The sequence below is a fragment of the Centroberyx gerrardi genome, chromosome 11 (genome assembly GCF_048128805.1).
Source record: "Centroberyx gerrardi isolate f3 chromosome 11, fCenGer3.hap1.cur.20231027, whole genome shotgun sequence".
NCBI lineage: Eukaryota > Metazoa > Chordata > Actinopteri > Beryciformes > Berycidae > Centroberyx > Centroberyx gerrardi.
In genome coordinates this window covers 29,077,106-29,221,284 of record NC_136007.1, presented here as the reverse complement: position 1 = coordinate 29,221,284, position 144,179 = coordinate 29,077,106, and the positions used below count along the sequence as shown (strand labels likewise).

Sequence of the window (144,179 nt, the reverse complement as noted above, 5' to 3'; positions counted from 1 at the left end):
CGCTGGAGAGGTAGACGACTAGACACCAAGACTCCATATCTTTCTTTCTGCTTCCCTTCCCTTTAAATTGGGTTGAAGGTGGGTGAACATAGAGGCGACTGGAGGGTCTGTGGATGAGATGGAGTCTGAATATGAGAGTGTGTGACAGTAGAGAGATGAAAAAGCATTCATGCTTGAGCCTGTGTCAGCCTCTCTGTATCAGTGGGCAGTTTTGTTACTGGAGCCGCAGAGCCAGGGTGCTTTTATAAATCTCCATTCCTCTGAATAGTTGCACAGTCACACAGCCTGAACACACAGGCTGAACACTTGAAAGGCCAGTGTTGTTTTTGGGGGTCTAAGAGAAGGCCAACTAATGGGTAAGGTGTAAATATTTATGAATACTGCTTTCCGTGCATGATTTGAAAATCATGAATGGAAATTTAACTATGGTTTGTACAGAAACTGGGTCTAGGAAAAGTCATGCAGGGACATTCTAAAAGCCAAGATATTTAAACTCTAAAGCTGCAATTCAGCATATTTGATTTACATCATATTCGTGGTGGGAAACAGTATGCGGAAGACTGCAAAGCACATGTAGGCTAAACAATGTCTTTGAACAACCAAATTAAAATATACATCAAATATCCTTTGATATCAAGTGATGGGCAGAGCTGGAGAAGTTCCAAATGAAAGGTTACAGCAACTGGAAAGTTATATTGAAAATAAACCTTGCTCATGCTAGTGCTTCACCTCTTGATAAAGATTGCTAATGTTAGCAGTCAGCTAGGCCTACATCCTGTTGTTAACATATTTATCTCCAAACAAACTGTGTAAGTTGTTTCTGACACCTAGTTGTAACAGTAGCAGTTTTAACCAGCTAAAGCGTTAGCTATCAGACACAGCTAATAATTTGGCTGTAAAAGAAGCGCCACTATGTGAAGCATAATAGACTAATGTACAGGATAATGTACAGCTTTGCATTGGTGTCTTGGTTCACCCTATATATGTATAGGCTGATTTTGTACTGTACGTTATCCTTCTTATTACACGGCTACTTACCAAAGACATAAATGTTTGACACAAAATATTGACTTAAAGAGATTTTATTACAAGCTAAAGTAATTTAGCCTGCAAGCTTCTACCAAAACAGTAGTCCAACAGGACTCTCCACAATGACGAAGGAGTAATGTCTTTTTTGTGCAGAGTGATATGATTAGATGTGAAACAGCAGTCTGTTATTCAGAAATAACAGACCTTTGAATGCCTTCATTGGCCAATCAGAATTGAGTAGGCTATTCAGCAAAGCCGTGTAATAAAGGCTTTAAATGCTGTCAGTTAATACAAATTCGACCTAGCTGGCTTGGAGTTAAATGTTAACAACATGAAGTAGCTGACTGCTAACATTATGGATTGGTAAACCACTGGTGTTAGCATGATTTATCTTCAAAATCATGGATGTTCCCTGAAATTCAGTAGCTGTCATCTTTGATTTGGACCTTAATTTAACCTCCAGTGTATTTGAATGTTTTTGTCCAGAGGTGGACTGGTAATCTGGCATACCGGCCATTTTCCCGGTGGGCCAACGCACCTTGGACGCACCTTGGGGCCGATATAATTTAATTTATAATTTTTAATTAAAAAAAAAAAAAAATTTTTTTTGGCCAACGACCGGCCCATAAAGCAGGGACAGCGGCCCATTGGTTCATTTTCTATACTGAAACTGGGCTGGCCCAATCACATCTCTTACTAGGCCCCACCCCTCCCCCTCTGTCCTCTCTGTTTCTCGTGTCAGATGCCGTGGCTCAGAGCCAAAAATCTGTGGATGGATGAAGGCGTCAAAATGGATAAACAAAAGCGCAAGGGGGGGTGCGGAGAAGTTGCGGGCCAAAAAACTTAAAAATCTAGAGGCGTATGCCGCCAAATGTGTAAAAATAACAGACATGTTTGCTGCAGGGGCTGCAGTAGCTTCAATATCTACAGTACGCGACATTGTGCAGCAACAGTCGCAACTTCGGCTGACTATTCTAACGTTAACTAGCTAACGTTATTTTGTCAGCATTGCGTTGGCTAAGCCCACGTTGCTGTGAGTGACCTAGGTCCATATCGTATCATCATAATATTATTAAAATTATTAGGCTAAGGGTTCCCTTGATAAAGATGCGCGAAAAGGCTGTATAATATACAACACCTACTCTACTGTGCTAAAATGTATGCCTGCTTATGTATTAGCCTACAGGGGGAAAAAAACGTTTTCATTTTCAACAACAGGCAACAAAGTTGTCCTATGTTTATTTTCAGCCAGGTATGGTTGTAACTATTAGGATATACAGTATATGGTATGGATTACTGTTATTACTATCTGTGGGGTCTCCACCTACAGTAAGTTCAAATTGTTTGGTGCTGCTGTCCATTGAGCATGCACCTTCACGTGGTAGGCGCATGAACTGTAGGTCAAACTCCCCAAACAAACAAGCATACCATTGATTTAATTGCCCTATCACATACAAAAATCTAACTATTACTCCTCTCTGAACATTAATATAAAACAAAAAGGTGATCTATTAACTGTGTAAACCTTATGCAATATTCATCATTAATATTTGGATACTTGAAATCTGTATGAACTGAACAGTTAGTATCAAATGAAATAAGATGGAACAGCTCCATGCATTAATTGAATAAACAACTATTTGCTCATTACCAGTATGGTATTGTTTAAGTTGTACAGCTTTTTGCACATCTTTGTCAGGGAATTCCAACAATTCTGGACCGGAGATTGTGTCCTACTCCACGGCCACCTCTGATCACCAGGGAGTCAGTCAAGAGCGAGTGAGTACACTGGTCCACTTGCACTGGTACACTTGTCCACGGCACTTACTACTCAGCTTTGTAGTGGTTTGGGGGAATAGTACAGTAGGTACGCATATTTAAGGGGACCGCAAGGATGGTGTACTGGTGGGTGGTGTCCGACCGATTGTGGTGGGCCGTCTGGGCCAAAAATGCCAGGGCCAATTTTTTGCCCCTGACATGTGACATGAATCAAATATGCCCTGTGTGAATACAGCAGTTTGACGACAGCTTGGCCTTTCTAGCGTTAAGAAGTAGGTCTAAACGCGTATGTACACACACACATATACGCACAGACAAATGCACATTATCTCTCCCGCAAATGCACAAACGCACATTGACAGACAGCCGTAATGCACGATGCCTACTGCAATACATGCAAACACTGCTGTCCTGACCGTTCACAGACGCACACACCACACATACAGGGACAAATAAAAAAAAAATCCAGCAAAGAGGGAGATAGGGGGTAGAAAGGAGAAAGCAAGGGCCATAAGTCACGCTTCATAGGGTCTATTTAGCTGTTGTCGTGGAAGATCAAAGCATTCGCCGCTGCGCTCCCTTCCAGTGAGATTTCAGTGCTGTGCAACTCACGGCTCAGCTAAGGGATTAGGCCCAGCCTTGAATTTAAGGGGCGGGGGGTTGAATTTTTGCCTACAGGGGGTGTGCTTGTTTCTATTTATGGTATGTGCTGCATAAACTCAAGCTTGGTGTCTTGCAGGCATTCGCTGGAGTCTTGGGCGCTCTTTTGAGAGGAACGTACTGCGGCACAATTATGTATCTCTGCAAGAATGAGCTATTTTACTTCCACACATGCTGTCGTTTCATTCGTTCAGCATATGTAGGCAGTGGGACTTGTTTTCCACTGGCGACTATTGGTGTTCTCAATCTAGTCAGCAGGCCTATATGCATAACCGTGTACATATATTCCTTCCTGCCAGATTGCCCCAACTATTTTTAGGAGCGTATTTGGCATGCAAAGGTTTGCGAGGATATTTATTTTCCACACTTGCGCCTATGTTATCCATGCCGAGCCCCTTTCTAATTAATGTTGAGCGTGCTGTGCTTGTGTCTTTGGCCGTCCTCTTGTGTGAAACGCGGGTGTCACTGAGATCATCGGGGCCCGGGGCCTGACGCCAGATCCACCAATCACACCAGCGCTAAGGACAGATGAACCAATTACACACCAGCCGCGCACACAGGGAGGGAGGCGGGGGGTAAAAGAGATAGCAGATGACAGGGAGACGGAGAGGCACAGAGCGAGAGAGGGACAGGGTTTTTGAACAGAGCAAGTTTGTCAGGGAATAGCATATCATCCATTTTCTTTTATTAGTCCAGTGTAGTCTGGTGAATAACTGCTATTTCAGGTGCTAGATCTCCCTTGCAGTCAGTTCCCCATTTGTTGTCAGCTCCTCACTTAGCATAGACAACTGCACTGCAATAGAAAACTGCATTGCTGCATTGCTGGTGCATTTTTCCTTTTTTCTTTGGAAGCCCTGCTAATAGCAGATATTTCGTGCTGATATTCAATATATTTAAATTTGATCATTTTCATGCCAAAAAAATCTGTAATTGTCAGTGGAAAAGCCTCTGAAACAGAATTTGGACAATAAAACTCCATTGAAACAGAGGATAATGATACTACTACTACTACTACTATTCATGTATACTTGTGTGAAATCTGATGAAAATGTCTCATTAGAATCAATTAAGGGCTTCCCATAGACAACCAGTGTAATATTGATCAATTATACAATACCTATAAATCAGTCAAACTGCATCATATCCATCATATCAGAGGTGGACGACACTGACTGAACCAGATCCCATTTTTTTCAGATCCCATATACATATATCAACAAATTGTTATATCAGTCTAACCCTAGTATTTGCACTCTTTTCTGTAGCATCACTAGTTTGTCTTAGCAGAATGTAAATAACGCTCAACAAACAGTCTGAGATTTCCCTTGTCATCTCACAGATGCAACTCAGGAAATTCTCAAATTAAAGAGGTTTATTTTTCCGCTTCAAATTTGTTTAAACAAACACGAGACCCGCCACCTCAGGTGCACTGTCTCTGATCTGATGGAGAGTGAAGGCCAGGTACAGCGCTGCAGCTCCAGCTGGAAGGAAGCTGTGCCTGCCATTCTAATTAGCCAGTTGAATATTTGATCCTAATTCATCCATCCACAGCAGTTTCAAAAAAATTGACCATATCGTACTGAATTACAAGGGAGGCATTACTCTGACACATGATTTATTTACCAATTTTATGAATTTAACACTTGAAAGGCCAAGCCGCGGGCAATTGACGGCTGTTATGAATTTTAGCATTGAAATATCTCAGCTTTCAAAATGTCCCTCCGTGACCTTTCCTTGACCCGCTTTCTGTACAAACCAGAGTTGTTAGATTTTCTAAATCATGCAAAGAAATAGTCGTTATCATTACATTTCTTCCCTTCAAGTGGCAGCTTGTTAGCCTTCTCTTAGACCCCCAAATCCATTGGGGTTTCAAGTGTTAAAGCTACAATATGCAACCGTTCCTCCTTGAGGCAGGAAGTCTATTGTTAGTCCCTAGGGATGAGATGATATATCGAAATTCAATATATCGCAATACAAAAATGTGACGATGCATATCGTGGGGCAGAAAAATGAATCACAATATTAGCTACATTTCATTCTGCTGTAGTTGACCATCACAATTTCACAAGCTCTCCATTCTAATTACATTATTTGGACTTTGTAATGACATTGTTGTTTACATTCTAGCAAGCCAATGCCATTGCTAGAAAGATTTGTGTCTCAGAAATAAACATTATTCTGCACAGTCAGACTTTGTTGTCAGTGAACTTTTATTTATCACATCATATCGTGATTGTATTGAAAAGTGAAGCCCATTTTGCATATTGAATCATATCGTGAGATAAGCAGATCCTCCCATCCCTATTAGTCCCGCCCTCCTCCCCCTCATTGGTCAAGTTCCCACTCCAACACTTGTCACTCATTTGATGGGCTGTCATCCAGCCTGAGGCTGAAGTGTTTGTAACCAGCGTCTGTAAAGCCTCTATAGGCGTTGAAGAAGCAGACAGTGAACGCGGCCAATCTGTAATAAAAAAAAGCTGATGTTCAGCTGTGTTTTTGAATATTTCGCTTTATTGCTCTTTCTTTTCTTCGTGCTTTCCTCCTTTGTTGTTGTTGCTATAACTTCCCTGCTCTGTGGCCACTAGCCTCACCTTGATAGTCACAACCAGCTCACTGCTGGCCACGCCCACAACACATGGTTTAAACGCCCCAAAACGTCGGCAACATCGCTGAAAAGCTAATTTCAGGCAAATGGGTTTATTTAGGCATGAACACGCAGAGTCACAAACAGACAGACTGATAATGCATATTGCATTTATTTAATGTTATTTTAATGTCAGAAAGATTTTGTGTCAAAAAAGTTGCATATCACAGCCATAAATTCATGGTTTGACAGTCCACCGTTCAATAGATGTAGGTACATGTACGGAAGAGGATTAGGGCCACATATGAAAAAATGTATTTGAGTTATGAGTTTAAAGTCAGAATTTTGAGAATAAAGTCAGAATTATTTATTCTGAGTTCTGACTTTAATCTCAGAATTCTGATTTTTTTCCACAGAATTCTGACTTTAATCTCAGTATTCTGACTTTTTTCACAGAATTCTGACTTTAAACTCATAACGCAAATACATTTTTCACGTACCTAATCCTCTTCCGTATACAAGATATTTGGGTGTCTATATTTCTAAGCAGCACTGTTCTCTGGGCCATACTGTCAAAGTGTGATAGAAGCCATTTCTCCTGCTGAATGGCCCCGTTGTTTATGATTACAGACTGTGAATGAGATCACAGCGATCTCAGTGAATAATAAGTGGATCTTATTATATCTTAAGTGAGTATATCCCGGTGGAGGGTAATCATTCTGGAGCCTACAGTGATGGTGGGGTGAATAAATGAACTGCAGATTACACATTGATGCTTGTTTCCCTTTTCAGAGGGTTGCACAGCCGCGTCATTTGAATTCAAGTGGTTGCATGTTACATCTGGAAGAGAGGGGATGCAAATGACCGGCTTTGGCCTCACAGAAATCGTATTGGTGTTTCTCTGCTGAGTTTGAAACCAGAGGAAGGTGTTACTGTCTGGGTGTCATTCAGAGAGGAGCTGCAGGAAAACCAAACACTGTTTTATGTTTGATTTATTATACTGTAATTGTTCCGTCAGAAAGGTCATTGAACCTCTGTTAAAGCGAGTGTGTGTGTGTGTGTGTGTGTGTGTGTGTGTGTGAGTGTGTGTGTGTGGCAGCTACTTTAGCCAGCAAAGAAATTGACCCTGCTCATATTAAATAGGAATATGCCCTGAAAAGAACATTGCCGCCATGCATTACTATAAGAGCTTGTCTAAGCCCTATTTAAAAATGCATGCAGTTGCCTCTCCTCCACTTAATAAATAAGCACTTAATAAAACACTAATTAATATTTCATTGTCTCATTGTGCATTATTAAAAACCGTAATGAGTCCGTTAGGCTTTTTTTTTTTTTCATTGATTTTGTTAATAAACAAGCTTGTTGATTTAGAGTCGGAGATATGTTTTTATTTGTGTATCTTATTAATTTAACCTTTATTTATCCTGGTTTAGCCCTGTTGAAATCAAGAATCTATTTTACAAGGCAAGGCATAGTAACAGACAGAAGACACATTTTTTTTTATAGTAATTAATAGACGATATAAGGAAAAAAAAGGAGACGGGGAGAGAGAAAAGAGAAGAAAAACAGCAGTAGAGTCCTGAAACAAAATCAAAGCATTGATAATTTCCATTTCTTTCCATGCCAATTTCCACTGACGATTTCCAACACATTCGTCTTTAAACACACTTATCCCTTCTGTAATGCAACAGTAAATAAGCTTAATTGCATTGGCTATGAAGCCATTAATTAGGCTAATTAATCTTAATTCCTACTGTGGGGTAAGGGTTAATCGACTGGTAGAATAGGGCGGCCCACACGAGTCCCGTCTCTCCGCAGATGGAAACTCGACTGGCAGAAAATGCGGTGGATTTGTCTTTGGCAATGAGATTAGCTAGGGGTATATAGGTTTACCCGTTTCTCCTCGGTATGAGCTAAGGGGGGTGGGGGTGGGGGGGCAGAGAAACATTGGAAAAAGCAGAAAAAGTGAGGCTTTTCTCCATGCCTCTGCTGGCTTATTGCTCCAACAAAACACCAGCAACTCGGGGAAAGAGAAAATGATCATATACTCAAAGATACATACAGTATGTTTAGCTGGACAGATGTTATGTATGTTTTATGAAGTTGTGTATGTGTGCACCTGTGTATCGAACAGGGACTAGGTAAGGTGTAGTGGTGGATATGGACGGCAAAAATTCACAGAAGACTATGGCAGGTGTGTGTGTGCAATGGTGTAAAAAGTACCAAAATATCCCATATATATATATCATTGTCAAATTAATGTGATGCCTTGGTTTAATGACCATAAATTAGTGAGACCATAGTTGAGACGACTGGTAGCCTCTATCTCACATCAGTGGTATTGTTAGCTGGTGTTTCTCAAAATTAAGACTACATTTCCCATAATCCCAGTTGCCTCCTTTCCTTCCTTCCCCTCCCTGGTGTCTTTGACTTTACTGAAGAGGATATACATGTTGGAAGTGATTTTTTTCCCACTGCTTCCACCATCTGCCATTGCCAGGAACTCTGAAAGTGCTGGAAGAACAGCACACTCTTCCTGCTTTGTGCCATAAAGCAATCTCCCTCTGTGCTGTAAAGCAACACAGCAGATTTCCTGCCAAATCTGATCTGGCGGCACACAATGTAAAATGCAGTGTAGAGGTTGGTAGAGGCTGCCAATCTCAATCAATAATAATGTAATTATACTGATGTTTCAAAATTAATGTGGTAATGATTTATTGATGTTAAAATGATACAGGTAGCACCTTTAAAATGTACTCAGAGTACAAAAACAAACAAAAACAGAGATTGTGATCTTATCAAGGCAATGTAACAAGTATGAGAGGACAGTGGGTTCAAACTAGATTTTCTTATTAAAAGAACAACATTAGAAAATTAAGCACATAAACATAAACAAAATAAATTCTCAATTATGACCGGTCAGTTTCTGATGTGATGCTCAAGGCTCTCCATGTAGCATCTTATTTAAAGTACACAAAAAGCAACTCAATTATAGTAAGGAAAATAATAATAATTTGTCACTTCCACTCGTGTGTGTATGCGTGTGCGTGTGTGTGAGAGAAGCTGCCTGGTACAGTGCAGACTACTGTTGGCCTCTGAGGAGCTCCACTAGGCAGATGGGGGTTAAAGGGGAACAAAAACCGCTGAATTTCAGCTGTGTAATATGTTCCTCCCATCCACTTGGACAGTTCAGTATGTATTAGTGAACACCTGAAAGCCCTCTATTGCAAGTAAAGGGCTTTTCCAGCCAAACCTGGATACTGCAATGGACTCCACCCTCTGGCTGGTGGGTGTGGCTAAAGGACTGGGCAGGCCAAAAGCTTGTCTGTGATTGGCTGGACAGTTTTCATTATGTGGGTTTTCTTTTTTTACTGCATTTTTGTGGACTTTTCAGTCTGTTTAGGGATATGTTCTGCTTTTTTAACAAAATGTAATAGTTGTAGTTCTGTAGTTATGAGAGAAAAGTGTTTGTCATGACCTTGCATTGATCCACTTGAATGAAAGAGGTAAACTGTGTCAAACTAAAGAATTGTGTCAGTAAATCTATTTAATCAATGTATATTTTATTATTAAAACTATGAAACATGGTGTAAGTAGCCAAATGCACAGTAGCAAATAGCCTAATAAAAGTAACATGGGGTAACTGTGATATTGACAAGCGACTGCACATCAATATTCAAAGAAACAATCAACTGTCCTCTTGAATAGCAACACGTGTTCAGTAGCTGTTAGCCTTCAGTCCGCAAGCCTCGTTTGGTATTCACTATCACACAATCACGCTAAAAGTATGTTCATCCAATGCAATGCAATCCTGTGTATATTGAAAGGAAAGGCAAAGACATCACCGTGCGCAGTGATGAGAAAACTGATCTGCAGTTGGTGATCATCATAAGGCAAACAACCACTGATCGAAACTAAAATCAATAATACTTTCAGGAATGCAACTAAGCAAGAAATTAATTTATGCTTTTTCCCCTTGAAAGTCCTCATGACACTTCCATCATTTTGATACTAGGAATACTATGCTCTCCTACAAAGGCAAACAGCAGTAACTATTTTTTTAAGTGTTTTAAATGTCAAGGGTGATATTAGGGTTTAGATTTTATATCAGCAAAACTTAAATCCATTAATTCTACTAAATGCTAAATAGTCCGGTTGTGTGACAACAATACTTAATGGGACAGGAGAGAAACTTTAAAGACGTATTTCACTACTCACACAGATACTGTGCTTTGTCTTTGCAGAGCAGTATGAATTTATGTGGTGAAGATTTATTTCAATATATAAATAGTGAAGTTGATGCCTATGTATGAATTTCTTTCCAATAGTTTTGATTTGTTTAACACTTTTTTGGTCACCGCATGATTCCATTTGTGTTATTTCATAGTTTTGATGTCTTTACTATTATTCTAAAATGTGAAAAATAGTAAAAATAAAGAAAAAATGTGTGTGTCCAAACTTTTGACTGGTAGTGTACCCCAAGTCTAGGAGGTAAAAAGGCCAAAGTAAACCCAGACTGAAGCAGAGAGTAACCACCGGGTCGCTGCGTCTCGCCCGCCTCGAGCACAACTGTCGTCAAGATGCTGTCATGCCAGAAACCAAAGTGTCTGTCCCATCGCTTAATCTGCGATGTCAGACTGATATATGGCTCCACTGAAAATCAAGGGGAGGTATAGGGCAAACTGATCGGGTCTGAAGGGCATCTTCAACCTTCAGCTATCATATTGCTATCAGAGGCGGCTGTGACGGATTCAGAGGGGCTTAAGTGTCCTACACTTGACTGGCACAGTACTACTTTAGAAAATAAAAGGTAGGCTGAGCAAACATTTGTCTCTGAGCTAGAGGATAGCAGTGGCAGTGAGTAGATGGAGCGCAGCTTTATGGCTCATTGCAGTATTGTAATCATTGCAGGGTTTCGTTCTTGATTTAGTATTGTCTGCACTGTACATGGGGAGATAATATTGGTGAGAGTGAAACCTATTATTAGAGTAGCCGTTCTTATACATCCTCTAATTGGGATCCTAGTCAATTAAACAAATTGAGTTTGTTTGCTGGGGAATTCTTCAAGGACCCCTGAAGGTCCCCGGACCCAATTTTGAGAAACACTGCCGTGCACTATGTACAAATGACAGAAGTGACACATGACATATCATTTTGACTTCTGACACTGCTGCTTAGGGGAATCAAACTCCCACCATATACTGTATATGTGTGGGGAAACCTCAGTATAAAGATGATTTACTTTACCCATATATGTGCTGGACTTGAACACAGCATTTTCTTCCTTTTGCATGCTGAAAAGAGCCATTAGTCAATGTTGCAAATAGGCCAACGCACAAACACAGTTAAAGCTGCATTTGAATAATTAAATAAAGCAACATTTTTTTTCCCCTCCGCATTTGGAATGCGGTTCCTGTGTGTTGTTGTTTGGCGCTCGGCAGCGTGGAGCTCAGCTCTGTGTAATGGGACTAACAACTCTGATAAACCCAAACGGAAAATGTAATGAGAAACAATTCATCACAGAATACAGCTGGCCTGTCACACAATGTAATCTATTGACCGCAGCGATGTTGTATCTGATTTCTTTTTTTTTTAGGAAACATAGCTTTCCCTGTAAGAATAATGATACCTGCTTCTCTGTTGCTTTGTGGAACAGGCAGATATGATTCATGCTATGTTGTTGTGAAATAGGTGTAATCAGGGATGTGGTGAGGAAGCCCACCAAAACTCAGTCTACCCACCTTTTTATTTGCAGAATTTACAATTTTTTTAGCCTGATATAAATCTTTATGAGATAAATTCATAGTGTACATCATACAAACTGACTAGTATCAAACTGCTGGAAGTTATAGGATCTTTTAAGGGGGGCATAAATTAATGCTTTTCTGATTATTTTTTATATTGGTGGCTTATATATGATCGCCAACTGGAGATCAACCTTTTTATGGGTGTAGTGAGAGCTTTTCTATACATGAATCAGGGTTTCTACACAAGTCTGGAAAATCTGCAATGGATGGAAAAAGAATTTGGTAATTTCCAGGTTTTGATAAGTTTGGAAATTGTACAAAATATTTGGAAAATAATGGAAAAAAAATAGTATTGTGTTTTGCCGATATACATCTGACAATACATTTTCTGTGGTTTTTCTGTCATCTTACATATTTGTCAATATGTAGAATAATCTTCATCTATTAGTAGGGGCAAGACATAAATCATACTGAACACCAGTATCTTCTAATCAAATGAAAAAAAAAAAAAAATAGGGTGTGGAATAAGTATTTTCTATATTTAATATTTAATTTTGAAATTGAAACTGGGTAGGAACCCTGATGAATAACTGTTCGTGTTTGGAGAAACAGGCTACATTCACAGAATAGAGTGGTGATAGATGGCAGAAATCCCTACCATCCAGTCGTATTACATCTGACATGGAACACATGCAGGGTTCCGTGGCAGCCGCTGTGTCTAAGATGAAGTGCTCACCGTCCCAAAGAAGGCAGGGATCCAGTGTTCTCCTATCTGAGTTTACTGAACCCCCGGTTCACCACTTGTATCCACTTCAGCAGCGTACGCTGTGTCCGAAATAATCTATTTGAAGAGCGCTATGTCACATACTGAGCTGGCAAGAATTAGATGTGCATTGGATATGGGTATGTTCATCAAATCCTACATCAGGCCGACATCAATATTTTGGGACTGAAGCTGCCAGCGAGCGATATTTTGAGCCAATATTCAGTATCTTTAAATCTGACCATTTTCATGCCAAAAAAAATTAAGTAATTAAAAGTATTCCCAATTTTGTTCTTGGCAGAGTGGAAAAGCCTCTGAAAAAGAATTCAGTCCATGATCTAGGAATAAAGGCTTTTTCAAAAACAATTGCTTTTCTCTCATAATGATGATTTTATAGAATCACTTATTCTCTAACAGCCAGTTATTACCCAAGTCCAGTGTTAATTAGACCTTTTATGAGACATTCAGTGGTAGAGACAGGACATGAAGAACAAACTAGACTTGGATTCCAGATGCTGGCCTATAAGTCAACATAAATTTGCTCACAGAGGTCAATTACAATACGACTTATTGCTGATAGCAAGCAGATTGGAGTTTTAGTTATACAAACATTTCTTAGAGGCTGAGCTGCTGTGGAGGCAGAAATCATTTTATTGGTTGAGTCAAACCTCAGTGGGCTGAGCTAAATAACCACAGTTATGCTAGTTAGTTAGTTAGTGCAAGTTAACTAACTGGCAAACTTGAATAGCAATGAAGGAATTCTGGTCAAAATATGAATAAAACTATAAATGGCAATGACCTCTTGTTTTCATTCATTCACAACCATGGCATTCATGATGTTGGAAGGTCAACAGGCTAGCTAACTAGCTTACCTAGATAGCTATAGGCTAGTATGGCTAGTTTGAACTTGGAAGATCAGCTAGGCTAACTAGCTAACCTTGATAACTTAGTATCTAGACTGCATTTTTTTCAGTTAGCAGTAGAGCGTTAGGCTTCATAATATTAGCTTCCTCCTCTTTTACATCTTGTCATTTTCACTGGGCTTCAGTCTGTTTATTTAGCCAGAAGAACTGTAGCTCTTTGGCTCCACCCATTGCAGTTTAACTCAACCAGTGAGATTATTTCTGCCTCCAGAGCAGCAATACCATAATACCCACACAGCATTAAGTATAACTTTATCTATAAATTGATTTAATGTCAGTGGAATGTCTTCAACAAACTGATGCACGCTGGTGGACTGGAGATGAGCCTGAGCACATCTGTACTAGAGACAAGTTCTATCAGCGTTGCTGCAGTTCCTACTGGTCGCCCATAGAGGTCGATAGAATTCACAGATTACTTCATGCCTCTTTAAACCCACCAGTCCCTCCTCTGCAACAGCAGCTTTCCCAATGAAATGCCACCGCATATTTCACCGTCACCGTGATTCAGTGTTTTTTAATTGCTGTGGAAGCTATGTTCACTTTTTTACTATTGTAAAAGCCCCCCAACAAGGCTGACATACACCTCTCATAACCTTTTTGCTCTGCCCTCCATTTCACATCATCGCTGTTACCTTTCCCCCCTCCCCGCAGCGTCCCCCCCGCCCCCTCCACCCCCCTTAGGTCCTCCGTGTTCTCCTGGAGCGCTATCAAGCTGCCAGCGATGTAGCCGTGTGATACAGCTGGGAAATGAGGAAAAGGGGGGGCGAAGACAGAGAGACACAGAGAGAGAGAGAGAGAGAGAGAGAGAGAGAGAGAGAGAGAGAGACGTAGAGAAAGGCCTCTGATGAGAACCCAGTGACAGTAGCGCTAATCACAAGTGCACAGGCATTTGTTCTGTCAGCAGAAAAGACACTGTCGTAGGGGGAAAATGTGCATTCGGAACAAGGCTGATATGAGTGCGCCTGCCTCTGCGGACGTGTGTGCGTGCCTGAGTGTGTGTGTGTATGAGTGTGTGTTAAGGTGAGAAACACCGCAGGAATGCCAATCCCCTAACCAACTCCCTACCCCCCACCCCCACCCCCACCTGGAGAAGAGGATTTGTCTGCACTCATTTTTTTCCATTCACACACACACTTTCGAACGGTACAGCGACGTCTGCCTCGCCTGCCGTCGTCGTCGTCGCAGCGGATGAACGCAGGGGGAGTCCCGTTCCCCCATCCCCTGTTCCCCCATTCGTCCTCCCATCCTTATCCTCCTGCTCCTCCTCCTACAGTGATTTTATTTATTCTTTTGGCGGGGTTGGTGCCGTTCGTTCACACCTGAGGGCAAGATGCCGACGGATGCTCGACCTCTCGGGCTCCCTGGCTCTCACACAGAGAAATAAAAAAATAAATAAAAAAAAAAGAGAGAGAGAGAGAGAGAGAGAGAAGCCTGTAGGTACAGTGGAGCGTTGTCTTATCTAGTTATATATATACCATCTCTCAGGAGCTTTAAATCACAGTGTCGCTGGCTTTGATTCAGCTAGCCACTGGTGGAAGGTTAGTCTTTTAAGTGTAAGGTTATAGCGATATATCTGTTTGCTGATATATGGGGCTGATATTGGCCTTTTAATGATAATCACATACAAAACAATGCTGGATGACTATAGCCACCCTCCTTGTTGTCTTGTCTTGTTTGTCTTGTATTAGGTATTAATGTGTCCTTCTGCGTGTGACCTGTAACATAGGCTTTTAAAGAATTGGCATTTTATTCTCATTTCTGTATATAAATGTTTAATCACACGGTTTTCCACTAGGGTTAGAGCAATACATTGGGCCGATATTGGCCTTTTATTAATGGAAACCTCTGATATGATGGATATGATGCAGTTTGGTTGATTACATATTTATTGTAGAATTGATCAATACTACACCGGTTGTCTATGGGAAACCCTTAACCTTAATTTATTCTAATGGAACATTTTGATTGGATTCCATAAAATTATGCATGAGTATTATCAGTATTATTATTACAGTAGATTCCAATGGAGTTTTACTGTCCTGTGGTCTAAATGCTGTTTCAGAGGCTTTTCCACTCTGACAAGAATAAAATTCAGGGAAAAAACACTAAATATTTGTATTTTTGGGGGATTTCTTTGGGATGAAAACTGTCAAATTTAAAGATAATGTGTACCAGCAGAAAATGTTGGTCCTCAGCAGCTTCAATCCAAAAACATTGGTACAATATCGGCCTTCAAAAATCCGTATCCGTCGAACCCTACTTGTAAGTTCCGCACTGAGGGCGACTGGTTGTGTTGTGGCGACGGACGTATGACTCGCGGACCTGGGAGGGTGGTCGCATACAAATAGGTCAACCTATTTACTAAAGTCACTCGTTTTTATAGGCCACATCCTCAACAGCGCATCATGACTCATGCCCTATGAATCATGATGAGGCCTATGAGGCTGATATGGTGGCTCTCGCTCTTTCCAGCCCACCTTCCGCCATAGAGAGCAGAGGAGCAGAGGTTTGAACTGTGGATTATTCGCACTGATGGTAAAAAAGCGGCTGCGGCGGCGGCAGCCAGGCGCATTGCAGGGACTCCATATTCCATATTCATGAGATGAGCGAGAGGGGGAGAAAGAGGAGGAGAGAGAGAAAGAGGAGGAGAGAGAGAGAGAGAAGGGGGAGGGAAGGACTAATCATCACCCTATTCATGTTTCAAAGAGTCTCCAGTTGCTATGGAAAGTGGAGCAAATCATCTTGGGCGGGGGAGGGGGGGGATCAATGGACCAATGGATCAATGAAGCGCTGTAGACTCAAGGGAAGTGGAAGGGCGCGTCTGAAGGGAGAGGGTGAGGCTTTGGTGGCGCTGATTGCCGGGTTTCCAATTGCGGCAATCAATAAGTCCCTAAACTAATTCCGCATTCACATCATATGGGAATAACCAGAGCAATAAAGCGACTTGGAAGTGTTCATGTGTTCGAACCCGTTGGATTGAAGATTTCTGTAGACTTTGGTTGCCCCTGATCAGCTTTTTCACTCGTACTACACACACACACTTAGTGACGACACTTTTGAGTTCATGTTTTACAGCAAAGCAAACACTGAAATGTCAAGCACAAATGGGAAATCCAGCAAGTCGTTCTGTCCTGTCGTGGCATTTTAAAAGTTGTGATCGCAAAATGACTTTTCATGGTCATTTGGTTTGTGTATATGAAATGCATATATTATTCCCTACAACTTGACTACAGATATTTCCTTGGTGATGCCAGAATTCAGTATTTTCTAGTAGTATTTACCATCTGAAAGCTGAGGTGAACAGTATTTTCTAGTAGTATTTACATCTGAAAGCTGAGGTGAACAGTATTTTCTGGTAGTATTTACCATCTGAAAGCTGAGGTGAACAGTATTTTCTAGTAGTATTTACATCTGAAAGCTGAGGTGAACAGTAGTTTCTGGTAGTATTTACCATCTGAAAGCTGAGGTGAACAGTATTTCCTGGTAGTATTTACCTGGAGGGTTTGTTGGGTGGGTTTGTGGGGGTTGCTGGCGACTCGGGCTGCAGCACTGCGGAAAACAAATGAATTTCGCCACGGCAAATGTCATGTGTGCGCGATCAGTGAGGCCAACCTGGTTGACTGAGCTAACAATGTGCTGGGGGGGCATTGGGTGGGTGGGCGGGGGGGTAAGGAAAGGGTATTTATCATAAAACACTAGGACTGTTTCCTCCTTACACACGGAGAGAGCAATCCAGCCCGGAGCGGCCACCGAGATTACAAAATACAGACACACCGCAGAGGCAGAACACACATACACTGGTTTATATCCACACACTTACATACAAATAAAGCATGTACGCACAGCATCCTGGGGGTATGAAGGAGGGTGTTGTTGCATTGGGTTCCACTTGGCCTGGATAGGATGAGATGGCTGGCGGCGATAGGGAACTGTCACCCTGATGCAGAAGAAAACAACACAGCCGGTTGATATAGCCGCATTACTCCTACTGCGGTGGAACGGTAAAATAAATCCCGTCCAGTGCACTAATTGATTTCTTTCCTTACCGAGTGCCCTGCAGGGGTAAACAGGTTTCGGTCTTTCGCACTGAATCGGGCGTGCATGCGGCTCCAGTGGGAAGGTGCAGATCAATAAGAGAATTATTATCTACAGGGGTTTTTTTTTTTAAATGAGGATTACAGTGTTAAAGGTTAAATGTGTAATATTTGTGCTTTACTGAAGCATAGCATGACTAGTAAATATCAGCAGAGGTTGCTGAGTGGTAGTGAGTGAAAAAAAGTGAACAGGTCACGGCGCACGCTGCGGAGATTTCTGCATTCAGAAACACAGGAGCGGGCCGAGGCTGAAGCCCCTCCTACCACACCAAGGTCTGTTAAAAAATCCGGCAATTTGCTTTTGCCTTGATTATTGCCAAAAAACACACATCAGAAAATATAATTTGAGACTTTATTACTAATCGGTAGGGTGTTCTGGTAAATTCGGCATGTATATAATCCTCCAAACTGCTTGAATTTTAACGGACCGGCTCATTTATGCGCCGGGGAAGTGGTGCTATCACAAAATAGTGACTCCTTCGATATGTTCCAAAACTCAGAAATCGTGCTAATGGCAGGATCCTAATCACAGCAAGCGTCCATCGAACAAAAAAATGCTTTAACTGGGTAAAACATGATAGAACGTTCATTGTTGTTGATTGTGCAACAGTCCAACCTGCCCACCATGCTGATGATGGTCTCGTTCTACGGAGGGCAGAGTGTTGCAATGACTACGCTGAATGATAGAGGCCAGCATTGGACCAGAAATCACGCTCCTGCAAGACCCTCTGAACTCAACCTGAACTCAGCCCATCCTGCCTTCTCCCCCTTGCACTGACAGTACTTAGTATCAGCCAAAGAATTTATAGAAGTAGTGAGGGACGATACCCAAAGAGGTACATGTTAGATGATTTAAATGGATGCCGAGGGAAGTAAAGAATCGCCCGGCACATAGTTGGATACCTCTGCTGTCTCCATTAAAATCGTTTAATGCACACCTCTGAGGGCATTATCCTGCTTAAACCATGGCCACCTGCCAAAGATGAAAAAATAGGGAGTGCTCATTCATCTTTTCTAAGAGCATAATGTTATTTGGGCTTTTTTTCACTGCTTACTTGAAGGGAAATAGTCCCTTCGCAACTTTCCGTTACTGCTTAACAACCAGAGCACACCTGCTGCTGCAGCCGGCCAACTGCTGCGTTAATGCTTTATAGCAATACTTATAGGGCATTCCCAAACCCAATAAAAGTGGCATCTATAAGCTTTGTGCTGATTTGCTATCTCTGTCTTGTTGTAACTAAGCTATTCGAGGGAGAAATTTGTTTTTTATTCAAATATTTAGTAACTGCTGTTAAAACTACATAGATTGTGAAACCATGGGGGGTCATGTTTTTTATATGTTTTTATATGTTTGTTATATTGTAATATCAGGACTAAGTGCTATTTAAGGATTATTATTTATTCATTAACCTTTATTGCTAACTTGATCGCTGTCACAGTGCTTTGTGGGCATTTCTAAATGACACAGCACCTATACACAAAAAATACTTCACAAGTTGTTCTGAAGCCATCAAGATGACATGATTAAGTTTTCTGTAGACTTCAGTTGCTCCTGATCAGCCTTTTCACACATAACACACATGCACTTATGACACACTTGAGTTCCTGTTTTACAGCAAGCCAGACATTACATTGTTAACCACAAATGAAAAATCCAGCAAGTACTTGTGTCCTGCCGTGGCATTTTAAGAGTTGTGATCCCAAAATGTTTTATTTGAAGTGAATATACCAGTTCTTCACTTGACTACAGATATTTCCTTGTTGGTGATGTTAGAATTTTGAGTTTCCAAGCAGTAGTTTTTACCATCTGAAAGCAGGTAAACATAATCTTGAAGTAGGAATCTCATATCTACCATCTTCGCCATGGACCATGAATGCAGCATAAGGCAACAGTTTTTCCACAGAACTTGAATGGATAGAACGGTCCTAGTACAGTCCTAGTGGCTAGTACAGCACAAAATGGCAATTATGGAATTTTAAGGGTTAGTTGCTATGGTGACGATGCAAGTCTGGGCATTAAGGCCGTAAAGTGTGTCACACTTGCTTGAGAACGTTGCAGACGTGTCTGTTGCACGAGTGCTTAGCAAACTGAAAGCTAACGTTAGCGACGTGGCTAATGTAGCAATATCAAAGATTGTACTTCTGTCACTAGCTCTTCTACTCAACATTAGTATATTAGTTATACATGGCGATGAAGAAGTTCCTTTGGTCCTTGCTGCAAAACCTCTTGCCTCAGCGATTTGCCGTAAGTCGGTTTATACAGAAGCTAGCTCAACGGTTCACATAAAAATGGCCGCCGTTCCAACCATGCAGGGACATTGATTTGAAAGGGAATGACGTTCTATCCATTCAAATTCTGTGAGTTTTTCCCTCTCTACACCCTTCCTTCCACTTCTTCTTCCTCCCTCTTCCCTGTCATCTTTAAGTCTTTCAGAATGTGGCACCTAACCCTCAAACCCCAAACAGTAGTAGTAGTAGTAGTAGTGACACAGGCTCTGATTTGCGAAGCTGTGATGAGCAGATTGTGGCTGAATGGATGAGGGAAAAGCCAATTGGAGGTGACTGTCCGCCGGCTCTGAAACGGAAGTAGAAATCGCCGCTCCCCCGTGAAACATCTGATGAGTCAGACCGTTCCTCCACGGGCTTTTCATAGCGTTCGCTGCAGGGCCTCGTATCTCCTTTGTCTTTTCTATTTCTTCCTCTTTCCCCTCTGCTTTTTTTCCCCCCTTTTCTCTCTCTTCCCTCCTCTGGCGCTGGGACTACTTATCGTCTCCGGCTCGCACAGTCAAAATCCAACCTGCATCTTTCTCTCTCCTTAACTCCTTCCCTATCCCCCCCGCGCCCCCCCATTTGCCGCCTCGCTTTAGAAATCAATAATGCGCCGTCTCCGCACCTCGGCCGTTTAATTTGACATTTGATCCAGTCGTGGGTTATTTATGTGGAGACGATACAAATGAATACTCTCTCATTCTCTCTCTCTCTCCCCTTCTCCGGTCTTTGTCCCCCTCTTTGCTCCGGAGGTAGAGCCGTCTCCACAGTGGAAGTGCGCTTATGTAAACCGCCTTGATACACCATGTAGTAATGCCCACAGGACCCCATTTATAGCGATTGGAGACGCTGCCAAGTCATTGCTGGAGCTGTGGTCTAGATCCCCCATTTCAGGTCGTGTGACTAATATCGTGCATGACTAGTCGCATGAATCCCGCTCCCTATGCAAAGTCGAGCACTTGGCAATTTAGATGGGGCCTCACGCAGTTACGGGGGTCTGTGTTCGTTGAGATTAAGTCACTGGCATTTTGTAATCCGGATGACGCAGCCGGGGTTATGATGGTGTCAGATTGTGCCTGGTTGGGTCTGTGATGCCAACTTTTACATGGAGCAGAGAGACAGAGGCTGACTTACATTAGCCCCGAAAAAAATCACTCCAGTGTTCTTCTGCCTTTACCTCTCTTTCCTTCATGACACAAAAATGCAACGAAATCTCATAAAAATGGGTGAAATGACCACAAACTCGGAAATGCATTTTATGTGTTGTGGACACAGATTATGTGAGCGTTATGTTCCTCCACCACAAATTGGATTATATGATCATAGCAAAAATTGGACACATTCTCTCCTGTTTGTCATGTGAAAAAGTTAGCTAACGGTTAAGGTTAGGCAAGTAAACAACTTTGGTTAAGGTCAGGGTAAGGTTTTGGTCAGGGTTAGTTTTAGTTTTTCTCTCACTTTTCGTACACGGAGCATATATTCGCATTTGTGAATTTTGCAAGATTTCGGGAGACCAGGCTCCAAAAATGGATGTGTCTGCTTCTTGTCTCAAAGGAGATACCTATAAGACAATCTTACACTTGTATGTGATGTGCAGCGCCATACATCCAAATGTAAGATCATTGGTCCATCAGTGAGAACAATGCAACAGTGCAACTTTGAGAATCTTTTGATAAAAATATAAACCCTCAAGATTCAATTTCAGAAGGTGTTGCTAAAAATAGCCGTAGACGTGGAACAAACATCTGAGGCTGACAGCAAGAATGAAAAGGAGTTTGGGGTCATTGGATTCGTGGCAGCACATAGGGCAGGTGTCACAAAAACTGCTTTTCAGCAGCCAGAATTGTACAAAAAGCCAAAGTTGCCAGATGTAACCAAGACGCAAATCTTCATCATATGTCATTTGGTGAATGTCTGGTATAATTATCATTAACACATGAGACCATGGTCCAGACAGTTGGTAGCCTCTGTCTCACAGCAGTAGTATTGTTAGTGCTAGCGTTTCCCAAAATTAAGACCACATTTTCCATAAACTCCGTTGCTTCCTGTCCTCCCTCCCCCTCCCCCGCATCCTCAACTTTACTGAAGAGGATAAACATGTTGGAAATTATTTTTTATTTCTAAATTATTACTTTTCACTCCTGCCGCCATCTGCCGTTGCCAGAAACTCTGAAAGCTTTAGCTCTGTTTGTAAAGCAATCCAGCAGATTTCCCTCCAAATCCGACCTGGTGTCACACAACATAAAATACAGTGTAGAGGCCGGTAGAGGCTGCCAATCTTCTGTTTACATTAATTGTACTAATGTCTCCAAAATTAAAGAATGCCAGTATCTCAGATAACATTATGTGTGCTGGTCTCGGTCAGAAATACGAGACCTGGCTCAAACCTATAAAATATGTGGGCCAAGACTGAGACAAATGAGGTCCAGGTCCAAGACTTTTAAAATGCATGACTGTTTTCTCTGATGCTGTTATCACGCTTCTTGCCCTTCTCCAGGAACCAGCAAATACTGTTTATCTGCTCAGGTAGTGCTTTATGTTTTTTTTATGCATTTTTCCTGCCTCCTGTTTTCAGCCAGACTAATGCATATTAGATAAAAGGCATCTTATAGAGCACCATTATTGACATGAGGCCTTCGGTGTGCTTGAAATGAAGTTTTCCCAATTTTGATCTCCTTTCATTCTCTCTTCTACTTCTCCTTTCTCCTTTTGTGTCCTTCAGTTTGCTTCCTGGAGCAGAGATTTGGTCTTTGAGTGTGTTTGTGTGCGGGTTACATAAGCGATAATACCCAGTTTGGTGCTTTGTTGTTAAAAAATAATACTTGATGACAAAAAAGTGATGAACGAGTGCCTCCATGGATTGCATTATTTTTTGAGAGCAGAACAAGTTGGAGGGTATTATGCTGCATACACCATGGCCACCTGCCAAAGAATAAAAAAAACAGCACTGTGTTTATCTTTTAGGGAGAAAAATATCATTTGGGAGTTGCTCCAGTAAGTCTCTTTGCTCTTGCAGGTTTCTGCTATTGCAACTGCTTTAAGCATTTTTTTACCGATTTATCAGAATTGGTATGGCTTGATCAGGTGGGATACAACAACACATTGCTGTTAGAGTAGCTGCAACATTCACTGATTGTTTTGTTAGTCAGCAAGGAGGCGTACAGGATTCCTATTCATTTCCCCACTTACAATTCCATTTTCCAGACCTATGTGTTATACATTGGAAACTTGCTCATCATTTTAAACATTTGGGTTAATTCAAGGTATTAATTAGGGTTCAACCAGACTGGATTTTTAAAGGTCAATACAGGTACAGATATTTTTGGATTAAAGCTGCCGATAGCAATATTTTGTACTGATACCTTTAAATTTGACCATTTCCATTCCAGTACATTAAAAAAAATACAAGTATTCACTATTTTCCCAACAATTGTATTCTTGTGAGGGTGGAAAAGCCTATAAAAAAAGCCAATAAAAATGAAATAAGAAGAGAGAATTACCATCATTGCAATAATACTGTAGTATTCTACTTTAAATTTGACCGTTTTCATGCTAAAAAATAAAAACTATTCAGTGTTTCCCCCAGAATTGTATTCTTGTCAAGGTGGAAAAGCCTCTGAAACAACATTTAGATCATCAGGGAAACTAAAATTCTCCACTGAAACCCTGGATAATAACAACAACAACAATAATAGTAATAATAACAATAAATATAGCTGCATGGCAGCAATATGCCAGGTTTCACTACATGCGGGCAAGAGATGGGAATGACCTGGAAGCTATTGGGAAATGTTTGGAGCATATGGAGTTACAGTTATGCAATTTTTCAACATGTCAGTGAGGCAAAGCTGATCCTCTTCACATTAGGGATAATTCTGATACTAATTCCTTGTGCAGAAATTCACAAACACTTAAACATTAAACAGAGTATGCAAACATATGGAGCATAGGGTTCCTGGAAAAGTGGAGTCATTGTTTGACTCATGTGATAATACAGCATATTCATAATAATAATAATAGTATAATAAAATGTGTTACTTGTGAGAAATGCAATCATAATGTCACGTTAGAATCAATTCAGGTTAAGGGATTCCCATAGACAACCAGTGTAGTATTGATCAATTTTACAATAAATATGTAATCAATCAAACTGCATCATATCCATCATGTCAGAGGTGGATGACACTAACTGGACCAGATCAGATTTTTAATAAAAGACCAATATGGGCCTGATATATCGGTCTTACCCTGGTATTAATATTACAAACATTTTGTTGTGAAATCCAACTACATCAGAAGTGTAAATGAAAGACTGAAAGACGGCACTGCTTTCAGCTCATTTAAATTAATTTCTGGTGACTTGGACAAGGTGTTACCACTAGCACTCTTGATAACAACTGACAGTTAACATTTTGCCTATGAAGTTCTTGCCATATGCACTTTTCATGGTGCCCTTTCTGCTGAAACATAATAGCATTATATGCTTTCAGTGAGGTCTTTAGTCCAAAAATGGCAAAAATTGAGGCTGATCATTGGTTTGACAGCTGGTTTTGGTGAAAGAATATACTTTACAATGGAGAGGAGTGCTGGTGGTAAAGTGAATTTTAAGTCCAACTTTTTTTACAAACCTTTTTTGGGGGGTTGGGGGATACTTTATGTTTCTTTTGTCATTTTTTAAAACCTGTGTGATCAAAATCATTCTCCATACTCTTCAAAATGAGCTGGAAATCAAATTCTCTAGTCCAGTCAAAGCAGTCTGGAAGAATCAAAGTTTTTGACTGAAAATTCTGTCTGTCCACACACATATACACACACACACACACACACACACACACACTGCACAGAAAGACACTGTGTGTATGGGATTCCCTAACAGCGGTTGAACAACACTCACAGTCACCCCTGATGTGAGCAGGAAAAACCTACTGCAGTCTTCCCATCTGTTCAACTCTAGAGTGATGGCAGAGATCCACCACACACACACACACACACACACCTCACCCCATTCATAAAGTCGGTCAGATTCAGACCTTCATCCACTGGGAACTGAGTGTGAAGAGTGAACCCAGATACAGTGAGCTGCTGAATGGCTTCGGTGGAGAAGCTACTCTACTTTTTTTTATGGAGTTTTACAAGCTTCTAGTTCACATTTGAAGTAACTAGTTCAAATGTTTTAAAGGACAGTACCAGTGTCATTTAGCTTTCTAGCCCATTTACTGCTGTCAACATTTAGTTTGCATTTCCCCCATTTCCCCCAATAATTTTGCAATGCATCGATCGTTGCTTGAAATGAACTACAACTAACAAAGATGGCCTAAATAAAGATGGCCTAAATAAAGAGACATGGATGTGGCGATAAAGTTTGCAAGACAACATGTTTTTGAGAGATTATATCCTTGGGGAGACTTATTTCTTCATGTGGTTGTCAGCTGATTGACAGTAAATAGAGTGTAACATAATGCACACACTGATGTGAAAACAGTCAACTCAGTCACAATGAAATAACAATAAAACAGAAACCAAATTGAGATGTCGTGTTTACTGTGATGGATTATCTATCTTGGGCCAAGTCTGTTGAAGTTGGTTTTCAGACTGTACAAGAATGAATGGCAACAAATGGCTTCTTCTGAAGGAGCAAAACAAGTGCTGATATCTCCAACTCTGGATCAGAAATATCCTCACTGGTTGAGCTAAACCTCAATGGGCGGAGCCAAAGAACCACAGTTTTTCTGGATAAGTAACGTTAGACTGAAGTCCAGTGAAAAAGGCAAGGTTATGAAGCCTATCGCTCTGCTATTAACTGAAAAAATGCAGCCTAGATACTACGTTATCTAGGTTAGCCAATTAGCCTAGCTGACCTTCCAAGTTGAAACTAGCCATATTGGCCTATAGCTATCTAGATTAGCTAGTTAGCTAGCTGCTGACCTTCCAACATCATGAATGCCATGGCTATGAATGAATGAACAAAATGAGCCATTACCATTTATATTTACTGTATATTTTGACCAGAGTTCCTTCTCTGCCATTCCAGTTTGCCAGTCAACTAACTTGCGTTCCAAAACCCTAAACTAAATCCGGCCCGGTGACACACAATATAAAATGCAGTAGAGGCAGGTAGAGGCTACCAATCTTCTCAGTAATGGTCTCACACTTGTGAGGTTTTGCTGTGGTGTGCTAGACAAAATGAGAACAACACGACTCATTAGGAGTCCAAGTCAAACAAAAAAAAAGTTTATGAAATATGACCTTCATCTGCAGCACATCTGACGAGAAAACAACATTTTGACAACATCGACAGCATTCCTCCAGCAGTGTGAAATGTATTTGAATGAAATGAAATCAAATATTTCTCTTTATTCTGCAGAGAATCTAAAGGCAGTTCAGCTGATAGAGAATTATCATAGATCCCCAATTATTCATACTTCAGACATCCTGATTTACCACTTCACCAGTGATGGAATGTGGATAATGAATGGAAAACGCTGCGAGGCAAAATATGAAAATACGTTGTATTAAATGTTGGGATTTCCTTGTGCATACCTGCAACCAGAAGCCTTTCAAGTGCAAATTAGACTATCAACATGTTTTCGTGTTTCATATTTTGTCCAATAGTGAGAGATGTCTCTGCGTCTGAGAGAAATGCTACAAGGTGATCATCATTACTGGGTTAGGTTCTGAAACCATGGATGCAATGAAACGAGAGAAACCTGTACCTTGATGATAAAAGGATCCATCCGAAGGAGGCCAAATGATGGAAAACAACAGATTTATTTGCATGATGTGCTCAAAGTGATAAACAGAGAGAAGTGTAGAAAAGGAAAGTGTTTTGATTCTCTTCAGGCCTTGATGTGATAAGGAGAGCAACAGGTTGAATTGGAAGGATGAGAAGTGATCGAGGACTTTTACATTACATTTTACATTTAGCTGATGCTCTGGTCTACAAATAGTGAGCAGGTAGGGGTCCAGCTTCTAGCTCAAGGTGACCGTACCAGGTTTGACTGTTGTGGCGACGCCTACATCGAACATAATGGAAGTTGGCGTCCTGAAATTAGCTGAGACTGAGACTGAAGAAGTGTGTTGCATATTCAGTAGGACATGAAAGCAGCGCCTTTAGCTGAGATTAGGACAAGATGTAAACTCCGCTCGCTGTTTGCTGCAGATTAGAAATACTTGACTGTATACATATGATAACTGTTAAACTGGCATTAAAATCATTCACCTTTTAATACCCAGTGAATACCATTTTTACTCATCAGAAGCAGATTCAGTTTAATCACCAAGTACAATAAATGTCTAGTCTTGATGACATTTGTTCAGAAAACATTGACAATTTGCGGAGTTATACAGTGTATACTGTATTCGTATCTGTATTCATATTTAAAGCGGAAGTGGGCGTGTCCTAAGTATAGCATTGTAAGTGAAGTATTTATAAATTTGACATAATGTTATTCTTTTGGCCAAACGGGACAAGGCTGAATGCATGCATGAGACTGCTTTTTCCTTGTTCTATCTATATACTTTGCAGGCTATAGACTTTGTGAATTTCGGTCCAGTTTGTGTATGATTTTATGTAAAATGTCAAAATCAACATCACCAACATCAAATTATGAAGTTGCCGTCCACCAATCAATGCTTTCTCAAAACCAAAAGCAACAGGCTGCCAACATCACCACAGCCTGCTGAGTCAAGTGAAGTTAGGCTAAACGTTAAATAATGTTGACTCACCACCAGTGGACTCTTTGGCGAAGTTCTCCTGGAGTAACTTTAATGTTAGTCCAGTTTTAGAGGGATGAGATGAGACAGTCATGTGACATATTGCTATTGTACAGATGTGTGTAAACAAGCACAGGTCCTGTACAGGCCCGCGGCGCGTGTTGAATTCAGTTCAATTCAATGCAAAAGTTAAAGTCTGTAGGGCAGCAGAAGACGTGTTATCAAGTTACTCTATGCAAATCCAAGTTTAACTTTTTTTTAGTTTCACTCTATATTCAGGCTTTATAAATCCATCCTGATACTTGTCTTTTTAGATGCACAAGCTAACATGACTGAACTATCTTATTATGGCCAGTACTGCTGTTCTGAACCTTCATCTTTGCTTTCTGATTTAATTATAAATGCTCATTGGAACCAAGTGTTCAATTGGTTTGCACCACAGTTCACAATTATCCATAATATCTTACACTTATTGAAGAATAAGTCCTGTAATATGGTGAGTCCATCATGAATAATTTATAGATTCCTTAATCATATAAAGCATACCATCCTGACGTAGAACATCTTCATCTGTTTCCCCTGGACTGTTTTGCTTACAGACATTGGTTACTACTGACTACATAGTCTGCATTAAATAGGCATTGTTTTCTTAAAATAGTAGAATAAATATAAATTTGCATATGCTGATATACAGTACAATCAATATTTAACCAGACAGTGGTCACTGCAAGCATTTACTCACACAAAACCATGTATGTGAGTTAAAGACAGTTAAACACCATGAGTTGATGAGAGAGTGTTTTGATATATGATGTATGTTATGAATGTTCCCTCCAGTATAGATAGAACTGCTTTGAACAAAAACAGTATCACATGCAGTAAGTCCACAGCATTATTATTCATTATGAAAACCTTATCTGAAGAGACAGGAGGTTCCTCCATTTCATTATCGACTCTACATTTATATAATGTAATGACTACAATAAATACTGTATACTGTATTTAACGTATGTTTATTTGAGAACAGAAAATATATCATGCTGTTCTCCTTAAACAGTCCAATTATTGATTGACTGTTCAGTCAGTTCTCTCTCTGGAAGAGACTGTTCCAGAGCCTCTTGCTGGAAGGTTTATTGTCAGAGTCCTGAAGGCAGGGGGTTTAGGATGACCCCAAGCTGGAATGCATGATCTTTCTCCTCTTTGCAGGCATGCCTTCCTCTGGCCCTTCCCTCTGTTTGCTTTTTTCTGAGGCCTTCCGTTCCTTCAGGGCACGGCTGGAGCTGGACTTTCCTCCATTGAATGGTGATATGAGGAAGGCTGGGTTCACTGGTGGGATGATGGAGGACTGGGAAAGAGGCTGACAATCCATGTCCTCAACATCATCGTTGTTCACCGTCTGTCTGATGTTGGAGTATTGGGGATATGGCAGCCATTCCATGTCCTCAACATCATCGTTGTTCTTGTTGGAGTGTTTGGGACATGGCAGCCATTCCATGTCCTCAACATCATTGTTGAATGGGGGACATGGCAGCCATTGCATGTCCTCAACAGCATCCATCTTGACCGCAGGAGTCCTCAGAGACATCAGCTGCTAAGTCGTCGAAAATCAGAAGAGTTTCAAGGCTCTGGATTTGAAAGTTCACCGGATATCTTGAAGGTGACACCAATACATTTGACACTCAAACTCACAGTCACTGTATATATTCTGGTGTTCTGGAGTTCTAAAGTGTGACCCCATAATGCTTCATTAGTGTAATGTATGTAGTTCAGTTCTATCAACGTGATGTCACAAAAACAAAGACTGACATTGGTAGAGTTAGGCGTCTTAAAGTTTTAAAGCATGTGTCTGCAAACTATTCTATTTTAAAATAGAATGCTACTACTGACTTAACACATTCAACACTCAATATTTTATATGAAACTGTACATTTGCATGGCAGACAACAGTGTGGTTGCAGCTGTAGAGGGAACTGAAGTCAGTATCCATCTTTATCATGACTGTAACCTCTGTACCTATGCCTCACTTCCATTTTAAAGCCCCCCCCCCACCCTCCTTACATTTAAAAATATACATTAGCGCAGTCTCTTTTAAGCATTACATATTGCCCACACCAGTTCCACAATACAATTTATCGCAGTGCGGCTTTCTGGGACGAGACAAAGTCATATAGATTAGACATCAGTGTGATGTATGTCGGACGTTTGCATGCAGTCGCCTCTTATAATTCAAAGGGTTTCTGTTTTTTTCTCCTGGAGAATGATAAGGCCAAGTGTCTTGTACCTCCATGGGGGTTTTTTTTTTCAAGAAAACATCTTTCTCACGGTGACACATCAAGTGACGTTTCATTATGGTAGAGTCTTGGAGAAGAGTCAGTCGGCCATAGCCTGTCACTGATTCACACGTTGAGCAGAGCATTAGCATAACAACAATGCTCTCCAGTGTTGGGGAGTACTTTGGATTAAACTAGTTTAGCTATATTTTGCAGTAGTGTGGTGGTAGTTCAGCTAAATTGAAATTTCGATTTAAGTAGTTTATTAAATATTTATGTTATTGTGCTGAGGTGTGGAGTAATGCATGTGTGACTAATATAAAACCTATATATCTACTACAGAAAACAGCTATAATAATTATTCATAAAGTGGGCTGTAGAGAAAATACCAACAGGTTGATTATTAGTCAAATGTTTTGAAAATCAGTGATTTGATTGAACTTAAAACATTATTGTGTGTATAAATCTAAAGATGTTTGCTTCCAGACAATTTACAGACGTTTACAGCAACATTAGGTGTCTATGACTATAGAAAGAAAAAATCAATATGCACATACTACATTAAAACAGATGTATATTTGAGGATGAATTGAAATGTTCAAATTTAAGAAAAAATATAAAGAAAGAAAATTCAGACAATACAAACTTAAAGAGTAACATTCAAATTGTTTTGTATATATGTATGTAAATTATGTACAAATGTATTGGTGTATGTAAACATGTATGTGTACACACTCAAACACACATGTATTATTGTTTGGTTTTTGGTCATATTAGATATTTATGGTGTGGTTAAAAAGAAATTAGGTTATTATGGCAATTAGGCTATACTATATAAGTCAACAAAAAGGGTGTAGGAATTGAAAAGTGTGCACTTGCAATGAAAATGTTTGTTGTATATTTGTTTGTTTATCTGTACATGATCAAAATAAATCAACTGAACTGAACTGATTGACATTTTTGTTATTTTGAGACAGTTAAGTGCAAACATTTTTGGGTTTAGTTTATTTTTGTCAAATTTAGCAGCTCATCCAAAGCTAGCAGATGCCCAGTGTCCATACAGTAAAGTGTTGCTGTGTTTGTCTGGCATCCACAGTAACTCAGTGAAAACATTTCAGCACCACGGTCAGCTCCAGCTCCCATGGACAGATGAAACTCCTACTGAGTTGGAGCTCGCTCTGTCTGTCTGCATGGAGAAGCCAAATCAAAATATCAAACTTCAAACTAAAAGATAGAGATAAGCTTACTCAGCAACTCCACCATGACAGCTGTGTGTCATGAGCCTGTGACTCGTTTAGCTCCTAAACTCTTTGTGTTCTCCAGTCAACTGGCATTGACTGCTACTGTAAATGGTAAAATGTTGGGATGGAATGATCTGCTTATCTCACGATACGATTTCGATACGCGATACTGGGGTTCAGGATTCAATACAATCACGATACGATGTAATAAATAAAAGTTCAATGACAACAAAGTCTGACTGCAGAATTCTGAGTCACAAATCTTTCTAGCAATGGCATTGGCTTGCTAGAATGTAAACAACAATTTAAAAATGCCATTACAAAGTGCAGATAACATAATTTGGATGGAGAGCTTGTGAAATTGTGATGGTCAAGCGTCTCATTTGTGATTACTACAGCAGAATAAGATGGAGCTAATATCACCATTCATTTTTCTGCCCCATGATACGTATTGTCACATTTTTGTATTGCGATATATTGAATTTCGATATATCGTCCCATCCCTAATAGCTACACAATTATAACCCTCTATTATAAGCGGTGTGCACATTTACACACCCAAGGAGATTCAGTTTTTCATTTTTAATACATTACCAGAAATGAGTAGCCTTTTGTTTTCAACTTGATTTTGCTGGTCACTGTGTCAAAATGAATGTGCAAAAGTCTGATTTAATGGATTTTTATGTTAAGCCTCATGGCAGTAAAAACTAGAACATTGGACCGGGTTTGTAGACTGATGATATCCACTGTAGAGGAGTGGAGTCACATTCAGGCATCCGGCTTGTGACCGATTCCTTCTGCCACATTTTATGGTGCGATCCTAAACCGGGGGGCCAGTCGCCCCTGTCCTTTCTGCTCATCCTGCTCACACTCAGCAAATATTTCCAAAGAGATGCACATATGATGCAAATGCCAAGGATGGCAAACAGGAAGCGAATGGTCTGCCGAACAATCTGTGGAGGGCTTTGACTTTTTCCAGACAGGGAGCACAGTAACAGAAGACTGTTCTGCTTCATAGTGGGAAACCTGATGGAAAAAAAAGCCCAAATCACAGTTTGGTTATATGGAATATAGACTGGAGAGTGACCTTAATATTGACTTTGGGATGTGACTAATGACTGGTATTCACTGGACTCAGTTCAAAGTTTCCCAGTATGTCATTTTTGGGTAAAGGCACATTCTCAGAGGGTGTGAGAAAAGATGAAACGTTATTGATCTGTATTGATTGTAATAGGATACAGCCAGGAGGGAAAAGGAAATAGAATACAAGCACGCAAATAGAATATAAAACAGGTAATAAAAAACAAGAGAATAGAGAGAAGTAAAACAGTAAGAATAGTGAAAATAATAAAACCATAAAAACAAAGCAATAAAGTAGAATATGAACAATTGTGGGGTTATATGAACATATTCAGCTGACAATTCACAACACATGTTAAGTAGACTGTATGAGTGGGAAATATGGGAAAGATATGGATTACTTACAGCTGTTACTTACAAACGTTACTAACAGTCTTGATTACTTACTTAAATACGGACTAATAGATATCAAATATGTGCTCTATAAAAATCTATACAAAATATAAGTAGATAGAACTATAAAAAATAAGGTTTTTGAAACCTTTTATTAAAATTCAGTGCACTTGGAAGCAACTTTATTTGTCTGCTACAGGAGCACATTTTTACAAACAATAAAAAGATCAAAAATATGTCAGGTCAAAACCCTGTAACTCAAATTTTGATGATTTTAACTTCAATTGAAGGATTACATGCTCCACTATGGGTTGAGAAAACTCCACGACACTTAGGGCTGATGAAAACCTTTCAAAGCCCCATTGGATAAACTCAGTGATGCATTGTCATCAAGCTGAAAACAAGTTGCTGAAAAGTTGATATTTTGGAGATACAAGGTCTTGTGTTATACACAGTGATATGTTCATTATAAATGTAAGCAAAATGTGTGAATTCTTCCCCAGGATTAATTATTGCTCACATAGAGAGGTAAATTGACACCACAGTGCTTTGCTAATCATAACCTCAGTTGTCAAATGGTAATTTTTAGATATAATTGCATATAATAGCATAATAATAGCATATGAGGCCTTTTAAAACTCATGAATATCAATATCAGTTTAAGCTTTTATTAACATTGTTAGCATAGAGATAGCCATTGCAAAGGATAAGCCTTGTTGAGAGTCATCCAGTGAATTGTAAAATGTTGTTTTTTAAATCTCTTCCTAAAGGTGAATGTTCTGATGCCCCTGACAGTTTTGGAGAAATTGAGTTTTTCAGATTTCCAGCGTTGCCCCCGAGGGACACTGAAGCATCTTCAGACCTTGATGAAGTCACTGGAGCGCTGAAGAGTTCCTCTTATGAGCACATGGACAAAAGCAAAATTAACTTCCCACACAGTTTCCAACAGCAACTCTCGCATAATTACTAATTTCAAAGCAGGCCTACCTGCTGGTGGAGACGCTGCACTGCAAACACAAAACCTCACAATCAGCAAAACCACCGTCTCCTGTTTCCTACCTTTACAGCGTCACCCCAAGGGGAGCAGCTTACACTTCCTTTTCCAGGAAGATCTTACAAGAGCACTTTGCGTTTCTCATTAGAAGGTGCAGACAAGGCCGTCGACTGACTAAACCCCAAGGTGCAGTACAGCAACCTTCCTGCATCTAATTACATTTGCCACCAAAACTTCCAAACCCATTTTTAGCAACTAAACATCTGGGGACAAAGTGGAATAAAGACTGAAGACAGACAATATATGAGTATTTGGTCAAAGAGATAAATGAATAGAGGTAGGTCTATCAAACTATCAGCTTAGAGGGAACATTGGTCCAGATGTGGCTCTTTGGGACACAGTCTTGACATTGGGAACACCTGGCCAACACTGCAAAAAATATCCATCTCAACAAGTTATCAAGTCTCATACTCTTAAAAGTCTTAAAAATGTGAGATAATTCCACTTGTTTCCAATGCAGTTTCACGTTCTTTTCGAGAGATTCCCGGGAACAAGCAAGACAAGGCTAATGAAAATTGATTCAAGAAGAATTCACGTTGCATTGGAAACAAGTGGAATGACATAACATTTTAAGGCTCAGTACTTAGATTAAATGACTTGTTAAGATAGATATTTTTCATTGTAGGTCAGAAGTTCCCAAGCTTTTTCATGTCAAGGATCACCCAATTTCATCCCATGGACCCATATGGGGAGATTTTAGCTGTTATTTAGTATTGAATTGTTGAACTGCTCATACTGTATTTGGGGAGATAATAGTGATGAGTGAAGCCAGTGATTATACATTCTCTACCCTCTGGATCCCCATAATCCCTGGAACCCTATCCAAGAAGGTTTTTGTTCTTAGATGAGACTTAAAACAGATAGTTTTTCCATGGTAGCTATTGCATGAACACCATATACTAAGATAAAATGTCAGAGCCATGAAAAGGTCTCCATCATCCCTATAGGAGGCTGATGTGCAACTGCTGAGATCTAACATGGACCTTATTCCCCCCTACTATGCGGGGTGGAGGGATGCTGATGCTCCGAGACAGAAGCAGAGGGACAAGACATGGGTGTCAACTGGGCACTTTCCATAACTTAGACCAGTGATTCTCAACCTTTTTCATATCAAGGACCTCTAATTTAGTACACATTAGGCACGCGGACCCCCATTCTCTAAATGTGTTAACTTATTGTAAATGAAATAATGGTGGAGTTTAACAATTCCTAATTTTGCTGGGGACCCCCTGGAACCCCCTCAAGAACCCCGGGTGGTCCCCGGACCCCACATTGAAAACCACTGACTTAGACGACATCAGTCCAAATTTGATCTTGAAGTTTTTATCATTGTAATGGAGAGCAAAGATCAAGCGAAAATTGCCAGAAATCTATTTGGAAGCCATATCTAAAAAAAAATGTTTTTTAAATCACGCCAGGGGAGCATCCAGGATCGATGTTCCCTCGAAGCTGATAGTTTGTTGACCTATGACCAGTAATACATCACACTGACCAAGTAATACTACACCCAGAAAAATGAGGGTTCTTTAAGGGTTCTTTGGTTCGGGTAGGAACCATTATGACTCCAAGAACCCTCTAATCCAGTGTGGCTCTTAAAAAAATCCTGCTGATTTGGGACATTTCATGCATTCTTAAACGGTTCTTTAAAGGTTCTATGTAGAACCTTTTGAGCATGGTGCTACAGAGAAACTTTTTTAAATTGTTCTTTACACTGCCACAAAGGGTTCTGTTGTGGTAGCACTTCAAAGACCCTTTTTGTAAAGAATGTATCTTGTCCCTAATAGACTAAATAATAGTACACCCAGCAAAAGCAGGGTTCTTCGTGGGTTCTTTGGTGAGGTTAGTGGTTCTATATGGAAACATGATGATTCGATACCCTCTGACTTGTTAAAATTAAAAAATGACATTAGAATGAATAATTTGGCTCTTAGAATTTCTAATCGTGTTGTTTTGGGTTGTTTAAAGGCTGTATGTACTGTATGTGCTATAGAGAACCTTTCTAAAAAGGTTCTTTATGGCACCATAAAGGGTTCTGCTGTGCATCTTGGCCCCATGTCTAATAATTTATCACAATGACCAGTATAATACACCCAGAAGAAGCAGGGTTCTTCAAGGGTTCTTTGACTAGAGTAGGGGTTCTGTATGGAACCATGATGACTGAAGGTGCTCTCTGACTTGATAAAATAATAATAAAAAAATAAAAAAATAAAAAACAGAATATATAACCCACTGTCGTTCTTTACAAACTTATTTCAGTCCTGCTGTTTTGGGACATTTTATGTACCATTAAATGGTTCTTTACAGCAACATTAAGGTTCTATGTAGAACCATTTGAGCATGCTACCTTTCTAAAAAGGTTCTTTATGGCACCATAAAGGGTTCTGCTGTGCATCTTGTCCCTATATGTCTAATAATTTACCACATTGACCAAATTATGATACACCCAACGGGTTCTTCAAGGGTTCTATTAGAGTGGGGATTCTATATGGAACCATAATAACTAAAGCAACCCTCTGACTTGATAAAATAATAAATAATAATAATAATAATGAATAATCCACTGTTGTTCTTTACAAATATATTTTAATCCTGCTGATTTGGGACATTTGATGCATCATTAAATGGTTCTCTACAGCACCATAAAGGTTCTATGTAGAACCATTTAAGCATGGTGCTATAGAGAACCTTTCAAAAAAGGTTCCTTATGGCACCATAAAGGGTTCTGCTGTGCATCTTGTCCCTATATGTCTAATAAATTACCACATTGACCAAATTATGATACACAAAAAATCGGAATAAATAATCCACTGTTGTTCTTTACAAACTTCTTTTAATCCTGTTGATTTGGGACATTGTATGCATCATTAAATGGTTCTCTACAGCATGCTAGATTAGAGTAGGGGTTCTATATGGTACCATAATGACTAAAGCGACCCTCTGACTTGATAAAACAAAATACAGCTACAGAGAGCCTTTCAAAAAAAGGTTCTTTATGGCACCATTAAATATTCCGCTATGGTAAAAGCCGACAGAACCCTTTTCTGGTCCTAAAAAGAACCCTTTCTCTCATCACCCCCTACCTCTTCTAATTTCTCACACTCATAAAATAATATCTTGTCAGTCATCAGTCACTGCTGCAGTCAGTTCGTCCGCGCCAGACAGTCAGTGTGTGTGTGTGTGTGTGTGTGTGTGTGTTGCCAGCGGATGTGGAAGTTTTGGATGTTGAACGAGCTGCGGGGACTTTTCCACAGCTCGGTGCCGAGCGGATTGACGCCCCTCCTGCCGGGGTCGGGGGAAAGGCGCATGTGTGTTATTGCTGTGATGTGGAGTTGAGCCGCATCCAGACGCACTGGCCGCCGCTGGCTTTGCTCCCCCCCATCTTGGTGTTGTGCGCAAAAATCTCCCACCGCCGGACGGACGGACGCGGTTTTTTACCCGAACAAAAAAAACAAAAAAAAAAACAGCGGGCACTGCGGGGGGAATACTACCAGAAAACACCATCCGACCCAGACATGGATTTCTAATGGGCATCTTATTTTTATTATTCTATTTTTTTACCCTGTGATTTTTTTTTGTTGGGGGGGGTTCTTCTCTCTTTTTTTTATTGCCCCGGGGTGTTCATTCAACCTGCTCGATGTCTCTCATCAGTTTTTAACCGAAACAAAATGAGGATTTCTTCTTGCGACCGGTTTCTATTGATATTCTCAGGCTTTTGGGGACTGACAATGGGTGCTTTCCCGAGCAGCGTTCAGATCGGTAAGTGCTTCACGTTAATACCGCCAGCCCGACCACAAAACAGCATTAAACGAATCATGTGAGCCGATCTGTGCATATTAGCTCCTGTCCTGTCATTTAACACCTCGGGACTAGAACTCAAAGTGGAGAATGATGGAGAATTCCTCTTCCATCTCATTTTATCCTCTGAAATGACATGAAGAGAGTGTGGTTTTTTTTCCCCCCTATGTGCTTTTTAATGCACACATCTAATGCGTTTTGTATCTGCAGGCTAGAGCGTGTATCCCAATGCGCTCCGCCACTGCAGCAGATCAGAGCAGGAAAGTGTGTGTATAGTCCCAATGCAGGCTGCCTGGACATCGACTGCTGTGAACACTCTCGCAGACCCGCTCCTCTCTCTGCAATAAACCTCTGTCATAGTCCCATAGGCCCCTGCAGCTGCACACTTTCTCTTCCCAGTTGCACTTTTTTTTCTTCTTTTTACCTCTCCATGCCTTTATGGAACAATTTAACAGTGTTTGTAATGGGATGAATATAAAGGGGATGGATTCATGGCGTTCATTTCACTGGCAGGCGGGTTGAGTTGGTTGATTTATAGGCAGGAGGGGAAACTATGACCTCCAGTTGGTGATCATCAGCAGGCAAACCATCACTTCTATTACAAAAATAAATTGTGTTTTCAGAAAAGAATTAATCATATATCTGTTACTTATGCATTTAAGCGATAGAGATGCACCTCAGTTCTGGTGGGTTCACCCTCCACTGCATCCTTTGCTCTTAAGGGAAGTTGAAGCACGTCAGAATCAGTCAGGCTGATGAAAAATGACACGCTGTTCAAATGACTCCCCTTGTCCATTAATATCAGTGTGATACTACAGCGAGGTCAGAGGTCAGGGTCAGCCACAGAACAGGAGCCTCACTGCAAAAAATCAAAAAGTCTGTTATTGAGTCCTAAAATCCAAATTTTCTTAAAACAAGTGAAGAAATCTGCCACTGGGGTGAGATCATTTCACCTGTTTCCAATGCACTTTCACTTGTTTCGGGAATTTTCTATACACTCTTTACAAAAAGGGTCTTCACTGCAAAAAAACAACTCTATCTTAACAAGTCATTTAGTCTCATATTCAGCCTTCACATCTTATTTTTCTTAAAACAAGAGAAAAATTCTGCCAGTGAGGAGAGATAACTCCACTTGTTTCCAATGCAGCTTCACTTGTTTCAGGAATTTTCTAGAAATGAGTGTCAGTATCTTGAAACAAGTCAGAATAAGACAGATCACTGCTCTACTATCAAGAAAATGACACTTGATTTGAGAACATTTTTGAAACGAGTTGATTTGCATCGGAAACAAGTGAAATTATCTCATCCCACTGGTAGATTTTCACACTTATTTTAAGAAAATTTGGATTTTTAAGACTCAATATTTGACTGAATGACTTGTTAAGATGGAGATTTTGGAGCTGGGATTCGGTGCATTGCTCAAGGACACTTCAGCAGGGTGGGGGGTTTGAACCCAGGTCTATCTAACTGCAATGCCAACCTGCTGTCCATTAGAAATGTTCAAGTCAAAATTTTGCTGTCGATTTAAGCAAAAAACGCTGTTATTGAGTTTTTTCCTCATAGTACCTCTGGTATTTCAGACCCAAATAAAACACATGAGATTGGAGTTTTATTGTACAGTTATCCCGCATCTCATCTGCTCCAGTTGGGCTAACAGCATTGCTGCCAATGATGGCAACCACTGGTAATGTAATAGTTGTCTGTGTCAACCTGATTAAGCCACTTAAAGTGTCATCATATTTCCTATCTCCACAGTTATCAGCCCTCTACACAGCAAAATCCTGTGTTCATTTAACTCTGTGTGTAAAAATCAACACTGTGCCAGTGTTTCTATCAGTCCACCCAGAGTCACATCAGCTGTATTAGTGAACAAACAGCTCTCAAATCAACACTCCGCAACTCCAAATAGCTGTCACTGAAAAATCAACACTTATTAACACTGGGAAATATAGGAACAAGTGCACAAATATAATCATGGCAAATTCCTGTTATTTCATTCCGACACGAGGAATACGTGCAAAGAAAAGCTTCTGAAAGATACATGCATTTATTTTCTGTACCTGCTCATTCCTGTTCAGGTTCATGGGGGGGTGGCTGGAGCCTATCCCAGCATGCATTGGGTGGAAGGCAGGGACGCACAGTATACCACATACTGGTAGATGCAAATCCTCTGGTGAAGTTCAAATTGCGATTCCAAGACTCCCTCAAAGTGACATGAAAAGGTTCTTCAAAGGTCTTGTAAGGATTTAAAGAGTGTCTTTTGAGGAATCCTGAAGCTCTCGCCGGCTTCTAAAGAGGATCCTAACAGTGTCTGACTGGCCCGGGTGGATTTGCGGGTGCAAACTTTCTGGAAGTTGTGACCCGTCTTAAGAGTTCACAGTCGGTCGTTCTAGACAGCGAGGTCAAACTGGGAAAACAGGCTCTTCGGAAATGCAAGAATCTCATGTTTCCAACCCACGCTGCATTCATGATTTTTCAATACAGTATGCATTTTTGTTCTCCATCTGATTTTGCGTTGCATCTAGAAGTAGGGAGGTTAAGAGTCAAGAGATTCAGCATGGTTCACACCTGTTTTTTTTTTTTTGTTTCTCAAGAATCGTCACCTCCTGTGAGCATTTGTTAGTGAGCGTGAGTCAATGGGACATGAAACCGTTCCACTCAAAATCACATGTAAATCAAACAGCTCCACTGGCTTCATAAAGGAGCCAAAGGACAGGCTTTTAAAAGGCTTTCCCTTTAAAAATGTCAGCCATAAAAATAGAAAGAAAAAAAAACAGTGTCTCATCCCAAGAACTTTACCTCTAACTTAGATTTTGAATTCTGAAACAAACAAAATCCAACCTCAAACAGAATTGGAATGTTATTTCCATGACCATGAACAGTTGAGTCCAGATTTATGGATATGAACAAGACTTTCATAAGGTAAAACAAAAACAAAGTCTTATCTGTGATGCCAAAAAAGTGTCACTTTCTGGATCTGCTCCAGGATAGGATACTCTGTGGATCCAGGAGAAATAGGAGAGAATATAACATTACATTTTATGGTCCATAACTACTAGCATTAATATGAAACAGAGCTGTTTTATGCGTAAAACATTTTATCAGTACACAAACTCAGCCGACTAGCCAACTACTCAGACAAGATAAAACAAGAATAAACATCTGTGGGAAACACTGAATAGGCTACATGTCATTTTTTCACATGAAAATGGTCAAATCTAAAGAAAATGTCAGCTATTGGCTTCATTTCCAAAATATTGGTATAGGCCTTCAAAAACCTGTATCCCTCCCAACCTAGTTCAGTGGTTCTCAAAGTGGGGTCCGAGGACCTCCAGGGGTCCTTGAGGGAGGAATAGTTTAATTTCATTACAGTTTAATTGACTAGAAGTTATCCCAGTTAGAGAATGTATAAGAACAACATAACTCTCCCCATATGAGTTCCTGGGATTCAATCTGATCAAATGGGGGTCCATGGGTTCTAATGTACGTTTGTTTGAGGGTCCTTGACATGAAAATGAACCTACACTGCAAAAAAATATCCATCTTAACAAGTACAAGTTTGTATTCAAACAGGCGAGGGCCGATATTTTTGGAGTGCTGAACTTACACAAAGCCACTTCTGATGGAATATGCGCTTGGCTGTTTTCTTATATGGTTGTATTTTTTTATTAATATATTTATTTCACTTTTTTGTGGCCCTGATGTGTGTCTATTGATGTCCATAATGTGAAAATGTTTGAGAGCCCCTGCCCTAGTCAACAGTAATCGAACCATCCACGATCACAGCAATTTAATTTCTTTTTAATCTTTACATTTTTGTACTTTTTTCTTGTTTCACGTGTACAAATTTACAAGAATTTCTGTTTTTATGTTTGTGATTTACGATTTTTGTGTTTTTTATGTAAAATTCTGCGCTGTTTTCAGTACACCTTAATAAAGTCAAGTCAGTTATGTGTGTGAATTCTGTCTTAGGGTGGATTTGCCCTATCTACAGTATTTGCATCTCACTGGACCTCCTTGCTAAGCGCTGTGTCTCTCCTCTCCATGCAGGCGGTCTGTTCATCAGGAACACTGATCAGGAGTACACTGCCTTCCGCCTGGCCATCTTCCTGCACAACACCAGCCCCAACGCCTCGGAAGCCCCCTTCAACCTGGTGCCTCATGTGGACAACATCGAGACGGCCAACAGCTTCGCTGTCACCAACGCCTGTAAGTGTGTTCTAAGCAATAAGATAAGGGAAAGAACTATTTAAGGTGTACCGGCCACTGTGTGTGTGTGTGTGTGTGTGTGTGTGTGTGTGCACTAGGGTTTGACCAAGATATGAGGCTGATATTGGCCTTTTATTAAAAACGGGATATCGTCTAGCACTGTCATCTACCTCTGATATGATGGATATGATTATTAGTAGTAGCAGTAGTATAACTAGTACTAGGAGTATCCTGGGATTCAGTGGAGAGTTTTAGTGTCCCATGATGGTCTAAATGCTGTTTCAGAGGCTTTTTCACCCTGAAAAGAAGAAAATTCTGGTGGAAACACTGAATACTTGGAATTTTTTTGGCATGAAAATGGTCAAATTTAAAGATACTGAATACTGGCACAAAATATCAGCTTGGCAGCTTCAGTACAAAATATCAGAAAGCCATATTGGCTGAACCCTGGTGCACACACACCAACTCGCACACAGCACACTCTTAAAAGGGATGTGTCATTTTCAATAATAATAATATAAATGGGTGTGCTCCCAAATTGAACACATGGAAGAGTTGACGTGTGTGTGTGTGTGTGTGTGTGTGTGTGTGTGTGTGTGTGTGTGTGTGTGTGTGAGGATGTGGCAGTAAAGCTGTTACTCTCTGCCAGTTCAAATCTGACTTGTGTGGACCCCCTATGCTGAGGGGGGACTACGATTATGAACACACACACACACACACACACACACACACACACACACACACACACACACACCATTTACACAACCTGCAATACTCAGATCTCCTTACAGTAATTTTTGGTGATTTCTCTCTGGGGAAATATTTTCTCTCTCTCTCTCTCTCTCTCTCTCTCTCTGTCTCTCTCTCTCTGCACCTCAAAGACTATAAAACACAACCAGCCGCATGTCTTTTACTATCTATTGTGTGATCTGGTGTTAGAAAAATCAATAGCTAAATTAAGCAGAGAATGAAGTGCTGTCATGTGTTTGTTTGGTGATGGTGGAGGTGGTTTGTGTGTGTGTGTGTGTGTGTGTGTGTGTGTGTGTGTCTTATGTACGTCCAGAGAGAGATTCCAGAGGTTTTAGCACATTTTCCATAATCAGCAGTGGAAACTTGTCTGTACTTTAATATCTACTTGAATAATTGAAGTACTCCTAGTTTTATTTATTTATTTATTTATTTTTTACCTCACTGTGTTTTATTTTTTGACATAATAAAAGTGAGTACAATGACATCTGCCATATTTATAATCAAACAGTCATCCTGGACTTAACACATACATAGTATAGGTTTGTTTTTTTTAACTAAAAATGTTTTGGCTTATAATGACCTGTGAGATAAAATTAGATTAATCTTTATTGATCCCTTTGGGGACATTGGATCATTGCAGCAGCAAAAGTAATGGGATACAGCAGGGGGGAAAAAGACTAGTGAAGTCTAATAGAATATAAAATAAGCAAGAAAAACAATAAATACAGTAGAATACAATGTAATAAATAAAAGTTAAATAATAACAAAGTCTGACTGTGCAGAATTCTCTTTATTTCCGAGCCACAAATCTTCCTAGCAATGGCATTAGCTTGCTAGAATGTAAACAATCATTTTAAAATATCATTAAAAATGTGCAAATAATATAATTTGGATGGAGAGCTTGTGAAACTGTGATGGTCAAGCGTCTCATTTGTGATTACTACAGCAGAACAAAATGAAGCTAATATCGTGATTAATTTTTCTGCCCCACGATACGTGTCGCATTTCTGTGTTGCAGTATATTGAATTTCGATATATTGTCCCATCCCTAATAAATATAAATATAGAAATACAGTATCAAATTAATTGTAGTGGCATGTTTAGGAGGATTTTAGAACCTGCACAAAATCCCACTAATGTCATATCGAAGTATGAGCTGCTTGAATCATTTTATAGACAAGTACTCTTGCCTGAGTACAGTTTAACAGAGGAAGCAGTGCTTCTACCCGAGCAAAATATTTCAATACTCTTTCCATCTCTGTCTATAATACACTTGCAAGGTAATACCATGCCGGAAACACTGGCCTTTTGTGTTCACTCAGTCAGTACAGACAGCAAAGCTAAGCAGTGAGACAGCAAATGGCTCTCAATAACTGACGCGATAAAGAGGGGAGGAGCAATTGCCGTTGTAGAGGTATTGGTGGGTATATACTGTATGTTCCCAGCAACAGAAGAAGCTTTTTTTCACCTCTAGTCTAATGGCTGCACAGTCACAGGAAGTGAGACTGCAGCCCATTGATTGGCCAAGCCAAATCAGAGCAGAATTACATGAACCAATCAATGGCTCTGATAGCTGTGGGCCAGTGGGGAATCTGAGATCGAACCGCAGAGCTGATCTTGCCCCCCTCCCCTTTCACATTTCCCAGTGTCTTTGAGTCCTTTCTCCCTCTCAACCCCCTTATTTCACTCCATTATCGAAGGCCCTGAGATAATGGTTATGAATAGGCAGCGTTAACCATGTGACGTTCAAGGACATGGTGTACATTTGGGAAAGGGGACGAGTGATGGAGCTAATTTGTGAAGAGAGATTAGGCCATTCAGTGGCTCTGCTCGCCGCTGTCAAAAAAGCTGACGGGGATAATTGGTGGGAGGACGGGGACGAATGTTGTTGTATGTTCCCATTGTCATTGATAATCATTCTCCTGTCCCAGACTCTCAGATAGATCCTGGTACATTTGTTTGACTAACAATAGTCTCCTTATTATTTGCAGTGGTGTTACTGAGTATGAAACTGTACTGTGAAGGAAAGCTATTAAGATTTTATTTTGTTGGTTGTCTCATCCATTTTAAAGGTGCTGTGTGTAGCATTTTAAACATCAGTATATCATTGTCAAATTAATTGTGCTAGCTTGGTATAAGTACCCTAAACAAATGCAAGCATGTTTGAGACGATTGGTAGCTTCTATCTCACACAAGTGGTATTGTTAGTGTTAGTGTTTCTCAAGATTAAGACCACATTTCCCATAAAACCCATCATTTCCGGTCAATGTTCAATGTGAAAGTAAATTTTGCATGTAAATGTACAAGTGCATTTTATGTAGTCCTACAATTTATTATCTGTTGAAAATGTTAAGACAGAAAATCCCATCACCACAAGGACAGGCCACAAGTAAAAGGCAGAAGCAACAGACTGTTTGCTTTACTATGAAACATTAAGCCAGCATGAAGATAATTTCATGGATCTGTGCCTTGTTGTCAAGGTGCCATTGCTGGTGAGCTGCAGAGGTTCAGAACAGTCAGCGTCACTCACAGTTACAGTGTCTGTTAGAGCGTCTGGGTCCTTGAACTTGAATGGCTTTTTCAACCATGTGTCCCTTTAAACAGGAGGATTTCTCCTCAGGGAATCTGGACTGAAGGTCAATGAGAACATCCAGGTGTTTCTGAAAAAGACTGGACAACTGCCAGTTGTCTCTTAGCTAATCATATGTGAATAACAGAAATTGTTGATAATTAGTTGATAAGTAGAAAATACCCAGAAAAACAGTGTGCCATGACCATGGTACTTTCGTAACAGTTAAAAACTGATGACATCCCATCTATTTTCAGTATAATACTGTTGATGCACTGGAGAAACAAAATATCACTTCAAAAAAGAGATTTCACCTCAACAATTCTTTGCAGGATAATTCACTAAATTGAGATCCTTCATATTAAACTGAAATGAAAAAGTATATCTGATGAGAATAACTGAAAGGAGAAATCCTTTGCAGCATCTTTGGTTCTGAGTCAGCCCTTGATGACGTATTAAAGTTGTGCTGAAACACCCCCCCACCACCAGACTTTACTTAAAGGAACACGCCAAGTCTTTGGGAGATTGTTCATCGAAATCGGGGACACATGGATGATTTTGGTGTCTGTGTTTTCATCACGTTGCGATTATGATGAGCAATTGCCCAAAAACTTGCTGTATTCCTTTAAATAACTTCGGGAGGATTATAGTGAAGGCGGCGGGATACAAGAGATGAGTTAACTGAGGAGGAGAGGTGTGTAATTCTTGATGTACCAAACAGGAACCACAATGACTATGGAGTTGGAAATAGGACACGTTTTTTGGAGAGCTGTATGTAATAGAGTCACACAGTTTTTTGGTGAAAGTGGATCAGTAGAGTGAGAGAATCTCTGCCGTAGAACTTCGTCATAAACTCCAAAGAAAGGTGGTAAAGAAAGAGTATCAGGCTGCGAAACACAAATGAACACGCTCAAACTGCCTCTCAGCTGCACCAATGATCAGTTTTGCATTGTTACCATTCATTCACTGGGCTGATCTTAGCTCTCTGCTTCATGTTAACCCACAGCGAGACAGAGGGTTAAAGGGAATGTGAATGAGGCAGTGGAAGGGGTTTTAAGCTGACCTCCTACGTGCTGCCCCCTGCCTTTGCCTTTATTGAAATAGTGACATCTTAATCTGCGATGAGTCATTTATATTCAGCGTGCCACTCTGACTCACACTAGATCGAGATAGCAGCCCATGCTCCTATAGACACACATGCTGCATTAGAAACATTTTTTTTTTCTCTCCTGCCCCTGCATGAATACATGCCTTTCATGTTTGTCCTTGACTGTGAAAATGCTCTACCATTTGCGAGCGTTCGTATGTTCGCATTTGTGTATTTATGTGCGTGTGTGTGTGTGCGTGTGTGTTGCACGCGCGTAATCTCACTGTACGGCATGTTAGACCTATTTAAGTCTATTATCTTTCCCTCCATGGGCTTTATTCAGAGGGGCTCTTCTACTCTCTAGTGCTGCCCTTCAAATGGCTGCTAGTGCCCCTCATTTGTTTGAGGATTCTTCTGATGGTGAAAATACAGAGGCCTTTTGGCAATGTATGTGCGTGTGTTTGTGTGTGTGTGTGTGTGTGTGTGTGTAGCTCTAGGAGGCTGGTTAGTGGCTGGTGTTAGGAGAAAGACGAGGTGGAGAGAAAGGGGGAGGGGGGCTACTAATGAGAGATTAATGCGGCGAGGCAGAGAGGAAAGATACGGATGGATACGAGAGAGGTGGTGACGTCTGCTGGGATTTGTTGGTGAATGAGACTCTGAACATACGCATGCTCTCTGCGGACATAGTACACATACGTCGACCGGCTTCCTTGCCATCGCCATTTCCGTGTGTTCACAGCGGAAACGATGACTGTTTCATTTGTAGTTGTTCATGTAGCAGTATTTGCATTTAGCGCCTCTACCTGAAACGTATGACATTGCAACATGTGTTAGTGTTACACTGCACAATTTGGGCGATAAGAAATGCCCTATGCATTGCCATTTCCAACATTGCGTACATTGCTTACGTATTGGGAAGAGCACAAGGACGCCCAATGAAAGAGTTGACTTTGTACTACGTTTCTGTCATTGCGTGCATTGCTTGCGTATCGGACAGAGCCCAAGGACATCCATTGAAAGAGTTGACTTTGTAGTGCGTTTCCGTTGTTGCCTGCATTGCTTACGTATCGGGCAGAGGACAAGGATGCTAAATGAAAGAGTTGACTTTGTACGGCGTTTCTATCATTGCATGCATTGCTTGCGTATCGGACAGAGTGCAAGAGCGTCCAATGAAAGAGTTGACTTTGTAGTACCTTACCATCGTTGCGTGCGTGCGTTGTGTGCATTGCTTGCGTATCGGACAGAGCACAAGGACGTCCAATGAAAGAGTTGACTTTGCACCATTTCTGTCATTGCATGCATTGCTTGCGTATTGGAGAGAGTGCAAGAGCGTCCAATGAAAGAGTTGACTTTGTAGTACATTACCATCGTTGCGTGCATTGCGTGCATAGCTTGCGTATCGGACAGAGCACAAGGACGTCCAATGAAAGAGTTGACTACTGACTGTAGAGTGTTTCCGTTGTTGCACGCGTTGCTTGCGTTGCTTGCGTATCGGACAGAGCAAAAGGACGTCCAATGAAAGAGTTGACTTTGCACTATTTCTGTCATTGCATGCGTTGCTTGCATATCGGACAAGAGTGCAAGAGTGTCCAATGAAAGAGAGGGCAGCAGAATCTCCTTCCCTTCCCCTCCCTTCCATTCCCTCAACATTCGTCACTTTCTCAGCATGTCAGAATACCTCAATTTTACTCCAAATGATTGTGGTGTAAGAATACACGTTTAATTGATAAACATTGCAGAGTTTACAACATGATTTTATGCTAATGTTGGGTTTCTCTGAGAAGTGGAGAAGCTCATGAAGGCTTTGAAATTTGACCTTTTTCCTTTCTTCCATGAAAAAAAAGAATCCTGTTAAAATGATTATATTAACCACACGAGGTAGAAGCATGGATGCACAAATTTGTTCTAGGATATATAACACAACTTGCAACATTAGTATGCATGCTCACAAACGTTTTGGAGTTGTGCGTGTATTTGTATTTGTGTGTGTGTGTGTGTGTGTGTAAATCAGGTTAATGGCCATAGGGGCATATGAGATAGAGAAAGAAGGTATTGGTGTACTGCTAAATGCTTCACCTTCTATTGCATTTGTATTTTCTATTAAAACTTGAACATGGGGGTAAGGGATTTTAGAATTGATTTTAAGAATTTATTGATTACCTTTAAACGCTGATTAGTCGCATCTTGGATTGTGATCCTATGATCCTTAAAACACACACAGGTTTTTATAGAATTAGTTTTTACCAACTGCATTGTCATTGTATTTGCCTGTTTTATTGCTCTGGAACCTTGTTTTTGTCTAGCTTTCTTACTGTTCATCTCATTGGCTTTTAGTCTTATTAAATTTAGATGAAACTGTATTGATTCCCGGCATTACACAATGGTACAATTTGCACAAATGGTGTATTAGGGCTAACAGGACCAGTGCTACGTTTCTCAGTAAAGAGAATATAAAAATTGGACTCATCCAGCCTCACCAACTGTCTGTAGGAAAGATAACCCAGCAAGTTAAAGATAAACTCCACTTATTTCGGATAGCTTGTGGTATTTTTTTTGCAGAAGAACATGGTTGAGAAAATTGCAAGCTTTCATTCAATTTGTACAGCATAGAATTAATACCGTAACTGTCACAGCCAAATGTAATTTATCTCAAATATAATTTCCCTGCCTGTCTTGGTCTCCTTTTCTTCCTCCATGTTTTTCGTTCACCCTCCTCTTTCAATGAGAATCCAGTAATTCTACCTCCTCCCCATCTTTTCCATTCTGGCTCCCTGCACCTCCCCCCTGCTTTGTATACTGGTTATGTAAGTGCCCCCCTGAGGTGTGTGTGTGTGTGTGTGTGTGTGTGTGTGTGTGTGCGTGTGCGTGTGTGTGTTAGTAGAGGTTGCACAGGTTGAGAGAGAATCCTTTCCTTTCCAGGCTCTATGACTTTTATCAATTTCTCCCTGCTGTGAAAAAAATCGACATTTTCTCACTTCAGAATCAGGAAAAAAAACGATGTGGGGGGTTTGGCGTCTTGTTTCAGCGCTGGCAGTTCAGAGGAGAGAACAGTGAGCTTTGACTACTGTTACTTGTTCCTTCAGATGCCGTTTCAGTCAGGATGTCTTGATAATCTTTAGTTTCAGTTTCAAACTCTGATCAAGTTTGTCAGCTTCAACAAATATTTGAAACACAGAAGTGAGGAAAGAAAGAAAAGAGAGAATTTGACAATTAGAAAGAAAGGGAAATAATATATTTTTGGGGGAGAGAAAGAGATGCTAAGTCTAGCCATGTAAACTACAGTTAGACTGATATGAGTTTTGAAAAGCCATTTCAGAGACCATTGTATTGAAGCTACTAATAGCCAATATTTTGTGCCGATATTCAGTATTTTTAAAGTTGGCAATTTTCATGCCAAAAAATGACAAGTGTTCACTGTTACACTGTTTCACCCAGAATTGCCTCTGAAACAGCATTTAGACCATCATGGGACACTAAAACTCTCCATTGAAACTCAGACCAATGGAGTACTTTCAATGGAGGCTGATATCTGATATTAATAAAAGGCCAATATCAATATCAATATTATATCAATATTCAACAAAAATATTTGTTGAAGCCTGATAAATCAGCAAACCAATATATCAGCCAAACCCTAATCCATACCTAAATTTATATACACCAACGTATTGCCGCCAAAATTGGGCACATTAACAGTAAATCTTCAACATCATTAAAAAGAGCCAGATGTCTGTAAAAGAGGCACATTTTCAAACTGATCAATGTTCTAATTACATTCACCCAGAAACGACACGCCTCGGTCCTGACCATTACAGCATCAAGGAGCTTCATATGGCAGGAAGTTCACTGAAGGAGAAAACTAAGAGTCGTATATGTCATACAGAGGACCGTAATAGTTTTCAATCTTCCAAACCGTTATCTGAAAGTACCATAACTTTGCATGTTGAAGTAATATTGTTAAACTGCGTGTCAAACAACTCCCCCTCAAGATCAACTGAACTGTGTCAGCGTCACTTAAGAGCCTCAGCAGACCACGCTGGACAATGGAAAGGTGGATTACACAGCAATATAAGATGCAATACAGAAAAAGGCACTATTAGTTACAGCCTGTGTGATGAGACGGAAATTACTGAATATGTACACCAGGGGCGTGATGTGGCCTCAGTAACTGGTTATTCAATTAGAAAACCTATTTTGGGATTTTGGGACGTCCCAGTGGATTTTCACTAAGCTAGGACAGTAAAATCAGCCCAGTTACTTTGTGTCAATCAGATGCTATCATTTGATGTTGCTTTGTAAGGCATCATTTTGGAGGAGGGATGCTGAGGATGCTAGGCCTGCATCCTTGTTGAGCATCCATTGAGCACCCACCACAAAAGAATGATATGATGTTACAGTAAAGAGTGGAACAGCCTGTTGCATTGATTGACCGCGCGTAATTGGACCTTCCCAGCAGAAAACCAAGTGAAGTCAAATTTGTATAGAGGCTTTGCAGTTGCATCACAAATCTCCTATCAGCCAAGTCTGGAGCCATCATGGAGGTCCAGTGGAGAATTGGCTGTGCTCAAATAATATTATATGATTATATATATAAGAGTCAGGCTAGAAAAATAGAGATACAGAAAAAAGATTGTTGTGGTGTGGCTGTACGTTGATTTAATAACATTACAAGTACAAGAGGCACTTGAGCTGCCTAATGCCTTGCCATAATCACCATGATATATTAAACATGACCAGTTATGCTAATGAGGTCATTAATTAAGCTAATTGATAGATGAATTAGCAAATATTTCTATGTTAACATGCTTGTCTTCACATAACACATAAGTGGTATTAATAGAGTTTTAACAGTTTCAAGAAAATCTGTTTTGCCTCATTAATATGCAAATTTATGCAGCAAGGTGTTCCAAAATCAAGACATAAAAATTGAATAGTCTGATATGGTAGATTTTATTTTTCAAATTTAGGTTGCTATGACACAGTTCACCTGAACAAACGTGTTTTGCTTTGTTAGCTAGCTAACTAGCCAGCAGGCCAGTGAAGCAAAGGAGCTAATGTTAGCTAATTTTAGTGTAAACCAAGAATAGAAATGCAAAGTGAGACCGGCCAATTACTGCTTTATTGTCTTAAAAGTGGGATCTGTTGTTGAATCTGTTCACAAACATGTTAAATGTCAGTTTTCAGGGTATTTTTCAAACACTACAAACGCTACAAATGCGTCCCAGCTGCATCCAATCTTGGTGATTAGTTTATATTCTGGTTTTCATGGCGGTCAAGTGCCGAATAACCCCCATGTTAAAACTAAGTGAAATATTGCTTTAATGTTATACAGGTAGGCCTACTCGCCAATGCTAATGCTGGCTGTAACGTTAGCTATTTTGCAAATCAGATGTGTTTACACCAAGACAGTGATGGTGAACTATAGTTAGCTAGCTAACAAGCTGACATCATCAAACATGATGAAATGATCAGCTGCCAGTCAAACACAGCAGAGCCACGTCTATTCAATTCTACTGAGACATCTGAGTCATATGTTTAGAAATCGAATCAGTTGTTCTCAGCCATTGTTGTCAAGAGCTGTAGACCTTCAAAATGGCTGCCAGAGGAGGTGTTACGTCACCAGCCGTCTATTTAAAAGGACTTCAACAAACAGATGAATCACAAAGTGCTTTACAGAGAACAAAGGACATGAACACAGATAAGAAGAAAGAGCAAGCACATAACAAAAGAACAAGCACAGTCAATTCCTCCTGAATGTGTGGATGCCAGCCTATGAGGAGACTTACCATGCACCTCTCATATTGTGGGTTCAGATCGGGCTGAAGAGATTTATTGCCAGTCTTCCCTGTCACTCACCAAGGTTCATTAGATAATAAGGCAAGTATGCAATAAAAATATGAAAAAAAGAAAATCTGCCCTGTACACTTAGATCTGAACAGCATACTCACAATACATTCAACTCACAATCTACTATTTACTATAATGTATACTGTCTGTATATGATGCAGGTTGATTGATTACATATTTTTTGTAGAATTGATCAATACTACTACACTGGTTGTCCATGGGAAGCCCTTAACCTGAATTCATTCTAATGAGACATTTTGATCAGATTCCGCACAATTATGGATGGATGGGGGGAAAAGCTGAATACTGAAAAATTTAAAGATACTGAATATTCGCATGGAGTATCAGCAAAATATCGGCAGCTTCAGTCCAAAACTCAGTATCCATGTCAAGCACCCATATCAGCCAAGCCCTAATATCAATATTGTTCATGCAACATTAACGCTAATAAAAGCCTAACGGATTGAGCTGGAATTGGATTGTGAGACAGAGACGCCCCGAATATTTTAAGCGATTGACTGAGAGGGAAGAGTGGGAGTGAAATGCCAGCAGGTCTGCTCCGTAGCCTCTCGGATCACAGTGAATAAGTTGTGTGAATTCACAGACGGATTTTAACAGGAACACACTCTGGCCAGGGGGAGTTTCATTCACACATACCGCAGGATGCCGTTACAGCGCAGAGACATACTCGCACTTACTGTAGGCATAAGCCGCTATCAGATTTTTTAAACGGCAGGAAATCGAGGCGGCGCTACTATCCTCAAATTTCAAGAGATTCCTCGGGTGCGTATAGGTCAAACGGAAAGAAATGCACTGAAGAGATGCGACTTGCAGCATTGAAGGGTAAAAATCCTCATGAAAAAGAAGGAAAGAAGCCTTTTTCTTCATCTGGCGTATGAGTCTCATCTCTTCAGTGTACCAGTAGCAAATTTCCATGGTGTGATTCTCATTGTCAAAAAAAGAAAATTCAAAAATTCAAAAATCCCGGTAAAGATGTATTATCCCAGTATTTACCAAAATTACTGCTAAAACATGGAAGAAATGACTTCACCAGATGTTGTGCATATTAAAAACACATTTTGTTAAACACAGAACATTTAATCTATTTAAATACTGCCACATTTTAGCAGGCTGATGAAAATACAGCAGCTTTGTGTTATTGCATTTTTTTTATCACAGCAGATATGAGATGTTATGGAAATTGGCATTGGCATCATTACCATCAATGTTTTTTTTTTTTTATTTAAGTGTAACAGTTATGACTTGGCACTGTGTAATACAGCATTTTCCACTGTAAGTTAGGGAGGTTATTCAGCATCATTAGCCTAAATGACCTCCCAAGAAGCTCTGATAGAAAAGCACACCCAGACAGACAAGCTATGACAAGAACATCAGGAGGCTTTCTTCAGATATTGATTAAATGCAGTCTGTGTACAAACACACACTGCATGCCGCGAAGACAAATGGCGAACGTCTTCATCAGTTAAATGAGCTAGTGGGGCAAAACAACAGTTTAGTCTTAATGGCCATTAGAAACCCAGTGTGGGATGAGGTGCTGTGATTGAAACACCCTTCAAGGACTTTGTAGCCACCGTGTTCATTAGTGCGAGGTCAAAGGGTCAAACCTCCAATAAAAGACCTCAGGAGGAAATGGACTCTGACCTGACTTTTCCCCTGGCCCAGAGCTTGAGCCTCATGACCTTTAACCCCTTCCTCCATGGAAAGATGGAGGGCAGCCACAGGGTTTCTCTCAACCTGGACCTGGCTTGGATTTTTTTTTCTCTATCATTTTCAGAGATACAGATCCAAAAATGTGGTTTATGGATGCCAGGGTTTGACCTATATGGGTTTTTGAAGGCTCATATAATGCTAAGATTTTGTATGTACTGGAGCTGCCAATTATGTGCATACTCTGTTTTTAAATTTGACCATTTTCATCCCATATATTTCAAAAAATTTGTAAGCATGAAGTGTTTCCACCAGTATTTATTCTTCTCAGGGTGGAACAGCCTCTGAAACAGCTTTTAGACCATGGGACATGAAAAGTCTCCATTGAAACCCAGCATCATAATCAGAATAATATTACATTTTCATGCATACTTGTGTCGAATCAGATCAAAAAGTCTCATTATGTAATCAGACAAACTACATCATATTCAGCTGATATCTGATTTTTATTAAAAGGCCAGTATCGACCCAATATATCGGTCTAACCCCAGTGAGTAAATTGATGATGATTACATATCAATGTAAAGAAATGAGAAAATGTTTTGTTTCACACTGTTGGAATGTGTTGGAAGGGTGATTTTTATTTAAAGCCTTTCTTGGACCATTGCAGTGAGTCATTATAGTTCTTCAATCATTGTTTTCAGTGTTTAATCCACACAAATGTTTACACCTCCTTAGTCAGCTTTCACACCATTGTAGCCTATTACTCAGCATTCACACATTCACATTCAGTTGCCAATAGCCAATTGCTACTGTAAAGGTATTAAAATGACATCCAAAATATTCCTGATTTGAAAATAAGTGCTGTTTAACTGTCTGTATAGTTAATGATGGCAACTTATGGTAAAGTAACTTCAGTGTCAGTCATCTAGCTGAAAGGAGTCTTTTTAAACAGATCAAATATTAAAAATACAGCACAGTGATTCAATTATATATGAATTATGGACTCTCTTATCCTGAGAGTCGAACTCTGAAAATACAAAAACAAAAAGAGTTTTTGCACCATTCCCGCCCACGAAGTCACTTCAGCCGGTGGCTCTATAGTAATAAGCAATACATAGTTAGGGTGACCACATTTTCAAACCCCCAAACCGGGACCCTTAAGTGTACCGCACGTTCATGCACATGTATGCGCATGTATGCGCTTATGCACGCACCATAGACGTTTTCATCAGGATGGGGGACAATTATTTCAGCGCTTAGCACACCTAGTGACTGCACCTTTCAACACCATGGACAGTGCCTCAGCAAACAAAAAATGATGTTTTGTGTCCAAAAATCCACCAAAACATTCAGACGCGTGGTGCATTGTTTATGTTTTTTGATTGGGTTAGGTAATAATGAGCGGGACAGAACATGATAAACATCTATGTAAGCACTGAAAACAAATATAATACTATTATATTATTTTAATTGTAGTGAAAACCGGGACAATTTGGTAGTAAATGTTGAAAACATTTTAGTGTTTTACAGATATCTGTCGGGACTCGGGACATCCATCTTGAAACCGGGACAATCCCAGACAAACCGGGACGTCTGGTCACTGTATACATAGTGTAACTACAATCAAAATGAAGTTGCATTTTTTACACATTGTCACATTTATTCCAGTCAACCTAGAGTGCCAGACTGGTGGAGGAAATTGCGTCAACCACTTCTGGCGCCATTGTGGAGGTCCAATGGAGAATTGGCTGTGTGCAAATAACGGCTAAAAAATTAACCAGGCTAGAAAGAGAGAGATAGCCGAAAAAACGTGAATTACTGTGACACAGTCGCTGAGTTGTAGCTTAAGAGTCAGCTCAAACGTGAACAAACTGTTAGCTATCTACCTAGCAGGCTAATTTAGCAAAGCAACTGGTGTAAATGTTATGTAACTACTAGCCACTACTAACCCTCACATTAACTTCTGCTTGATACGTTACCATTAGCTAGTGCGCAATTCAGATGTTTTAACAAAAAGACAGTGATGGTTAGCTGACCGGTTAGCTAGCTAACAAGCTGACATTATCTAAACACAAAGTGGATAAGATGTATCAGTGATGAAATGATCAGTCCCTAGTCAAAAACAGCACATGCATGGTTCATTAACCATGTCTATTCAATTCTGTTGAGACGGACAAGTTGTGCAGCTGTTCAGAGTTGTTGTTGTCCAATAGCTGTGGACCTCCAATATGGCTGCCAAAGCATTACATCACCTGAAACCCTTCTGTAGACCGGGCTTGAAATTAATTTGACCAAGACTGGCATCCATGTAATTAATATAGGCCTACACAGATTACCCACGGTCTGTGTCGGGTTATTATCTGACCTGAGAGTGTCGAGAGAAATTAACACAGTTTAACCAGCCATGTTATATAAGTCAACATTGATTCACTGAAACAGCCGGACATTTGGCTTACACCCTTTCACCCTTCATAGCCTGGTCCCCAAACAATAGCAAATGCATATATCTCCATAGCCACATATCCACCCAGTAATGAAACGCTCAGCAATTATCTGAGCCAGGACGCACACACATACACACACACACACACACACACACACACACACACACACACAGGCACACACACTGACCTTTCACCCTGTGCTACTCCTCTCTGCCTTCTAATGATGAGGCTATTATTAGAGCAGATCATTACTAGTTATCAGTCCTCCTGCAAGCCATTCACCCCCTGTTTGTGTGTCACTGTGTGTGTGTGTGTGTGTGTGTGTGTGTGTGTGTGTGTGTGTGTGTGTGTGTGTGCGCTTTCATCACACCAGAGAGTCCCTCCCCCATCGGTTGGTGGACGGAGTGAGTGAATGGATGAGTTGACTGGGAGAGGCTGGGCAGTTATGCTGCCATGTGTGGAGCGATAAAAGGTGTCTTCTCTGGTCTTGGCAGCCTAATGACGGGATTGATGACTCAATATGATGAGGTAGCGATTGAGCTCGGGACGCTCATAGTAACAATGTCGAAAAACAGGAAGGGAAGCGGACGACTGCTTTGGCTCAGAGAGTGTTGAAACGAGATGTACTCTTTGGAACAGAGGCTCTGTTTTGCACTTGTCTCTTTGCCCAAATTCTCTCCGTTTGTCATACACACATACACACACACACACACACATATACACACACACACGCAGAGCTGACGTAAGGGGTTATTTTTTGAGACAGCTTGCAGTGGATTTGGAGAGCAAGCGGGGAAGCGGGTTGTTTATGAGATGCCCTTGACATTTCCCGGCTCCTCACTCCAGCTCAGCAAGAGAATCAAAACCCGAGATTATTGAGCCGCGGCCCTACAGTCCGCCACATCCGCCCCCCTCTACCTCCACCCCGCCCCGCCCCGCCGATGATAATGAATCGTCCTTGAATCTTGACCGAAGATCTTAAACCCCCTTCTCCTATCCTCTCCCCTCCTCTTCTCTCCTCTCCTCTCCTCCCCTCAAATCCGCTGACTTGCCCGATCCTACGGGAACAGACTGCATGATGATGCACATTAATGGCCCGGAGAGAGAAAAGACGTTCCCTCCGACACCGCACGCCGACTGGGCCCGATGAACTATTTGATACTGTGAGAGGGAGAAACGGAGATGAATTGAAGGAGAGGCGAAGAAAAACGAGAGGGTACGGAGGAGAGGAATGGAGGTAGAGAGGGAAGAGGTAGGATAGGATGGAAGGACGGAGGCAATGAGATGCAGGGGGGGGGGGGGAAAGCAAAGCGTTTATGTTTGACTTTGATTTGCCGTGTTAACAGTCGCTGATAACATTGAGAATGCAAATGAATGCAGATAGAAAGACACAGAGGGAACTATGTGCCCACAGAGAACGGATTATTGGAAAATAGCCTTTCTCTCCCCCTGCTTCTCTCCGCTACATTATATCCACATCCAGGGTTGATATGCCATGTATGGAAAATTAAGATTTTGTTGTCAGCAGTCAGAAGATGATTGAGAATTGAGAGTTTTGTTGTGAATTTCCTATATCTTCACTATTTTCTAGGATTCGACCAGTATACTGGTTTGCTATATATGGGGCAGATACTGACCTTTTATTAAAAATGTCCACCTCTGATATGATGGATGTGATGCAGTTTGATTGATTACATATTTATCGTATAACTGATACTACAATGGTTGTCTATGGGAAGCCTTTATTGATGATTTGACATTTTGATCAGATTCCACACAAGAATTAATAGAATTCTGGAGGAAACACTGAATACTTGGCGTGTTTTTGCCATGAAAATTTAAAGATGTTGACTATCGGCACACAGTCTATTGGCAGCTTCATTCCAAAATTGGTATCAGTCTTCCAAAACCCATGTACCTAGTATCTAATATCTAATCCTTTACTTGCTCCCATCTTATTGCTCTCATTCAGTACCTCATTACCTTTCATCTTTACCTCTGCTCCTTTGCTCTATCTGCCCCCTCCAATCCATACACACACACACACAAACCATCACTCACACCACATCCATCCCTCCTCCGTGTGTTGTTTCCTCTCTCCAAGGGGAGCTGAGGGTGGGTTAATGAGGCAGACGAACCAGATGATGCTCTTCCTGGTGAAGAACCCCCAAAGTTTGGCTTCCTTACACCTGCACTAAGCAAGATTTTTATGTAAAAATACACCCTTTATGCTAACACTTTAGCATACACTATGATGAGCGATAGTAGGCTCCATGCTAACACTTTAGCATACACTATGTTGAGCGATAGCAGCATTATCCAAAGTAAGAAGACTTTCAGTAATAAAAAGTTGTCAATGTTTTTTATTCATAATTTAATTGTATGAATTGATTCATAAATTTTAAAGTGTAGCCAGGTTTATTTTTGGACTATTTCCGGTGAGCAACCACGTATTCATCTGCTGCGCAGTGATTTTTAGCTATACACAGTCTCCCATCACTCACCACCTTCACTTCTTATGGGAACAGGGAAAGTAGTCCCTGCTGGTTCAAAACAGTATGATATTTTTGTATTATATTTCATGTAAATTTTACCCATCTCCTGCATGAAGCTGCCAGACTTGCCTGCATTTCAAATTAGTTCTCATTTTATAACTTTTGAGGTAATGCTTGTGGCCTACCAGGGACACGTAGATGATTTTGGCATCTACGTTCTCATCACTTAACGGCTAAGCTGACCAACTGGACAATCTACCAAAAACTTGGCGTATTCCTTCAAGAGCAAAATCCTACAGTCTCTCCTAACCGGCAGTGAGTGAGCTCTCCGTCCAGCTGGACTAACCAAAGACCCTTTGGTATCTTTGGTATAAAGCATCACAGACCGGACGGGTTGGTGAACATGAGCGTGCTGTGTGCAGTTTTCTGATGTCACCTTACAGGATTTCTGGATATTGAAGTCCTCCAAATACAAACAGTTAGACTTCTCATTAAAAAACGAGAGGATAAAAGCTGTATGAAGCTGTGTATATTCTAGAGTGTCTGCCTGTCTATATCCTTCTTGGTCTTTACATTACATACATACCACTTGAGAGTGAGTGTGTGTCTCAGTGACCTCTGCGTATATTTCTTAGTGTACAGAACCAGGTTGTCCTCCGGAAATACTTTCAAGAGCCATTTCAATGAAAGTGAGAAGGGAACTGAATCTGTAGTCAATTTTTGGTTGGCATGAAAAGGGACAAATTTAACGATATTGAATATCAACACAAAATATCAGATGTCGGCAACTTCAATCCAAAGACATCACTATCGGCCTTCAAAAATCCATATCAGTCGAACCCTAGTTCCTCTATGGCTAATACTTTCGACACTTTCGACACTGGTTTGTGTGTGTCTGTGTGTGCATGTGTGTGTGTTTGATCTGTTCTACATTCTTACAGGGCAAATAACTTCTGATGAAGTGTTTTGGATAGAAGTTAGTGTCTGTTTGGATGACCGGTGGGACTAAAAAATAAAAGGCACAAATAAACAGTTGAAGAGCAACAGTGAGAGAGAGAGAGAGAGAGAGAGAGAGAGAGAGAGAGAGAGAGAGAGAGAGAGAGAGAGAATGAGTGTAAGAAGGAAGGAAAATGGGGAAGCACTCTTGGGATAGAGGGGATAGGGAGGAGAGATTTTCTGATGTAGTCTGACACTGCCCTAATAGAAGATACACACACACACACACACGCACACACACACACACACACACACACACACACACACACACACACAGGGCTTCTCATCAGAATGGATATGTTGCGATGAGGGAATACTGTTCTGTTGATAGAGTACAAACCTCCACTGGAGAGCTTGATGCTGGACCAAATCCAGTCAGGTGTTTTCCTCAACTCTCGCCATTTCTGTGTTTATTCTCATAAGATAAAATAAAATGAAACTTTAATGATCCCTGTTGGGAAATTGGGAGTTGTAGCAGCAAAACACAAATAAGAGCAAATAGGGGGTATTAAACACAACACAACCGACAGTTCCAACCTGTCAAAAACAAAAAGTAGAAATGTATGAATGAAAGGTATGGAAATATGAGTGACTGCATCATGAGCGTGTGTAAAATAACAGCAGGAAAACACACAGATTTGGATATGTGCTAAATGCTATTACTAGTTGTTCACCTTATCAAGAAATCCAGAGAGAGGTACTATATGTACAGAAAAAATTATAATGTGGAAAGTGCTTATGCATTGTTTTCTGTTAACATATTCACTATCATAATCATTAGGTGATTATCAAATCCAAGAAATTGATACTTGTCCTAGTAGAGAACGATCTACCCAAGTTGTACTGGAGAGAACAAACTTAGCCCACACTGAGAAAGACCCACAATCATCAACTCCATACATGTGTATTTCAGTATTCCAGATTCACTTTTCCATCTTGCCAAGAATAAAATTATGGGGGAAACAATGAATACTTGCATGAGTACTGAATATCTGCACAAAATATTGGCTATCTGCAGCTTCAATCCAAAACTATCGGTGTCGGTTTCGGCTTTCAAAACTCCATATTGGCCTTCAAACATCCTAGTCTGAACCCTTTGGGTAGACTCTTAGGTTGAAAACAAATCGGATCTTCGCTCCAGTTTCAATGCAGTGTGAGCTACTTCTGTCAGGTGCCACGGTGAGGCGAAGAGGGACTGGCTAGGGAATGAGTAGATAAATCCTGAGCCCAAATGGTGTTGATAACGCTTGTTACTATCCGTAATGAGGTCAGAGCCACCAGTGTCTGGCCCTGATGGAGATTTATAAAGAGATGAAGAGGTTCAGCTGCCTGCACAGCACACACCAATACAGATAGATCCACTCCACTAGCTCGGGCCATGGAGGGAGATAGGCTTGATAAGGAACGGCGGTGGTCTGATATGGGGAAGGAACAAGTGCACAAACACTTAGGGGTGATTCAGACTACAGAGAGAAGCGGTTCATCTGAGGAAAAAGGAAGATTCGTTGCTTGTTTTTGGGCAGTTCAGTTCGTTTTTGCTGTGAAATGCGGATGGATTTTCGGAACCTGTACGAACAAACGCAAGGCTCCTTGTCTGGTAGTGATTGGCCACTTCATACCTAACTGATTGTAGGCAGTGCGAGAGGCTCTGATTGCATTTATGTAGTGGTCTGCAGCTACAAAATTCTGAACAGGCAAATCATGTGTTTTTGCTGCATTGGTATTGCCTATCATAACGATACATCATTTTAATGAGCTAAAGTTAACATAGCTAGCAAGCACTCATCGGGTAGCATTAATCAAAAATAAAAGAACAAAGAGCTTACCATCAATCCTAAGCATCGTTTTTGAGATATTTATTCCTGTAGACTTTCAAATCAAAGCTGTAGAGAACTGGGAAGCTTTGAATGGCTGTAATCAACTTCTCGTCCATTTTGTACTTGTCAGGATGATCTATTCTTAATGAAACAAAATCACATCAGTAGACAAATGAGGAAGTGGAAATCTGATTGGCTATTGTTGACGGCTGATGACCATGAAGAGTTCATCCATGGCCAATTTTTCTCAGTGGAAAGGTTGTTGACCGTCCACACACTGGCCGAGTTTCCCTGGTTGGTCAGCTCTATAGGAAATGAAAGGACTTCTGGTGATTGGTTGATCATGTTGCTCGCAGTGTGAAGGTAAGGTCAGGACTGATTCACAGTCCGGAGAGAAGATGTTCATTTGAGGAAAAAACAAGATTCATTGTTTCTTTTTGGACAGTTCAATTATATTGTTTTTGTGTTGCACTGCAGATGGCTTTTCATAATGTATCAGAAACCAACACAACGCTCCTTGTTTTTGGTGATTGGCCACTTCATACCTAACATTAGCATCTACACAAACTGATCGTTTCTACCCCCAGAACTACCAGGCTGCTTAACGAAGAACACTAATCACTTTATTTCCGCACGTTATATGTCGTTTTAGCATCTCTTATCAGTTTTTAATCTGTTTTCATTGAATGTCTTTTATTTATTTTTTTATTATTTTACCTATTATTATTTTTTACATTGTTGAGTGAGTGCAAGTAAGCATTTCATTGCACTTCAATTTAAATCTTTGAACTTGAACATAAATGTAGAGAGAGCACGGAACCTGAATGGATAGAATGGTCCTTCCACTGTTTGTCATGGTAATTTGGCTAGTACAGCATAAAATGCCGACTATTTTATGGGTTAGTTGCTATGGTGACAACGAAAGTGTCTGGACACCTAGTTGTGGCATGAGTGACAACTTTGCGTTAAAGTATGAGTCAAGCTTTTCAGAAAAGCTCAGAACAGAACTACAGTTGATGCATATGAGGAAGAAAATCAAGCGGACAGTTGTGGACACCGGTAACCATATGTCCACGCATGTATGCACACACACTTTGTGCACGCATTCACACACATTTCACGCACACATCTTAATGTATGTGTGGATGTGTGTAGCCCACCGAGCTAGAATTATTTTTTTACCCCCCTACGGGATTAAACAGCGGACCAAATGAAGCAGCCAAGGAAGAAAGTGACCACTGTGTTAATTGGGACAGAAGAACCGTTCAGTCTCAACCTTGTAAACACACCTGATGTGTCTTCGTTTCTCCTCCATAAAAACACACACACACATACAGTATACACACTAAGATACACGCTAAGGTTTGACTGATATAGGCTTTGAAGGCCGATACTGATATCTTTGGATTGAAGCTACCAATATTTTGTGCTGATGTCGAATATCCTTAGATTTGACCATTTCAGGTATAAAAAAATATATTAAAATAAGCATGTATTCAATGTTTCCCCTAGAATTGTATTCTTGTCAGGATGGAAAAGCCTCTGGAACAGCATTTAGACCATGGGACACTAAAACTCTCCACTGAACCCTATGATAACACTAGCCTACTACTACTGCTACTTGATCTGTAAAGCATTTTGTAACAGTTGTTTGGAAACGTGATATTTCAATAAGGTTTATTATTATTACTACTACTACTAATATGGCTCCCACTATTACTAATAATAATAATGAAACACATTCATGCATACTTGTGTAGAATCAATCAAAATGTCCAATTCAGGTTAAGGACTTCACAATGTGTAATCAAACAATCTGCATCATATCCATCATATCAGAGATGGATGACACTAACATTGACTAGATCGTATTTTTTAATAAAATCTCAATATAGGCCCAATATATCGGTCTAACGCTAATACGTACACACATTGTTCTCCCCTCTCTCTGTCTCTATCTCAAGACTTAAACAGAGAAATGCTATATTAGCGCTTTCTGAGCCTCACTTGATGTATGAATCCCTTCAGGCAGCAGGGATTCTTCTTGAAAGTGGACAGCAATCAAACACACAGGCAGAACCAGTGCGCTGTACAGTAGTGGCTGAGCTGCGGCAGTAACAGTAGGAGTAGAGAGACCAAAGTTACCGATCACCATGTCATCTCGTGTCCACGCGGTAAAAGAGACTACATTAATAGCAGAACAAATATTGAGCCAAGAAAAGAAAGGGCCGCTGGGAACCGCAGCTTTCAGAGTCAACTGGGAGACGAGAAAGCTAGACAAAAAGAAAGAGAGAGAGTGACAGAAACAGACAAAAAACATACAACTAGACATAGAAAGAGAGGAAATATGGCATGGCGTTTGGGCGTGTGTGTGTGTGTGTGTCTGTGCGTGTGTGTGTTCATGTACTTGTGTAATTTATGAAGACCAAATGTCCTCACAAAGATGAAGAAAATCCTCCAAAGTGGGGACATTTCGGTTGGTTGTCACCTCTACAAGAGGTTTGTTGAGGATTAGGTCTTTGGTTTAGGGTTAAAAGACTACAGTTTTTAAAGGTTTTGGGAGATTGCCCTTTTGGTAAACTTACCTGTTAAGTTATGAAAACATAGACACCAAAATAATCCATGTGTCCCCGGGAGACACTATGAGCGATGGTAGACTCCATGTTAGCACTTTAGCATGCATTATGTCGAGTGACAGTAGGCTCCATGCTAACACTTTAGCATACACTATGTTGAGTGATAGGCTCCATGCTAATACTTTAGCATACACTATGTTGAGTTGCAGTAGGCTCCATGCTAACACTTTAGCATACACTATGTTGAGTGATAGGCTCCATGCTAATACTTTAGCATACACTATGTTGAGTTGCAGTAGGCTCCATGCTAACACTTTAGCATACACTATGTTGAGTGATAGGCTCCATGCTAATACTTTAGCATACACTATGTTGAGTTGCAGTAGGCTCCATGCTAACACTTTAGCATACACTATGTTGAGTGATAATAGGCTCCATGCTAACACTTTAGCATACACTATGTTAAGTGATGGTAAGCCACTAGCATTATTCAAAGTAAGTGACTGTCCTAAAGTTGTTGGTGTCTTGTTTGTACATTCAAATATTTTAACAATGAAATATCATGGTGTTTTCAGGTTTTGGCAGTTATGATTTTGGCGTTCATGCTCTCATCACTTAACGGTTAAGTTGACTAACAGGACAATCTATCAAAAAAGGGTTATGGATTCAGTGAATGCAAAGTCCTCACTAGTATAGTAATACAAACGTGTGCGTGTGTATGTTCATGTGTGTGTTTGTTGGTTGTTGTGTATGGACAGCAGCCTTCTCCGCCCATTTTTGCCATGTCTGTTTTTAATTCAACCGTTTGGGGACACCAGCCATGGCCTCTCATTTTCAAGGTGTGTGTTGAACCTTTGGATGTGCGGCGTCTTGGGCTGAAAAAACAAATCGCGTTGTGTCGCGAGGCGTGTAAATGCTACACGCGTCTTGGATTATTCATGATCAAAGAGCTTTTAATAATGCATGGGGTTTAACTTTACATTCACGGCGTATGTCGCAGCGGCAACAGTGGAAGCGGGACGGACCCGTGTGTGTGAGAGCGCCTGCGACTGGAATGTTGCCACTTCAAATCCCGGGACTGGCTGGGAAAATGCGAGCGGGGAAAGTGAACAAGTGACATAACAACTCTTCCCTCCCTCAACAATTACTGCACTGAACTGCTCCAGTGGCCAGCAGTAGAAGACGGTGGTTCTACTGGGCAGCTTCCAGTGGAAATGTGTGGAAATGTATGAATGTGAAGCAGGGTGTTGCTGGAAAAGAGCAACTTCCCCTGTAATTGCATTGTACCTGCGATTGCCTGTGTGTGTGCCTGTGTGTGTGTGTGTGTGTGTGTGTGTGTGTGTGTGTGTGAGGGAGAGATTGGGTGTCCACGCTCCTCTGAGCACCCAGATGGTGTTTGCCTCTGATGCACTGTTCAGCTCCAACCTGCAATCCTTCATCACACACACACATACTGTAAACCCTAAATACACACACACTTACACATACACACACACACACACTCCCCATTGAGTCTCCCAGTGCTCCCTGGTGGTCTAGCCCAACACTGAGGCATCGTGTTCAGGCGTGGCTTTCTCCTCATTAAGTCTCCCATCCGGTTGCCAGTTGTGGCAGCGTTTAAATGGAAACATGCTTCCTAAGCACCGTCGCTCAATCACCACTTCCTCTGCACTCTCTTTCTCTTTCTCATTCACACTCATTCTCTCTCGCTCTCGTGCGGCTTGTTCTCTCTGTTGCTGGCAATCTCATTCTCTCTCTGTGGTTCTCCCTTAATCTCTCAGGTTTTGTTCATCCCTCTCTCTCTATTAGGGTTAGACTGATATATGGGGCCGATATTGGTCTTTTATTCAAAATCAGACATGGTCCAGTCAGTGTCGTCCACCTCTGATATGAGGGGTATGATGCAGTTTGCAGGTACAAATATCTTGGCAGCGTCAATCCAAAAGTATCACTATCGGTATCTGCCTTCAAAAACTCTGTCAAAATCCCACTCTGGTTATCTGTGTCAATTTCCTTTCAATAGGGATGTAATGTTATTTTGTTTCCTGGATTTTATGGCTTTTTATTCACATGAGCTCCATTCATTTTAATTGGAGAGGCTCCGTTATTTCTGCTTGCTCCTGCCGTTCTTATCACGTCTCTGTTTTTAAGCCGCCTCCTCCCCGTCTCTTCCACTCATAGACTCTGACATTTATTGATGTGTGTGTGTGCGTGTGTGTGCGTGGGTGTGCGTGTGCGTGTGTGTGTGTGTGCGTGTGTGTGTGTGTGAGCAGTGCTGGTAAGGCAGAAGGTCACTGTTGGTTGACATCCCCTTCATCCACCCCATGACCTCCTATCTTCCCCCACCCAAGGGTGGAAGTAATGAATTACAATTACTCTTGTTTTTTTTTATTTATCTTTTTTTTCATCTTTGGTGCTAAGCTGTGGTGGTTTTTTTTATATCTTCCTCTATTTATTCCAACCAAACCAGAAACCTAAAATGCATCACTTCCTATGCACCAGAGGATTTTAGCAAAATGGACATTTATATATATTCAAATGTCAAAGATTACTACTTTATGTGTATTTTGACTGACGTATTGTACTGAAAACACTATACAGTATGTTGGTGAAGAATTTGTTGTGTTGATTCATGCTTTACTTTGGCTATGTCCTTTATTTTGTAAAGTTTAAGTAGAAGAACGTAGATTGAACTGTCTCTTCAGCATTGCATGGCAAAAAACCATAGTCAAAGCATTTCTAGTTGAGTAGGATATGTTGGACCTCTTTCCATCCCTGCTATATCAATCCAATTCCTCTGTGTATGGTTTCCTCTGCCTCACCATGACTTTATAACTGTGCTGTTATGGAAGCTCAGTATAATGGGGTAACTGATGTCATGACAAAGTGGCTTGGTGGCAAATTTCACACTGAGCCCTGTTTTGAGACTGGAAAGGAAAATCCACACCTGCATTGGACATGGAACAGTTGGAGAGGGAGGAGAATGTTTTACACATTACACCAGCCATATTTTCCCAGTCAATCCATGGATTCAAACCACCAACCTTCCGTCCGCTTCTCCAACCTCAAGGCTACCAAGGCTTCACATTCAAATCAAAAAAGGAAAGCGGTGTTCCTCATATTAAAGGATTTTTGGTCTCGGCATTTGCAGAGAATTCCCAATAGGTCCTTTGCAGAGGATCCTTCCCTGCTGGAAGACCTCTAGTGGAAGACCAGTACCTTGTCGTTATACAGCAGAGACCTGCCGGTGAACCTACATGTACACATGAAAAACTTTATAACTGATGTGAAATATACTAAATTGCATTACAGTTGTCCAGCAATACTAACCCCGTTTGGACAGGCTGTCAAGCAGTTTTATCGAATCTGTTTTAGTTTGCCTTCCACACTCCTTAAAATAAGTGTAATCCAATTAGTGTTAAGAAAAACAGAAACTGTACTCAAAGTTTAGGGAAGTAAAGTTATAGTCATGCTTATGCTTTAGACTTAGTTACAAATCTTGCTAGCTAGCTAGCGAGCTAGCCTACGTAAATCACCAGCTGTGTAAACAAATCCATAATGCTTCTTTTGCATTGTTAAACAATGAAAACAGTACGATGTGTATGCTAGCAGTCATTCAAACATGTATTTTTCTAAAGTTGAGGAACATTTCATGTTGACTTATATTTGTAAAGCTATACCTAGTTAAAATATGATATGAAATGATCTGTGCTGATTGCTGTCTGCCTGATTAACTGAGGTTATTCATAGTCTTATTTTTTCAGAGTTGTTTTGTTTTTCTCCTTGATATTTTGAAGTCTATATGAAAGGATTTTTCTGCCATTTTTTTCTGTCTTATTGGAACAGCTAACTACACAACAAACGTTCACTGTGGTGTTTGCAGTGTTGACAGCCGCAAGTCAGACTACAGTTGTCCTGGAATTACGTGTTGGTCTCCCAACATGTTGAAGAAACTGTAGAAGAATTCTAGAGCTCAAGAATGTTTGTGCAAAGCCTCTGTAGCTGTGGAAATACCCCAGCGTAAACGGTATACATTACAGTTCGTCAAATTTCAGAGTGTTTCTCAATCTAAAGTCAATGAAGCCAATGCTGCCTATGATCTGCGTCCCAGCATTGTATAAATCTGAACTGAAATGATAAATGACTAGTTAACTAAACCAAGATCGGTCGGAAAGTGGTGGAAATTCGAATACGGATGTTTTTGTTTATTGTTCGAGCAGCAAGGTAGCTGCTTCCTTCCAGTTTGAGATGGACTGTGTGCTTCACGTTGCGCATGTGATTAATTAAAACACACAGCTGTTCATTTTCCCACCTGTTAACCGGCTCTGTACTGTAGACTACAGCGCTGCTCAGACGTGATGTGCAGTTGTCGCAATGAATCTTGGGGCTTTCAATTCGTTCTCGTCGGTCAAGTCACCATCCGATGCATCCTCGAAATTTTGAGGTTGGTCAAGGAAACTTCCGGGTTTACTATCCGACCTTTGGCGGTTAGATATTACGTAAAACGCATCATATTTCCCCTCAGAGACGGTGACTGAAACCCAAACACCCAACGCTGGTGTGTACAGTTTGTCTGACACAAGCTGCTACAAAAATAGCAAACGGGAAGAGATAGGATCGCATCATCAGGTACAAGCTTAGATTTAACACTCACCAGCAGCGGCATGACAGTCTCCCTGTCTGCGTTATTGTTGCCATTGATATGATGACCTTGTTATGGTATTGGCGTTCTGATCTTATTACACGGCCTGCAATTAGCGCAGTGATGCCATACGCGTCTGCCACGGATTTATCCGCACCACCAAAAGACGGAGAATTAACATTAATCCTTTTTCAGCGATTTGACAGTGGTTTTTTATTTCTTTTTGTTTTCCCTCTCTCCCTTTTTCATGATGAAAGGCGGCTGAGAGACGGAAGCTCCTCACGGCATTCCCCGGCAATCCGAGTTGATGCTTACTTTAAGTTACTTTACTTTAAGTAAATAACTCCCTTCCCTCCTCCTCCTCCCTTTCTCCCATGCCTTCGCCGGGTAACTCTGCAAATATATCGTGTGTGCTTTTTGATATTTTCTGCTTGTCTGAGCTGCTTTCAGCGGTTTCTAAAAATAGGACAAATATTTCTACAGCGGTTAGAGCAAGGTAGCGGCGGGACAGAAAATGTCAATCGCGCGACTGCAGTGGTGGGACTGCATTGCATTCTTGGTAATGTAGATGAACGTTTACTTTCCTATAATGGATTTAATTGATTTGCATCTCTCAATCAATGTTTCAGACAAAATATATAAGATACATAAAACAAGTATCTAGACAAATGAATATATACTAATAATATATAAATACATAATTACATTAGGTAGGCAGGTAGATAGATAGATAGATAGATAGATAGATAGATAGATAGATAGATAGATAGACAAGCAAATAAATAAATATATAAAATATAAATAAAAAGTAAATAAATAAATAAATATTTAATAATCCTAAACTGTATTGTTTTGTACTTGTATATTTTACACCTTTTGTATACATATATTTAAATAAGCAAGCAAGTGATTAAATAATAAGTAAATAAATACATATAATCTAAATAAAAGTAAATATATAATAATTCTACACTCATTGAATTTATTCAATTATTTATATTTATTTTACTTCTGTATTAATAAATGTATGTGTAAATAAATAGATAAGATGAATAAAATTGAGGTTTTAATTGGTTTAATTCAAAAGGAGGATTGCAAATGCAGTCATATTCCTATTGCAGCATTTTATATATCTATAGCATGTATTTTCCTCATGTTATCATCTTATATATCTTGGAGACATCTTATATAATATCCCATTCATAACAGGCTTGCAGGTAGGAAAAACTTCAATAATTCATCCACATAACCCAAATCGTTTTGGTTACCTTCCGAGGTTAAGACATCCCTCACTTTAAACAGGTCCGACCTGGATTAGCACCATGATGAATGGAGATAGAGAGGGATGACATGGTTGAATGAGAGAGGGGGTGGAGGCAGGCTGATTCATGTAGAGAGAGAGAGAGAGTGAAAGAGAGATGTAGCTGTAATGATGGAGGGAGGCCGCATGGTAATGACTATGTCTCGGTTTGTGGCATGTTATGGCTGCTGGGATATCACTCTCTGTCTCTCTCGCTCTCTCTATTTCTTGTCCTCCGTTCACCCTCAACCTTTTCACCCCCTTCTCCCTCTCTGTCCTGACTCATAACTTTGATCCCCCCCCCCCCCCCCCCCCCCATACACAGACACACACGCATACACACACCCTCACGGCTTGTGGTAAATATTCATCTGTTTGTTTGCCCAAGTCCCATTCTTCCGCTGTTTTCTCCACTGCTCTTAAGACAGAGCTTGAGGAAGGCCCAGTTTTGTGTGTGTGTGTGTGTGTGTGTGTGTGTGTGTGTGTTAGGGATAGCGCCGAGTCCCTTGCATCTCTGAGGATGAGCGGATCTGACAGCATCAGCCGAAAAAGAACTGTTGTCCTCGGACCGAGAATCTCTCGGCTCTGCTAGTGTGTATGTGCACGCACTCCGGTTTATGCGTGTGTGTGTGTGTGTGTTTATCTGTATTTATGTGTGTGTGGTTGTGGGTGGGTACGCCGCCTTCAAAATCAGTGAAGCAGAGTGTTTCCTCAACCAGTGTGTTTCTTCTTTCTGAATGTCCTTTCTCATGATGTCCGTGTGTGTGTGTGTGTGTGTGTGTGTCTGTGTGTGCGTGACATGCGTGCTCATGTGTGCACTTCCACGACCTAAAACAGATCCCATTAGCAAGAGTACTCTTGTGTGGGCAGGCAGTAAAGGCAGGGCCCCACGGTGCAGCTCCGAGCCGGGGGCCCCGGGGTGGTGCGAGCGGACCAGCGGCCACCTGAATGAGCCGGGCAGTTAGGGCCTCGTGGTGCAGCTCGTCCCCGAGGCCCGGCGGTGCTTTCTGACCGCTCGCTGAGTCACAAACCATTAGTACTGCTAAGAAGCAACGGCTAGCAGAGCCCCATCTGCTGCCATTGGATTCAGGCCATGATTCAGGCCATGATTCCATGATAACAGGAAAGACTGTATTATAGGTTATTATGGTATAATCCTAACGGCTATTTCTGTGTTTTTGCTTCTTTGCTTGTGTCACCTTCTGTCTGTCTTGTTTGTCTTGAATATGGAGCACTCACACAATCATTCACACACACACACACACACACACACACACACACACACACACCACCTGGTATCATTTGTTGTGTCTGAATGCTTCTGCTGTGTCCTTGTTCAATATAGGTGCTCTGTTATAAATGTATGATTGTTGCTGCTTTAACGCTCACAGCATTGCTGTCAATGTCAGTGTAAGGTTATGGTGACCTTTATGGACAATTTATGGAGGCAAATTTTGATATCTTTTCTTATTTCTATTTAATGGGGAATCTTATGTGAAAAAATAGCAAAAATCAGAGAATTTTGCCATATAGCCTACACACAATTTTGAAAATAATTCATTCAATCCATTTTTACAAATCCCTCTGTGAATCGCCAACTATTTAGTTATTCATCAGAATGAAACAGGAAATTGTGACTTTATCCATTGAGAAAGAAGTGTTCAGACTTGTAAATTCAGTTTTTTCTGAAAAGTCAGCTAATTTGAAAATGACAAAATAAATAAAAATAATGGTGCAAAAAATGTGTCCATATTCAACATAAAAATGTCATTCTGATGGATGAAAGGAATTGTTTTCCCTGTTTACCTGTGTTGCCTCAACTCAAACAGAGGTAGGTATGTGTAATACTGTAGTGAGGCGTTTGGGTGAGACTGTAAATGTCTGTATTGGACAAACCACAACAGTGTCGGCCAGGTCATTGATGTTACAGCACAGAGACACCAGCAGCAGTACAGCAAAATTTCTCCCAGCCTCCATACATCAGAACGACTGTACGGTATAAAGTTGCGACAGTGGTTATCACCAAGGGAGCCGTATTGCGACTTATTGGTTTTCTACCTGGTGACTTGCTATGAGCGGGGGGGGCGGGGGGGGGTTGGGGGGGGGGGTGTCAGTGTGTGTGTGTATGTGTGCGGTTGAGTGCGTAGCTTCATGCGAGGGCAGGGAAGGACCCATTTAGGCTGACCCAGCGTCCCATTTAAAATCAAGGGAACATCGGGTCTATGTAATGGTGGCCGGTGAAGCAAGGGAAGGGAGGAGGGAGGAATAAATAACAGAAGGAGGTATAAATAAAGGACTGGGCTTTACGGGACAACAACCCCCCCCACCCCACCCCAATTGCTACTCTGTTGTAGTCGAAGAGACGGAGAAAGAAGAAGTTATGAAATATATAAATCAAGAATAAACAGATTTCTCTCAGGGGAGGTGATGGAGGAGGAGGAGTGAAAAGAAAGGAGCGAGGAGGAGGTAAGGAATAGATGTTGGTGGGAGGGGAAATGTAAGAAAAAGACATGATGGAAAGGGGTAAAGTGAAAGAGAAAGAAAGAAAGAAATGCTTCTTGAGTTGTATTATTGATAACATTATTTTTTTTATTCTACTGCTAGTCATGTGTTGTTTATATTACCTTACTTGATACCATTCTGCTTTGCCAACATACTGTAGGTTTGTTTTTTGTCACGCTCATGCAGCAAATTTGAATGAAATTAAATTGAATTGAATAGATAGAGAAAGTGAGGGAGAGAGACACAAAAAAAGACAGAGAGAGAAATGGGGGCAACACAACCTCGGAGGCTTTTGGAGAAAGGAAGAGAGAGGGACGAGGCAACAAAAGACAAAAAAAAGACGACTCCGCTTGACTTCACTTCGTCTCACAGAAACGTTTGCCCGATACCATGTTGCTTATAGCCTCGAAAAAGGAGAAGAGGGGACCGGCCTCTTTATAAGACTTCCTTCCTTATGTCACATATTGGTGTGGTCAGGGGAAAACCTTGTTATTCCAATTTTGCTAATTTTTATGTAACTTCATTTGAAGAATTAGCCTACATGGTTCCTCTATGGGCTTGAGAAAATGCTATAACCCTTGAGGTGATGAAACCCTTTCAAAACCCTTTAAAGCTAAAAAGCCTGCTGTCACTCAACTTTAACACGTTAAAGTGTTAGCATGGAGCCTAGCTACTATCACTCAACATAGTGTATGCTAAAGTGTTAGCTTGAAGCCTATTATCACTCAACATAGTGTATGCTAAAGTGTTAGCTTGAAGCCTACTATCACTCAGCATAGTGTATGCTAAAGTGTTAGCTTGAAGCCTACTATCACTCAACATAAATGCTAAAGTGTTAGCTTGAAGCCTACTATCACTCAACATAGTGTATGCTAAAGTGTTAGCATGGAGCCTACTATCACTCAACATAAATGCTAAAGTGTTAGCTTGAAGCCTACTATCACTCAACATAGTGTAGCCTATGCTAAAGCGCTAACATGAAGTGTACTATCACTCAATGCTGAAGTGTTAGCATGGAGCCTACTATCACTCAACATTGTAAGTGATAGCATGTTCAGATATTAATTTGTGAGAAAACAAAGACGTCACATCGCATTTTCTTGCCTCTAAGGGACATCAGCTCATGGCGCAGTACATAATAGTCTGTTTTTCACACTTTGTCAATATTTGGCAGCCATCTGTCCATCACATTTTCCTCTGTTGAAATCTGGTTTACATAAAATCTCACAGCTCAATTTGATCGACTGTGGTTAATTCACAAAAGACTAAAGAAATGAAAATACATATAAAAACCCTTCATCTCTATTATGATGGTTCCTACACCCAGCGAAAGGAGGAACTCAAAGAATTCTCAGATTTGTTAAATTAAACTTCTAGTATATGGAACCCTTTTTGCTCAGAGTGCAACCTTTACAAGTGGGTCTGTAGCTGCTGAGAGCATACAGTCAGGATATAATGTCATTTAATGCTACATTTCATCCTATACTACACAACAATGAATGCGTTTGTCGCCACACATACACACCTTTGCCACCAATTTGGATTGTTTCCTCTAAGTACGAGAAAAATCGTCGCAGGACGCCCCGGCCAGTTTGATTTGCTCCACCATCCATTATCTCCCAATCGCTTTTCTTCTCCCTCTCTCTCTCTCTCTCTCTCTCTCTCTCTCTCTCTCTCTCTCTCTCTCTCTCTCTCTCTCTCTCTCCCTCTTTTCCCCCTGGTTAGCTCATGTTTTATGGATGCTAAGTGGTAAAGGATTTACGAGGAGTTTAGTTCACTCATCCCTTGGTGCTTGCACTTTTAATATTCACAGTTTGGAGCGTTTTGTGCCTCTTGGCAATCCCTCTGAGAATCCCTGCCACATTTTTAGCTGTTATATATAAATGTATATACAGTATATATATATATATATATATATATTTCTTTTTTTTTTTTTTTTTTTTTTTGACTTGGTAATTTGATGTGTGTTTACCCCCTCTTAATATATGAGTGTAGCTTGTATACTGAGGGCCTTGGGCCAGCAGCAGTGGTGGTGGTGGCTATAAGGTTGAGTTACGGTCACAGCCATATTTTCACCATCTGTCATACGCTGTTGTCCCATAGGGGAAGCTGCATGGCAACCAGGGGTCCACTGGCTACAGCGCTGCACTTAGTGTGATTGTGTCGCTGATCAAGCTCCGGTTTCTGGTTGCTTGATTTTGTGTGTGTGTGTGTGTGTGTGTGTGTTGGGGGTGGGGGTAGGGGTGGGGGAGTGAAATAGGAGGGGTGGGTCAAAGCAATCATGAGAATCCACCTGAGCTTTGGACGGTAGCTTCCTCACCGTATAGCCTTAGCTGAACATTATAGTTGACAGTGAATGCAGTGTTGTTTGGTGCAGGGTCGTTCTGATCTGAGAGCAGTTACTGAATGTACAGTATATGCACATTTACACAGTGAATAGCTAGTATTAGGGTTACACTGATACATCAGTCTGTCGATATAATGGGTGTGATATCGGCCTTTTGTCAAAAGTAAATCAGCCAGTCAGTGTCTTCTACCTCTGTGATGGATATGATGCAGTTTGTTTGATTACATATTATTATAGAATTGATCAATACTACACTGGTTGTCTATGGGAAGACCTTAACTTGAGTTGATTCAAATGATAGGATTATGGATAAACACAATTATGAATGCACATGTCTTCTTCTTCTTCTCTTCCTCTCCTTCTTCTTCTTCTTCTACTATTGTTTTTATTATTATAGCTATTCTGGGTTTCAAGTGTCACATGATGGTCAAAATGCTGTTTCAGAGGCTTTTCCACCCTGACAAGAATATAATTGTGGGGGAAACACTGAATACTGATAAATTGTACCATGTAGTTGCCATATCATGTGTTCAAATCCCGCCTGCTGCATGTCATCTCCCACTCTCTGCCGTTTTTCCTGTCTCTCTTCACTGTCGGCTATCAAATAAATTGTTGAATGCAAAAATATCGGCTATCAGCAGCTTCAATCCAAAGATATCCGTATCGGATTTCAAAAACCCATATGGACACGGCGTTAAAGACCAGCGCTACTCATCGTGGCACAACACACACCATTATAATGTCAAACAATCTAAGCATCATTTTGTTTCTCTCTGAAAGCCAAATCACACCCCCCTCCCTCCAATTCTCTTGGCATGTAACCCTGGGCTGCCTGATTTTATGACAGGGTGGAGGGATTTGAAAATATGAGGATGGGGGAAAGGGGGGTGGGGGGGTGAAGATGATTAGCAGAGCAGAGCCTGATCCCTCCCCTCCTCCTTCTCTCTACTCTTACCCAGTGGCATGGTGGGAGATGAAGTCAAGCGGACAGAATACGACGCCGCACCGTGTGTGTGTGTGTGTGTGTGTGCAGAAGTAGCGCGGGGTGGTCTGTCAGTGGCACTCATGCGTGATGCCGAAATGTGCTGCAATGACGTCCAGTGGGAGTCTCTCTCTCTCTCTCTCTCTCTGTCTCTCTGATGCCACAAGAAATGTAGAGATCACACACGCACATGAATGCACACATGCATGCAACATGCACTCGCATGCTCCCAAGCGCATGGCATGCGTGCCATATTCAGTCTGTCATGCACACACACATACGCACATACTTGGGGAAAGAAAATAGGCAACAGTATGCTGTCAGGCATCAGGTTTAATTGAATGACAGCAGAAGCAGGGAGACAGAGAGAGAGAGAGTACATATTGTAGTGTTGATACTGGAGGAAAAGTTGCAAAATACATAAATTGAAATTAGCTCTGATTTGACACATGACACAATTCCTTCTTTCTTACTTTAACTAATCAGGAAATCACTGAACTATAGTGCAAATACTATTTACACATGTTCTCTAACATTCACAAATGTGAATAAAGTTGTGTGAAGTGAAAAAAAATCATACACTTGTGATTGAAGATTTGTGAGATTACACATGTGAATTCACATGTGTAAATGTATTGTGAGTCACAGATCTGCATTTGCGCAATTGTCAGTCTCATCCTGTGGATACTAACCAATGTGGAGACACTAATCTTTTTTGCACTATTATTCTATTCTATTCTATTGCACCCACCAATCAAATTGAGCTTTCCTATAGCCAATCAGAGCAAGAGTTTCTAATAACTATTTCCAACTTCTGGGACATTTATCAGCCTCTACCCAACATTTCTGAATTGCTCAAGATGTTGCCAAATCAAATAAGAAAGATCAATGTTGTTATCATATTCATAGGAGACATGACACACCCTAATAATAATAACAATAATAATAACTTTTCAAAAGAGTACAAAGGATAAAAAAACCCACATCAAATCAATTGAGTAAAATCAAAAGCAATAAAACTATGGTAAGAAATATAATATATATTTTGCTGAATATGGTTTGAAGGAATTAATGGTTGTTTTTTATTTTGAAAATGGACATTTTGTATGCTGCTACAGCAATATCTGTTCCTGATAGACACTCATGCTGAGAAAGTTGCTGAAGTGAGAGACGCTTGCTGCTGCAGTTCTGCTTCAAAATGGCTGGTGGCTCGGCGTGAGCGTTGTGGTCAGACGGTGAAATAATGATGCTTTATCTTCACGGGGACCGGTCAGAGAAGAGGCCGAGCATCGACCCGCATTGATTTTTACGCCCATTGACATCAGCTCAGACACAAAGGGGGCCCCCGCCCTCATCCTTTCCATCCCTTTTCATCAAGGCCTTCGTTCACACCGCCGCCTTCTAGCCGACGCTGATGTGTTTCTACAATTGCACACGTCATCGTTCCAGCTCAGCTTCAGGGGGTTTCTGATATGTCTGTGAGTCGATAAAGTATAAACACACCCGACTGAGAATATTTCTCAACAGCATACTACACTGATGCAGAATTCTGGCTTTGATAGTGACATCAAAATTTGAGAATCACTATAGAGGCTTTGCAGTTGCACAAATCTCCTAGCAACCATATGTGGTGCCATCATGGAGGTCCAATGGAGAACTGGCTATGCGCAGAATATGTTGACCATGATTTTTTGGAGCAAATCTGGGGACATTTGTGGTTCAGCCCTGTCCGGACAGCATTAGCATTACTAGAGGAGGTCTGGTAATGTCATTTTTACTGGAGTGATTTAGTGATTTCAATCCCATTCCTGATTGACTTTGTGATTATTGCAGAGTGCGCATCCCAGTGGGAATAGTAGTTACCAAGCAAATAACCTATACTGTTTTTCAGCAAACTCCCACATCCTCTGTCAATTCTAGTACCGTCTGAAACGATCTGATGGGAATGACACGGACCCTCTGTATTTTATGGGAGTAATACAGTAATACATACACTGCCTGTGAAAGGTTTGGGGACACCACATTTTTATTCATTTTTACTATTTTCCACATTTTAGAATAATAGTAAAGACATCAAAACTATGAAATAACACATAAGGAAATTATGCAGTGACCAAAAAAGTGTTAAACAAATCAAAATTTTAGATTCTTTAAAGTAGCCGCCCTTTGCCTTGATGGAAAGGCAAAGGCTTTGGAAAGAAATTCATACATAGGCTTCAACGTCACTATTTATATTTGTCTAAGAAACAAATTTCAAGCATAAGCCTTTAGATCAAAATGGCTTTAGGAGAATGAAAAACATAGAACATTCAATCCAACATTCAATTCAATGTGTCCAAACGTTTGACGATCATTTTGTGACTGTCAACTTTTCAATTGGTGGATATTTCAATTCAATTGCATACTTATGGGTGATTGCGAAGTGGTTCCTGAGACACCAAATAACAGAATTAGTTATGGAAGAGTCCTGCTGCACCCATCCAACGGAGTGCATTAAAACTACTCTGGCTGTTCCTGGTGGCCCACTGCCCTATTAAATGGGAACACCACTCAATTTAACAATTCCCATACATTACTTACATGGTCTAGGGCAGTCGAATCAATTTGTGGACATGATCAGCTCTTTAAAACCTGCAACTAAAGAGCAAAGACCGAAACGTGTTGAGGTGTAAAGTCTGGAGATGATCCATAGAGAATGAAACAGAAGGGAAAGAGAGGAGAATTTTCCGGGAATCAAGGGTACATTTTCTTGGTTTAGCTCTAAAATGAAGCTCATCTGGGTATTAAAAAACGAAAACAAACACTCAAAAACAATCTGCTGTTCATTTACTATAGTTGAACGCTACGATTTGTTCCTGATGACGTGACAAATTTGCGTCTTGCTTCTCCGTTTTCTACCTTTGGGAAAGAGCTGCTCATCTTTATGAATTATGAATTAGACTGTCCTAAACTGTAAGAGTAGCATTTAGAAATTCTTAAATGGAGTGCTGCTCTTCTGTAACATCCAGGCTAACCCTAACATCCATCCAGACATCAAATAAAAAGAAAATAATGTGATGGCTGCTCCATTTTTTATTTTTTTATTTATTTTTTTAAAACAACAAACTTTATTTTTCACTGTTAAATTTTATTCTAATTTATTTTAGCATTTTATTAAAACCTATTATAACCAATGGATTTTGGGACTCTAAGAGAAGTCCAGGAAGCCATCAATTAAACAGGGTAAATACAGTTATTATAACTACTATTTTCCTCAAAAAGTCATGGAGGAAGCTGATATATTTCAGTTCTAAAATTCAAAACAGCCGCCAATTGACTGCGGTTTAGGCTTTCGGCTTCCTAGCATTAACCAAATAATAATATCTTGTCAGTCATCAGTCATTGCTCCACTGTGTCCCCAGAAATTGAATTGATATAAACAGGTTTGGAAGCTGATGCAAGGAATTTGAGTGTAGTGGACTGACTCCCCTGCATGAATGAACAGCACATTTCCTACCAAGCTTCCACAATACAAAAGAAGAAACATCCATCAGATGTTTTTGCTCTAAAACGAGTGGTGAATAATGGGGGTTTGCGCAGTGTGGCTGTGATCAATATATTGACAGCGCTGAGGTCGGGGGCAGTCATCATCAAACTGTGGTGTGCTGTGGGTGGGGCCCGACACCTGGGGGACCGAGGGGAAAGTGTGTCACTGGCACTAGACCGCACCCAGCCGTCCGCTGATTTACACAGAGCACTGATGACAAAGCAGTTTAGCTGCCCAAAGTCCTACTGGTCAATAGCGTTAGATTGGAAAAGCTTACCTTACCTTAACGTAGCTTATCCCAGCTTAGCTCAGCTTGACAGCCCATTAAGTGCAGGCTGTTTCAAAGAGAAGACTGTCCTTAGCCGAATTCAATGATATGAGATTCATTTTTAATGCAAAAGTGAGGTTCTGAAATGATTTCAGGCAGAGCAGTGTTATGCAAAATGACAGGACAGGGACGGTAGCGTTGCTCTCTTAGTGTGTCACACACAGACTGTCTGGCCCATTGATTTGAGCGAGGTGGAGTGTGCATGTGTGTGTACGTGTGCTGACCTGTTTGTGCAGTGGAGTGTGAGGCCAGCGGATGCTGTTTCAGGGTCAGTGCTGGTGTGGGGACAAAATGGACCAGTCCAGGAGGCCAGTCTGTCACTAGCGGCCGCCCACTCACTGTCGGTAATACTGCTGTTGCACCGCTAGTAGGTCACACAGAGCCAACTGGGTTTGATACAGTTTGACTCTGATGGATTGGTGCTATTGGCCTCTGGTCTCACTTTGCACTGGAGCATTCCCACTCTATGTTTTCTATGCGGCTGTGTCTCTCAAAATGCACATGGGAAATGTCTCTTAGAAAGATTGAACATAAGACACTCTGAGGTATTCCTGAAGTTTATTTAATTTTTGGGTTGCATAAAAACTAAAAACAGATTTTCTAATTCAGTTCTACCCTATCAGGAATGTAGTGGAGGGTAAACCCACCTACTGTTTATATTGGTGGCTGTTTGCCTTATGATGATCACCAACTACAGGTCATACTGTAGTTTTTATTTACCACTACATCACTGATCCTGAGTTCCAGATAGTCTCAGGCTTCAGTGTAATGATGGTAGACCGACAGGAAAATGCAGGGAAAATGGTAATTTCAGAGCAATGGCTTTATAAGTAAGTAAAAGGCAATACAGCTGTCTCCCTCGAGGTAGTGATACAGCAGCTGTCCCTTGAACTCTAACTGTAATGAAGCAAAATGATACCAGTCTTAGTAGGTTGGACAGACAGAAGGAATAACAGCAGGTATGTGAATGAGATGACTGTGATCAAGAATATAATGGGAAGTTACCTGGACAATATTTTGACTGTGTTCAGTAAATTCATACCTATACGAAAAGTTTGTTCATTCATTCATTCATTCATTCATTCATTCATTCATTCATTCATCCATTCATCCATCCATCCATTCATTCATTCATTCATTCATTCATTCATTCATTCATTCATTTTCTCTACCTGCTTAATACTTTTCATGGTCACGGGTTTAAAAGTCCTCTAACATCCAAGCTTGGTCCCCAAATATGTACTCACCCAAAATAACAGGAGGGATAATTTCCTCCTGTGTGCTGGAAAAATGCTGCAGGTGGTGGAGAAAATTACAAAATTCATTTTTCTTCACTTACAACCATTTTCAGCTTGATAAAATACTTTTTTAAAGGTACTGCATGAAGCTACCATGAACAATATCTTGAACAGTATGTCTATGTCCCTTCAGTTTCAGCCCTAAAGGGTTCAGGTCTTGAATTGTTTGGTGACCTTTTGATGCAGACAGCCTTTTGGCAGAGGTGTAGGTTTGTTCTGTGTTTCTTATAATAAACATCACCTCTTCTTCATGTGTTTGACCTGAGCTGCTATATTAACTCCAGTATGTTAAAGATGCAACATGTATCATTTTGAAACGGTATAATTCAGTCAGGAACACTCTCATCATAAAGTTACACCATTATGTACAAATGGTTATGCAGTTGTATTTGGCAGTGAAGGTTCTGCTCATATGAATCCAAGCAGCGTGCTTAAGATTCAGCAGGGAGTGCATGACCCCCCAAAACAATAGAACCAGACATCACCAAACAACTGCAACCTGGTACTGAATGTAAGTAGCCTGTGTGAAGCAACAAGCATGTTGCAGTTGGATGCTGCAGAGCACTTCTCATTCAAGGCGTGAGCTCAGCAGGCATACTGGCTATATCCTCGAATGGACATATGGTAAGATACTATAGTAGTATCTTGATACCAGGGAAATATTCTACACCACTAAATGTGCCTATATGTAAAGCAACAGTGCAAGGTGTCAAACAATGCCATGTGCTCTCAGAAGAGCAGGTACATGATATGGTGAGCGGCATTTAAATTTATTTATTTGTTTTATTCAAGGGAAAATATTCTATGACGCTATGTGAATGCATGTGCTTTGTCTGAGGTGACAGCCAGCAGCATGTCAGCATCTTATGCATACACGCCAAATGCACACTCTGCAATTTACAGAAATAGCCTGACATTGAGAATCAAGCCCAGCCAACCACCTATTAATCATTCATATTTAGCAATAAATGCCTATTTTTAGCTGTAAATGTGTAGCTTGCGACGTGATAGCAAAGAACAATGAATTATTACTCAGCTTAGGCGAATTGCAGCACAAGAGGTAGGAAGGGAACCTTAGTTGGGGCAGTGGGGACTAATTCCCAGTGTTCTTAGCAGAGTAGTAATGTCATTCGGATGAGGCGACATTCTTTGGAAAGAAGACTGGTTCCGGGACTTGAATGTGGGAATTTATATGACTGGGTGAGGTTTGGATGTATGAAGGGCAGCGAAGACTGGCTCGGGGTTGAAGTTATCCAAGTTTGGACGCAGCATGTGCACATTTCTTTCTTTTTGACGAAGCCTTCTTGAGGCGGTCGGCGGCGGAAGAGGCGAGCAAGAAAGCAGCACAACCGGTAACAGCAGCGCGCCAGGCAGCAGCAAGCAGCACAGGCAGTCAGCAGCAGCGTTTGGCAGGCAGACTCCGCAGAGAGGAACGAGTTGTTGGCAGCTTAAACGGAGCGCCTTGTGGAGGTGTCAAACATGATTGGTGATTGTTTGGATCAGCTGACGGTGAGCCGATGTGGCGCGCATGACTTAGGTGTCCTGCCTGAACTAATGCGATGCTTCATTTACAGTAAACAAACGACACCATCGCTGAGAAGATTGGCAGCCTCTACCAGCCTCTAGACTGCATTTTACATTGTGAGCCACCGGGTCAGATTTGGAGGGAAATCTGCTGGATTGCTTTACGGCACAAAACAGGAAGAGGGCGCTGTTCTTCCAGAGCAAACAGAGCTAAAGCTTTCAGAGTTTCTGGCAATGGCTGGTGGAAGGAGTGAAAGGCTGACAGAAAAATCACTTCAACATGTTGATAATCTTCAGTAAAGATAAAGATGCCAGGGAGGCAGAGGGGTAGACAGGAAACAACAGCGTTTATGGGAAATGTAGTCATAATTTTGTGAAACACTAGCACTATGTTACTTTGAAGCTACTTAAGGGGAAATTTAAGGGTAAAGTCAGGTAAAGTCAGGGTACAAGGGGTTAAAAATGCTGTGTGGCACCTTTGAAGGTGCTAAAACTAAGTTGGAAATTACGAATGGCCCACTTTGAAGTGGGTGCCCTTGCATCCAAAATGGTGTAAACTGCACTTTTCACAGTTGTTAATTTAAGAATCAATGTTATTGATATAAAGTTCGAAAAGAATTGCACCTTGGAGTTCCCCTTTAATAAAGCTCAGAGTTAGCCACAGTTTGAGATCCGTTAAATCCTCTCCGGTCGATCATTTAAAAACCACCGGTGAACTGTGAGGGGGGACGGGACCCATTATTTTCAATCTTTACAACAGCTTTGCCACAACCATATGCATTACATCCAACCCCCATGGGCTAGAGAGAAATCCTGTATTGTATTATTACAGAGACTGCAGTATATAAGTAATCTTGTAATGGTATTGCCATATATCCTGTCTCAATTTTTTCTTTCTGTATCTTGTTACCTGCTGCACTAAACAAGAAACAAGAGGCGTGTGTAGAGCATACTGATACTAAATACTTTCTTTAAGAGTAACACAGGTAACTTTGGGGCTAAAACAAATATAGCTCATACAGTGAGTACACTGATTGACTGAATGACAATCCAAAAGTGATCCTCAAGTTTGTCACCAGGACGGGAAATTGAACTAACCCACTTGTGAGTAGACGTGGGGCAAGCTGTTCGTTGTCATATAGTTTTGATTGATTCTTTATTCATTGAAGAGGGTTTTCTAATTTAATGAAATGGATCACTCATCATTTGCCATATGGCATGTAGCTCAGTCATTTGGCTCGTTGTCAAGTAGCCTAGATTGGATGGAGCTATACTGCATTTGTCCACTCTCTCAGGGCATTATGCTCTCTAATGTGGCCCTGGTCAGAAAGGTCACTCCGGTCGCCCCTGGGTGGCCCTGTATGGAAATGTGACCTTGAAGTACGCTTTCATAATGCTCAGAGTTGCACTGAGCACCCACAGCTGAGAACTGTTAAAGTGGTGATCTGTGAGATCCTGGTTTCTTTTATTTTGTCTCCACTGTGACGTCTTTTTCCTTGGATTTTCTGCTGATGCAGTTTGAGTTTCTGTAGGTGGCACTCTCTGTTGATCATGTATGTAAATGTGGCTGCGAAATTAATTGCTACCTTTATTATTGTAATCATCCCCATTGGTATCGGTCTGTTACTCATATTTACTTGACTGTCTCCATGCAAGAATGGTTGCAGGCAGATACAAGATAATGAGAAGATTTTGATCGGCACGTCACCAGTGTGTGTAATGGTAGTGTTTAAATGCATGGTAGCAGTCAGAGAAATTATATTGACATAGTAGGGTTCAACCCTATATTGGTATTTTAGTAAAAATCAGATCTGGTCAAGGCAGTGTCAGAATTGATCAATATTAGACTGGTTGTCTATGGGAAGCCCTTTAAGCTGAATTGACTCTGAGACGTTTTGATCAGATTCCACGCAAGTATGCACAAATGTTTCTTCATAATTTCATTTTTATGCGTTATATATTTATTAGTAGTATTAGTATGCCTTCAAAAACCCATATCAGTTGAACCCTAATTGCATAGTAATCATGTTTTTTTTAAAGCACAGCACTCAGTAATGAGAGAAAAACACAGTAGGGGGAGACAAAGTTTCAGCAGGACTGACAGGATTTGATCCTGCAGGCCAGCATGTGTGCATATATGCATATTTATGTTATATTAGCATAATAACAACATGGCATCTAGGAAGAGGGTGTCTCAGTGTGTGTTGGAAGAGAGGGGTTTGGGAGGTTTGTGTTTTTGTGTGTGCATGTGTGTGTGTGTGTGTGTGTGTGTGTGTGTGTGTTCATGTGTGTCATCACGTCCCTTGAGGGGACATCAGTCAGTTGTGTGGAGTTTCCAACCTCTGGACTCCTTTCGTGGTTGAGTGGAGACTCTCTCTACCCCGACTCCCTCCTGAGAGCTTACACACACACACACACACACACACACACACACATACACACACAAACACACACACTTAGGTGTTATTCACTGTATGCTCTTTCAGCGAGGGAGCAGGTGTGACCATACATGTGTCATTAGACAGATAATTTATCAGCCTCCTTACCTCCAGACCCACAGCATTAGCTCCAGTAAAAATTAAATAAGAAGAGAGAATCACCATCATTGCAATAATACTGTAGTATTACACTTTACATTTGACCGTTTTCATGCTAAAAAATGAAAACTATTCAGTGTTTCCCCCAGAATTGTATTCTTGGTAGGGTGGAAAAGCCTTTGAAACAGCATTTAGACCATCATGGGACACTAAAACTCTCCACTGAAAACATATTCATGCATTCCTGTGTGGAGTCCCATTAAAGTGTGGCATTTAACTCAGGTTCCCACAGACAACCAGTGTAGTATTGATCGATTCTGCAATAAATATGTCATCAATCAAACTGCGTCATATCCATCATATCAGAGGGTTAGACACTGACAGAGCAGATCCCAGTTTTGATTTTTTTGGCCTTATATGTAAGCAAACCAATATTTATTGGTCTAATCCTAAAATGTGTTCAGTGATATAATTACAAATCATAATGAAAAGCATCATAACTGTTGTCAGATCAAATCTATCATCTATGAAAGGTCAGTTATAACCCCCACATATTGTGTATGAATTTGTGTCATATTAAAGGAGATGAAAAACAACTAATCTTAATAATATGAATAATAATAATAGTTCTAATTCTTTCATGTGATAGCTGGTATAAATTAATATTGACCAATGTTGGGCTTGTTGCTGAACAAATATATACAGTATATTAGTACTTGTTACTCATTTCAAAAGTAATGTTAATACTTTTTAATACTCCCTGGAGCAGTAATTAATTACTCTAGTTGTTATATTACTTTTCCATCACTCATTCAGATTCAGATTCAGATTTATTATCACCAAGTACATATGCACATACGAGGAATTTAGCTTGGTAAATTGTTGCGGTGCAAATAGCAGACAGACAAAAACAAAACAATAACAATAAAGTGGCATCCAGTGCAATATGCAGACACAGAATGTAAATATAAAAATATAAAAATGTACAAAACCATAAATTAAATAGATTAGTGTTTGTGTGTGTGTGTCTGTGTGTGTGTGTGTGCGTGCGTGTGCGTGTGAGTTTCCACACTCATCTGCTTTTACCAGATAAACTCATAGTGGGAATACTTCTACCCAGAGAAAGTCAATTTTTCTACCATTTCTCATTTAAACTCAGTGAGACAAACCAGATGATGATGGTTGGATATAGTTCTTGGATAATTCAATTTCCATCTGATATTTAGAGGAGACGATAACAAAAGTAACAACTTTTTTCTGGATCGGTAACTGTAATAGTAGTACGTAAATTGAAACAGTAATTTACTGCATTACTGGGAAAAGTAGTAGTATATTGGTAGTACCGTCGCTATGAACCAGTAATCCCTTAAAATAACCTTACATTTACATGAATTCACCCCTTAATTCATGCAAAAATCCCCTTAAAATGAGTTAAGGGAGTTATTAATGGAGGAGACCCCATCAAAACCACCTTAAACACCCCTTAATGTTTGCACAAAAGGCATAAAAAATCCCTTACTTTCTAGTGTCTCCATGAACCAACCTATGACTAAAAATTCCTTATAAACCCATGATACTAACCTTACTTTTTTACAGCTATGTTATTTTTAATGGATATTTAATGTTCATGTAATGAGAAATTAAGGATATTTCAGGGATAAAACTAAGGGGTTTTGGTTTCGTACTGCGTGTCACCACCCGACACTTACAAGGACTTTCAGTGACTCATGACCTGAGGAAGAGCAATCATCGGCTGTGATGTTCCAACAAAACACACCGCGGTGGAGTCTGACTGTCGTGTTTTTCCCGGTACTGTAGATCCCGACACCTCGTTGTACCTTAATTGTGCGTACAACAAAAGCAGCGTGGCTTTCCCTCTCTCTTTGTGACTGTTTTCTTGTCTCTGTTCGTCTCGCTGGGGAAGGAAGCTGTAGGCAGATCAAGCGAGACTGAAGAAACGACGCCGACTCTCCCTCTCTCTCTCTCTCTCTCTCTCTCTCTCTCTCTCTCTCTCTCTCTCTCTCTCTCTCTCTCTCTCTCTCTACAGTACAGTACTGCAATAAGCTTGTCAGTAAAGCAGCCCACTTGTTTACTACCCCACCCCCCATTTCCCTTTAACAACGGGAACATCTTGAACTCTTCCTTCAGTTTGCCATTTGCTCTGATTCCCCTCGTACCGGGAAAGCGGCAGAAGACGCTCATTATCTTCCCTTTCTGTTGTTTTTTTTTGTGCATGTGTGTGTGAAAAGTGAGCAATTATAGTATGGGTCTTGTAGACAGCCGAACCTCGCTATAATGAGGAGATCTCCGTAAGTGGGATACACTGCATACGTGTGTGTGTGTGTGTGTGTGTGTGTGTGTGTGTGTGTGTGTGTGTGTGTACAGCTTGTGAAGACTAGATGCAAGCTGAGATGTTTCAATGCAAACTTATCATTTTATTCTGACCAATAAAGTACAATAGCCGCAGATCCAGTTTGTGCCGTTTTGATCTCGCAGTATAGCTTGAACACCCATTTTTTCCTGAAACTCAGTGTTTGGTTTTTAATGGGGAATATATCCTAGAGAAGTGACTCAGTGAGCCGCTAGGAAATGTTGATATTGTTGTTACTGTTTAGATGAGGAAAGAGTGCAGCATGAAAGATGAAAGCGTCAGAAGAAACGGACGCCTTTGGTTTTGATGTCTGTTTACCGCATAAAGTGGTTCTCTTGAAGGATTTAAAGTGGTTTTTTTCATTTTGTCTCCATCTTTGGTGCTAAGCGCTCACATCCGCTGTGGTGTTTTGACACTGCACTGCCCAGAGGTCACAGCTGCGTTCGGAATGGTTCACTCGTTCATTCACTCACTCACTATTCCCTATGGAGTGAACTATATGGGCAACGACTGAACAAACTTTCATTTCGGACACTACATTAAGCATCATTGCTTCAAAAAATGCGCCGGCTATTTGTGTGACGCACCTGGACGCGCCCAGCATCTCATAAACAAACCAAGCATCATGACAGCAGGTTGAAGTCGATTTTGTGAAGTTTTGAACATTACATTACAAATAAATTGTTGAAAGTCTAATCATGTGCAAGTGTGGTTTTGTCAACTAAGGTGCTGTCTCCTAGCAAGCTGTTTTGGTTTGGCAAACAATAAGCTTGTGAGCTAAAGTTGGCTAGCTCACAAGCTAGCAACTAGCACGACTCTTCTTCTTTGGTGAGACCGATCGCATTGCATTGTGGTATAAAAGATAAATTGTAGGGTACATCATCTGTTCACTGCAATTTGCAGTGCACTGTTACTGATTATGTTACTGATTATTACTTAAGAGAGTAAAACACTGACTAAACACCAAACCCAAATCTGTCTAAAGCCTGACATCTAATGGTAAAAAGCATGCTACTGAAATTGCCATCTGCTATTGGCTGATCTTTGGTACCATGTGATGTCACCACCTGTTGTACTCTATAGAAGGTGACATCACCTGGCACCAAAGATCAGCCAATAGCAGATGACAATTTCAGTAGCATGCTTTCTACCATTAGATGTCAGGCTTTACACAGATTTGGGTTTGGGGTTTAGTTGCTCTTTAAGCAGCTCTGTGAACTATCTGCATCAGAAATAACCTGTCTTTCTCTTTCCTCTTCTTCTCTATCCTCCTCCTTTCTGTTTTTTTATCGCTCCTCCTAGTCTGCTCCCAGTACTCCCGTGGCGTCTTCGCCATCTTCGGCCTGTACGACAAGCGCTCGGTCCACACGTTGACATCCTTCTGCGGCGCCCTGCACATCTCCCTCATCACGCCCAGCTTCCCCACCGAGGGCGAGAGCCAGTTCACCCTGCAGCTCCGGCCGTCCATCCGGGGGGCGCTGCTGTCCCTCCTCGACCACTACGACTGGAACAAGTTTGTCTTCCTGTACGACACCGACCGGGGTGAGTAGAGATAACGTCTACGCTACGTTCTTTTTCTGTACATATAGTACTAAAAAGCCAGTAATGCACATATCCAGTACAAATCAGCACATTGCACACATGTATTGTCTATCTATTGTATCAAGATATATTGAATTTCAATATATCATCCCATCCCTAGTTTTTATGTTTTCATGTTATTATTCCTTTATACATTGGAAAAATCTATGAATCTGCTTATGAAAACCTCCAAAACCCATTGGATAAACTCAGAAAAACATCAAGATAAAAGCAAGGCTGCTTTTCTTTGTTTCTGAAAAGTTGGAGATACAAGGTTTTCACCCAACAGTGCCAATATGTTATCTACATCTGTAAATTGAATATATTTGACAAGATGAATAGTTATTACATCGCACTTCGCACCCAGACATTTTCTGTACACATGTATGAACTTATAGACATGGTAATGAATATGACATGTATATATTGCACATCATGTATATAAACTACAGATTCCCATATTTGTTTTCTTCAGAATCTCATATTGTTTCTGCATTAAACTTAGCTCTTAGTTTATACTGCATACCGTAAAACTTCAATTAAAAGCCGAGTCCCAATTAGACGCCGGTCCCTTTTACTGGCCGGGTGTGGCTACACGTTTTGACAAATAAAGGCCGGTCTCAATTAGAAGCCGGTTGCCAGTTCATTTGTTTTTTACTTGCATTCAAACGTCAGTCACATTTGCTGATCGCCATGGCGGCACAGAGAAAAAAGTACGACCTGAAATTCAAGCTGTCAGTTGTCAAATTTGCTGAACAAAACTCAGGAGATGCAGCAGCAAGACATTTCTCTGTTGATCCCAAGAGAGTGAGAGAATGGTGAAAAAATAAAGTTGAACTTCAACGTCTGTCCAAGGAAGACGGTAAAAGGGCTTTCTAAGGGCGGATACCGGTATTTTGATACGGCTCTCTCTCTCTCTCTCTCTCTCTCTCTCTCTCTCTCTCTCTCTCTCTCAGTGCATGAGGTTGGCCTAGATGCGCTGTCTCTCGGAGCGAGATCAAATGAATGATTCGCAATTGATATGTTATTCGATAGCCTAATTTTTATACAAGTAATATTCATACTGGTTTACCAGTAAATAAACAATTTGATAGTATTTCCCATCTTTGCTGAGCAAGAGTTTTAGGAATTAAAGGCCTGTCCCATATAGACGCCTGTCCCAAATATAGGCCGGTTGAGTTCAGTGTTTGAAGCAAATAAAAGCCTGGGCTATTAATTGAAGTTTTACGGTATATTTCAATATGTATAAATATGATTTTTAGTAAATACCACATCTAAATCTATGCAAGGCTACACAGTCTGCCACATGCTGGTGTGTAGCCTTCTTCAAATATGTTTCTCATCAAAATGACAAAACAGACATCTCTTTTATTAAAAAGCTTTTATGTGGTAAACTGTTTTTTACCTCCGCCAACGGAGTTGGACGAGGGTTATGTTTTCGCCCCATTCCATCTGTTTGTTTGTCTGTTAGCAGGATATCTCAAAAAGTTATGAACAGATTTGCACAGAACTTTGTGGAAAGGCCATGGGGCAAGGAAGAACTGATGAACTTTTCACACTGATTTGCCAAAGGGGGGCGTGGCTTCTCATAACAGATTCATGTAACACCATCAGACTTTGTGGCCTATCAACAGACAGAAGAAGAGGCAAACCCTCCATTATTGGCCCAATCAAACAACATGGAGGCACTTTAGAGCTAATTTCTAGTTGAGACATATCCGCCCTGCTAAGTTTTCCAAAACTTGGTCCAGTGGTAGAAGGGCAGCACTAATGTTCTGAACAGATATAGAGCTGATCGGTTATGTGGTGATGAGATAATCCACTAAAATGCTTAAAAGTGTCTAGAATTTCAACAGGCAGATCTCATGTCCCATTTCAGGTCCAGTCATGAAAATGTGTGCATCTTCTGATGTGAAACAAGTTGGTAATGTGGCATGAAAGAAATTATTAACTTTTGGTGAAAATCCGACATGTGGAACTGGAATAGCTTGACAGCTGCATAGCGTTGGCGGAGATATGCGCTCTACTGAGTGCCATCTACATAATATGCTGCTTATCATTATCATCATTAGCATTGTTTATTTTTCTTTTTTCTTAGTAATTTATTTAATTTTGAGGAATTCTCATTATGCTTTAGTAGGGCCCCCACCAAAAATGACTAATAATAATAGTGACTAATAATTTAATTTAATTCCACTAGGCGGTGAACTATTTCAGTATTTCTCAGAAGGTATATTCTCAGTCGTCTGCTCTGTCATATCCAGTGTGGCTGTGCTCTTGCCCTTCATGCCCTCTACATGGCAAACACAGAGATGTGAATGGATGTGCTGCTAAAATAATGGCTGTTTTTTGTCCAGGGCATGTCTTGGGGCCACCGAGCGATCAATATTGCAGGGCTACTGCTATACAGAGGGCTAGAGGTGTTGTGGATCTTTCTCTCTCTCTGTCTCTCTCTCTCTCTCACTCTCCGCTACCTCAGGACTAGGCAGATGTACTACAATACGTATCTCTCTTTCCCTTCTTTATTTTTGTCTTGCCCGCCCAATCTCTCTTTCTCTCACACACCACACACACACACACACACACACACACACACACACACTCACTCACAGAGTCAATAGGGTTGTACTTGTTCACCCCCTGTCTCACATTTCCATTACAAATCAGAATGTGCTACTGCTTGTATCACATCTCCACATCTTGCCTTCATACATTTTTCCAGAAGGTAGCCATGGGTTTTCATTCTTTTTCACTGCTGCTGCTATGGGAACTGCAGTGCATTTTTTTTTTGAGTAGATTGGCTTTATATGGTCTGCGGAGTGAGTACAGGACAACCCCCCCAACCCCCCACCCCACCTCTTCCCCCTTTCTCCTTATCTCATGGCGGACATGCTGCATTGGGTAGAAAAAAGCCCTACTCTCTTCTCAACAACAGCTTCAAAACCTAGCTCTATCAGATCAAGTGTTCTCCAAATATGCAACAAAAACCGCCGGCCCCGCTGCACAGCTGCGAGATTGTGTCGCCCCGTTACATGGAGAAAGGCTGAGGACACACTAGACGACTTTTAGGCTGATTATAGCCGCAGTCTGGCATCGAGTCAAGTGTGCGTTCCTCTGTGACGCACGCCGGAATGTGTGCGACGCCCGATCTTTTCACGGTCTTTTTCGGTCGTGTCGTGTCGTTCCCAGCCTTCCTCACCACATACCATTACCAGCTTGGGCGGATTGTAATGTGGTAATCATGACCCTTAAAAAACTGTTATGAATATTTCACTCCGAAACACTGTATACCCATTTTGAAACCTAATTGCTACCTGGAATTTGATTAGTCAATTTGCATAAGAAAGGGAGGATGTCATCCGCAAAAGGTACAAATTTTGTTAGCAAAGGTCTTGTTTACTTGGGTGAGAATTTCTCTGTGGTATTCCATTCCAGGTACTCCAGTAGTACTTTGAAGTAGTCATTTTCTAAAGGAAGCTATCTAGTTTTTCAGTTGATTGATAACTCATATTGGAATGAAACTTATCATCTATTGTTTGTTTTTTTTATCCGTATCCCCTAGCCTTTTTCATCCTCCTCCATGATTTGTCTTTTTTATTAGTATCTTGTTCTCTAGGCGTCCTACAATGTCTTCCCTTGGGCCTTTTCACTCTAGAACTTTCTTCACTCATTTATTTCCCCTACCTGCTTTAGCTGATCAGTTGAAATCTGTTTTGCTGCATGGCATAGCATGGAAGCAAATCTCTCCCATAAGCATTTTTCACAATCTGAAAAATGGCGAGGCCTTCTTTTTGCAATGGGCTGGAAAAGCACAGCGTAAGTGGAAAATCACAACTATGAACTCAGGCACCATCTTTCAGATTATTTTCTTATTTAATATTTCTTCTGGGCTTTTTGTACTGCCACTCTTTCCATCAAGTGGCGGTCCCACTCAGGACTATGCTGAAGTGAGTAAGGGTGTATGCACTCTAGAAGTGACAGTATAATTTGACTGACTTGCAACTGAGCAGCTTTTGGTTGAATACTGCAAGTATGTCTTCTTTAGAGTGACAACTGACTGTGTTTGTGTGTGGTGTGCGAATGTGTGCGTGCACGTGCGCGTCGGCGGTGCGTATGTACGTGCACGCTCTAATGCTGTATGTGTGCGCATGCGTGTGCGTGTGCTTTTCATTAGGCTTTTGGATGCGAGCAGCAGCACTTTGGCCCGGGGATTTTTTCACACACAGGGCCAGGCATTCATCCAGTATTGACTATAATGTAGAATCAGCCCACGCATGGCTGAGCTCAGTCAATGAGCGCCAGTCTGATTCCCTACTTCAAAGCACCAGGGATACAAGGGCTGGGGCTTGGATATTGTAGCATTGAGTAAGTGTGTGCGTGCGCGAGTGTGTGTGTGTGTGTGTGTGTGTGTGTGTGCGTGCGTGCGTGCACCCATGCTTACGCACCCATTTGTTTCCTCCATGGGTGTAGTGAGTGCTGTTCCTAATAGCTTCCCTACAGTTCCTTTTTTTTCAATTGCACCAAAAGGATATACAGTACTACACATTATAATACACACACTATAATACTATCTAGTACAATGGCATGTAGGTAGTTGGATTTAAAGGTATTGCAAAAAAAAAACATCAATTAAATTGATAAGTGTCAGGATTATAAAGTGCACACCCATACACACACTCATACAGAAAAAGAAAAAAGAATAAAAATGAAATACAGTAAAATAAAATAACACTACTACTAACACGAAAAGATTTCGGAAATGTTTTGCCTCATTTTCTCCTACTCCACTAACCCAAACCATTCCCACCAGTCAGGACCACAAGAGCAAGACATTATTTTTGAAAGAAGAATGAAGAGAGAGGATGAGAGGAGAGGAGAGGAAATCATAGGGTCGATCCCAAAAGAGACGATACTTTGACTCCAACAACCTGAACAATCAACTCTTGGTATCTGTCGATTCCGCTTTTTGATCAATGATTTTTTCTGTCTGTGTACATAAAATAGCTAATTGGTCAAGTGGGAAGCCACTAGGTTAATGCTCACTCATTGGTCTGTTGGAGAAACTACCTGTGTGCACTATGGCTACCTCCACCATGTGGTGGTTTCCAAGGCACATCCATATAGCAGAGGTACTGCAGGCATACTGCAGCCAGGCATACTGAGCTGAGCATGGATTAAAATGGTATGGAGGAGATGGAGCATGAAAAAATCAATGAATGCTTTTAAGGTAAATTGTTATTGCTTTTGCAAAGATTATTCAGATTTCTTAATTTGTGTGAATTGGCTGTTCCTTCATTAAAGAGTAGCCTAAACGTCTGAGGTGCCGCATGCACATGGGTCTCAAATGTAGCTTCCTATGGTTTCATCTATAGGAGTCAAGGAGTTGATCCCAGCGAGTAGGAACTGACTCCAGAAATGTGGGAGTCCAGAGAAGAGGAGAGGAAACAAAAAGCAAAGAGAGGAGAACATGAGAGGAGATGAGAGGAAACAAGAGCAGATGAGAGGAAACAAGAGGACACAAGAGGAAGAGGGAAAAATAGTAGAGGGGTAGTGTCGAGCTTTCTCCACCCCGATGGATTGGTAGCAGTAGGGTGCGCGGGCCGTGATAAATGACTCCTTTTAAAAGGATAAGCCTCTCTGTGTACTCTCCGGAGGGGAAGAGGAGAAGGCGAAGGACGGAATGAACGAGGGAGGACGGAGGTTTCGTAGACAGATACTTACATTTGAGGGTAAAGAAAGGACAACAGCGGGGGAAAGATGGAGAAGAGGGAGCAATCACACACACTCGCATATACACGCTCCACTCCACATAGCTGCCTCCCTCTAGTGTCCGGTCCCGGTCCTATCAGCAGAGCACGGTTAAACATCAGTCTGCACACTAGCCTGTAGCTGTATCTTTGACGCTGATGCTGATTGTGGCTGGCTGCTGCTCCACATACAGCCCCGGGGCTACACATTTATCAGCTGGTAATCAGCGCTTGCCGGGCCCTTCGCTCGCTTTTCCTTGCCTCGGCTGCCGCTGCCTAAGCTTCCCGTCCGTACACACAGCACACCGCGCTGCACAATAAGACATGATGGGATATCATATCATTACACACAGCCGAATGAATCCAGCCGCTAATCTCTACGTGCGTGTATGGCGGTCTGGTATGGAGTGATGTGAAGAGGTGTGTGCAAACGCAGGGGAAAGTCAGCTAAAATCAGTTTAACTAGGGTTTGACTGATGGGGGTTTTTGAAGGCTGATACCAATATTTTTAGGCTGAAGTCGCAGATAGACGTGCTGATATTCAATATCTTTAAATTTTAGCATTTTCATAGCAAAAAATTACAGGTATTCAGTGTTTCCCTGGCAGGATGGGAAAGCTTCTGAAACAGCATTTAGACCATCATGGGACACTAAAACTCCACTGAAACCCAGACTAATGAAATTCTTTTAGGTTTAGTTTACCCACCACACCTATTGAGTGGTAGAGAAACTCTAGGATACTGTACTGTATATTGTTGCATTTAAGTAAAGAATTATACAAAAGCCAAAAATAAAATGTGCAAAATCAAATTTCATTTCAGGTTTTCCAGACTATTTATATGTAGCTGTGATCAGGGAGGAATTCCATCATATCAAAGGTGGATGAGATTTACTGATATTTTATATTTAATAAAAGGATAATATCATCCTTACAGAGTTTACACACCATTTTCGCCTGACATAAATCTTTATGAGGTAAATTCATAGTGTACATCATAGTATGTAGCATCAAACTGATGAACGTTATATGAGTCATAGAGGTAAACTTAATGTTTTTCTGCAAATGTAAGTGATTTTTGTTTGTATTAGTGGCTGGTTGCCTTATGATGATCACCAACTGGAGGTCAGAGTTTACCCACCTTTTTATTTATCACTACATCACTGTGTGTGTGTGTGTGTGTGTGTGTGTGTGTGTGTGGGTGCGTGCGTGCGTGCGTGCGTGCGTGCGTGCGTGCGTGCGTGCGTGCGTGCGTGCGTGCGTGCGTGCGTGGGTGGGTGGGCAGCAGGTGCGTTTGTTTGGTTGCTCATCAGTAGTATAGGAGGCTGAATGGCAGCACTCAAGTCATTTGTTCACAGCCCTCGTGGCGAGTTTTGATCACCACTCTGCTGCGTAGCGATGGCAAGCCTGTAATTAACAGCCATAGAGAAGACCACAGGCTTCAGCAGCTGGCAATGCATAGACAGATGTTTAAACACGAGGGTTAGACTGATATATGGGGCCGATATTGTCCTTTCATTTAACATGATATGATGGGTATGATGCAGTTTGACTGATTACATATTTATTGTAGAATTGACCAATACTACACTGGAACACTTACATATACTTTCAATGTAACATTTTGATCAGATTCCACACAAGTATGAATAATCTTTGAATAAGGTTTATTATTATTACTATTATTATTATTTTTCTAGGTTTCAGTGGAGCGTTTTAGTGTCCCATCATGGTCTAAATGCTGTTTCAGAGGCTTTTCCATCCTGAAAAGAATACAATTCTGCGCGAAACACTGAATACTTAGAAATGGTCAAATTGAAAGATATTGAATATTGGCACAAAATATCAGCTATTGACGGCTTCAACCCAAAAATCCAAATCCAAAAATGGCCATCAAAAATCGATCTGTCAAATCCTATCAAACACATTATCAACTTCTGTAGCTCTGGAGAATAATGATAATATATATATATATATTATCTAACCTGTATTTGACCAGACAAGTCAATTAAACAAATATTCTTGTTTGCAACGACAGCCTAATGAGGTAAAAGGCCTCTTGTGGGGTTGGAGGTTTGGATGAAAATAAAACAAAATAAGATAAAATAGACATAAGGGGAAAAAAAGAAAGGGTAACAAATAGAAGAACAACAGGTCAGCAGGACAGCATACAACACAATAATGCAAATGACACAGCAGTAAAGGCAGGTAGGAAATGGCACATAGGAGTCATCAAAGCAAAGCAGGACCATACTAGACCCTGAGGATACTAAATAATAAACAATAAAGCAGTATGTTTTTGAAGTGAACAAGAGACACTGATAACAACCAAAGATGGAAACCAAGAGATGAGCAAAAGGCCGTTAGTGTATCAGTATTTATTGGGCCGGGAAGCAAATGCAGGTTTCAGAGATAAAGTCTGTAATGGAGTCCTGGAAGGCAGATATTGAGATAAAACTGTCATTGCTCATTTTTGATGCCGTCCATAAACCCATAGATGGACTACAAACCACAGGAATGCAGTCAGCAGTAGTGGCTTTTCCCTGTGGAGTTCTTTTTTTTTTTTTTTCATTTTAATTTATACAATACATGAACCAAAGTACAGAAATCATGCTCTGTCACTAAGTCACATAGAAAAATACATATCACATTACCTTACCAAAAAAATCAATAATGATGATCTTTAATGTCACTTTTTAAACAGAGTTACAAACCAGACAAGAAAAAAAATGAAATGAAAACCAATAAGTTAAAAGTGTGAGATATGACTTGTCTGTAAAAGCATGTTTTAAGTAGTGATTTAGCAGATGGCAATACCTCACAAAAAAAGTCATGTGAGAAGACCCACATGTGAGTTGAAAGCACATGTGCTTTTTAGATGCATGTTGGTTTTCATATGTGAACATGTGAAATTTCTCTCTGCATTTGAAATTAAGTTTTTATACATGAAACAAATACTGTCATATGTAATGTAATGTAATAGAAGGTGAAAAAATGTTTGCTCAAAGCACATGTGCACGTGCAAACAGCACATGTGCTGGGATTGCAGTTGTGACTTTTTTTGTAAGGGAATGATTTTGATAAAGCAGGAAAATATGAGAATAAAATAGCTTTTGTAAAAGCTTGACCGTATAATTGTGTTTTAAGAAGTGATTTAATAGATGGCAATGATTTTGCCAGCCTCAGTTCCTCAGACAGATTGTTCCAAAGCCCAGAGGCCCACAGCCCAATAAACTGTGTGATTGAAAATGCAAATATAATAAAACATAAATGAGCATGACAAACCAAAGAAAAACAATGACACTGTAAACAATTTTAAAACAGAGTACAGTAATGTAAAAGAAAAGTAATCATAACAAGTCAAATTTAGGACGCAATGACACATCTATTCCTACAAACGTGCACTCACACATATACAGTATATGTATAGAAGCAGATTACATTCTCATCAGTACACACACTAGCAGAAATTTCTCACCCACTAGGTGAGAAATTTCCAGTCCCAATCTTATACCTTTTCCACTGCAGGTTATATTTTATTTTTATTTCACTTGTGGCCTAACCCCTTCACATAACCTTTGATTTAGCTGCATTCAGTGTCTAGTAAGAAACCATTTTGTGCTCTTTTGTGACCCCCATTAATGGAGTTATTAATGGCTCATTATTTGATATATAGGGGATGCATTTAACAGTAATTTATGAACTTCTCCACCAACACTTACTATATTCCCTCTATTTAATTGCTTTGCTATATGCTCTCTGCTAATGGTTCAATGTTAACAGCGAATATTAAAGGTGACATTGGGTACCCTTGTCTTCTACCGTTGTGGATATTAAAGAGTAATGTTCCATAAACTTTAACCATGGTTTTTTGGCACTAATACATAGGTTTCAGCCACCCTATTTTGTCATGGAATCGAAATACTGTATGGGCTTCAAAATCTTTAAACCTGTAAAACCTTTTCTACATCAATGCTTTTTCAGAGGTTTTTTTTACCCTGGTATGAATAAAACTCAGGGGGAAAACAGTGAATCCTTGTCATTTTTGCATGAAAAATTTAAAGAAACTGAATATATGCACAAAATATCGGCTATCGGTGGCTTCAATCCAAACTATTGGTGTCTGCCTTCAGAAACCAATATCGGTCGAACCGCAGTTCATCATACTGGTGTAGAGATTCCAGAAGAGACATCACGTCTCATGTAATCAGTTTCTTCTTGGGTCTTGGCTCTTTTCCCAGCAAGCTGTTTCTTCCAGGTCCATTCCAGTGGATTTGTCTGGCATATCCACAATGTTTCTGAAGTCCTGCTGGCATGTTACTGCATCTTGTTGATCCTCAAACAGCACTGCAGTCCCATCTTCTCTGAGGACTCTCAGTTTTGCTGAGTATATGATGTCGGATGTGAGGTTTTTAGTCATATAGTTGTTTTCTTGATAGGCTAAGTAGGTTAGTCTGCAGCTGCTAAATTTTAAATTGTGGTGAACTATGGTGGCTCTGATATAACTTAAATATACTAAAACAACCCAATATTCATTACGTCTCCTAGTTAATACTCAAAATCATCCCTAGATGGTTAATGCCATCTATTAAATCATTCTCCATCTTTGGTGCTAAGTGCTTGCTGTGGTGTTTCTGCACTGCACTTCCCAGAGATCACCTGTCAATCAAACAGTGTGTCCAGTACTGTGACGTCTTTTCCCTACCAGACACCGGGTGTCTGAACAGCAAATGTAAAAGTTTTCATGGTCTGGCTAGGTGTGTTATATCAGCAATAGAGATATATTAGCAATAGAGAACAGCAAAACGGAAATTTAATGATATGAAAATGTCACAGATTATTACATTTTCCTTCAAAATGAAGGGCGGGCCTCCAAAGTGTTTGAGTCAAAAGTCCCTTGACCCCTGCTGCTCCGACGCCACGGCCTTGTGTGCCTGTGTAGTGAAGTTCTCATCAAAGGACATCTACTTCCAAAATTTAAGGTTCATTTTTGGCTTTTCAAGCGTGCAACACCACTTGCCTTGTGCTATGGTTGTGAAAATTTAACGATTGCTCCCCATTTTGGGCCTAGCTTCCGGACAAATTGAAATTCTCCCGCTGCAGCCGAAATGTCATGAATCAGCTCTTCCCTCAGGGTTTAGTGAGAGATATTTTTCTCCAAGAAGGAAAAGCCTGAAGTGACACTCTCTCCACGTGCATGTGCGATTGTGTGTGCACGTGTGTGGGTGTGTTTCAATCTGTGTGTGTCACTGCCACCAGCGATCCCTCTTGGCACCGACATGCCTCTAATGGGGAGCAAGGGGGTGGGGAGGGGATAGAGGAGGTGGAGAGGGAGCTGGGTTGCCAGAGCACAGGTTAATCCACTAATTGGGAGCGCAGGGAGACGGGTTGCCAGATTGTGATGGCCACCAGGAGGGGCCGTTTAAGGGGGACATCTGTTCCTGCTGGAGAACAGCCGCCCTCACAGCTCCCTGGTTTCCTCTCCGACACTCATCTTCTTTATACACAAACCTGACAGCAAGGGTCCCCCCCTCTAGAGTCAAGTGGTACCTCCGACTCAGGGAGACCAGCCTGTTTCACTCATCGCTCAAAAAGCTGAGCTTTGGTTGGAGAAGGATAAAGGATTTACGTACAGAGCAGAGTTTTCTTCTTTAGAGCAGTTTTTCTTGGAGGGGAAGGGAATTGTCTTGCCAGGGATTTTGTGTATAGTAAGGCCAGTTTGCTATTACTGAAACCGGCAATTGTAATCAATATGTTTTGTCACTTCACATGGCCTGCTGTGCCATATTTCAGCCAGGAAACAGTACAAAAATAGTCTTCATTTCATCAATAGACAATTTCTGTAGCCGTTACATTGACAATGACTGGAATGCAGAATTTGAGCACTCATCCAAGCTTTTACACCCAAATAAATTTAATTTCATAGTAATGCTAACAGTAGATAATGTGCCTATATCCAGAAAAAGAAGTCTGTTTCATTTGCAGGGGAGCAGCATGAGAAATTGTACACTAAATTGAATTGTAAATTTGAATCTTGGCTCTCCTTTTTCTAACTTTGGGAAAGTCTAACTAAGGATACAATGATGCTGAGTATTGGTATTGAGCTAATCTTTGCCTACAACACTGGATTGGACAGCAGAAAATGGGACTATTATGATGCATTATGATCAGTACATTCATGTAAATTGATTCAGCCCTGAACAAAATATGCTGCAATATTAAGTTGTACTTATAGATTTCTGACTGTCTGACTCTGTTTCTGTCAGGATACGCCATCCTGCAGGCCATCATGGAGAAGGCAGGCCAAAACAACTGGCAGGTCAGCGCGATCTGCGTAGAAAACTTCAACGATGCCAGTTACCGGCGACTGCTGGAGGATCTGGACCGGCGACAGGAAAAGAAGTTTGTCATTGACCTGGAGGCCGAGAGACTGCAGAACATGCTGGAGCAGGTGATGCCACCATAACATTATCATTAATTTGTATATTAAAGTAAATGTCATGATATCACTTGCGTCACGTGTGCAGAAAGAGTATAGATATTCCAACCAAAGAAAGTGATCAGAATGAGCGTTTACATGACGAAATTTTATCAATTGAACGGATTATGAAGTACTATTCTGATTACAAAAGGCTCCACCTAAACGCAGCTATTGTTGAGTGTATTTCCAGGTTCTCTGAAGTGCAGCGACAGCCGCAGGGCTGTACTGTATTTGTTGGTTTCAGGACTGCAGAGATACAAATTACACAAAGTTCCTACACTCACTTAATGTTTGTTTCACTCAATGTTGTGAGTCTGTTTTCATTAATTAGCAAGTTTTTAATTTTCAAAACAGTCTGTTCTGATCTCCAGTGGTATTAGTTGGCATAAGCACACTCAGAATGTCCTCCTCCTCCTACTCCTCTTCATCCCTTCATCCCGCCATCCATCCCCGGGGCAACTGGTGTCTCCATAATTGTTCAATTATTCAGGAAATCTCCACTCTGACATCTGTCACAGCGCTAACAACTCACTGTGTGTGTGTGTGTGTGTGTGTGTGTGTGTGTGTGTATCTTTGCCCCACGGACCGGCAGACATCCTATTCCGTCTTTGCTAGACCCCAGTGCACAGAACATCTCACAAATAGACATAATGGAGTCTGTCATATTTAGACCTTGTGGGATGATACTTTGCTATGTGCAGTGATGGTCAGAGTTATTGCCAAAGACATAAACACCTATTTTTGCCTGTATTTGTGCCAACTGTCATCTTTTCTTAATGTACATTTTACCAACTCGATCCAGTTTGATCTGAATGTATAATTGGGCCTCATTAGCTGCTTCTCAACAGCACGGTTAAAGCATCCTAAGACATATGAGCAACCAGCTGCCAGTGCATTAAATCATGCGATACTACAAACCTGTTTTTATTCGCAGATGGACTTCACACCGATGACTGGTGACCGAGTTAGTAGTTGTACAAACTGTGCCATAGTTGCGAATCAACAAAGTTCATGAAATCAAGTCCCATTTAGCCTTTAAGAGTCAGGTCTGTTAAAGCTGTGCTATGCAATCTTCGCACGTTGGCGTCCCCAAAGGATTTGAATTTTGAGGACTTCAATACCCAGAAATCCAATAAGGTGACATCAGTAAACTGCACAAAACACGCTCATGTTTACCAACACGGCCGGTCTGTGATGCTTTATACCAAAGATACCAAAGGGGCAAGAAAGGCAAAAGATCTAAAGTTTTCAGCAAAAAGTGGAAATGTCTTCCTTCGAGATAACTTGATACCTTGTATTTTTCTTTTTCATTTAAAGATGCTGATAAAACGCGCATTTCCCAGTTTCCATTTGTCGCTTGCTGTTGGTGGAAAAGTGACCATACCCAACACCAGTATTTAAATTGAGTAAATAGTAGGGGTGGGACGATATGCTTATCAAAGGATACAATTCGATACACGATATGGGGTCACGATTCGATACAACAATACAATGTAATAAATAAAAGTTCAATGACAACAAAGTCTGAAATATGGCAGAATTATGTTTATTTCTGAGTCACAAATCTTTCTAGCAATGGCACTGGCTTGCTAGAATGTAAATGTTAAAAATATCATTACAAAGTGCAAAACATTTTATTTCCATGGAGAACTTGTCAAATTGTGATGGGCAAGCGTCTCAGTTGTGATTATTACAGCAGAATAAAATGGAGCCAATATCGCAATTCATTTTTCCGCCCCACGATACCTATTGTCACATTTTTGTATTGCGATATATTGAATTTGGATATATTGTCCCACCCCTAGTAAATAGGGAGTATTTACGACATCTCAGAGACGAGGTGGGACGTTCTTCTCTGTTGTGTCCCAATCCATGATTTAGGTTGATGAGTGTATTTTCACATAAAAATCTTGTCTAGTGCAGCTTTAAATATCCCCAAATACCCCAGTTACAACGTGGCAAACACACCCTGACACTCAAGTCTTGACAGCAGTGAAGAAGCTATTGTGGATTTGATATCAATCTGAGCTTTTCTGAGGGATTAAAAATATTTTCTCATCTTAATTCACGCCCTTATTAACTGGACGTCCGGTGGGATTTCCCAGCAGATGTCGGCTTTCAAAATCAGTTTTTATCACCGAGATGCAGCTCTGTGATTACATCTGTGTGTGTGTGGGCGGGCGTGTGTGTGTGTTGTCTCAGGATGTCAAGAAGCATTGTCACGTCTCTGAAAGCGTGGAGTGTTTACTCCCTCAGTAAGACGCTGACACGACCGCCTGTTCATTTGTTTAGACGTCCGGCGGCGGCTGATCTTCTCCGGATTAGAGGCGGCGGTCACACCGTGTCGGGACGCGCACACTCGGCTGTCACCGCCGTCGTTTAATGTAATTAAAGTATGCCATGCTGTAATCCAGTCAGATTAACGCCGAGCTCTGCTCTGCTCTGCTCTGCCTCCTCACAGATCGTCAGTGTCGGGAAGCACGTCAAGGGCTACCATTATATCATGGCCAACCTGGTGAGGAGAGAACTCTGTGGTTTGTTTGTGTGTTTGTGTGTTTCTTTCTTTCTTTTTCACTTTCTTTCTTCACTCCTCACTGCCTTTCAATCCATTTCTTTCTTGCTTTCTCTTATCTGCTTCCTTCTGTCTTTGTTTCTTTGTTTCTTTGTTTCTTAATTCTTTCTTTCTTTCTTTCTTCACTCTACCTTTCAATCCATTTCTTTCTTGCTTTCTCTTATCTGCTTCCTTCTTTCTCTGTCTGTCTTTCTTTTACTTATTTTCTTTCTTTCTTTCTTTCTTCATTCTACCTTTTGGTCCATTTCTTTCTTGCTTTCTCTTATCTGCTTCCTTCCTTCTTTCTTTGTCTTTCTTTTTCTAATTGTATTTCATTCTTTTGTTCTTAATTCTTTCTTTCTGTCTTTCTTTCTTTCTTTCTCTTTCTTTCTTCACTCTACCTCTTTATCCATTTCTTTCTTGCTTTCTCTTATCTGCTTCCTTCCTTCTTTCTTTGTGTTTCTTGTTCTCATTTTCTTTCTTTCTTTATTGCTTTACTCTACCTTTTTCCTTCTTTCTTTCTTTCTTTCTTTCTTTCTTTGCTTCCAAGTCTCTCTATTTCACTCTACCTCTTATCTATTTGCTGCTGCCTCTGTAATTGTCCTTCAGTCCAGATGTCCAGTCAGTGTGTGTATTGATGAGTGGACTGTGTCCCTCCCAATAAATTTAGAAGACAGGCTAGGGAGAAAGCAGATTAGATCTGGCACGAGGTATTACAGTAAACCACTGTTGCTGTACTGGACCACACTTTTTAGTAGGGTCACCGTATGGGTTTTTGGAGGCCAATATTGATATTTTTGGATAACTGGTACTTTGAGTCAACATCTTAAACTTCTACTATCTTCATCCAACAAACAATATGCAAAACCTAAATCAAACAATCTAATGTTGTACACAACTAATGTTGTATTATTCCAATTAGTATTCCAATGTGGCAGTTTAACAAGGACCTAATGAAAATACTACAGGCTCTTTGATACATCAGCACATGGAGATGCTGGACCTTAGCAAGCATAATGATAGTGTTTTTCCAATGCAGCACAGTAATGTCCATTTTATGCTGATGACACCATCTTGGCAACTAAGTTGAATTTTTACAATCATACAAATCCCTTGGAATATGGCTAGAGAATAGATTGTGTTTTTGTACAGAAACTTGCTTGCATGCTTCAATACCGATATGTCCATCTAACCCTGACTGTGGGCTCACTCTGGCTGAAAAAGACAAGGAAAGATCAGGCAGAGTTTGCAAGATGAATGTTCTGTGATTTGGTTTTCGACTTTTACGACTTTTCTCTCAGTTGCTGGGTTTTCATCCAATTTTGTGCAAATTATGATGTATCAAATTAGAAATAATGAATGGAAAGGTCACATTTTGACAACATTTCCTCAATATTGCAGAAATCTTTTCACACTCATGAGGCAGATTTGTTTTCTTCGCTAAAGACATTATGAGATGAATAGTGATGGAATCGCATTTGTTAAATAAAAATGTAAAAAGACGAAAGACGCTTTCCATTTTTCTAATGAATGCATGTTTTACTTCAAAAGTTTGCTCAAAATTTGCTCAATAGTTGGAAACACAGTCACAGTATTTGTGCCATCATGGTACTTGTCGTCACTCCCTCTGCCTTTCCCCTTCCACCTAATTATTTTTTTTACTCCATCTCTCGCTACTCGTTTCTCTCTGCCCTCTCTGAACTCAATCCATAATCACTCACCCCCCGTTGTCCCGGTGTCCTCTCATTCCCCTTTTGTTATCCCCAAGGGTTTTAAGGACATCAACCTTGAGCGCTTCATGCACGGCGGGGCCAACGTGACCGGCTTCCAGCTGGTCGACTTCAGCAACCCCATGGTCATCAAACTGATGCAGCGCTGGAACAAGCTGGATCAGAGGGAGTACCCGGGCTCCGACGCCCCGCCCAAGGTACACCTCCTTCATCATCATCATCATCATCATCATCATCATAATCAGTGTGTGTGTATGTATTAGATAAGATAGGGAGAAACATGGGGAAAGGGGAAATTGGGTTGTTCCTACAGAAAAATAGTAAAGAAAGAGAATATAAATAAGAAAGAAGCAAATACATTAAGGGGAAGCAAACATAACACAACTGACAATTGCAGCACTAGAATGTAGCAAATAGAAATACGTGAATGAAAAGTATGAAAATGTATTACAGCATGTTTACAAGGTCTGCAAAGCAGTAGAGCATATTGAAATACACTAAAAACTAAATGTACAATATGAAAATATGCAAACAGGCGTCGTCGTCAGCAGTCTGCTCCGCTCCATCCAGCGCTGTCATATCCAGCAATGTGACAGACTGACCCACTTTGAGGTTTCTTGAGCCACACAGATTGGAGATGGCACTGGGGCAAGAAGGCATCACGCTATGGTGGTCACCAAACCTCACCCCCCACCCCCAGCAAATATCTGTGTCCAACAAGGATTTCTATTTTAAAAACCAGATGCAGTGGAGTGGAAACGGTGTGAGACAAGGAGGTGGTGTGTGTGTGTGTGTGTGTGTGTGTGTGTGTGTGTGCGTGCGTGCATGCGTTTCCCCACTCTATTTCTTGATAAATTGCTCCCTTGACTGGAAATCCATTCTGACTAAATTACTCTGCTCCCCACTAAGTTTCTCCATAGTCTAAGTCACAGTCAACTCGTCTTATATATTAACCACCAGGAGTGAGTTGGGCCTTTTTGCTGGTACGTTTATCTACCTAAAAAAAAAACACAGCAAAGATAATGCCTTGTGTTAAAAAGGCCCAGGCATTAGCAAGCAGCGACCCAGTGAGAGACTGCTGCCATGTTTGACAGCAGCAAGCTACTGCAGGAGCTCTGAGGAAATGTAGTGTGTACATTCATTCATGCACTTGATTTATTCATCCAGTGTGGGTCTTTCTTGAGTCCATGACGGCAAGTAAGCGTACTCCTCGGACCTAAATGTCCTCTTCTTAGTGTCTCGTGGGGGTGCAGGCGGTGAAGAGGTTCAGCCATGGTTGGTGAGTCCAGTTTTCTCTGGACGGAGCGCTCGCTCACTGCTGTTTAGGAGACGCTTTTGGATTTCCTACCAGTGTCCATAGCCAACACATGCAAATCTATGGCATCTATAGCATCTCAATTAGTTAGGATGAGACACTCGTCTCTGTTGTAGTCCCACTAAAAGATTTAGGCTTATTAGATAGGGTTTTTCTTAAAAATCTTGCATGGTGCAGCAACTTTAATTGGTAAAGTGTGGTTGCACTGTGGCTGCTTTCTACAACCACGTTCACATCTAGCCTATTAAACCAAGCTGCTAACCGAAGGGTGCTATGCGCATTGCTTAGCCTACTACTCTTAATAACTAAAGTAAATAGTCACATGCCTTCTGACTGGCGCATTGGGCTGAAGCTCCATGCAAAGAATCATCCTTTACAGTCCATCCATTGCACCCTCTCCAAGTCCATGTCCCTGCCAGCTTAGCGCCTAAAGTGGTAAGGCCGGCACTTCAGGAGCCGGGTGATAAGTTAGTTTACCCCCCACCACCGATGTGTGTGTGTCTATGTTATAGTGGGCAGCTTGTCAAAGCGCAACAGGGGCAGTCTGCAGCAGCTCCCATAGAGAGCCGTAATGACGCAGTGAGCAGTGGGCTAATGAATAGGATTCACCCGCGGCCGGAGGGGAACTTAATGAACTCCTGCTAGTCGGGATAATTAATGCCAGGCTGCCACTCGGTTGGACTACACACTTGCCTTTTCCCCTTCTTTTCTCTCACTCTCCATCTTGCTGCCTTTCTGTCGTTCAGTCTATTAGGTTTTGCCCTCCGCCAGAGGTGGGTTTTGGGGAAACGTATGGTTCATGTGGGAGAGACAGATTTTGCAGATGGAGATCATCTGAGGCTGTACGAAGTGTTCAGGTCAAAGATAGATTAAGGGAAATTGGGAGGCTTAGACTGAGGGGAATACGCTTTCTCTCTCTCTCTCTCTCTCTGCTTTTGCATTCGCAGAAAATAATGAGCAGAGGGAAAACGCTGCCTCTCCGTAACAAGAAGGCCATTATGGCGTGTTGTTTGGCCCTGCGGAAACCCAGCGGGCTCTCAGAGGAAGCCGTACGCAGTCCAGATCGTATTTAAGGAGATCTAGCCGGCAAATATTGCAGAGCACTTTGCCTGTCCGGCTAAATCAGCGTTTAATTGGCCTCATACCTTTTTCCACTGTCTGTGCCCCGGCGTTGTGTACACCTAAAACCGACAGGACAGCAGGGCGGCCTCAAGGTTAGAGAGACTGTAACTGTACATTGACACGGTCCAACCCTGCAACAGCCAACGTGCCCTTGAGCAAGACCCTCAAGGATGTCGAGGATAAGCCATGTCTGGATAAGGACGTCAGGAAATGCCTAAAATGTAATTCAGATGAAGGGGAGAGGAGAGAGAGAGAGGGAGGGAGAAGAGAAAATGGGATTAAATAGAGGATAGACAGAAGAGACAGGAATGAGAGGGCGTTGGAGGTTAGAGAAGCTTGAAAGTAGTCTAAGAAATCTGTACACAAGCCAATGTTTTACACCCACACACACTAACCGCCCTCCCCATCCCTCAGTATACCTCGGCACTGACGTATGACGGGGTGATGGTGATGGCCGAGGCCTTCAGGAACCTGCGCAGGCAGAAGGTGGACATCTCCAGACGGGGCAACGCCGGGGACTGTCTGGCCAACCCCGCCGCCCCATGGAACCAGGGCATCGATATGGAGCGCACCCTCAAACAGGTGAGAGGCGGCAGAAGGAAATCGGGGGAGGAGAGAGGGGGGACAGAAGAGAAATGGAAAAGAGATGCTGGGGACACACTACAAGACTTAACAGACCGTAAAAGGATTGCAGAACGACTGAGATTTGCAGATTTTTTTACATTTTACGAGGTGCATTCACTTGGATTTGGGGAACACACACTTCACAACTTCCCCATATTCCTCCACCATGCATTCCCCCAACCCTGCATGAACTCTTGCGCTACTACTAAACCAACCAAAACAAACATGGAGGTGGAGCATTTTTCTTTCCACACTTCCTGTACTTTTTCCTTCTCTTATTGGCTATTCTGTTCAGATTTGATTGGCTGACCAGCTCAGTACAGGAAGATATCAAGACTTAGACTTGAGTCATAAAAATCTAAATGTTTGAGATAATAGTCATGATGTCCAGAAGCCAGAGATTAAAGTCCTGAACCCTCACACACTACAAGATCATCTGTACAACTGACCCAAATTAGCCCTTAGAAACCCCATATACAGTATAAATTTGACTCGACTGGACTTGGATATAGTCCGTTTGTCCTCTTTCAGCCCTTCAGTACAGTAAATGAATACTGCCTGACTGGTTGCTGGCTGTGTTATGTAGTTATTTGCCTGTGTTCCTCCTGTGTCCAGGTCCGGCTGCAGGGATTGACAGGTAATGTCCAGTTTGACCACTATGGCCGCAGGGTCAACTACACTATGGACGTGTTTGAACTGAAGAATAATGGACCCAGACGGGTAAGACTACACCACACTGCTTTGATTTCTGTAAACAGTGAACATCTGTGAATGGCAGTTTTATCAATGCTTTTTTTAATATGTTTTAACAGTTTTTTTTCAACAGTGAGAAATACATTATGCCAATATATGGTCGGGAGTAATATTCAGAGGAGATGTGTGCACTGCTGTTTGCTCTGTGTGTCTTGTCAAGTAGAGATGATGAATATGCGTGTTGTGGCGTTTTCCTATTATCATAAGTAGGTTGTGAAGAGCTTCAGTCTCAGCAAACATCCCTCCTTCTGTTATGAGAGAGAGAATGTCTGAAGGAAAGCGAGAGGAAATTTCAGGGAAAATGGGAAAAAGAGAAAGAGAGCGCTTGCAGCAAGCCGAGTGAGAGTGATGGAGAGAGAATGGGATGAAATAGAGTCGTCGAGGTGGAGCGGCGGGAGCGCGGTGGGGTCGCAAAGAAGCAGGGAGGAGTTCCCATCAATCAGAAAGCTGCTTTGCCCTGTCTTCCCGCACACAGCAAGGGTCCTGTCAGGACAGGGTGTGTGTGTGTGTGTGTGCGTGTGTGTGTGTATTTCAACCTCTCCCCCACATTCCCTACCATCGTCAATCTTCCTGAAGCCCCGGCGCAGAAGAGGTATCGGCCACTCACAACTCTTCGTTCCTTCTGGCTTCCCACCAACAGCCAACCAGCAGCCAGCTGGCTCGCTCCGCATTTCCATCCTCACTGACTTATGGTTGCTGTCAATGCTATATACTTATAGTGCTTTAACGGCTAAAGTTAGACCAATATATCAGTTTGACGATAAATCGGTTTGACGATACCGGCCTTTTATTAAAAATCAGACATTAGCGGGTCAGTATCATCCAACTCTGAGGTTCCTCTCTGATTAGCATCTTCGTCCTCTGAATATTTTCTTGGATTGATGATGCTGATGCCGCCTTCACGTCATATCTGATTTACGAGCTGCCGACTGAAAAACCGTTCACGTTGGCCTCCTAGTGGTAATTACAAGTAGCATATGTGGGAATTTTTCTCCCACTTGGCGTCACGAATTGCGTCAACACAGGCAGCGGATCCACTGATGTCAGTTTCCTTTGTCCCTCAGGGTCTTTTAGAAGAATATAGTAGTATTGGTTGAAAGTATAATACCTTATGGCAACATGAAGGAACAATTTGACCTTGCAACCGCCATCTTGGATGTGGATGTACAAGTTAAACATGTAAACACTTCCAAGTAATGGCAACAAGATACCATCCAATTCTTCTGATATGACGTGAACATGGTAGCTGATAGTTGATATTCAGTATCTTTAGATTTGACCATTTTTATGCCAAATAAATTCCAAATTATTACAAGTATTCAGTGTGAGGTTTGTTCTTGTCAGGGTGGAAAAGTCTCTGAGGCAGCAATTAGACCATGGGACACAAAAACTCTCCATTGAAACCAAAAATAATAATAATTATAATTCATTCATACATACTTGTGTGGAATACAACCAGTGTTGTATTCATCAAATCTACAATAAATATATAATCAATCAAACTGCATTATATCCATCATATCAGAGGTGGTCAACACTGACTGGACTAGATCAGATTTTTAGTAAAAGTATTTTTAATAAAATATGACTTACACTGGCCCTTTCCCTCCAGATCGGCTACTGGAATGATGCAGACAAACTGGTGCTGATCCAGGACTCGCCCCTGCTTCCCAATGACACTTCTGGCATGGAGAACCGGACTGTTGTAGTGACTACCATAATGGTAAGAGACCAGCACACACTCGCTCACACACACACACACACACACACACACACACACGAACATAGCATTTTGCATTTCCGGGTGCTTCCAAGAGAGTTTATCTAGTGCTTTAGCTGTTGGCAACTACATAATACCTCAAGGATATACAGACTCAAGAGCCAGAGGTTCAGTGGCTCATACATCATACATCCAACTCCAAACACATCATAAAAACCCACATTCACAGAGCCCACATGTGGCATCCTGACATTAAAGGTATGGTGATGGAGGTGTCCACTAAAAACATTTCAAGTGAAGTAAATGCCCATTCCTCTTGTAAACTGCCTTAGCTGTTTAACAAGTATCAGCTACAGTCCTCCCTATATTTACTTAAAGGAAAAATCCACCCTAGAACACTGTTAGAACAAGTATTAGTGATGTACCTTTCTTTTCTGGGCCCATTTTGTTGTTTGGCGGTGTATTTTTCTTATTCCTGCGGTTAACTGGCCAGATGTAGACAACGTCACATCACGTCCAGATATTTCCAGCACAGTTATAATGGAGTTTGACAGCAGAAAAATGTTTCAGCGATCTAAAACATTAACGGTAAATGTCAGCTTTTGGGGTCTCAGAATCAAAGAGCGAGGGCTTCTTTCTTGAATCACCATTTCGCACTGACATTTAACAGTCATACAGGGAGAAATGCATCGTAGAAGAGGCAGAGAGACCAATTTCTCCACCAACAGTAGCCTAAAATAGACCAGAATGCAATGCAGCTACAAGACATGCTGTGTTGTGAGTAAGGGGCGTGGCCACAGCCTTAGACACACCCCAATGTTCACAAACTAGTTGGCTAGCTAGCTAGATTTATACGCCCGTACGACCATCTTTGGTTGAAAGCAACAAGTTCACGCCCCTTCTCTGATGGGTGTTGAAAGGCATTCTGGGAGATGTAGGAAAGGTTGAGAGAAAACATTTCATCACAGAGTAGCAGAATGCACTGAACATCACAAATTGATGGTATCTAACAGTGTATCTAAGGGTGGATTTTTCCTTAAATTTTACACCTGCCAGTCAACCATCATGGCTAGACTGGGCTAATACTACTAGGCTGAAGACTGCAAGTTAGAGCTCATATCCCCATGCATTGCTCAGTATTCAATACATTACTGTGACTGTGACTGACCAGAGTTCAGGCATCACATGCGCTTTGTTGCTATGGACATTATCAGCATAGAAACTGTTAAAGAAACTGACGTTTTCTTTTTATTGCCCCGATAAGCATCTCAAGAAACAGCCACACGGCTCCATAACCGGCTGCCGTTACTTAGGTTTTCTTTTTATTGCGCCAATAAACATCTCATAAACCTGTCACACAACTCCAAAACCGGCTGCCGTTACTTAGGTTTTCCTTTTATTGCACCGATAAACATCTCAAAAATTACAGTCATACAGCTCCAAAAAGCAAACGAAAGTAGTTCGTACACATGACAAAGACATGATGGGCCTTGTGAATGGGGAAATATGACTGTAAGGGTGTCTCTGGCTGTCTAGAGTAAAGCAGCCAGATCCTGACCGTAGAGACTGAGTGGAGGAGGGAAGGAGGTGGGGAATGGAGAGTCATAGCTCAGCACAATCCTCCCTCTTTTCAGCCCCTGATGAGGAACCCCATTTTAAGAAACTGAGCCCCAGTTGGACGCGAGCAGGATATGAAAGCCCTTAATGGGAGAGTGATGGACACAGCCCCGAGCCAAAATGAAGCCCTAAAGACACTGGGCGAGAGGAGAGACACGACAGCTATTTTAATGGACACCCTATTCAGGAAAGTGAACAAGAAACGGAGCCGCTCAGAGCCATAATGGAGCCCCCTCAAGAGGAAAATGAAATACAAATGGAGGAGAAAAAAAGCACTGTCTTTATTTAAGGACGTTGCTTGTGGATGGACACCTATTGGGGCAAAAATGGGTCCCGCACTCCTAACAGCACAGTGTCTTTATTTACTAGCATAAACAAGGTCGCACTACACCCATTTGTGTGTGTGTGTGTGTGTGTGTGTGTGTGTGTGTGTGTGTGTGTGTGCGTGTGTGTGTGTGTGTGTGTGTGTGTCATTGCATTATTACACCCAGTGTACTTGTATGTGACCCATCAAAGTTCGAATCCCCATCATGGTTTGAATTTGTAGTCCGTGCAAAAACCTACGGACACGGAACTGAAAAGTGAGCCAATACTTGAATGTTTCTAACTGAATTCCTGTTTGCTCTGAATCTGTCAGTCGCTTTCTCCCACTCTCTCCCACTACCTGCTCTGCAGTATATTACACACTCAGAAGGCTTCCTGTAAGCTCTAAAACAGCTTAGAAAGACTAATGCTCTCATAATCATCCCAGTTCATATCCATCACGCTTTTATTGAGCATGATATTATAGTTAAAGCGTGACGGCTGCCTTTTCGCTCCCGCTTCTAATGTTGGGTTTGACGAGTTCTTGATAGTAAGGTTTGTTTACCGTAAATCTAATGAAGTGCCCCCAGTATTATATGACCCTCTGCATCTTAGTCTAAGCTCCCACGAGGCATAGGATAGGTTTAAAGTCCATAGCCATACATGATACACACCTTTTACTCTGTGAAGGGCAGTTTTAATGTAAGAAATTAAAAAAAAAACACAGGGTAATTCCCCCAGGTGTAAAAGTAGAAGAGAAAGAAGAAAATGCCGTTCTTGTTGTGCACATCAAACTAGAACGGAGATGAAACGGATTCACACAGTTAGGAGCTTTGTGTTATTTGTATTCTAGTGTGTGTGTGTGCTTCTTGGGTCATTTTCTCCTTATTTTCTCTTACTTTACATATGTATCATGGCCTCAGTTTGTTGTAAGGCTAGAGGACGCAGGTGGCGCCTGTTTTACATAAATACACAATTCTTTCTGATGAGCTGCTATTTAAAGAAGTACAGATTATGGCAGAAAAGTCAACTGTTTTGTACATTGCATTGATGCTTTGGTTGTTGTGTTAAAGTATCATCTCCTACCCTGCAAAGAATGACAATCATGGGAATCATGGGAATCAAGGGATTTTATTTTGTACCCAGATTTATCAACCTGCTTTCAGGGTATTTTTAATCAAATAATTTTGCTAATTTCAGTAAATGTAACTTTTTTTCAGGATAGGGTAAGTGACATTTTAATAGAAATAAATGTATGTTTTGCTCCTCTCTATCTGATTGATATAACACAATAATGATTCAACCTAGAGCCAGTTAATGAAAGCTTTTCCATTTGCTGTTCTAAACACCTGGTGTCTGGTAGATCGTTCCTGGGAAAATCCTCTGGTGCACAGGAAGTGATGCGTTTTACATTTTTGGTTTGTTTGGAATCAACAGAAGAAGAACTGGGTAGTTAGCATGAGCAGTGATAGCCACCATGGCTGAACAGACAGAGAAAAGAGAAACTCAAACTGTATCAACAGAAAATTCAATGAAACAGACATTACAGTACTGGACACACTGTTTGATTGACAGGTGATCTGTGGGAAGTGCAGTGCAGAAACACCACAGCAAGGAGCTTTAGCAACAAAGATGGAGACAAAATAATTAAAAAAAAAAAAATCTTTGTTTCTTTCCTTGTTTCATGAAGTTATATTGGCATTAATCAAGTGAAATTCATTGAAATGATCAAAATTATTTGCCAGTGCAGTGAGAAAATTTGACTTAAACATTCAAAAATAAGGCTGATAAGTGTGGATACAAAATAAAATCCCTTGCCATGCTTGTCATTTTTTACAGTCTATTTAAAATCCATGGGTCAGTTGTTGGTTTCTGTGATGCATTAGCATCGTCTGCTATGTAGGCTACTACTCTTCATATTTCCGTGTTGTCTTCTCCTGACACAGTATCAACACTAGGGTTATATATAAATAAGGTGGGCCTGCTGCATAGCCAGGCTTGATAGGCGAGAGAAAAAGATTTTACCAACAGAACTGCATAGACATGGTTAATTTCTGTGCTGTTTTTGATTTGGAACTGATCAGTTCATCACTGATACACAATCGATTTTGTGTTTAGATAATGTTAGATTGTTAGCTTGCTGACTATAGTGTCTGGTCATCTAGCTATCACTGTGTTGTTAACACATCTGAGAATGTTACCTGGCTAGCAGCTAGTAGTTGCCTGTTAACATTAATATCAGTTGCTTTGCTAAATTAGCCTACTGGCTAGTTAGCTAGCTAACAATGCGTGTTTCGGAGTAGAGACTAGTGCAAACAAATCTATTTTATCAGACGATTCACTTTTACTTATAATGTTAATGAATAGACCTGCACACACAACACCACTATTCTTTCTTTTTCTGGATATAATATATATAGCTAGTATGTTTTTTCAGATAGCTAGCCTAGTCGTTATATATTTTGACATTATTTGTGCACAGCCAATGGACCTGCATGATGGCGCCAGCCATAGTTAGTGGGAGATTTGTGTAGCAACTGCAAAACCTCTATAGACAGAGACAAGGTTTGACTGTAGGCTTGTAGACAGGACAAGGGTTTAAAAGCTTTGATGAAGCGTTTCTTGGCTTTGAACTCACCAAGGCTTTCCATGGCACTTCACTGGGTGTTAGGCCAAGCTGCACTATCGATCTGCCAGAGGGTATAGACGCCTGTAAGAGGTGCTACTATAATGATGTGTTTGTACAGTCTTTGTTAAGGGAGTTCTGGGGCGGGCAAAAACTCAGGAGTTTGAGGAGAGACCAGTAGGATACCCACAATGCAGTGCAAACGCACTCAACTGATCCATGGATGTTCAAACATTATTGATTAAAGAACAAAACAAACAGAACATTGATGATGATTCATTGCAAAAAAAAAAAAAGAAAAAAGTTTGACTTTTCTGTATAATCTGTACCTCATTCTATCTATGGTCATGTAGAAAAATTATTCATGGTGAGACTAATGGTTAAATACATTTTGTTTTGTCACACATACATTCACATGCTATTCTTTAATTGCATTTCATACTGCATACAACTTATTGATGCATAGGATGAGGTGAGAAATAAATGTCACAAGCACTTTTAGATTTAGATTTGAGTTGTTTTCAGTTTTCAGACAGTCAGTACTGCAGGTGTGTGAGGGTTGAGGCATGGCTATAATATTGTTGGCATTCATTAAAGCACCATGGTGATGTTATACCCAGGACAGGGCTGTGATGTCCAGTTGAATGCACTTCATCTAAGAAAAGCACATTGGACTTTGTCAAATAGCTTTTTTCTACTTGTGTTTTAAATGTGTTCCCTCTCTGAACGTAAAAAAATAAATAAAAATCTTATTTGTGCTGGAAGTGGCAAGTGATGACTGAGATACATAAATGAGTTGCTTAGTGAGAAGACATTACTGTGTGTGTGTGTGTGTGTGTGTGTGAGAGAGAGAGAGAGAGAGAGAGATGGGGAATATTTCATGAATTGTTGTTTTTGTTGTCAAGTTATCGTAAATATGGCCCATCAATTTGATGCTTATTACTATTCATACTCCAAACCGACTGTTTGACACAAATTGTTTATCTCTCACAATGCACATAAAACACACACACACACACACACACACACGCACACACACAAAACAAACAAATAGATTTTACACAGCACAGTCGAACCATTCCATCATTAATGTGAAGTGTGTGTGTGTGTGTTTGTGTATGCCCGCTTGTACCCACATGTACATATATGTATGCATTTGTGATATCAAGTGTACTCAGGAGTGTGTGCGTGTGTGTGTGTGTGTGTGTGTGTGTGTGTGTGTGTGTGTGTGTGTGATGGCATGTCTAATTAGTCTCATTAGCCACTGAGTGAAGCAGGTTGGTTGTGATTATTGACCAACCTGTCAGCCATGCTGGGCTTGGTGTGAAGACCTCTGAAAGTCTGCTGCTTTCTTCATGCCAGAAACACCGACTGCATCCTTTATCACTGCCATTTCCTCCATTCCCTCAGCCGCCAGCACGGCTATATTATAAATCATATGGATAGGACTACATTTCACCTGATTTACATCTGAAAGAAACTCACAAAAACATCTGCCAGGAGTCGTATCAATCTGTAAATGAAGAGTTCATTTCTAAAATGTTCCGTATCCATCAAAATTAGTAGATGAAGTAGAGAAGAGTCAGTATGAGAAAAGGTGGTGCTCATAACGCATCATAAGTGCATTATAAGCACATTGTGTAATTATTATAAGCATGATATGTTCAACTGTAAGTAGGTAACTGTATAGTTAATGACATGATATAAACAGAATGTAATTTTATCTTTGTATGATGATTACATGGTAAGAAAAGTTTATCTATGCTTCTAATGGGATTATAATCTTCTTGTAATGCATCATAGTGCACTTCAAGTAAAGTGTTACTGAGACTATATGAGGTTACCCACTATTCTTTATAAAAGCCTCAATTTCAATTCAATCTCAATTTATTTTAATTTAATTGCCACCAATCGTTTTGCAGAGTAGGTGTCACCTAATTATTTCAAATTGTGAACGTCTCACTTTGGAATGAAACTCTTCAAATGTACCATTTATTTTGCACAGTAGCATTTTGTGCTGCCGTAGGCTCAGCCACGCATTTGCATTCCCTCCCCTGCTGCGTAGTCTTTGGTTTACCTTGCTTTGGCCCGGGGCAATGTCAAGCAAACACATCTTAAGAATAAATTGCTCTCTCTCTCAATATGCAATGGGCTGCCTTGCACAACAAAAGTAATTTGCTTGGAAATATGAGCGCAGAGGCCAAGGGAGTTTTTCATTTAGATTCATTTTCTTAGCAACGGCAGATCCAATGATCGATTGTCTGCCATCAGTCATGGAGTTGACAGATCTTGCCACCCCTTATTATGAAAAGTGTTAAGTCGAGTCAGGTTTGTTTTAGTTATTAAGTCATTCACTTTGACTACAGTCCATTTCTCACTCACATTTCTCTCTGCCTCTACTCAGTCACTCTTTCCTTCCTTCTCTTTTAGTCTGTGTATCATTCATCCACATTGAACACATTGATGTTCTATTTGATTGCCTGCCCTATGTCCAGTCTTTGTGTGTATATATACAGTATAACATTGTTATTGTGATTACATTTGCATTACTTTCTGCTGTGCTGTACAACACAACATTATCTCCACCAAAAAACAGCATCTCCCAGCAGTGTCAGGGTTGGGGCTAAATCAATTCAAAGTCGATCAATTTAAAGCTGCACTAGGCAACATTGCCCAAGTGGCAGTAAGAGAAAACTGTGTGAATTTTTGAAAGTTTGAAGGATTTCATTACCCAGAATTCATGATATTTTCTGGTGAAGAGTTTCAGCCATTGTTATTAGTCCAGCTTTCTCTGGACAGTGTGCTTGCTTAGTGTTGTTTAAGCTACAGTTTTGTATTACCCGACACCAGAATGTAATTTGGGCAAATAGGATGAATCTGCAGTGTCTCAATTAGGGGGAATAGAATGCTCTTCTCTGTTGCAGCCCCACTTTATGATTTGGGCTGATGAGAGGAGTGTATATTTCAATAAAAATCCTGCCTGGTGCAGCTTTAAAATGACTGTTATTCATGGGTTTATGACAGAGCAAAATCTTTGTCATTTTGGACTTTAAAGAAAACCCACTCCCTTTACGGACCATAACGAAATTGAATTGACCTCAACCCTGGTGAGCACAAGTGCCTGTGTGTTGTTCTGTTGTCTGTCGGTGAGTTAATGAACCATTGCGTGAGTCCACTAGTCTCCTAGTCTTGTCTGTCTGTCTGTCTGACGGTGTGGTTCCCTGGTTATGGTCCCTTGTGTAGGAGGGTCCCTATGTGATGCTCAAGAAGAACTGGGAGCTGTACGAGGGCAACGACCAGTACGAGGGCTACTGTGTGGACCTCGCCTCGGAGATCGCCAAACACATCGGCATCAAGTACAAGATCTCCATCGTCCCCGATGGGAAGTACGGCGCCAGGGACCCAGAGACAAAGATCTGGAACGGCATGGTTGGGGAGCTGGTGTACGGGGTAAGAAACTCTGCTGGTTTTGGGAGGGGGGGTCTCTTTGAGTGATAGGAAGTAGGTTGTCAGCTCCCTAAAGCACTATTCTGAACAGAAATGAGCTTTTCATCTAAGCTGATTCATTTCATTCAAACTGTAATTTCATGCTGTCAGTATGATCATACATGACGGTAATTATAGACAATACTGTGACTTCTTCTAATCCGTTAATACATTCAAAACAGGATAAATTGGTGTGGCACCTTGGGCTTTGAAAGAGAAATAGCTTCCTAAAACATTATGATAGCCAGAAATTGCTTTTTTTTTTTCTTTTTTTATCAAAGATGATTTATTTCATTCAAACTGTAGCCAACGAGAAATGGAGCTATTTGACCCACATATTCCACATTTCATATCCTGATGACCATTTAAAAAGTCCAGAGCTCTCTCACACCCATTTTGGTAAGTAATAAAAATAGTGTCTTCCTACTTATTGAAATGTCAATGTCAAATTCCTGAATGGAAATAACTTAAGCCAAATGGATTCCAGAGTGCATGTTATAATGTATAAGTCCTGTTATGTGTAGATATTGGAAGGTTTTGCTGGATAAGAAGCCTCTGGACAGCATGTCTTAGTCTGTAGAGTTAGACAGAATCTCTGTCTGGGAAACTGCTCCTATGTGTTGCACTGTGTAGATAATTAAAGCCCGTCTGAAAGCTATTTGTAAACGGGCTAGTGTTCTTTTCTGATGGTGCTAATGCTAGCAGGAAGAGGGCGATTAGAGTTAGAGCTGAGGGGTTAAAGAGTAGAAGTAGAGGTGTCGAGCTTGTTAAAGAATCTTTGAGGTAGCGATTTGGGGGTGAAGCGTCTTTCTGCAGCTGACCTTGCTGTGGGATGAAAGTGGATGTGAACACTCATATGAGGGAATGTTGGGATTTCAGAGGCAGAGAGGACATCAAAGAGAAGAAAAAGAGGTGTGTGTGTGTGTGTGTGTGTGTGTGTGTTCTTGCACTTCTGTCCTTATGAGGACCAAATATGTGCACAAGGATAGAAAGATGAGAATGCTCCAAAGTGAGGACATTTTGGCTAGTACTCACTTCTACAAGGATGGACTGGTTAAGGATTAAGACTTGAGATTAGGTTTAAGGTTAGAATTAGCATTAAGTATAGGCTAGGGCAGTGATTCTCAACTTTTTTCATATCAAGGACCCCTAATTTAGTACACATTAGGGCCACGGACCCCCATTTGATGAGAGATGTTCTCTTGGACCCAAATTGAGAACATTTTTATTGTTAAATATGATTTTGTATGAGTATCTGTATTGTAGGTAGAGAGATAACAGTGAAACTATGATCAAAATAGTCATTCCTCTGCATTCTCTATTTGTGTTAAGTTCTTGTAAATGAAATAATGGTGAATTTAATAATTCATCAATTTGCTGGGGACCCCCTGGAACCCCCTTCAAGGACCTCTGGTGGTCCCCGGACCCCACTTTGAGAACCACTGGGCTAGGGTAAGGGCTCAGGTTAGGCATTGTATTGTAGTGGTGAGGGTCACAGTTAGGGAATGAACGTAGTCAATGGAAGGTCCCCACAAGTATAGCAATACAAGAATGTGTGTGTGGGTGTGTGTTTCAAAATACATACCGTGCTGCACCAGTGTGTATACCCAGCACTGTACTGTACAGTATGTGATTGAGGCCATGGGGAGCATGCAGGTTTTTCTACAGCGTCCACGGGAGCATGCAGAGAGCTGAGGACATGCTAGCTGTCAGCACTTTCTCTTCTAAGACTTTTGCTTAGAGCCCATTCATTTCCTCAGGCGCTCCATGAAAAGCCCCCGCACAACTGCGAGAGCTCTCCTTCCTTTTAACCCGCCATGTATTTTAACACACAGTAAATGCACTCAGACTGTCATCTTAGTGCATTTTGCTGAGGATGAAAGAACTTAAATCTCTTCCATTTTCTTTTCCTCTCCTCTGTGTTTTTTTTTCCTCTCCCTCCTTAAGTGTCAGCCGGCCGTAATGAAACTTTAATTTCTTGCTGAGATTAAGCCCTTTGCTCCCAAGCCAGCCAGACAAGGTCAGAAGTGTTGCTAAGTCACTAACTATAATCTGTTTTGTGGATTTGTGGGAAGGCAATATGCACTTTTCTCCGCTGCAGACCTCAGAGGTGGCTCTATCCCATTTTGGCCTTCTTGTGTTGTAAGCATATTTCTCTGACACATTATTTTATCCTCCCCTCTGATTTCCCCAGACTTTGAGCTAAGCCGCTCAGTGTTAGAGAAGGTTTGGGGATTTTTCTTTTTTTTTTTCATTTCTTTTCTTTTTCTCTCTGTCTTAACTTGATCACTCTGCGATGTATTCAGTCTCTCTGTCTAAACTTGATCGCTCTGAGATGTGTTCAGTCAAGGGAGAAATCCAGTTGAAATGACTTGGGCTGAGGAGAGCAGAGCAGGAGTGATTGTTGTTCTTTTGTTTTCTGGTGGCTGGCTGGCTTATTGGCTTTAGGAATGTTCTATCTCTGAATAAGTAATGTTGGGACACTGTGTGGGTACGGCCCAGCTCAGAGAGATGATCTGTCCTTTGCATTTGTTTGGTTTAGTCAAACTGTTGAACTCAAATTATATGTCGTCATTTGGGTTTAGGTTTACAGTAGTTGCGCGATAGGCTGCAGGCTGTTTTGGGATCCGTTCTAACAACTGAAAGAAATCCCCTAGTCCACATGGTCTGTTGGATTAGTCAGTCCGCATCTCAGTTAGACGGCTAATCAAATTATATCCCAATCACCTCCACAGAAAGCGGAAATCGCTGTGGCCCCATTGACTATCACGTTGGTCCGGGAGGAGGTGATCGACTTCTCCAAGCCCTTCATGTCGCTGGGCATTTCCATCATGATCAAGAAGCCCCAAAAATCCAAACCCGGGGTGTTCTCCTTCCTGGACCCGCTGGCCTACGAGATCTGGATGTGCATCGTGTTTGCCTACATCGGCGTGAGCGTGGTGCTCTTCCTGGTCAGCCGCTTCAGCCCGTACGAGTGGCACACCGAGGAGCCCGAAGAGGGCACCGACGGTCCGCCAAGCGACCAGCCCCCCAATGAGTTCGGCATCTTCAACTCCCTCTGGTTCTCCCTGGGCGCCTTCATGCAACAGGGCTGCGACATCTCGCCCAGGTAAGGCACACTTCCCCTGTATGGTCAAATCATTTTTCATCTACAGTCAGAGCTCCGCCAAGGAGAAGAGTAATTTGGGTGAGATGGTAACTTTAGGATAGTTCGACCAACTAAACCTTCCTGATGTAGCTCTCCTCAGGCTGGGGACACACTACACGATTTGGTGTTACGGCTGATTTTCAAGATCAAGTCAGCGATAGTTTGGTCGGTCATACAGTTGATCTTGTAACATGTGAAGGTTCATGACTATAATCTCTTGCCTCCCAATCCAGTCAGGACCATCAGTATTATTTGAAACATGTTTGATTTTTATGATTTGTATCTGGACATCCTCCAGTAATGTGAGCTGGTCAACCACTGAAATCTGACCACAGACCAGCAATAGCCAATGATGTGAGAGAAGGAAAAAATAGCAACCCAGCAGTCAGCAACTTATTCAACCTTCATGGTTGTTATGGCTAATTGTGGTAGTAGCGTGATAGCTTGTTTTTCCCCAAGATTTGGGGGTTGGTGCTAGAACTGTGGAAGGTTATAAATTCCCAATTCAACTTGTCTTCAAAAGTGTGCGCCTCTACAACGCAACACAAAATAAATCTGACAGTTGTTAGTGTTTTATGCTCTATTTTTTCTCAGTTTAGTTGTGTAGTGTGTCCCAGCATAAGTCACCATTCACCAATGTGTTCTAATGAAACCTCCCTTATAAACCATAAAAATGGTTCTACCAACTTAATTTGACCTGTTGTGCTTTTTCTATTTCTTGCCTAGTGTGACTTTCCTTATTGACTCTGAAATGGATTGCTGTTGACAGTCAGCATCTGAACTAGGACTATAGAATTGATATATATCTCTAGAAGAAATATAGCACTGTCGTGATGTGAAAACCTTGTAACTCCAATTCTGGTGATTGTCATGTTTTAACTTCAATTGACAGATTAGATGGTCCTCTATGGGTTGAGAAAAATCCTATGAACATTTGGCTGATGAAACCATTTCAAAACTCATTGGATAACCACAAAAATGTGTGGTGGCCAAGCTAAAAACAAGGCTGTTTTTTTTGTTGACATTTTGGAAATACAACGTTTCCGTCCGACAGCAACAATAGACGTTCTAGGCTTGACCAACTGTATTTGTATTAATCAAGTGACTTATTGCACATACTGTATATCAATGATAAATGGCATGTCATTGCATGGAGACTGTAGAATTAGTTCAATATTATAGTCATTAGAGTTTTAAAGTAAAGTTTTACAATATATTTGTCCTAAATTTTAGCTACCGTCTCATCTGTTGCACTACAGTGTTTGCTGCTCATGCTGTGTGTATATGTGCACAGTCGCATTGTGTGTGTGCGTGTGTGTGTGTGTGTGTGGCTACTGGTATTGATTTTTATGTATGTCTCTTTCTTACCCAGCCATATTGTACTTCACTATCCGACTTGCATATACTGTGTTGTCTGCTTCTAAGGGAATTAGGTTGTCTCATTGTCTGTCAGCTTCAGCAGTTGTGGCTGTGCACTTGTGTGCCTCATGTCTTTGCATTTAGCTGTATGAGCTCTAGATACATTAGTGACCATAATACTGTAGGCATACTGTTCGTCTCATGGTCTGAAAACTGTGTGATTCAGTCAGAACACACTCTCAAGGTGTTGTCTTTTGCTGTGTCTCTTATTTCTCTCCCCTTTGTCCAAAATACACTGAACCAAACCCAGGCCCCACCATCCCTCAGGCTTAAAACCAATGGATTGGTGTCCAGTAAGCATGTCGTCAAGGGTACTTTGGCGGAAGGGTGGAGAATTGGGACTTGTACAGTTTACTGTCTCGCTGTGTCCTTCTCCAGCCATAAAGTGCTGGCCGTCTTTGCTTCTGAATCAAAGATCAGGCTTCTCGTCCATCATCACACACCGGCACTCTTTCTGCCCACATCTGCCTGTTATGGTGAAAACCTATAGATTGTTAAAGCCTGTCGTTCTTACTGGTTTCTCATTTTCTGTAAAGCCTTTCTCAGCCGTTGGAATGGCTTTGCCGAGCTTTAAAGTTCCAGTAGATGGATTGTTCAGGTTATTTTAAGCTACTGCTAAAGTGGTTCCTATAGTTATTTTAAGTCTTTTATGTAGTTCTGCTATCTGCTTTAAGCCCTTATGGATCATGTACTGTATATAATAGAGTTGGTAAGATTGTAGGAGATGAAAGGAGGACCAAACCAGCCTGTATCTTTCAGCCCCCCCCACACCAGAGGAGAACAGAGAAACACACAAGATGGAGGATCCCAAGGTACACTACATTAGATCGCCGTCGAAAATTATAGCGCCTGGCCTCACGTAAGCAACTTATAGCAGAGGCCATAGGGGGCCTGTGATTTTGATTAAGCACACTCATTTAAGGAATACACTTGCTTTTTCTTTCACATGTGCGCAGACCACCCCCACCCACCCACCCACCACCACCCCTGCCCGCCACATCTATGCCTGTGTACTGCAGATAAGGACTTTAGAGCCACATAACAATGTCGGCGTCAGAATGAAAAGTCTACATTTCGACCCTCGCTGTCTCTGGCTGTGGCCCCCGCTGCCTTCCACCTGTCACCGCTAATCCCATGGGGCCCTTCCCAATCCATCACCACCGAGCCCCGGAGCTCAGGAGCTCTTCCACTCCAGTTTACCCTGACAGGGCGACATGCAAATCCCCTCACACGGGGGAGATTAGACGGCGTGGAGGGAGTGACAAGGGCAGAGGTGAATGGGACGAATTTGGGGACGAGGGCCGCGGCGCTCGCTCATGTGTTACGATGAGGAGCCGGCTGGGCTGCGGAAACTCAAACTGTCTCCATCCAACATGGTCTCACAAAATGCTGTGATGTGAGCGCGAACTCTGAAACGCTAGATTACATGTTGTGGACATGAATAATGTGAAGATTACGTTCCGCCACAACGGATTGGATGTTTGTCACATGAAAAGGTTAGATACCTTTAGAACCTTAGAACCTAGGTTAGGTTTAGGCAAGTAAAACAACTTTGGTTAAGGTTAGGGTAAGGTTAGGGTCATTGTCAATAGAAAACGTATTTGTATGCGTTCTCTGATGATCACACACCCTTACTTTCCCCTGTGCTAGTTCAATGTCCAACTCCTGCCTGATTCTAGTCATGTTTCATTCACCTAATCCTTTTGTGGTGGGAAAACGTATTTCTCTCACTTTTCGTGCAACTAGCATGTATTTCCATTTGAATCATGCTCATTTCTTGAAATTCTCTGAGACCAGGTTGCTGCATAAGGAGGCGGCTCCATCAGGAAAGGCAGAGGTTGAGATTGCACTGAACTTCTTCCTCTCTCTCTCTCTCTCTCTCTCTTAATAAGGGCTAATACCCCCCTCTACTCCCTCAAGGCACCCCATATAATTAATTCAGTGATTAATATCCCGGTCTCCAATGGCGATGTCTCCATGGAAACAGGAGGAGAGGGGAGCTTAAAGTGAAACGGTGACACTTTAGTCTTTTAATTGACTACAAATCCCAGCTGGGCGGAACTAAAGTTATTCTTTCTCCTGAGATTGCGGGATCTCGTGTTACTGTATCACAAGTCTGAATTTCATTTCAGAAAATATCAATATAAATATCAGAGTAGCCATCAGCCAATCGATGCAGGTGCAATTGGTCGTGACCGCTCCAGGTGTACAATCTGTTTCTCGTTGGCTCAGATGGATTCATCTCGTCTGTCTCGCTGAGTAGCTGTCACATCTGGTGAGCAAATGACAATGCTGTGATCTGTTTGTTCAGTCGAGGGCTGCGTTTTCCAAGTGACGACGGAAGTCTCTGCCGAACCAAATGAAACTGTCGTGGCTATGTTGCAAATTGGCACCATTACAGTTCGCACCAATATACAATAGTTCCAGCAACGTTGTTAATGACACTATTCAGCGATTTGAGTGCCAACATTTCTTCAAAGACTAAATTACCTATTGTATAAGCAAACGTATTAAGGTTTACGAGTGCATGAATATTCAGTTGGGAATACTTCCTTATGAGAAGATTGTTATGGTCTTTAGCTCATTATATATTTGGCTGTAATTCTTTGTAAAAACCCTAATCATTGTAAGCTTACTAAGTCATTCGCTCTTTTCTTTGTCAGTTCAGCCATGGTGGCTATCACTGCTCATGCTAACTACTCAGTTCTTCTATTTATTACAAACAAACTGGAAACTTAAAACGCATCACTTCCTGTGCACCAGAGGATTTTTCCCAGGAAAGAGCTACCAGACGCCGGGTGTTTAGAACAGCAAATGGAAAAGCTTTCATGAGCTGGATATAGCTTGAATCAGTATTGTGTTAGAGAACAGTAAAACGGACATTCACATGAAAATGTTGCAAATTATTATTTTTAAGGTCAGCAGTAGGTTTCTGTCATGTTTTTCTGTAGAAAAACAGCAATTATTTGCGGCCGCAAATGTAGCCTCATGAGCCAGACAATGTCGCATTTGATCACCATTGAGACACATCTGGCTTTCCTTGTTCTGTGCAATGACTTAATGTAGGCATTGTGATCTTTTTTTGATGGATTCAACTCTATCCTTCATTCCCTCCTTCTGCAACAGATTCTATGGCTGTGATGACTAACACTTTGGTGTTACATTCGATGCGATTGATCTTTATGATCCTACTCCCTGACTGCTGTTGTTCTGCATCACTTGCTGCTTGTGTCACTAACTGCCTGTTCACACTGTGAGCAACCCTGTTGATGTGTCGCTCTATGTGGACTGATTGTGGCCGGTTTGAGAGGCTCTGATTGCATCTATGTAGGCATCTGCAGCTACAAAGTTATAAACAGACAAGTCAGTGTATTTTTTGCTGCTTTAGTATTGCCTTTCATAACGTGGCATTGTTTTGATGAGTTAACATAGCTAGCTAGCAAGCATAAATGAGGTAGCATTCATCGAAAATAAATAGCAAAAACACAAATGCTAATAAATAAAATGACCTCAGAGCTTCCCATCAACCCCAACAATGGATGCATTGCATTTATTCCTGTAGTCTTTGAAACAAAAGTTGTAGAGAACTGGGAAGCTTTGAATGGCTGGAATCAACTTCTTGTTCATTTTGCACTTGCCAGACAGAACTATTGTTCATGACATGAAACCACATTGGTAGGGAAACAATGAAGCACGGACATCTGATTGGTTGTTGACAGCCAAATGTTCAACCGTGACCAACTGTTCTCAGCTGACAAGTTTGTTGAGCACATCAGCTCAGCTCTATAGGAAATGAATAGGTTTATGGTGTCAGATCCGCCGCCAACGGTGTTACGACCAAAAGGGTTTTCTTCAAGGCCGCTTTATTCCAGGCATCTTATGGAGCAGTTAGCCAGACATGATCTCACATTGTGATTGGGCAAAGGCAGCATTTTCATCTTATCTGGCTAGCTGTTTTTGGAGATACTCAACGGATTCTGCAAAATATCCATGCTAAAAGAGCCTGCTTTATCTTCGATGGCATATCACCACCTCATAGATCCTCTCAGTGGCCATGTTGCTGCCTTTGACCAGGGAGAGACAGCGGTCAGGAGAGACTTATGCAAAATGGCGGCAAGGAGTTAGCTAAAATGTTGATGAGGCAAGTTGGAGCCGACAGGATCACGGAAGGGTTTAATTGATTTAAAGGTTTTACATTTGAATTCAGGGCTGGGGAGGGAGGGTGAGGACGGAAAGTGGAGGTAGAGGAGGAGAGAAGGATGTCGAGGGAAACGGTGTCTGGTATGAATAAGTTAAATGCCGTGGGCTCGCCCCGGGCATCACGCTGGGAGCAGACAAGCACCTCTTCATTTATTTAGGTTCCTCTCAAGGTCAGCGCTCTTCCTCTCCGCGTCTTTCACTTCATCGCCTCCCCTCCTTCCCGTCGCGTCTTCTGTCTGCTTCTCTTCCTCTGTTTCTTTCTCTCTCTCTCTCTCTCTCTCTCTCTCTCTCTCTCTCATACACACGCACACTCTAAATCCTTTATATGGAAAATCTATACACACGCATTCTGCGCCGAGTCGTCTTTGACAGCGTCTTTTTGTTTTTTGTATCTTTTTTTTCTCAATGAAGGAAAGAAAAGAGGAAATCGGGAAAATTGAAGCTCAAGTGGTTTAAGGTGAACTAGCTCACGAGAAGACAAACAAGTGTCCTGAGAGGGAAAATGTTTTGCAAACTGGTGGAACCTTATTATATTTAATCCTCGGCTTGTTTGCTCGCCATTTACAAGTTGCTTGCTGCCTGCTGTCTGCTTTTCCACTGAAGCTTACATTGCTTCTGTACTGCTTCAGCAACACATATACCAAACTTCCAATGATAAAACAATACAGTCGTTACTGATGCTGAATACATGTATTTTCGTTGACCAATGTTTTAGTCTGATATAAATCTTTATGAGGTACATCAATACTGTGCATCATAGTCAATAGTATCAAACTTATGTAAGTCATATGAGGATTGTGTCTTTTATGATGCTTTTTTCTGAAAATATAATTGATTTTTGTTTCTATTGATCGTTGTTTGCCTTATGATGAGCACCGACTTGAGGTCATAGTTTACCCTCTTTTACCATTACCGTTGTTTATGAGACAACTATGACCACTTTCGCCATAGACATGAATTAACAATATGGTTAGAGAAGAATAAAACAGGACAATAGATTAGAAAAAAGAGGGGGACAAAAATTGTAAAAAAAAAAAACTATTCTGTGTCAAATTTTTGTAGGCTATGTTTATTTTAATTTTAGTAAATTTTTGTTAATTTTAGTAATTTTTTGTAAGTAAGTAAGGCAGTCTCAGGACATTCCTATGTGTAATAACAAAAATAATACAACAAAGATTGGAATGCAATAATGATAATAATTAGAGTCACAATGATAATAATAAAATCCATAATATGCAGTCATCCTTATCTTTATCATCATAATCATAATTTTAACAATTGGAATAATAATGATCAGAAGAATGAGCATTTATATTATCATATCAATCAATAATAATCATAATAACAACACTACAACTTCCTTCCCACTTCCCCAACTGCAATAGTTCTGCTAAACAGTTTTCAGTTATTTCTACAGTCATATTTGCACTTTCTTTTTGTGCCAAATCCAACTTTTGCCGTTTTTCGCTCATCCTTCCCGTTATTGACTCACACAAGACACTTGAGGGCGATCATAATTTCCTCCTCATTTTCTCCAGTTCTTCAATTTTTTTCAGTTTATTTACATTTGGAGATTAAGTTTGTATTGGAATGCCATCTTGCCAACATGCAAACTATACCAGCCATTTTAGATCTCTCCCTCTGTAAACCCCATTTTATTTCTCAGAGTTAAATAGAGTTAGCCCGTAGGAAAACATATAACATATATATAGAATTGCTGAAATTATTCTGTTTTCCTACATTTAGTATTATTTGTATTCTGAGGTTTACTGGACTGCTGCAATGCAATCCCACCCCCCTACCCCCAACAGTGTAGCCAATTTCTGTTTTGTTTCCACTGTATTCCTTCTAATACTTTCCCATCTGTCTCTCTCTGCCGTCCTCCACTCATGTTAGAACTGAACTCATACATCATCACAGTCAACTTTTCCCCAAACACATATCTGTAATCAAACTTGTTAGTTTTTTTGCAGACCTTTATATTGTACAAAAACACTTGCAGTCAATACGTGTGCACACACACATAGAATGACTTACAGTCCTCATAATCCTTGCAACTAAACACATAACCATACTTTACCCTTTACTTATGAACTCAGATTCTGACCTTAATCTCAACCTTAAAATAATGTTTTCCCCATATGACGACCAGCAAAATGTCCCCGTAAGTTGTTTTGTTTTCTGGTAATCGTGCAGCACTTGTCAAGCCTCCTGGATCATTCAAGTGGACTTACTGCAAATGTGGTATGCATGCACAAATATGCACACGTTCACGCAGTGCAGAGTACAGCACAGTGCAGTAAAATGATTGGTTTCTGAGACAGTGGGATGCGATTTTCTGTCATCTAACACCATCTGTGTGGTTTACACCGGGGTTCAAACGATAGGGTTTTTGGAGGCTGATACTACTACCGATATTTTTGGATTGAAGCTGCCAGTAGCTATTTTGTGCTAATATTCAGTATCTTTCAATTCAGTATTCACTGTTTCGCCCCAGAAATGTATTCTTGGCAGGGTGGAAAAGCCTTTGAAACATTTAGATAATGGGACACTAAAACTATATAAGATAATAGAGATTAGATACTAGATAATAAAGTCCTATTACAATGAACTCAGGTTAAGGGCTTCCCATAGACAACCAGTGTAGTATTGATCAATTCTACAATAAATATGTAATCAATCAAACCGCATCATATCCATCATATCAGAGGTGAACGACACTGACTGGACCAGATCTGATTTTTAATAAAAGGCCAATATCGGCCCCATGCATCAGTTTAAAACTCATTATTACAATATGTATTATGCCAAATGACACACACTCACGGTTACAGCCACACACACACACACACACAGAGACATCAGCAAGCACAGTGCCCAGCATTATAATCCATTAGTCGCCTTATCTTCATGTTTTTTGCACCGTCCATGGAAGGTGAATATTAAATGAAGACACTGTTTATCCACTCAAGTGAACACTTTAGCTCAAAATAACCCAGACTCCCGGCCTTAAGCCCCTCCCACCTCCCTCACCCGTCGCCCTCCCATCTACCCCCCCCCCCCCTGTTTACTGCAGCCCCATCAGGATACAGCAGTCTGTCACCATGGATCAAAGTCACCAGAATCAGCCAACACACAGTACAGAGGGATAGAGGGATAGAGGGATGGATGGAGGGAAGGCAAAGAGACACTCACTCATCTTCTGGTCCCGTCATTACATTCCCAGCAGCTACTGCCGCTGCTGCCGGCCTCTCCCTGCCAATAAAGGGAACGGGAAATAAAGAGACAGATGAAGGAGACAGCCTGACAGAGAGAATGAAGGGGTTTGTTGCAGGTAGAAAGGGAAAATAATGAAGGCGAGGGGGAGAGAGAGAGCGAGACAGCGTGTGTGTGTGTGTGTGTGGGGGGGGGGGTGTTAGGACTCATCAAGCCCCCCCACCCCTTTCAGTCATTTTTTTTACAGTTACATTTTCTGTGTTCAAAAGCCTCAGCTCAGCGGAATAGTCTCCATCTTCTCGGGGGGGGGGGGAGTGAGGGGAGAGAAAGAGAAGGGAAGTCATTTGTATTCAAATCCAGAGCTAATACGCCAAGTCAGTCTATTTCGTGGGCAAAGCCTCCTGTGTATGTAGAGGAGACATGCTCGACTGCGGTGCCTCGCTCGCGGAAGTTGCCTTTAGCCCCTACAGGCGTGTTCACCTTGTCCATGTACACCTAGAAAACGGAAGGGTACTGCAGCGGTTCTTTGGTGAAGGTAGCGGTTGCTCAAAGAACCCTCTGATTTGTTTGATTTGTTCCTTTAATACTGCTGGTTTGCCACATTTCAGACATTCTTAAGGGTTCTTTAGGGCACCGTAAAGGTTCTCTGTAGAGCTATTTGAGCATAATGCTATGGAGAACATTTCTAAAAGGGTTGTTTTAGAGCACCGTTAAGGATCTATGTGGAACCATTTGAGCATGGTGCTGCAGAGAACATTTCTAAAAGGGTTATGTATAGCACCTACAAGGTTTCTGCTATGTTATAAGCCAAAATAACTATTTTCTGGTACAATATAGGACCCTTTTTGTTAAGGGTGTATGCATACAGGACATGGAGAATAAAGTACCCAGAGTTCATTGGGGACAATGGAATAGGGCCAGATCGCTGTGAGACACAGCAGAAAGACCAGCCAGAAGAAAACATTGACTGTTGCAGATGCCTCTCTCCTCCCCCTCTCATATCCCCATCTTTCTCTCCATCTGACAAGGAGGCCTGAGGGTTTTGTATCCTCCTCTGTTTGATTTGCACCGAGGGGAGATCTTGTTTGTTCTCCTCAATGCAGCATTTATGGTTTAAGATTCTCCTCACGACCTTCCCCTGCTCCTGAGCAGCGCGCTATCTGTCTCCCCCGAGCCAGCAAACAAGAAAAGAACAGTGCTGGCGCCACGCCGTCCGAGGGACTTCGAGCTCTTTTCATCCTGCCAATAAACAAAAAAAGGGAGGGAGAGAGGCGAGGGGAGAGGGACAGCAGTACCTTTTCTTTTAACAGAGTGGTCGACACGAGCGTGTTTGGTTTTCATGAGGCAATCTCCACTAATGAAGGGTAAATACAGCTCTGGCAGGTTTGGATGTTGTCAGAGCTCCACCTTGTGGTGGCACATCAGCATTCCTGCCCCTGTGGTGGTGGCTAGACTCTCCATGCTTTACTCAGTCATACTCCTTCTGTCATTCCTTCTGTGACTGTCTGCAGTTTTACAATGACTGTATGTTTCAGCACTGACAAATGTTTTTCTATCTCACCCCACTGATCCCTCACTCTCCTCTCTTCATCGCCCCTTATTGTACCTCTTACCCCACTCAAATTCTCATTTTCCTGCTCCTCCTTTCTGGCAATTCATTATTCCCTCCCCACTCTCCGTCCCTGCCATTACCTTACGCTCTTCCTTTTCCCTTAATTTTCTCTTGTCCATCCTTCACTTGCCCCTCTACTCCCTCTTCCCTTCAAATTTTCCCTCCAAATTCCCTCTTTCTCCCTCCCTTCTCTCCTCCCTCCTTCCTCTCCCCAAGATCACTATCGGGCCGTATCGTGGGAGGAGTTTGGTGGTTCTTCACCCTCATCATCATCTCGTCCTACACGGCTAACCTGGCTGCCTTCCTGACTGTGGAGAGGATGGTCTCCCCTATAGAGAGTGCTGAGGATCTGGCAAAGCAGACAGACATCGCCTACGGCACTCTGGACTCTGGCTCTACCAAAGAGTTCTTCAGGGTGAGTTGGACTTACTGGGGTAAATGATCGACTTGCAAACAGGTAGGGGAACCCATGCGATACTTGCATCTTATGCACACGAGTAATTCACAGAGGAAAGGCTGCTTGCACGCACTCCCAGGCACTTGCAAGAACGTAAAGGAGTTCTCATAGGATCATGCATGAAAAATATTACATTCATACTGTAACCCCAGCTGAGTATGTGTGGGTAGAATGTGACATATCTACATATTGCTAGAGTATGCAAGATGTAGATGTAGATATGTTTTTTTCTAGCTAGCCCACCGGATATGGTAAGTTCTAGAGGTAGTTTGCACCAAGGTGGAATTTACTTGCATTGTTCCTTGGCTTTTGGTCTATTCCTAAAGCAGTCCAAGTTTTCGTGAGTAGGCTCTCAGATGTATATGTATGTGTACAGTTAAATTAACCTAGTAATTTCTGAATCCATGTCGAAGTTATACTCCAATTTTGAACTGATGCCCCATGTCTTCTCTACCTTGTGTTGTACGCGGCTATGCTCTTTCCACCTCCCCCATCTCCGATGACACTTCTACCTGCAATCCCCTACCCCCCGAAATCCTACAGCGGTCAAAGATCGCCGTCTACGAGAAGATGTGGGGCTACATGAAGTCGGCCGAGCCCACAGTCTTCACCAAGACCACCGCAGAGGGCGTGGCACGAGTCCGCAAGTCCAAAGGGAAGTACGCCTTCCTCTTGGAGTCCACCATGAATGAGTACACAGAGCAACGCAAGCCGTGCGACACCATGAAAGTGGGAGGCAACCTGGACTCCAAAGGCTACGGAGTAGCCACACCCAAGGGTTCACAGTTAAGGTGGGTGGAATAGTGTAACAATATGTTCTACGTGTTGTTATGGTATTCCACCTTCCCTGGTGTGCCGCCTTTTCTATCTTTCTATCTCTGTCTCCTCTTATTGCTTGGTGTGGGTGGGTGGGGGCGTTTCACGTGTTTATTTGAAGGCAGAAAGTAGTGGCTGTTTGACATCTGTGTTTGCTGCATGCATGCGGGGCTTCATTGTGATGACAGAGGGGTGTTTTTTTATTTCATTATTTTTGTTACAGCTCTTCACACCAGGTAAATCTTTTTGCTTGTGCTCATGTTGTTTTGGCCGAGGAGATGTGGAATGGCATGCTGGAAGCACTAGTGCACTTGATTCATCTGAAAATGTCTTACTTAGAACTGCATTTTTTTTTAAATACAGCACTAGTTTAGTATGAGATATTTGGCTAATGCTACTTCAAGCCATATTGACGGTTGACTGATTCTGATAATGATCCAAGTGACTGAAATGATGTTTTGGGAGCCATTTGAATGCTCAGCCCTGGGTGACTGTGCCAGACTCTGTCACTGCCTTCTGCACATAGTGGAATTTACAGACCTGCCAGAGAATACAGTGTCATTACTGTGGGGAGTTGCGCTTTCAATCCGCAGCCTCATCAATCAAAGCCCGCCAGTAAGGTCTCACCGAAAGGAATGGCAAAATATAACGAAGGCAAAACTGCATAGGTGTGTGTATGCGTGTATACGCCTGCAAATAACCAGAGAACAGGTACATGATTGCTTGCACTTGCCTTTTCTCTAGTGGAGGTATGAGAAAATTGTTGCACAGTACACACATTTCATGGAAACGACCAGGGAGAGCACATTATTATGGAGGCAACTAGGCAATTCCGCTGTATACATAGATAACATTGGTAGCATTGCTATAATTGATCAAATGTAATTAGAGAGTGTGGGAAAACAATGGCCGAACATAGGGTTTTTCCACTTTTTGCGAATAGGTAGCGGCATAGTGATTTGTTAGCGAGTGGCAAACTCCTCACAACCAGTAAATCAAACCCTCCTAGTTGTTTTCTGTAAATTCCTCTGACCATGCCAAGTCTCTGAAGTAGAGCAGAGCAGGCGTTTGGTTTGTTTTCCAGCCAGACTGGTGCCAGTTTTCCGCCACTGCTTTGACCACGAAGTGTCCCTGACAGATCACGGTAGTCCCTCTCCAGGCCTCCATCTTGTTCTTCTGGGGATTATCATCTTCTGTCAGTCACTCTTCCCGATATCAGCAGGAAAACACACCGGCGACATAGAGCAGGCACCACTGTCAGTCAAGGCCGCTATTTCACATGGCTCCGTAAACCGTTTGACTATATTCTCATCAGCTCCTATTCAGTTATTAGCTGCGTGGCTGTGTGTTTGACATTTCTGATCCATTTCCATTACTGACTGTGTTTTTTTGTTTTTTTTTATTGATGCAAATGAATTTAAAAGGATCAAAACGCACGCTGAGGCAAATCTCTCTCTCTCTCCACTATCTCCAGACGTCACTGCAGCAGCCTTCAAAAGAATCCATGAAATTATGATACACATAGGCATTTTATGCAAGTCAATCATGATTTTCCACATAGGCTTAATGTTCTGAAATCCTGTGAGGTTTGAGCTGGTTGACATAGATATATACATGTAGAAAACAGGTCCAAATTATTTGGAGTTACCTGTTGCTCAAAGCATAGTATACACTAGGGTTTGACCAATATGGGTTTTTTACAGGCCAATACCGATAGATCTGATCATTTCTATACCAAAAATTAAAACAATGCTAGTTTTTAGTGTTTCGTCAGAATGTCATTTTTGCCTCTGAAATAGCATTTAGACCATGGGACACTAAATGTCTCCATTGAAAATCAGGATAATGCCACTACTGCTGCTGCTGCTATTACTACTACTACTACTACTACTACTAATAATAATAATAATAATAATAATACTGCAATATATTCATGCATACTTGTGTTGAATCTGATCAAAATGTCACATCAGAGTGTTTCCCACTATCGATCAATTCTACAATAAATATGTAATCAGTCAAACTGCATCATATCCATCATATCAGAGATGGACAAGATTTACTTGCCAACAAACGATTTTTAATAGAAGGCCAATATCAGCCCCATATATCGGTCTAACCCTAGTGTACAATATACATACAATTGCACAATAACAGTGCCAACTAGAGTAGAGGACGGACCAATCAGAGGAGAGAGGTTTGTGTTCACTGTGTGTTTGGGATCCCGGGGACGCTGTCAGGGCGTCGGGATGGGATGTAACCGTTTAGAGCATTAACCCACTTTTCCACCTTTGTCCCTCTCTTATTGCTACTCCCCCCTTTTCCCCCCCTCCTTCCCCCCCTCCCAAATTGGACAGCATACTCACCCCCTCTCACCAAATATGTTTTATCGTTTTCAAGAAGTGCAGTTAACCTGGCAGTGTTAAAACTCAATGAGCAAGGCCTGTTGGACAAATTGAAAAACAAGTGGTGGTACGACAAAGGAGAGTGTGGCAGCGGAGGCGGTGGCGAGAAGGTTAGCCGCTATGTCGCTATGCCCATGTGACCTTGATGCGGGTAAAAAGAAATTTGTTTCACTGGTAACAGGGGCATCTGCCGGGTCGACGCCCACGGATAGGCGCAGCTCACGAGCAAATGGCGCCTTTAAATCCTGAGAGAGGAGAGCGAGTACTGTCGAAACAAAAATATTCGCTGTAGCGCTTGCATAGTGATCCATGGGAGGCAAGGGTAAAACTAGTGGGTGACATGAAAGTCATGTGTAGGCTGTTTAAGCTTTCCAATAAGCATAAAGTACATTTTATGAGCCAATAGTTTTGCGTTGACAGTACTGGCCTCCATGCTTGTTGTGAGATAGGTCCCGGCAGTATGTGCCCGTTCCAGAAAAGCGATGCAGCCGGGGCCCCACATATATGTCTGTTAGCTCCACCCCCTTCCCCCCAACCCCCCCCTCCCACGCACCCAAACCCAACTATATCTACAATAACTATCTTGACCAATGAGCATAGAGACATGTAAGCACAAGTGGGGCCCCTTCCCGGCTTCGTCACTTTGAAGAGTACTGAGCTGCTCTTGTTGGGCTTCTTCTGATTGAATAACATAAAATAACATGTCCTATGATGTTATTTATGTTATTTTCCCCACCCCATCCCTCCCCCCTTCCCCCCTCCCCCGTGATTTGAAGAACGCCCGTAAACCTTGCCGTATTGAAACTGAGTGAAGCAGGAGTCTTAGACAAACTGAAAAACAAATGGTGGTACGATAAAGGGGAGTGTGGACCCAAGGACTCGGGAAGTAAGGTCAGTCTCCACCAGCCCGGGAGTCTCAATGCACACTTTTAACGTTGGCAGTACTGTTCTGTTATTGCAGCAGGCTGGCTGACATGAGGCACACACATAATACTCTGAGAGAGAGCGAATGACAGACACGCAGGTAGAGACTTAAGGCGTAGCCTGAGGGATACAGCATGACTGAAACAAGGCATGGCGCAGCGCTAACAGTTTTATAGCAGCTCAGCTATGCGTTGCAACCTCAGAGATGAAGGATCACACTCACACTGGTTGTCACCTAAGATGGTCTCAGGGCATGTTCAGATGTTACTGTATGTCACACTAGATGCCAGTGGTACTGTATGCCTCAGCTCTAGCACACTCAAGACTGATCCACTGTGTTGATGCACCGGAGCATGGCGAGAGCTGCCACCTTTTAAACGAAGCAGCATGTACAACCTTCCACATCAATAGCGTGTTCTCGATCGATTCATTAAGTGTAGGGCGTACACACACTATCACCTGCCAATGAGACAAAGCATGACGCTTTTGTGTCAAAGTAATAACTTGAATGGGAAGGGTTAACTTGACCTGAGCAAGGACGACAAATGGCAGGGAGGAACGAGAGCTCAGAGAGAGATCTGTAACATACGTTTGGATAACAAGGGGTTAAAGGGCCCATTTCAGACCTGAGAGATAAGGCAGCCTGTTGAGACATGGAGAATAATTAATGCAGTGGGTTAATTGTTTTCCAGAATACTTAAGGCAGCTAGATAGCAAGAGATCATCAGTTTTGCTGGCATGGATACATGCAGATGTACAAGAGTAGACTCAGGTTAGAGGTAGAGTAGTGAAAAATGCTACGTGTTGTGCGTCTGTGATCGTGTTTGTTTGCGTGTGTGTGTATGTGTGTGCGTGCATTATGTGAAATGGATTTTTTTTTTGTATTGCCCAGTCCGTATGTGTGTATCGATGTTGTATGAATGCATTGTATGCATCACTCTCTACTGCCACTGCTACAACTAGTGTCTGACTTTGTGTCTGCCATTTCGTTTCTCTCCACCCCCGCCCCCCGCCGGGTAACCCCCCACCCCCACCCCCCTGCAGGACAAGTCGTCCCAGGCCCTCAGCCTGAGCAACGTGGCGGGGGTCTTCTACATCCTCGTGGGGGGCCTGGGCCTGGCCATGCTGGTGGCCCTCATCGAGTTCTGCTACAAGTCGCGCAACGAGGCCAAGCGAATGAAGGTGGAGGCCCAGTCCCAGCACCAACACCCCCATTACCACCAGCACCCCCACCCGCACCAATCCCCCCCCCACCACCACCACCACCACCACTGCCACCCCAGCCCCCCCCCTAGCCCCGGCCCTAGCCAAAGCCAGAGTCCGAGGCCCAGCCCCAGCCCCAGCGTCCGCAATTTAGCCGAGTTTAGCGAGGTTTTCAACGGGTATGGCAGCGATGGGGATGTTGATAAGATGTAGTCGGGGGTTTTTCGTAGAAGGTCCATCCGACCTCCCCTGCCCCCACCCCCCACCCCCTCTCTAGCTCCCTGCACTGAGACTGTAAGTGAAACCTATCATATCCCCGTGCTAGCTTTGCCGTGCTGAGTGACTGTCGTGACCAGTGGCAAAACGCTTCCCAGTTATTCTGTCTCTCATTATGTGGTCATATGTGACGTCCCGGTCTGCACTCTTAGCTTTTCTCGCTCTGACAAGAGGCAGTGAGTCATCTTTAAACGTGATGTTGCCTCTACTGCTTCTCAGCTTGTGTGGCTGCAGACATTGGCTCTCATTTATCAAGCAAGCATACTGTATGACCCATTTTCCCTGCAAAGAAGCATCTGTATTACTCAATTTCAACTTGGCAGTAAGATAATATTCATGTCTTACAGTGTATAAGCACAATTGGAGTGGTGGACAGGCAGTTTAGTAATGTTGGAAATGTCTACTTGCGTGATTGACTTCACATAGCCCCTACCAAAATCTGCCATTTCAGCCTCTTTGTCTTTTTGATTAGGTCTGTAGATTTTTTTCATAGTGAGGATAAAAATGTTAATTTAACAGATTAAATAGGTAGTTTCATAGTTTTATTCACCATAGAAATCATAAGCGCAGTTCAACAAAGAGACAATACATTTCTTATTCAAATTTGCGTGTTCAGCTCCATTGAATTGATTGGAAACCCACATGCTACCATTAGATTTTATTACAGGGCTTTGTCGAATGTGGGTGTGTTGCTATTCAGACCTGTGCTGTAGCAAGACTCATATGGATGGGTAGGAAAGGCATGATAAATAAATGAGGACCAATGTCTTACTCTGCACACACACGTTTGTATATCTATACTTGTGAGGACATTTCATCAAATTACACTCATCCCCTTAACATCTAGCCCCGACCCCTTTAAAGCTCCAATGCCTTCTCTTCAAATTGAGAACCATCATTGTGGAGAACTTTCCTCAACTTTGTAGCCTTGTGAGGACATCTGAACATGCAGACACACGCACACACACACACACACACACACACACACACACACACACACAGACGCTCATACACCCTCATACACCTGAGTAGCACATAGCTCAGGGACACTGCAGTCCCAAGTCTATCAGTTACAATAGACCATCAACGCACAACCACAACCAAACTTAATGAGAAACCAGCCCCGAGCGCACAGCACACATGAAGCCATGTATAATAAAGCCATATCTAAACACTACACATTGTGGGGATTGTAGGGGCAAAGTAAATGTAAGCTAAGGATCCCTTGAGCAAAGCTGATTTTATTTATGTGAGCTGTTTTCTGTGGATATTTCCCCCAGGTCCTCGACCATTAGACTTGCAGATGTCTTCTTCCAGTCAGTGTATATTTGTCCAACATGGTTATGTGTCCCCCATCAGCACTTCAGCACCCTCTCTTCATTAGCTTGACTGTTGCTTAGTCAGCTTTCCCCGTCCCACTGCCTGCAACTATCACCCACTCTGTAATAACTCTGTCGCTAATGGATTTACATGTAGTATGGAGCTGGCTTGATACTGTTCTGAATGGCTATGACAGGAGTATTCTGATTCTGTGGTTGTTATGCTATATACTGTATATATGTATATGTTATATTCTGAGGCTGTCTTATCTTCTACCTGTTGTTTAGACAGATAATGTTGAAGCAGATTGGAGTTTTAGTTCTACAAATATTTGTCAGAGGCAGAGCTGCTGTGGAGGCAGAAATAATCTCATAGTTAAACCTCAATGGGCGGAGCCAGAGAACCACAGTTTTTCTGAGTTAGCTAAATTAGCTAATCGGCAAACTTGAATGGCAAAGAAGGCACTCTAATCAAAACATTAATTCTAATTATCAATATTAATTATCAAATAATCTAAATGGCAATGACTTATTTTTTTTATTCATTCATGACCATGGCATTCATGGTGTTGGAAGGTCAGCAGCTAGCTAACTAGCTTACCTAAACAGCTATAGGCTAGTATGGCTAGTTTGAACATGAAAGGTCATCTAGGCTAACTAGCTAACCTAGATAACTTGGTAACTATGGCTAGATTTTTATGACATTTTTCGGTTAGTAGCAAGAGCTCTAGGCTTCATAATCTACTGTCTACTATCCATTATCTACCTCCTCTCTTACCTTTTCAATGGGCTTCAGTCTAACATTACTTAGCCATAAAAACTGTGGCCCATTGAGGTTTAGCTCAACCAATGAGATTATTTCTGCCTCCAGAGCAGCTTTGCCTCTGACAAATGTTTCTATAACTAAGGGTGCGATCACACCTACGGTTTGTTTCCTTTGGTCATAATGTAAAAGTTGACTTTGTTGCATTTTTATATTTGGTTCACACTGCTCAATTACAAGCAAATCAGGCTTTGTAAACAAAAGTCACATGGACTCACAAGTAGCTCATTTATTGGACAGAGTTTTGGTGACCTGTAATCCTGCCAGGTAAGAGATCTTGGTAGCAGGGGGAGTCAAAACAAATCTGATTCCAGTCATTGTAACTTTAGCTAAGCATGATGGACTTGTCTGCGCTCGCTGCTCTAATTTCCCTTCTCTGGTGTTCAAACCAGTTAAGAACACATGAAGAAATAGCTTGCCCTCACTTAATTTTGTTATGCTAGGCTTTCCAAGCATGAGGAACTGTTGGTTATCAGATGTCAACATCCATCCATATACCCTTAAAACCGTATGGAACAACAGTCGAACAACAAACAACATACTCATAAAACCATATGTTTTGGGGTCATTTCTTGTAGCTGATGTGATTACATTCTCACTTATAATGAACCGCACCGCTTGCAGGAGGACTGAGACTCGCATTTTCGTCTAAAGGAGTAAATGCTCTAGAATTCAATTGATGCAAACATGCTTGGTGTGAACACGCCCTAAAACTCCAATCTAAAATGTGAAAATTGCACCTTTTTCCTCATTTTCATCTGCTCACCCTCCCCTCCTCCATACACATACCTATCTCTTTATTTTTCTCCTCAGCTGACATTTACAGAAGCCATGAGGAACAAGGCCCGTCTGTCCATCACGGGCAGCGTCGGGGAGAACGGACGGGTGCTGACTCCCGACTGTCCCAAGGCCGTCCACGCCGGGCCTCCCCTCCGCCAGAGCTCCGGCCTGGCCCTGGTCTCCTCGGAGCTCCCGTGAAAACCAAATACCTCCAAAGTGCCTTATTCTGAAAAAAAAACAAAAAAATCACACCGCCCATGAAACCACCAGAAACTAACCGCGAAGAAACAGGATTAACACACCCAACTGGATACCTCCAGTGGGCGAGACGGGACCGACAGAGGGACGATAACTCAAACAACGATTTCCACAGTTAGATGTTAAGACTTGCCGCCGGGGCTCGGTGGCTGCTCGGAGAAACCAGAAGCAGAACAATCTTGATTTTCACTGTGTGGCCGCACGGAGGCGTACGTTCAAATCAAAGCGTCATTTTACGGGAATGCTGCAGAGGTGTCCACCTTTACCGCTCCAGTGAAAAGAAGAAGAGGAAGCGAGGGGAAGAAAATTATAATATCATGATATATGATAAGATGAAGACCAGAAAACTGTAAACTTGAAGCGTAAACTGTGCATTTTTGGATTGCTGTAAATTGGCAAACTGAATCACAATCAAGATTGTTTTCAAACTGAACAATATTTGCTACACAGACATGAGCAGCGTTCAAGAGACATGTTTAGGCAACAGTCTCACTGGATATCAATAACTGACATTGGGAAAGTTGTACCCCAGTGCCATAAGGGAGACGATGAAAAATATTTGTATTAATAATAACAAAAATAAAATCTATTGATAATGAATATATGAGAAAACATAAGAAACTGTGAAGATAAGTAAATATGTATATTCCATGAAAACAAAAAGGAAAGAAAAAAATAGCTGTACATAGGGAAGACTGTATAACATGCTTGCTTTTTAAACAGATGTACATAGCAGATACTGTAGTGGACAGACAGACAGTTCATTTTTGTAATCATCTTTAAAGATTTTATTCATCGCAATAATGGAAAAGATGATACCACTCCAAAAGAGGAGACAGACGTGGAAGACAGTGTTAAAGTTTATTATATGTTCAATGCATACTGTACAATATAGGAACGTTAAAGCTCTAAATGAAAGGGGTATCAACTGCCCAAATATTCTGATACCTGTCACCAACAAATTAATATATTAAAGACTGAATGTTATCTAGCTCCACCCCCAATCCTTAAACCACAACCCTCACTGTGCAGACGTAGACCCAGAAAGTCGCTCACGAGTAGAGCTTTATAAATCAAGTTTCAGCTGTTGAAATAAAACTATTTTTTTCATTGTTTGATCTATTTTTTGTACTGAGGAATTCAAAAGATCTGTCTGTCTCCTGGTTTTAAATGTCGACAGTCAAGTACTCCTATCTGGGTAGATCTTTTAGACCATTATGTGTGTGGAGACATGAGTTGAAATGATACGCGGAATTGAAAAATGCCATTTCTCTCACTATATGTTATATGAAGTGTCTATGCTATTTCCAATAAGACATTGAAACCATGCTAATGAAGCCACTGTTTGTATGTTGAACAATGACCGAAGCCCTTCCTTATTGAAACACTGTGGATCCTCAGAGGAGGCTGGACACACTGTAGCAGAAATGTATTGCTCCAATCTCACTGACTGTAGTGTCCTCATCTCTTATGGTAATGGAAGGACAATCTTCGGGCCTCTGGGCTGCAATAGGGATACAGACTCTGCATCATCAGCAACGCCAGCCAATGGCATTGCTGGTCTAAATGTTTTTATTTCTTCCCCATTTTCATCCGGTCCATTCCCTTAGACATACTATGGTGGGACAAGGAGTTTTTTTGCTTGGAGTGGAGAAACCAGCTGAAATATTTCAGGCCATGCCTTTTTGTCCTGCCATACTTAGTCTTCAAAGCTCAAATGAAATATGGCGTCTTATTTTGGTTTCAATTGTACATCTTTATTTTGATCTTTTTTTTTAGTAAAAAGGAATTCCAAAATGCTTGCTATTGTGTCATTATTTTAGGTAGAGGTAAGAGAGAGAGAGAGAGTTGTGTTGGATGTTATGCTTTTTTTCCCTTTAGGCTCCATCAGGCAACTTTGCACTTTTGCGGCTCCAAATGTCAGCGCGAAGTAACTGTTTGAAAAATTTGAACTTCACTACCCAGAAATCCTGTCAGGTGTGGCCAGTAAACTGCACACTTGTTTACAGCACCAATTGGCCGAGTTGTGACACAATCACCCTTTCCAACATGGCTGAACAGAACACAGAGTCGTAACTGAATGTAACAAATTTGATACAATAAAGCCGAAATTTAACCACATGTCCAAATTTAAAAGACATGGATAATCTTTGACAACTATAGTGCTACAGCATTCAATTTCCTGTGGTATTTACATTCATAACCCCCTGAAATAGCCGAAGACTGCTTGCTAGCTAGGCTATCGTTAACGTTAGCCTAGAAGGCTGGCGATGTGTGTAAACAGTTGAGGAAACGTTCTCCAATTTACGACCCAACATCACTTGAATGCAGGGAAAGATCTAATGTTGGTGAGTGCAGGTTTCTCTGGACAGGGCGCTGCTCACCACTGTTTGCTTTCAAGTTTTGCTGATGAGACAACTGTATTTTTTACATTAAAATGTTGCCTAGTGCAGCTTTA

At 41.3% G+C, this 144,179-nt stretch overlaps 1 protein-coding gene across 9 annotated transcripts; it reads left to right on the top strand.

Moving 5' to 3' along the window:
* The first annotated feature begins 37,263 nt into the window (after nt 1-37,263).
* On the top strand, nt 37,264-141,661 carry gria4b (glutamate receptor, ionotropic, AMPA 4b). Of its 9 annotated transcripts, none has more exons than XM_078286867.1 (16): nt 37,264-37,354; nt 41,444-41,602; nt 88,514-88,753; nt 100,804-100,988; nt 103,480-103,533; nt 105,338-105,496; nt 108,151-108,318; nt 108,976-109,080; nt 110,726-110,836; nt 118,623-118,808; nt 121,601-121,974; nt 132,677-132,875; nt 133,461-133,708; nt 136,915-137,029; nt 138,107-138,244; nt 141,497-141,661. In XM_078286867.1, exons 1-16 carry the CDS (start codon nt 37,264-37,266, stop codon nt 141,659-141,661), a joined length of 2,697 nt encoding a protein of 898 aa, XP_078142993.1. The 9 variants fall into 9 exon arrangements, with proteins under 9 accessions (XP_078142993.1, XP_078142992.1, XP_071767452.1 ...); XM_078286866.1 differs by lacking the exon at nt 136,915-137,029 and adding an exon at nt 136,134-136,248; XM_071911351.2 differs by having other exon boundaries at nt 118,623-118,829.
* The last annotated feature ends 2,518 nt before the right edge of the window (nt 141,662-144,179 follow it).

What these genes read in the sequence shown, in the direction of transcription:
- gria4b (XM_071911351.2), top strand. Translation starts at nt 37,264, where the DNA reads ATGAGGATTTCTTCTTGCGACCGGTTTCTATTGATATTCTCAGGCTTT. An exon ending in TGGAGCGCACCCTCAAACAG is followed by an intron (nt 108,319 to 108,975) that starts GTGAGAGGCGGC and finishes TCCTGTGTCCAG; the next exon opens with GTCCGGCTGCAGGGATTGAC. An exon ending in GGCTGCGACATCTCGCCCAG is followed by an intron (nt 121,975 to 132,676) that starts GTAAGGCACACT and finishes CCTCTCCCCAAG; the next exon opens with ATCACTATCGGGCCGTATCG.